The sequence below is a fragment of the Lytechinus pictus genome, chromosome 3 (assembly GCF_037042905.1).
Source record: "Lytechinus pictus isolate F3 Inbred chromosome 3, Lp3.0, whole genome shotgun sequence".
Taxonomy (NCBI): domain Eukaryota; kingdom Metazoa; phylum Echinodermata; class Echinoidea; order Temnopleuroida; family Toxopneustidae; genus Lytechinus; species Lytechinus pictus.
This window is the reverse complement of record NC_087247.1, coordinates 60,563,144-60,691,879: the sequence shown is the minus strand read 5'-3', so window position 1 is coordinate 60,691,879 and position 128,736 is coordinate 60,563,144. Positions and strand designations below refer to the sequence as shown.

General features: G+C 35.7%; 3 protein-coding genes across 6 annotated transcripts; all 3 read left to right on the top strand.

Annotated features, from left to right (window-relative positions):
- The first annotated feature begins 15,397 nt into the window (after positions 1 to 15,397).
- On the top strand, positions 15,398 to 36,548 carry LOC135153650 (uncharacterized). The gene is made up of 4 exons (XM_064097513.1): positions 15,398 to 16,437; positions 25,514 to 25,578; positions 28,027 to 28,170; positions 35,627 to 36,548. Exons 1-4 carry the CDS (start codon positions 16,209 to 16,211, stop codon positions 35,660 to 35,662), a joined length of 474 nt encoding a protein of 157 aa, XP_063953583.1. The 5' UTR covers positions 15,398 to 16,208; the 3' UTR covers positions 35,663 to 36,548.
- A 21,809-nt stretch (positions 36,549 to 58,357) lies between these two features.
- On the top strand, positions 58,358 to 112,821 carry LOC129256866 (LIM and SH3 domain protein 1-like). 4 transcript variants are annotated; one of them, XM_064097510.1, is made up of 8 exons: positions 58,358 to 58,603; positions 66,181 to 66,275; positions 66,716 to 66,800; positions 67,448 to 67,625; positions 72,584 to 72,718; positions 74,803 to 74,823; positions 109,089 to 109,144; positions 109,699 to 112,821. In XM_064097510.1, exons 1-8 carry the CDS (start codon positions 58,535 to 58,537, stop codon positions 109,912 to 109,914), a joined length of 855 nt encoding a protein of 284 aa, XP_063953580.1. In that variant the 5' UTR covers positions 58,358 to 58,534; the 3' UTR covers positions 109,915 to 112,821. The 4 variants fall into 4 exon arrangements, with proteins under 4 accessions (XP_063953580.1, XP_063953582.1, XP_063953579.1 ...); XM_064097509.1 differs by lacking the exon at positions 58,358 to 58,603 and adding an exon at positions 64,473 to 64,828; XM_064097512.1 differs by lacking the exon at positions 72,584 to 72,718 and having other exon boundaries at positions 58,400 to 58,603.
- Positions 112,822 to 114,268: 1,447 nt separating this feature from the next.
- Positions 114,269 to 127,531, top strand: LOC129256868 (LIM and SH3 domain protein 1-like). The gene is made up of 6 exons (XM_054895070.2): positions 114,269 to 114,384; positions 116,624 to 116,708; positions 117,680 to 117,764; positions 119,995 to 120,095; positions 120,481 to 120,648; positions 124,026 to 127,531. Exons 1-6 carry the CDS (start codon positions 114,341 to 114,343, stop codon positions 124,167 to 124,169), a joined length of 627 nt encoding a protein of 208 aa, XP_054751045.1. The 5' UTR covers positions 114,269 to 114,340; the 3' UTR covers positions 124,170 to 127,531.
- The last annotated feature ends 1,205 nt before the right edge of the window (positions 127,532 to 128,736 follow it).

The window sequence follows — 128,736 nt, the reverse complement described above, 5'->3', positions numbered from 1 at the left end:
CCATGTCATGAGTCATGAGTAATGAGTACCATATCTTTTGTAGAAAAGTACCATTAAGTACCATGGTATTGCCATAGTAACCATGGTATTACTATGGTATTCCTTGATCTGGACTTCACTCATGAATATTCATTACAACAATAAATGACCAATATTTTCAGGTAATGTAGCTATAACAATTAATGTGTTTATTTTTATGTTTATGCAATGATTCCACCACAAAAAGTTTCAGAAAAATGTATGGTTTATATATCATATTATTTATAATCATGACATTCAATTTTGGAAGAATGTTATAGGGTTAAATATGAAAAACTGTTAACCATGATTAGTCAAGTTTTTTTTTAACTCGCTCAATATACGGTATAGAAGTCTATGACAGGTGCCTATGGATATGATTAGGATTAAGGATTGCTTCAATGACCTTGACACTAATTATTATTTTTTAATGAACCCACATGTGGCCCATATGGGACCCACACGGAACCCAGATGTCATCAGAATCAATGAAAACTGGTTGATAAAAATACGTGGCATACAGATGGGGTACTTGGGTGCATGGCCCTCAGAAAGTTTAACAATCAGATTAAACAAAACGAGTTAAGAAAAGGACAGAAACATGTGTAAGATAATTACGTGAAAATCTCTCCGAATAAAGTTTCGATTTGAAATTTTTTTTTTTTTTGCAAGCTAGATAGCTTCGCTCACTGTTCGCTAGGGACTTAGAAATTTTTATCACACATGTGCCCCCTCAATTTTTTTGGGGTTCCTTATGCTACTAGAGAAAGAGAACAAAATATCCCAGACCCGACGTTTGAAATATTTTAGAATATCATGGAATATTGTGAATTATTTCTATTGCAATAAGCCCGGGGGGGCCACTTACATTGACGAGTGGATACCATGCGCGACCAAAAAAACACGTAAAAAGGATGTCTTTTTCAAGATAGGGCACGTTACGTACGTAACGTGATAAGGGTGTCAAAAACACAAAAATAATGGAAAAAAGGGCTATTTCGCTAGGAAAGCTACGTGTTTAGGGTCAAATTTGCGGGCATGATAAAAGGAAATTAAAATGTTTTATAATGGATGTCCTTTTTGCCCCAACATTACGTGTTTAGAGTCCGATTTGCGCGAGGTGTGGAAGGTGGGCCGTACAAAATGATGTGTAAAGGTAAAACCGACGGCCGATCGACGGACCCGTGCGTGACATTTAAGAATAAAATAAGGCTGTACTTGTTTAGGGGTTCATTTCAGGGAATATTTGCCAAGAGTATCATTTTGTTTCCAATACTTGTTAAGGGCAGGGTTTCACACGCCAATACTTGTTAAGGGGTGCATTTTCAGAATATGGAAAATACGTGTTTAGGGTGCTTTTCGAGACCGCATGGTCGCGCATGGTATCCACTCGTCAATGGAAGTGCCCCCCCCCCCGGGCAATAAGACATATTGGTGCTTCTAAAAAAAAAAAAAAATACAGGGACACTTTCTATGGCTACTGCAGGATTTGAACCTCTATAAAATTAGGATATTTACTCTTCGAATTGCTATATAATCTTGCATGTTCGATAACGTTCACTAAAAGTAATAAAAGTGAGTCTTTGGTACCGTAAAATAAGCTTTTTGAACTAGGCAACGGTTCAATTTACCATCGGTGTGTACCTATACCATGTAGACCGAGTTGTCTCAAGTTGTCGGATTCGGAGGGCTTGTATACATAAAGTACAAATGGCACAACACTTTGAAATAAACTTTGATATTTTCAGAAAATTTTAGGTCAGTTTGGATACAAAATGCCATTAATAATAATGTATTGCTTTTATATAGTGCTTAATGCATCGGAATGGCGCCACTGAGCGCTATACCATGTTTACAGATATAAAATATATTATCCCGGAAATCCAACTTTTTGTCTGTTCTCTCAACTCTTGCTTTCTTATATTTCTTTCTTTCAAGTTTCTTATATTCAAGTTTCTTATTTACATTTTCCCCCTACCTGATCACTTCATCCCCTTGATACATCAATCTTACACTTCAATCAAATCTTGCATAAAATCACCTATTAGCCTTGATCTTGTTAGAAATTAAAGCGGTGTGGATGCGGGCAGGTAATGATGTGGGTTTATATTCACCATTTGTTACATTGTCTATTTTGTTTTAATCTATTTTTTGTTATTAAGATTCCGCCAATGGGACTAAGAACAAATTAGAAATAAAATGTTGGCTATGAAATATTGGTGAAAGTCATGGTGGTGCTTGAAAAGGCTGACAAGTATTTTTGAAGAAAAAGATTATAACAATTCCCTGACAACAACCATCCCTCTTTCATTCAATGAGCGCTCTTTATACAAGGGAGTAAGAGAGAGAGAGAGAGAGAGAGAGAGAGAGAGAGAGAGAAAGAGAACAGAAGATGGGGGGAGTGAGAAGGTGAAATAAACATTTTTTAAGCCCCCCCCCCCCTTATACGAGTGTGTATTCTGACATAGTCATATGAAACAAGATTGTGACCATGTTGTGTTATAAGTGCAGGCATTTACCACTGTATATACAAATCGAGAAACGCTATACTTATTTGATTGTAATCTCTAAAGATTGTGACATTTCCTTCTCGACAGTTCCATAAACCATCTTTTTATTATACTTAGATCAGATTCAGATGCCTTATTACCTACTATTCTGCGGCGGTTAATCAAAGGAAATATTCAACATAATGATGATAACCTCTTGAAGCAGACTATAAGGAGTTTGACGTACTTGATCCCTCTTGATGAAGGGCACGCTTTCTCTTATCTGACTTGCGTGAAGAAATTAAGACATCATTTGAATTTGAAGAAGTGAAATAAAAAGGGTCGTGTTGCGTGGAAAAAAAGAAATGGTATAAAAATAGGGGTCGCATCCCTAGCGCGTTTCCATTCTTAATTTTACGAGAGGACTGTTTGCTTGGATGCTGAACAATATTTGAAGGCAGACAATATCTTCCGGTATGATTCCCGCTATTTCTATCCTAATACCAGGTTGACGATCTAGTGGCCGCCTTGTTCTCTCATGAAAGGTCGTGTACATATTTTGGTCACTAAGCAAGTGAGGGTATATGACAATTATTAGATTTTTCTTCAATTCTAGAAGCGTAAATTGTTTCCGCCGACGTCTATCAAGAATCATGAGAGTGCTTCCGACAATTATTGTGGTTGTAATTTTTACCAGTTGTCTGTGGCTAAGTACGACGTTAGCTTGCAAAATAAGAAGTAAGTATTTTTTATCACTTGTCTACTTATAATCATTGAAGTTTTATGATGAATTTCAATTGACTTGCTTTATCCCAAATGATCTTTCTTCTTGATATTACTCGGAATTCGCTATGGTTTCAATTTTAAATTTTAATTCTGATATTTAGTCTATTCTGAACATCATTGTTTGCTATTAATATTTATTTATTTAAATGCATATTGTAATTCATGCTTCATATACTATTTTCATGAAAGAATGTAGGTCTATTCTAGGTCAATCGATTGTTAAGATGCTAAGGGAAGCCCTTTAACTGCTCATAGTGTGTGTGATTGGATACAAGCTAATAAATTATCCCTAAATCTTAAAAAGACACATTATATGGTTTTTAGCAACTCATTACACACATTGGCCAGGTCTTGTTTATATGAATGGTAATGTTTTAGAACAAATTGAATCAACAACATTTCTTGGTATCTTTATTGATTGTAAATTATCATGGAAAGTTCACATTGATCACCTTTGTAAATTGCTCTCAAGAAATCTTGGAGTCATTAATAAACTTAAACCTCATTTTCCGCATCACATTTTGAAATTATTGTATTCTACTCTATTGTTACCATACCTGAATAATGGAATTTTAGCCTGGGGAAATGCCTCTAAGACAAAACTTGAATCCATACTTAAAATTAAAAAAAGAGCCGTGAGGATAATTTATTCTTCTGACTTTCTGGCTCGTACTAATCCGCTTTTTTATTCAAACAAGTTATTGAAAGTAACCGATTTATATTATTATATTTATGTATCAACTAAATAAGCAGGAATTATCGAGTGTATTTTCTGATTTGCTTGTTCAAAATCAAGAAATCAATTCCTACCCAACTCGACAAGTACACAAGTTCCCCAGTGCGCACTGTTCTTGCCCTTAAATCATTTACTTTTACAGGGCGTTCCTTTTAGAATAATTTAGACAACCATAATTCAGGCGCCCTCTTTATATTCTTTTAAATGTAGGCTGTAAATATTTCTTTTACAATCGTACGATAGTGGGTAAGCGCCTTGCTCGAGCGACTATATAATGTAGAACTCTTTATAATGTATGAATTATTTTTCCTCATTTAATTTATCTCGCTTCATTGTGTTATAGGAGTTTTTAATCATTGATTATTTTCTTCTGGGAACCTATATGTCTACAAGCTTTGCTTTTTAATAGATTCCTCATATTTCACAATTTTGTATTTCTTTGTAAAACACTACAATTATGTATTTTTTGTCATCATCTTCTCATAATTATGTTCAAGATGTATGTTTTTTTGGAATGTGAAACAATAAATCAAATCAAATCAAATACTGTTATTCTCATTAATAAGCTATTAATTGAAATGACCAAAATCAGTGATGTGCATAACAAATCATGAGAGTATGCATACTTCATGCTTAGGATTCTATTTATTTGCATAGTGGACAATAATTATTTGACATTATAAAACTATGTGTTATTTCAGCCTCATTACAAATACCTTAATTCAGATGTGTATCTAAAGGTATTATGACAAGAGGGACAAACAATGAATTTGCCCCCTAGCGAGGAAACGAATTGAAAAAGAAATAAAAAACATATCTTGCACTCGATATTCGACAAAAAAAGATGATAATTTCAGGTAAAGCCAAAGTCAAGTTACGTCAGCCGAGGAAAGATACGTATATGCATGATATGTGGACGCAGCAGGGGCACAGGCATAGGAGCCACCAACCATCCGTCCTGCTCACCCTGAAGTGTTCCTCACTATCTATTTGCAAAGGTTTAACTAAAGAATTCAAATTTTGTAGAGATATTCGCCAAATCAGTACACTGAAAGACAAACCTGAAAAGTTCTTAGGATCATACATTACCTTCTAGAGAAAAAAAATGCAGGATATGTTCGAGTTGATTGAGAAAAACATGGCTAAATAACCCGGTCACGGGGCAACGCCTTCCATATTGTACGCACCCAAAGGATTGAATATAACAATATCAGAGTTGTACTATCCTCAGTGTCATACTCTGTACTGAAAATATTGGTATAAGATTTGATTTGTATGCTTGACATCCCAGGGATGAGAATAAATGAGGGTACGATCCCTTCTAATATCAAAGTCACCGCAGAAAAACCAGAAATAACTCTATATTTCACAGAATATACCTCCAAAGATGAAGTCGGAAGTAGAGGGGTGATTACTAAATACAATAAAGACAATTCTTCACCATGTCGGTTCAAGGTAATACAAATATGTGATCTTAAATATGTATATATAAATATATATATATATATATATATATATAATATATATATATATATATATATTTGCAAAGGTATATATATAATATATAATTATATATATATATATATAAATCAAAGAGTAGAAATGTAGAAACAAAAGAAGGCTTAATATAGAAACGCCGTGAGGAGACATAATCTTCCAAATTTTCGGTCATAGACCTTCTTCAGGGATGATTTTATTAAATCCAAAACAGGTTGCATCATTTGGTGATGATACCAACGCGCAATAAATACAATGCGCAACAACATAACGTAACAACAACATAACATAACAACAACGCAACAATATAACAATAACATAACATAACAATAACATAACGCAATAACATAACATAACAACAACGCAACAACATATATATATATATATATATATATATTGTATATATATATATATGTATGTATATATATATATATATATATATAACACAATGAGTGAGCCACAATGGACTGACATGACACTTTTTCAGTAAACCCCATTTTGAATTTCCCGAATGTGATCTTAGGACTGATTTCTCTCCCCTTCTGCTTGTCCTTCATTCCTTTATCTCTCTCCTACCCTCCCCTCTCTCTCTCTCTATTCCTCTCCCTGTTACCTCTTTACTCTCATCTTTCTAATATATTTCATACTTTCTTTTCCATCAGTCATTGCTTCCTCCTCCCTATATAAACTACGGTGTCCCTCAAGGATCTATACTGGGTCCGCTTTTGTTCCTAATTTATATTGATGATATCGTAAAGCATATTAAAAATTGTTCTATTCACCTATATGCTGATGACACGGTAGTCTATTTCTCCCATAAAAATGTAACAACTATTGAAACCCAACTGAATTCTGAGCTGAAAAGAATAAACACCTGGTTGTGTGATTCCAAACTAAGTCTGAACTGTGATAAAACAGTATGTATGCTATTTGGCTCTGGAAAAATGATTGGTAAATGTAATAGGTTGAACTTGAATGTAAATGGAATACATATAAAACAAGATGAATCAACCAAATATCTTGGCATGTTGTTAGTTCCCAGTTTAAAGTGGAATTTGCATATCGAATATATATGTTTTAGAATAAGCAAACTCATACGTTTATTAGCCCGACTGTGTCACTATATTGATCAGAAAAATTTGAAAATTGTGTACAATGCCATTATCCTCCCTATTTTTGACTATGTTGATATATTATATGGTTCAGCATGTGCAAAATACATCGAGTCATTGCAGAAACTTCAAAACAGAGCATGCAGAAGTATATTAGGAATAAGTCCATACAGTCGCGTGTCTATACGTGAGTTACATGTTCTTTGGGTTGGAAAACCTTATCAACTAGACGTTGTTGTCATCTAAATACAATGGTCTTTAAGGCCTTAAATGAACTTGCTCCTCAATATTTAAAAGTATTTTTCCAACATACCAGTAGCCAGTATAATTATTCTCTCATGTCCCATGGAAATGTAATATTAGCAAAACCTAAAACAAATTATTGTAAACGTTCATTCTCGTACAGAGGTGCTTCTCAATTCAATAATCTCCCTGCAAATCTAAAGGTCCCTTGTAGTCTCAATGTCTTCTTACATAGGCTTAATGCCTTCCTCCCTGATCTATGAAGTATTTTGAATTTGATACTGGAACCCCCCCCCCCCCCCGCCCCCATGTCCCCTATTTCCCCCTTTTGTTCTAAGAGATTTTTGTAAGAATTTTCTTAATTACTTGTGTTTTAATCCTTGGACCCCGTGGAAGAACAGTACTGTCTATGGGCAGAGCTGAACTGGGTGTCCTTCCGATTTCTCTATTTCTCATGTCTATTTGATATTGTTGTTTCTTTGTATATATCTGTTCTAATTTGTAATTTCTTTTTTATATTTTGCTTTTATATGTTCATTTGTACACTTATGTTTTTATCGTGAATTTCGGGAAATAAATAGATAAATACAAATACAAATCTTGATTTCCCCTCGCAAGCTCCCATTTTCTCCACGCTCCTTGTTTTATATTGATTCTTAAAATAAATATGAATTATGCGAATATAACTATATGAAAATATAAACAGCAAATTGTCATAAGTAGATCATATTCATATTTTCTATAGAGGATGCAATAAAATAATGCAGAAAAATCCGCAATTGTTGGGAATTTAGAGTTATATTCCCTTTGATTTCATATTTCCTATAATAATAGGGACATATTTCAGAAATTGAGGCACAGGAAATGCTATTTCGTTGTATGATATACCGAGTGCGTAGCTTTCTTTAGGACCCTTTCAAGTGGTGGTCGGAAAACAAACCGAGATTTTCATATTAATGGGTTTTGTGATATTTTCTTCTTGGTTAATGATCTTTTGAACATTTGCCACATATTAGAGCAAGGCAATTTGTTCAAAACAATGTGTGTGTGTGTGTGTGTGAGTGTGTGTGTATTTTAGTTTTTGTCAGAAGTTTATCAATCAGATGTGATTATTTACGTCTGAGACCGACCTTTGACATCACCATCCGAAAGACGTGACTAGGGCACGAACCTCTTCATCAAATATTAAAATTTCCATAGTTTTTATCGTTTGTAAACAACGTGCGTAGCTTTAGGTCCCCCCCCCCCCCATCTTTTCTATCTAAAGCCCCTTTCACAATTGACGTACGACCATTTGCGACCTTTTGGTCGTGCGACAGGCTGCAACAGGCATCAATCGCCAGTCATCTCATAAGATCGCACAGAGGCTTTCACAGTTGCAACAGCTGTCGTACAACAAAAACAACCAGTAAAACCCGTTGCACGAGTAAGTCGCTTATGATCCTATTGTGCTCGTGCGATCACATGCGAGTGTTGCACGAGGGATTGCGAGGGGAACGGTCGCATACAACGGTAGTGCAATGTTGTGAGCCGTTGCGATCGGTCTTGCAACAGTCTTATGGCCCATCATATTATCGCACCCAGTCGCAAGACAGGTCTCTGTACATTTAGGTCGCGAGCACATGTGCAAGTGTTGTACGATCTCCAGTCGAGTAAATGCGACTACTTAGTTGTGCCACCTCTCGCACCAAGTCGTGCAACGTTGAACAACACTCGCACGATGATCGCCCGACCGATGGTACGACCCCGGATACGAGCTGATGCGAGTGAATCGATCGTATTTGATCGCGTTCGGATTTTGAACATGTTCAAAGTTCAGATGTGACCAGTCACGACCACCTCGAATTCGTGCGACCGTCTACAACGACTGCGAGTGCTCGCAAGTCACCAAGAGATCGATCGTGCAACAGCAGGAAAAAACTGTTGCAGGCGGTCGTAAACTGGTCGGATGTCAATTGTGAAAGGGGCTGTACGGTCGCATACATGCGAATGCAACGGTAGTGGAATGTTGTAAGCCGTAATTTCGATCGGTCTTGCAACAGTCTTATATTATCGCAACCAGTCGCAAGACTGGTCTCTGTAGGTCTCTAGCATATGTGCAAGTGTTGTACGACCTCCAGTCGACTAAATGCGACTATACGTAGTTGTGTTACCTCTCGCACCAAGTCGTACAACGTTGAACAACACTCACACGATGATCGCCCGACCGATGGTACGACCTGATGCGAGTAAATCAATCGTATTTGATCGCGTTTGGATTTTGAACATGTTCAAATTTTGATGCGACCAGTCACGACCACCTCCGACCACCTCAAATTCATGCGTTCGTCTACAACCACTGCGAGTGCTCGCAAGACACCAAGAGATCGATCGTGCAACAACAAGAAAAAACTGTTGCAGGCGGTCGTAAACAGGTCGTACGTCAATTGTGAAAGGGGCTTAAAGGCCACCGCACACCTTACGACCCGACTGGTCTGCGACTGGCTTGCGACTGAGTGGGGGAGATGTGACGTCACAGATCTTGTCAGCTTGATAGTTGCAGACCGGTCAGAGACAAGTCGCGAGGAAACTCGGATGGATTTGACATGTCGAATCCTTATGACTGGATCGCACGCGTATGCGCGTTGCCGCGCGATTTCTTACTAATAATTAACGACTCACTGTAACGATTCGTTGGAATGAAAAAGTACGAAGCCCCAAACCGGACATTTTTGACAACGAAAAAAAAAAAATTATTACGTACGTACGTGGTATTATTACGTACGTACGTAGTAATTATTACGTACGTACGTAGTAATTATTACGTACGTACGTAGTAATTATTACGTACGTACGTAGTAATTATTACGTACGTACGTAGTAATTATTACGTACGTACGTAGTATTTATTACGTACGTACGTAGTATTATTACGTACGTACGTAATATTAATAAGCACCTCGCCGAACCTGTCGGGGAACCTGTATATAGAGTTTGGATTAATATATGGATGCCAAATTTGTTCATTCATTTATTTCGATTTCCCCGCCTTTTGAGGGCTTTTGTGACTCCGGGGTGTGATTACATATTCACATTACAGCACATTGAATGATCGCTATGTGAGTTTGCTGGACGATATGGGGAGAGCGGGGGCGGGGCCGGGTCACCTCTCCCACGTGTGATCGAGCTTCGTAGTCAGTTTAATGGCGTGGCAAGAATCAAAATTAACAATATTGTACGGTCAAAGAAACATCGTCATAAAAATCCACTGGGGCCAGCATAGGCAGATCCAGGTGGTAAAGGGGCCGCCCCTCCCCCATTGGCGACGCGAAAAAAAGGGGGAAAGAAAAAAAAAAGGAAAGGAGGGAAGGGAAATTAGGAAAGGATTTTAAAAAGAGGCAAATAAGAATAGGGAGCTAGACGAGTGAATGAAAATAAGGTGAGGGGAAAACTTTGAAAATAAAAAAATCTTGATCATGCATCTACAGTATATAAAATGTTTACTCTTGCTCCTCGCTCTCGTTGCCTGTTATGAGATAGGCCTACATATATCTTGCTCAACAGGCTGAAATGGAGATAAACAAAACATATTCAGCTCGGACATCGAGCTTTTATTTATTTTGTGTAATTTACAAATTGATTTTTAAGTGCTCTGTATTTTTTTTAATGCATGGTCTGCATCTCAAAATATCTCAGCTCGAGCTTCGCCCTCGCGCATTATTCATGTGGGAAAATAACCATCCTTTTCATGAAAATATGACTAGAGTATATATAGGCCTATCCTATTTCGGGATTTAAATTTCAAACTTTGCGCTCGCATCAATCTGCCTATATCATGTTCATAATTATAAAAAAAGGTGCTTAGAATGTCCAGTTTTTAGGTCCGAATATCAATTTTTTGCATTTTTTTTCTCGGGCACTTTCTTTAAAAGGGCACCGACAAAAGTTTAAGATTTAGATAGCAGTATAACTAAACAATTTATTGATGCGAGCGGAAAAAGTTTGAGATCGAGATCTAAAAACTGAATATTGTATTTTTAATTATGAAAAGGATGGTTATCTTCCTTTATGAATAATGCGAGCGCGAAGGAATACAAATAATGCAACTAAACAATAATTGATGCGGCGAGCGCAAAGCACGAGCGGAAAAAGTGTGAGATTTAAGAAAACGGGATACTCTATTTTGTTACTATATATTTTTTTAACCTAGTTTTTAATTTAATGACAGGCCGAATGAGAACGCGAAATTTTGGAATTCATACAGAAGTATTCTCACTAACCAAAACACGAGCTCGCAGTGCTAGTTGATATTTTTTTACAATAAGACCTGAACAAAAGACCATCTTGAGAACTTTATGGAATACACGAAGAAGGACCTAGTTCACGTTTCAAATAATGCGAGTGCATATCAGACAAAATAATGAATGCTCTATGTCTGAAATGGAATATGTTTGTGTACTGACTTAAAATTGAATATTTTAAGCTCCATATCAACCTTTATAAATTGACATGAAAGATTACTTTTTCAAAGTCTTCGACCGCCCCCCTCATTTTATTCACTCGTGACCCGTCTTCATATTTTCTTTTTACCCTCTCCTTTCCTTTTTTTTCTTTTTGAGTCCCGAAGTTTTCTTATTGCGCCGCCAATAGGGAGAAGGGGGGGGGCGCTGTCCTTTTCTCTTGGATCCGCCTTTGCTGACCCCTGCACTTAAAAAAAAATCTTTTACGATGTTGGTGATAATATAGCAATGTTTCTATGAACGTACATTATGCTAATTTTTATGTTCTTGTTACTCCACAAACTGACTTAGCTCGATCACATGATGTATAAATATTATAATGCCAACACTATTATGGGAGGGTGACCCCCCTTAAGTGTCCAGCAGATCTATAGTCACAAAAGGTGTGGAAATCGAAAGATTGACATCCATCAAAAGTAGTCAAAATCTATAGTCCGACTGTCATTGATCTGTTAAGATTACAGGTTCGACGAGGTGCTTATTACGTACGTACGTAATAAATACTATGTACGTACGTAATAAATACTACGTACGTACGTAATAAATACTACGTACGTACGTAATAAATACTACGTACGTACGTAATAATTAAATACTAAATAAATCCCTTTTGTTCAGGTCTGATTGCAAAAATATATCAGCTAGCACTACGCGCTCGCATTTTGGTTGGTGAGAATACTGTTCTGTATGAATTCCAAAATTTCGCGTTCTCATTTGGCCTATTATTAAATGAAAAAAAAATCCTTTTTATGAATTCATAATCCTTATTGTCTCTTTTTTCAGATCGGAATATCAACAATATTTTCAGCTTGCCCTTAGGTAGAGGAACTAATAATATTTATCCTTTTCATATGATGACAAAATGTGCTTAGAATGTCCCGTTTCTAGGTTAAATAAATATAGTAACAAAATAGAGTATCCCGTTTTCTTAAATATCACACTTTTTCCGCTCGTGCTTTGCGCTCGCCGCATCAATTATTGTTTAGTTTCATATTTTGTATTCCTTCGCGCTCGCATTATTCATAAAGGAAGATAACTATCCTTTTCATAATTGAAAATATAATATTCAGTTTTTAGATCTCGATCTCAAACTTTTTCCGCTCGCATCAATAAATTGTTTAGTTATACTGCTATCTAAATCTTAAACTTTTGTCGGTGCTCTTTTAAAGATTAAAGTGCCCGAAAAAAAGCAAAAAATTGATATTCGGACATAAAAACTGGACATTCGATCTAAGCACTTTTTAAAAATAATTATGATCACGATATAGGCAGATTGATGCGTGCGCAAAGTTTGAAATTTAAATCCCAAAATAGGATAGGCCTATATTCTCTAGTCGTATTTTCATGAAAAGGATATATTTTCCCACATGAATAATGCGCGAGGGCGAAGCTCGAGCTGAGATATTTCGAGATGCAGACCATTAAACAAATACAGAGCACTTAAAAATGAATTTGTAAATTACACAAAATAAATAAATATCGATGTCTGAGCTGAATATGTTTTGTTTATCTCCATTTCAGCCTGTTGAGCAAGATATGTAGGCCTATCTCATAACAGGCAACGAGAGCGCGGAGCAAGAGCAAAAAAAATTATATACTATGTAGCTGCATGATCAAGATTTTTTTATTTTCAAAGTTTTCCCCTCACCTTATTTTCATTCACTCGTCTCCCTATTCTTATTTGCCTCTTTCCTTTCCCTTCCCTCTCCTTTTTTTTCTTTCTTTCCCCCTCTTTTCGCGTCGCCAATGGAGGAGGGGCTGCCCCTTTACCACGTAGTGGATCTGCCTATGCTGGCCCCTGGATTTTTATGACGATGTTTCTTTGACCGTACAATATAGTTAATTTTGATTCTTGCCACGCCACAAACTGACTACAAAGCTCGATCACACGTGGGAGAGGTGACCCCCGCTCCCCATATCGTCCAGCAAACTCACATAGCGATCATTCAATGTGCTGTAATGTGAATATGTAGTCACACCCAGGAGTCACAAAAGGCGGGGAAATCGAAATAAATGAATGAAAAAATTTGACATCCATATATTAATCCAAACTCTATATACAGGTTCCTCGACAGGTTCGGCGAGGTGCTTATTACGTACGTACGTAATAAATACTACGTACGTACGTAATAATACTACGTACGTACGTAATAAATACTACGTACGTACGTAATAATTACTACGTACGTACGTAATAATACCACGTACGTACGTACGTAATAATACCACGTACGTACGTAATAATTACTACGTACGTACGTAATAATAATACGTACGTACGTAATAATACCACGTACGTACGTAATAATTACTACGTACGTACGTAATAATACTACGTACGTACGTAATAATACCACGTACGTACGTAATAATTTTTTTTTTTCTTTGTCAAAAATGTCCGGTTTGGGGCTTCGTAAAAAAGTCTATCATGTGTATAAAACTCTAAACTGCGCTCTTATTTTGACCGATTGTAATCACGTCCATTTTTCAATACTTTAAAGCCTTCTCCTATTCAAAATCTCGGCATCCTCTCCAACCAAATTGTATATGGCATGCCAATTTAATCTAAATTATTTATATCACAAATTATTCCCTTCCGCGTTCTCGTTTACTATCTTTTCAGAAAATGTTGAACTTTCTGCAATTAATTATAATCATTACAAATATTTGAAATATTCTGCTGATAGTGTCGTTATTTTGCATTCATATTACTCCCAAAAGTACTTATTGATTTTTTTTATTTCTTCATGCTTTGTATATATCTGTATAATACTATTCCGATATTATTTCTCAAGCATTACCGTAGATATGTTTTATATTTATTTTTTTATGTAAAAGCTCTGTATAATATAGCTCATGCGGCGAACCGTCTAGAAATAAAAATACCTTTATTATTATATATTGAAGTTGGAGAGTAGCGATCCCGGGGTCATGTTTTTGGTAGCCTTTCTATATACATTTCGATGATCCCGTTCAGGAATTTAAAGATATCCCAGACTTACATTTAGTTGGAATTCATAATTAAGTGCTCTAATTGCTGTTTCCAAAAAAATTCTCCAATATCACATTCCCTCGTAACACTTTAAACGGGTTAAGGTTGGTACCATTGACACCCCATTCCATACCATACCTTACATTACTTTCATATGTCTCTAAAATACCGCTCTTAAAGGGGGGAATATTTATATTTTCACTTGACTCACCGTATAAAATCAAACGCCTTGAACGATTAATGCAAACCCCCGTTCAATCCCCCACCCCCTTTCGTAAAGTGAAATCACATACCCTCATCTACATGTGCATGAACATGTAGATGAAATGGTTATGAAAAACATTATCCAGTATTTGGAATTTTGATTATTTTTTTGCTCGGTCGCTACGCAACCTCGCTTAATATTAGAATAATTGTTGGTGCCAGGGGGAGGGTGATAAGCTGCTTAGTCAGATCAGTATATTCCTCCACGTACACATAATTTATACCGCACACGGTAGGTCAATTCCATTGTATGGGGGGGGGGGTGGTGCGTCACAAAATTCTCAGCCCCCAGAAGCCCCACCAAATTTTGGGTCTAGAACCGCTCCTGGCTGACATCATTTTTAAATAAATCAATTTCACGAGAAAACAACTATATATTATGGGGGACTTTAACATTGATCTATCATTTCATTACCACACTCGGTCAACATTTTATTAATTTGTTATCATCATATGGACTTCAACATCTCATAAATAAACCAACCAGAATTACAAACATATCAAATAGAATACTTGATATTATTTTTTTCGAATGCAGTTAATAAATACGGTAATGGATTAATATACTATGACATTTCACACCATCTGCCTGTTTTTGAAATGAAATGATAAACGCTTACACAGCTAGCGACAAAGAAAACAATGCGAATGTAAGGAACACAACCTAATATAATACCTGAAGATAGATTTGGCGAAAGAAGATTAGCATATTTACTTAGTACAACATGTCAATGGTTCTTATGGAAATTTATAAGGGCGCTGTCAAGCTGTGCCGATGGGGAAAAAGTGCTCCTGAAATTCTTCAATTTGAAGCGAGGTTTTCGAGTTTGAATGCTGTTTTTAACATTATCATTTTCATTATTGAACTCCTGATAATATATCGAAGTGACTTTTATATGCTGTAATGGAGTAGACTGTGAGTATTAAGATGAAATAGGTGCAAGTTTCCTGCCTTTACCTGTTTGTATTCGCCTATGCATTAGTACATACTGTGAACTGTGATACCGGTACGTGGTTTAATTCGTCATGCATGGATTCATCGCGAGCATGTCTAGACCGACCCGTTTCGATTCACCGGTATACAAGCGAGAAGCTCCGGGCATTACGTAATAATGTCAGTGAACCTCTCAGCAACGAAGTAAAAACTGTTATTAGTGATCTCGGTATATATATAACCAAGGAGGTTTAAATCTCCTTGATATAACAAGGCATCGAGGACGTCGTGGGGGTAGACATATTCGTCGTACTTTCAAAGTATCATCAAATCGTGACGAAACTAAATCAAAAAATGAACACTGTGCCAATGAAAAGAATTTGACTCATGTCATCTTCGAACGCAATTCTACTGAACTTGTACTACCAACTGGTTTTTTTTTTTGCAACTTACAGTCAATTAATAACAAATTAGATGAACTAGACATCATTCTAAATCAGCAAAGAATAGGTTTGTGTGTTGTTACAGAGACTTGGCTGACTGCCGACCAACCTGAGAGCTCTTTTTCTATTGACGGATACAAAGTATTTACCAAGACAGTCTAGAATTGAGCGAAAAGGGGGTGGGGTGGCCATTATATGGAACCCCAATTCAACCCTCAATACATCGATGGACTACCTGAACCTGGTTATCTGGAGGTCTCCTGGGTCAAGTTGAGACCTCGTCGCCTTCCCCGTTCAGTGATATGTGTCGCAGCGGTCTACTCTCCACCGAATGATGATCATGGTGAAGACCTCATTCAGTACCTTCTACGGTGTATGGACATACTGAGGACTAAATATCAGTCAGCAGGATTCATCATCCTAGGTGATTTCAACCGCCTGAATATTCAACAGCTAGTCTCTGGAAATGATATGAGGCAGATAGTCAATCTACCAACTCGAGGCGATTCTGTTCTGGACAAAGTTCTGACTAATTTTGCCAACTTGTATTCCAAGCCTCAAATCCTGTCACCTATATGCTCTTCGGATCACAACTGTGTAAGTCTGCGCGTGATAAGAGAAGTAACCGTTCGAGGACTAGAGCGAGTAATCCGGCCTATGAAAGCCTCTGACATACAGCGATTTGGGGACTGGATATCGCACCATGACTGGGCAGAAGTTCTTACCGATGACAACGTCCAATCTGCTTGTGACACCTTCTACAATCAACTTGACTCACATATGAATAAGTACTTTCCGATAAAGAAAGTTAAGATTCACCATCGTGATAAACCTTGGGTAACCCCGTACCTGAAATCCCTTATACGGAAAAGACAGGATGCGTTTATACAAGGTGACAAAGCCCGCTGGAAATTACTTCGCAATCAGGTCCAAAGAGAGATTCGGAACCTGAAGACTGAATTCTACATAGGTCGAGTGAAGCATCTGAAAGACGAGAATCCTGCCAGTTGGTACAAACACATTAAACTACTAACTGGTAACAGGAGTCCCCCATTGGAAGTGATTCATGATTCATGTGAGGCTAATTCTGAAGATTTGGACGCACATACAGCAGAGAAAATCAAATCCTTCTTCGCAGATGTAAACGCCGATATACCACCACCCGACAGAAATGCCTTGCCTGCATATCTCCCTTCAGCTCAACCAGCTAAGCAAGTTAACGTGTGGCAGGTATATAATGAGTTGAAGAGGATCAAACCTGGCAAATCCGGTGGTCCAGATGGGATACCAGGGAGACTTATCCGAGAATTCGCCATCTTTCTTGCCACCCCATTATGTCACATTCTTAACCTGTCGTACGCAACTTGCAGTGTCCCATCTTGTTTGAAGAAAGCTATTCTGGTACCTTTGCCCAAGGAATCTCCGCCAGTGACAATTGACAATTTACGCCCTTGACGGATCATTTCGCAAAAATCGCAGAACTATTCATCGCCAAGCAGGTCATCTATAATATTTCAGCGATTCTTGATCCCATGCAGTATGGATGCCGAACGGGGCTGTCAACTACTCACTACCTTGTCGATTTAATCAACTTCCTTGCGAAGAAAGCTGAAGTTCCAACCAACATTTCTACTGTTGTCTGCACTGACTTTAAAAAGGCATTCGACCGTGTAAGCCATACAGTTGTCATCACGAAGCTGATTGACCTAGGTGTACAGCCTGCCGTCATTTCCTGGATATGCGACTTCCTGACGGAGCGCGAGTACAGCGTCCGTTTCCACAACACTCGTTCATCATGGCAACGCGTTGATGCCGGAGTGCCACAGGGCACACGTCTGGGTTCACTAATTTTCCTCGTTTTGATCGATGACCTTATGCGGAATCTATCGGTAAACCATTGGAAATATGTTGATGACATGTCTATTGCCTGTTCATGCAAAGCTAGTGACCACCAGGACACATTGCTTAATGCTCTATCATATCTGGAAAATTGGTGTGAGGACAACTATGTTAAACTTAACGCCAAGAAGTGTGTCACATTCGAAGTATCATTCAGTAAAACCACCCGTTCACAACCTGACATTGAATTGTGCCAGGAAACGGTCCAGCGAGTGAATGACACCAAAATCCTTGGAATCACAATTCAGGATAATCTTAAATGGGATAAACATGTAGATGCTATTGTCTCTAGTGCAAATCGCCGTATGTTCATGTTGCGATCGTTGAAGCCATTTTCTTGCCCTGCTGAAGACATGATATTAGTATTCACCGGTTTCATCAGATCAGTTTTGGAATATGCATGTCAAGTTTGGCACAGTTCCCTCACCCAACAGCAGGCGAAGACCATCGAGGGCGTCCAGAAACGTGCTCTGCGAATCATCCTATCGAATCAGTACATATCATACCAAAATGCTCTTTCTGTGACAGATTTGCAGACGCTGTCCAAAAGAAGGGTTCAGTTGTGTCTTTCCTTTGCTCGCAGTGCTTTCAAGTTGAATGCAGTACATCATTGTACATGGATGGTTTGCACCTGCTGAACAACGTCGAGAGCTTAGGAAACAACGTGTCTGTGTTGAACCTAGAAGTAGAACTACTAGAATGAAAAACAGTCCTGTTCCTTTTTCCACACACTACTGAATGAATATGGACTGTAAATGAACAAGTGACACTTTTCTGATCGCATGACTTCGAGATATCATTTTTTTTTATTTGATTTACAATTTTTTGGCTTTTGACACTTTTTTATGAAAATTATGTCACCTCAGGGTTTCGTTTTACCCTGCACACCTACTGGTCTCAAATGTATTGGAATATCAACTCTGGTGTAACTAGTTAACGTTTACATTTACATTATTTGAAAAATTGCTAAACCACAATTTGCTTACATAAAGGTTACATACATACTTATTTACCATATAATCAATGAAATGAAAAGCGAAACTAGTGGGTTTATGGAATGTGAATTAAAACAATAAAAATACAAATTACCCTTTACAATGCATTTATAAATAAATATTGGTGTTAATTACTGTAATTTTATCTTATATAACTAACTTCTTCATTCTATCAGATGTTTAAAACGCTTGTTGACTTTATATACATGTACTATTTCTCTCTCTCTCTCTCTTCGTGCAATATCTCACATTGATAAGCCTACTCACTGGTTTTACGAATTTTATGTGCAATTAGGGTCCATATAATTTGATATTCTGTTTTATATAAATGCTACTTTTTCCTATTTTATTAATAGTAAAGTATTTTATTTATAGTAAAAGTAAAGTCCTAATGGTTCCCTGTGTGTACGATTTTGATAGTTTTCACTTTACTCATGAAATATGTATAAATCGTATGTAGTTTAATTTACAAGTAATAACTTAGTATTATTTTTTTCATGTTAAGTATTACAGGGTCATTTTCGTGGTGCACTTTGGATGATTGTATTCAAAGTTAATTTTCTACAGGTACCCCTTTTAGGGTGCCTGTATACATTACCTAGTTTTCTGTTTGTATTTCTCCTTACTGAAATTAAGTGCACTGCGAGAGTGACCCTTTAATTTAAATTTCTATGTTAATACTGTATATTGTTTATTGTATTGTAATTCTTTTTATCTGTAATTCATGTTCATTTCAGTTTTTACTGCGAGACATGATTTTTTTTAAATAAAATCCATTTATCTATTTATCTATCTTATAAATAAAATTCTCTATTATTTTGATAAAAAGGTGCCATTCTTAAGAGCTAAATCTATCAAAAAGAAGAACAAACAACTGCGGATTACACAACGTATAATTAAGTCCATAGTTACACGAAATATATTATATAAAATATCCATTAAATCGCCTACAATTCAAAATAAAAATATGAATACAAAAAACTGTAACAAATCAACACCAGTCATACTTGCCTGATATTCTGATAACATAAAATCTTTAAATGAAATATTAGGTAAGAAAAAAAGAAAACTTCAATAAAATTAGTTTGGTAGAAAATGGTCAACGCTTGCAAAACCAAATTTATGTTACTAACGCCTTCGATATTTTTTCAATAATACTGGACCAACCTAGCTTCAAAAATATTATCTGATAAAAATGACTTTTCTGAACGACTTTCCGGAACATTCTTTATTTCTTTCTCCAACGATACTTACGAGATATTAGAAATTGCTAGGTCTTTGAAACCGACTAAATCTTGTGGGCATGATGGAATACATTTATTAAAAAAATCATTTACTTTACAGCTTCACCGCTCTCACATATTTTTAATCTATTCCTTGGTATGGTCTTTTTCCCGATCTAAAGATCCTAAAAATAATTCCAAAATATAAAAAAGATGACCCATGTCTCCAATTACCGACCACTTTCTTCGTTACTGACTACTTCTAAAACACTAGAGAAAGTAGTTTATAAGCGATTATATTCGCTTTTGAACTATAATAATCTATTAATTACAGAGCAATATGTCAGAAAGAGTCATTCAACTGATAATGCATTTTCACAATTATGCGACAAAATTTCTGATTTTCTATCAAAAGGAACACACTGTTGTTTCTTTTTAATGGATTTATCGAAAGAATTCAATACAGTGGATCATCGCATTTTAAATCAAAGAGAAATGGCTAGCAACGATAACTCACGCAATCACATCACTTCGGTATCACGTTTTGCGTACATTCGTTAAAACATCCCCTAATCAACGAAGTGTTGGGTTACGCGTAGACCTATGACTGTTATTCCAAATGATTTGATTTTCATTTTTTTTTACTTTAAATAAACTCAGTGGTGCAACTACGGCTGACAAAAAAAAAAAACGTGGAAAAGGAGAAAAAGAGGGAGAGGAAGAGAAACGTAATGGGAAAGAATAAATTATTGTTCATTATGAAGTTATATTATATTACAATTATGTTATATTACATAAGAAACATTTTTTTCATAACATAATTTGATTAGGGCCTATGTCTTCATTGTTCCTAGTGCTCGCATTGTCTGTTAAACTTTAACGAGATATATAATCATGTTGTACTAAAACCTCCCGTTTTCAATATACTTCCTCGCACTTCGAGTTATTATTGTTTTATGTACAATAGTAAAATTATCTATGCTTCTTTTTCATGACTACTTAAAGTGATTGCCACATTTTAGGTCTTATTATAAAACATTTCTTGTCCGTGCTTATGTTCGCATTAGTGGATTGGTGATATGTCTGCTCTCCATGAGTTCCTAGAATCAGTCCTTAAAATGTCCCTTTTTCTGATCTCAATATAAAAAATTTTCAGCTCGCGCTTCGCGCTCGGTCTTAGTGAATTACTACAAACAAGCTTTAGAATGCCCCTTTTCAGGTCAGAATTTCCTAACTATTCAGCTCGCGCTTCGCGCTCGCAATATTTGATTATTGAGATGCGTATGTTAATAATCACGATTACAATGACTACAAGTGATTCATGTGTAATTCTAACAAAATCAGCAAGCGCTTAGCACTCGCATTAGATGATTGTGGTGAGACATGTAATGGATTCTTTAAATATAGTCCTTAAAATGTTTGGGGTCATATATACAAAAATTTCAGCTCGCGCTTCGCGCTCGCATTATTTAGCAAGACAGATACGTATCATGATTACAAAAACTTGACTATAATGTTCCTTTTTAGGTCGGTATATCAAAAATTTTAAGATCGCGCTTTGCGCTCGCATTATTTGATCAGGTAGATACATATCTGTATCTCTATATATGAAGGAATTTCACCAATCTTAGATAACAAATAATTAAAAAGAAATTTCCAACTATACGTTCGCTGTGTTCAAATAACTTGCTTATCCACGAAATCTTAAACGATTCAATTTTCGATTCCAAGTGGACCATACCAACACCACCTTTGTTTTATTTATACAAATATTTTTTAACCTTTTCTTTTGAAGAATTCCAAATAAAAATATATCCATTTTATTTAGAGATTTGATTATTTTCTGGGGAATTCTAATTAATATTGCAAGATACACAATTTGAGATACCAACAAATTTTTGATGATGATAATTTTTCTGAAAAATGTTAGATTTCTTAGTTTCCATACTCTAATAATATTTTGTATTTTATTTAGTTTATTTTGCCAATTATAATCTTCAACTTCTTTCTCATTTTCCCAAACAAATATATCTAAATATTTATTTATTTATTTGTCCGGGGTCAATATCAATATCAAGCTTCAGCAGCATGATGAGTATTGAAACCGAATTGAATTTGAATAAGATATCTTATCTTGTCTGTAAAAATAAAGTTCAGATCTACTTAAAACTTCTGTCTTTAGTTCGTTTTAGCGGCCGACGGTGAAAATGTAACTGACGATATTTTCCGGCTGGATCCAAAACACTAGAATTGTTATAATTCAGAACCTTCCATACAAAATGCAGGCCTGGATTCGGCATGGGGTGGGAAAAAATTGCACCATTGTCAACGTCTAAACCTCTTTGGAAAACAATGTAAGAAGTGTATGAGCGAAGCTAACCCCTTAGATACGTTTGCAGTATCTATACTGTATATACATTGATCGAGCTCAATCAGGATATATTCACGGATAATTTCGCGTGTACCGCAAAATAAAACGCGAAGCGCATGGCTCGGGGTAGCAGTTTGAAGAGATGAAAATTGTATTTTATATACATTACAACTCGAAACTTTTGAAAGTGATGTCTTTGACATGTTTGGCAGTGTTTATTTACAATACACATGTCAATATCCATTTCTTCAAGAGGGGGACAACTGGGGAGGGATATATACGAATCTATCTACCTTCACCCCCCCCTCCCCCTTGGTACCGCAACTTGTCGATCTATCTTGATCGAGGTATACAATTGTAATTGTCAACAGTCTGTCTTCTTGAATATTTCAGTCTTTGGACTGCTTGAAATTGTATTTATATATATATATTAAATCAAAGTAATAATAGTAAGAGTGATGTCGAACAAGGTAGAAAGACGCCGATCGTTGCATTGACCCATTAAATATATGGAAATTATATACTTGTACGTATTCTTGGAAACTTTGTGTGCACCTGTTTTTTTTTCTATCACCTTGCCGAATTACACAGACCTAGCAGAAAAATATTCTAGATCACGATAATCAGAATTATGTTAAGATTCACTTTACATATTGGTTTACCAGACTGGTCCAGATCAAGCATATTTTGTGTAAATGGTCGGTCTAACTCGGCAAGTTTTTCATGGAGCCAAACGACCTTTACCAGGGTCATCGATAATGATTGCAGTCTTGTTCCGTTATCGTGAAGTAAAATCACATACCCTGACGGATGTTATATTAATGTAGAGGAAATGTTTATGACAAACATTCTCAGGGGCAATTTGACTATGTGATTTTGGGGCTTGGTCACTACGCTCCCTCGCATAATTTAAAAAAATGGAACCCGGGCGGGGAATTAGCTGCTGGTCTTCCACGTACTATACACCTTGCTGCCCACGATGAGTCATTTTCATTGAATTGAACAAAAATCAACGTCGAAAATTTCTTAAGCCCCCAGTAGCCCCTTTAAAACTTTTAGTCTAGAACCTTGCCTGATATTGGACGTGACAAAAAGACAAATTATACTCATTTCTAGTTTTAAATGGAGATTTTAGAAATAAGATAGATTACTTGAGGAGATAATATAATCATAGTTTTATTTCAAAGATACTATACATTATTGTATCAGTGCTCATATCTAAGACATAAAGCAAATATGGACTGTCATAAAAAAAAAGTTGAACGCCCATAGGACCATGTGAGAATTATCAAATCACCCACTTCATAACAAACAATTAGTTTGGTTTAGTTAGATATTATCTTGCCTCTCTTTTATCATTCGCTTGAAAGGCATTGTTCTGATGATCTTTCCGATTATACTTAAACAAGACTAAAATGGAACAGTTATTAGCATTTTGATTGAACAAATAAAAATTGTCATATCAATACAGAATTAATTAACTCCAAAAATCCGTTTGATGCGTTTTGATCTCTTGCCCAATATGGTCTCGTAATATCAAATATAAATTATACAAATGTACCACCTGACAAAATTACTCATTTAAGTAGGAAGATTCAGACAATTTTGATTCCTAGTTAGCCATTATACTTTTTAATCTGACATTTTTGATAAATTTTGTAAGAAATTCGACGATTCTTTAACTTTCTCAGTAATATTTAGGGTAAGAATAAAGTTTAGTCCGCTCTTGATGGAGAATATTAGCCTATAATGGCATATCTTCTTTTTTCCTTACTGTCCTAGATGGAAAGAGAGTATAGACCAAGATCTCATCTGAAAATATAACGAAAAATCATGATTATCCCATTTTTTTATTTAGATTGTGAAACAATATTACTATTTAAGTGTATATTGCAAAAAAAAGCGAGTGAGGTGTATAGAAAGTCAACAAATTTGGGATTAGACCTCAGTTGGTTTGATCTTGTAATCAAATGTTGATAGTCCGATTATTTAAAACATTAATCTGCCTTTTTCCTGTTAATTTTAACAAAATATTGGGTTTGAGATTCCACATTCTCAGGCATCTCAGTAATGGCATATTGTTTTGGGATTCGGGAGAGACTAGACCTTATATTTGTTTACATACATCAGTGGCGCAATGAGCAATTGAAGGGGCTAGATATGGCGTATCGCGTAAAATTTATAAAAAATTGCGACCGAGCGAATTGAGCGAGCAAAATTTTCGACATTTTTGTTACAAAATCAAATTTTGTGACAGAATTTGTCATAATATTCTTAGTCGTGGAAAATTTGAAGGGGGAAGAGCCCGTCCCCTCATCTGTACGCCACTGACATAAACTGCAGTTTTTCATAATATTCATTGAATTTGCTTCCATAATGATTTGACATAGATTATATGCCACAACTATAACTGTTTTTTAAATTTGCACTTTGCTCACATTGCAGATTTTCAGAAATATTGCCTCGTATATCCACAGTCAGCCCTCTTAACATGATGATTGTTTTTCGTATTACACCGGTGATTACAAACGTTTCAGTATTATCCAGATAACAGGGGGATCTACCTTTTTTTTTCCAAGGCGGGGTTTTCACCGAAAAATTTGACAAGCAAAAAACAAAAGGCTTCCCTACAAAATGAAGGTCATGTTGGTACCCAGAAATTTGACAAGCCAAAAAAAAAAAGCTACCTAATGAAGGTCATTTTGGTACCGAGATTTGTTTACATTGTAAAATGAAGGTAATTTGGGGTTGGCTCCAAAATGTAGGCCATTACTTTTTTTTACTTGGCAGCCCACGGGGGGGGGGGAGGGTGAACCCCCTAACCCCCCCCCCCCCCCCGTAGATCCGTCACTTGATAGTAATCACAAAGGAAACATTCTGTGAATGTGCAAGTGTATTTTATACTCGTCTAACGCACCCGTAATAATCATGCATTCGTATCCCAATTTTGTTGTTGTTGTAACGCGCACCCTCACTCAAAACAATATTTGTATTATTCACGTTTTTTCCAAGGTTGCAGCGATTGCAGAAGATGTGGATCTACACAACCGGGGTGTCTATCGTGTTTACGCGGACTTGTAAGTAGGCTAGGTTATGAATTTATCTTGTATGATAACGGTGATGATGATGATGATGATGATGATGATGGTGGTGGTGGTGGTGGTAGTGGTGGTGGTGTCTGAATCGGTGTTGGTGATGGCATGGATGGCGCCAGGGAATGTGAATACTGTTCGTTAACAGGAAAACAGAAACTAATTTACAATTGGAACCTTACTTCATTTTCAGAGATCGAACTTCCGTAATGAATGTATATAACCGATGGTGATTGTGATGGTGATGATGATGATGATGATGATGATAATGATGACGAATGTTGTGGTGGTATATACATCAGCCATCTACATTCGGCATTAGTGTACGTTTAGGCAACACAGCTTCAATTTATTGAAATGTATAAACTTAATATGAAATGTATGGGAATTTATTGATGATGATGATGATAATAATGATGACGAATGTTGTGGTGGTATATACATCAGCCATCTACATTCGGCATTAGTGTACGTTTAGGCAACACAGCTTCAATTTATTGAAATGTATAAACTTAATATGAAATGTATGGGAATTTATTCACAACAATCTTACAAGAAAAGTTGCCAACGGATCGACGTCTCTGTATTCTTGCAGGGAGCTATTATGACATTACTATATTCCTGTATTGCAATTAATATCATCCCAAAGCAATAAATATTGCAATCAGAAATTCATGCATTACAATATAAATCCAGGGAGTGAAGCAAACTTTTAAAAGATAGTTTTCCACAACTCATTTGCAAAGCATTAAATGGATTATTTTACTGGTTGAGTATGAGAGATTTACGATGAAAAAATATTTTTGAGTTTGAATTTAAATCATCACTTGAAATTTGAAGTTATAACGCGAACATGAACGATAAAGTTCACAAAGCAAAAAATTTGTTACCGGGGATCTTTCGGTGGAATTGGTTTTTAAAATACACTCGTTATATTCAAAGAGGAAGTCGGTAAGAAAAATGCTAAGTGTAAACTGAGATATTTTTCATTATTGCCAAAAGATGTAATGATGTAATGTTTACATTCCAAATGATATTGTGTTAAAAAGTGATACGTATTCTATTCTTAGGTCATTCGTATTTGATCCACAAGGCGATCCTAAAGAGAATTATTATGACATGAGTAACGGAAAAAAATAATAATACCAATGCACAACACTGAAAGGTTCACTGAAATTTTATTATGAATAACGAAATTATGATATTTCTAACTTTTGCATTATTTAATCCAAATTATTTTTTGGATACTAACATGAATATGCAATGAGTGACCTGGTGATGTCATCAGTATGCTCTTTATTTGTATATATTACGAAACTACTTTCATGAGTAGCTTATCCTTTTTTAATTCAATTCAATTCAATCTTTATTTCGCAAATAGGATAACGAAATTATGATATTTCTAACTTTTGCATTATTTAATCCAAACTATTGTTTGGATGCTAACATGAATATGCAATGAGTGCCCTGATGATGTCATCAATATGCTCTTTATTTGTATTTGTTACGAAACTACTTTCAATAAAAAGGATTAACTCAATCTGTTAATGTACTGTACATGGTTTACCAATTATGTACCTCAATTTGTTGCAAGGGGGATATTTTATAAACATTAATAAAATAAAGTGAAACTTGATAACATTTAAAAAATGTTAATGATTACATGCATACAACTGTTCTAAATATATCATATAATTTTGATGAAATCCACATTTTTCGTTCGTTCAATTTGTATAACGTGTAAAAGTCAGGCAATAGAAACCCTTTAATATTCCACTGGTTGAAACCATATGCCACACTACGATGCTTGATGCAAATTTACAATTGACTGTTAATATAAAAAGAATATTAATACAGATATTTTATCATCTTTGTTGGGCATACTGATTTAATCGTATAAGTATAGAGTTGGAAACTATCAAAACATTTTATATAAATCAAAGTCAGAATTTTTGTAATACCTTAAATAAGTTTTATCAGATAATAAGAGTAACTGGGAATTGGGGAAATGTTCTATTTCCTCACTATAATTTATGTTAGATTATTCATTCTTGTACGAGATAATAAAGTGCACGACACCTGAGCTAATGCGTCTGAATAATAATCAATCACCCCAGAGGTGACAATTTGTTGTTGTGAGAATCGCAAATATTGTATTTACGACTACAAGTATAATTTCCCTTTTTATACCTGAAAAATTCTATCCATTCATTTATTACGATGATATGATTTATTATATGATTTATTTGTGATGAATATTACCGGTATTTACGAGTTTTCATGAAGAATCACTGTAGATGACTCGGTCGTGGATTAATACAGGCCTGATTTAACAAAAAAATTAATAAAAATAAAACACCAAAAACATATTCACCTCTATTGTGAACAGTAACGGCAAAATGAATGTTTTCCTTTGTCTTTCTTATATTTCAGGCCTCATCGGGTAAACGTTCATCACCTGAATTAATGTGGCCTTCTTATGGATTCCTCTCAAGTCCCCATCATCAAAAGGGTTTCTTCTCAAGATATGCAGATATGGAATATGGAAACTTTAAATCACAGAAAAAAGAATCACAGGTGAACACAATGAATGTCTTAATGAAATGTTACGACCTTAATAACTGCAATGTGAATAGTGGCGAACAAGATTGACCTTCATATTATATATATTTCTTGAACCCCGTTACACGTTAACGATACACTTCTTAGTAATATCTAGACGTGTCAAATATGGTTTGACCCGGAACAAATTGCAACGAAAGGTTTTTCAACTGTTTCTGGCAGTATTTGACCCCAGGATTAACATACTAAAATCTACCAACATCCGCATCCGGGAAAGAAGTTATTTTCAAGATGGCGTCCAAGATGGCCGCCATTCACTGAAAATAGATATAACTCACTCATTATCCACCCTAGATCCTATTTCGGTTCATATCCTATGGTCCAGTGGTAAAAAAATTGTTGCTACAAGTTAGAGTGAATATTAGCACTCCAGGGTATCAGACAAATCCAAGATGGCGCCAAAAATGGCTGCCATACCCTTACAGAAAATTTCCAATGGTATACCATTGAGCTACCATTGATGTTACCAATGGATTACCATTCAACCATCCCAAACCAAGACACCATTGAAGCACCAAAAAAACACCATTGAAATACCATTGAAACACCATTGGAACTAATTTAAATTTTTTAGACGCTCATTTGCATATCCAATGGTAGCCCAATGGTAGTCCAATGGTAGTCCAATGGTGGTCCAATGGTAGGGCACCATTGAGTAACCTAATTTGCATACCAGTGGTGGCTGAATGGTGTTTCATTGGTCTACCATACATCCACCATTGATCTACCATTCACTTTTCACCATTGACCTACCATAAATCCACCATTGACCTACCATTCACTATCCACCATTGACCTACCATACATCCACCACTGATCTACCATTCATTATCCACCATTGACCTACCATACATCCACCATTGACCTACCATTCACTATCCACCATTGACCTACCATACATCCACCATTGACATACCATTCACTATCCACCATTGACCTACCATACATCCACCAATGACCTACCATTCACTATACACTATTGACCTACCATACATCCACCACTGATCTACCATTCACTATACACTATTGACCTACCATACATCCACCACTGATCTACCATTCACTATACACTATTGACCTACCATACATCCACCATTGATCTACCATACATCCACCAATGGTGGATAGCGAATGGTAGATCAGTGGTGGATGTATGGTAGGTCAATGGTGGATAGTGAATGGTAGATCAATGGTGGATGTGTGGTAGGTCATTGGTGGATAGTGAATGGTAGGTCAATGGTGGACATACGGTAGGTCAATGGTGGATAATGAATGGTAGATCAGTGGTGGATGTGTGGTAGGTCATTGGTGGATAGCGAATGGTAGGTCAATGGTGGACATATGGTAGGTCAATGGTGAATAGTGAATGGTAGATCAATGGTGGATGTGTGGTAGGTCAATGGTGGATAGTGAATGGTAGGTCAATGGTGGATGTACGGTAGGTCAATGGTGGATAGTGAATGGTAGGTCAATGGTGGACGTACGGTAGGTCAATGGTGAATAATGAATGGTAGATCAATGGTGGATGTGTGGTAGGTCATTGGTGGATAGTGAATGGTAGGTCAATGGTGGACATACGGTAGGTCAATGGTGGATAATGAATGGTAGGTCAATGGTGGACGTACGGTAGGTCAATGGTGGATAATGAATGGTAGATCAGTGGTGGATGTACGGTAGGTCAATGGTGGATAGTGAATGGTAGGTCAATGGTGGACGTATGGTAGGTCAATGGTGAATAGTGAATGGTAGATCAATGGTGGATGTGTGGTAGGTCAATGGTGGATAGTAAATGATAGGCCGATTGTGGATGTATATGTGGACAATGGGGTATAATGGTAGGTCAATGGTGGATGTTTGGTGAGTCAATGATGGACAGTGATTGTTATGATATTGGATACAGTAAGCTGAAGACAGACACTAAAAGATAAGCCCATTGTAGATGCACGGCAGGATATGCAGGCATAATACAGTCTTGGTGGGAATCTAAAGTCGATGGTGGGTTGTGAGTCACGGTAGGACAATGGTGGAAATTCCTCTCCAATAGCCCTCAATTGGTTAAATACATTTACATGTACCATCGTTATTGCTCACAAAGTTAAGTGCTGCAAAAAAAGAAACAACATCATGTGCACACAAATGTGATGAGTAACACACACTTTAATAAGAAATAATTTGAATACATGCATCAAAACAATAAATATGTACCATAAAAGCAATGCTGTTCAGATGTCATTTGTAGTTTTCTACCAAACCAGAGTGTTGAGACAAAACTCAACAACTCTTTACAGAGGTCCTTTCACACTGAGTAAGGAACGTCCCTGTCTACCGTATGTAATGCGTTAATCTAAATTATCTATTATTAAGAAGTACATTCACTTAAAAAATTGAAATTGTTGAATAATTTTGTCTGAGAAAAACTTCAACAACTCTTCAAAATCTTTACTCATAATATGCACTAGAAACATCTCAAAATGGTGATTAAATAGATTTTGAATAAATGATTTGATGTGTCTTGCTTTCTTTTTTCTTTTTTTAAAGTTTTCCTAAGTGGAATTGTTAGGTGAACGTGAGTGTGTAGAGTTACTGAGAGCCGGAATGAAATGTTTTAAAGAGCTCATATTGGTGTGTAAGATTATGAACAATTGAACTGAAACTTTGATTATTTATTTGTGAAATGGTTGCTTTCATTTTCCTCTAATTAGTCCTTTAAAAAAAAAATTTTAGTAATGAGTAGACAAAATGATATCATACAAATGATGAAGCTTCGGAATTACGAATGTATGCGATAAAAAAATGATTGCTTTTTTTTCTGTTTCTGACTTTCTCAACAAAAAAAAAGTTGTGGCCATGGCATTGTTGAATCCATTTACTGAATGGTTATTCACCGTTGAAACCGATAACTTAAAAATCATTTCCATTTTGAACAAAAATAATCTTTTAAGGTCATTTTCGATGTTTCATGCATAATTAGAGCCTACAAATTTACTTGAGTAGTTATGGGTTAGACCTCATACCAACTTGACCTTTGACCCGGTCATGACCTTTGACCACATGACCTTTGACCCGGTCATGACCTTTGACCACATGACCTTTAACCCGGTCATGACCTTTGACCACATGACCTTTAGCCCGGTCAGCCGTGACCTTTAGCCGGTCAGCCTTTGACCTTTGGCCCAGTCAGCCATGACCTTTAGCCCGGTCAGCCACGACCTTTGACCACATGACCTTTAGCCTGATCACCCACACCCTATGACCACATGACCCGACGGCCATAACCCAGACTTCCGGTCAGCCATGAAATGGTGTTTTATCCACCGTGATGTCATCCCAGGGAATTATCCGTCGGTTATTGCACCATCGGTATTGCACCACCGTTGCGTCATCGCCATCACGTATTGATGACTTTCGGTCGACCTTATCACACGATGCAGCGACGTTGCACGGGTATTTTTAGCATATGATACGATGCACAAAAAGACATCTATACAGTTTCCTATTTAAAAAGTGAAAAGTTATCTTTCTCCGCCTACCGGCAGATATGTCAAGTGCCTCGCATGACATCACCATGAAATGGTGTTAGCGACGCAACAACCGTGATGTCATCCCCGGGAATTACCCTTATCGGACCATATCGGTATTGCACCACCGTTGCACTATCTTTCTCCGCCTACCAGCAGATATGACAAGTGCCTCGCGGTTCACGAATCGATTACCCCATGCACGGCCAACGCGCGTCATTGAACTTGGGATATCCTATTGGAAAAGTGAAAGCCGACTCTCTCTGCCTCTTATTACAACAATTATTGGTAATCCAACATGTTATTATAATCATGATAATAGTGACATCTCAAGCTCTACTCCTTCCAGACTTTTCCCCATCAAAACTGATGGAATGGCATGGAATTCCAGAAAGCCGTACAGAGAGTGTTTGCAAGGCATGGTTCACAATTCGATGGTTTATTCCGTATCAAGGTGACGATGACGATAATGATGATGGTGGAGAAGAAACGGAGGGTGAAGATGGAGTCTACAACTAAAGGCACAAACATCAGCTTGTCAAATAATAATAATCCAAGAAAACGCCGTCAACATAAATGACAGTTTGAACTTCATTGTGTTCATATTTTCTGAATGCCATCCATATACACATGTGTTACAATCCATTAAGTTAAGCGAAGAAATAGAAAAACGAGAACTTCACTTTAATATTAACAATGAACAGTTTACAATTATTTTGTTATTACAACATAATTTGAGAACATAACTTACATTATTTTACCTTTGTATCAAAATCTGCTGTTTATACAATATCTGAACCTATCTACATTGAAATGGAATAGCATAAATGATCAGAATAAAGAATCATCCTTGACTGTATAGTGTTTCATGTTATCACCATCTGTACTGCGGATGAATGAAGATGATTTAAAGGAGTCATCTACTGGTTTCAATATAGTATACTTTTTGCGAGTCAGAGAGCCGGGCATGCAGGTCATGTGAGTTAAAATGAAAAGTATGGACAAAACAGTGTGAAAAAGTCAGAGAGTTTTGATGGGGAAAAGTCTGGAAGGAGTAGAGCCTGAGATGTCACTATTATCATGATTATAATAACATGTTGGATTACCAATAATTGTTGTAATAAGAGGCAGAGAGAGTCGGCTTTCACCTTTCCAATAGGATATCCCAAGTTCAATGACGCGCGTTGGCCGTGCATGGGGTAATCGATTCGTGAACCGCGAGGCACTTGTCATATCTGCTGGTAGGCGGAGAAAGATAACTTTTTAAATAGGAAACTGTATAGAGATCATACGTCTGTTTTGTGCATCGTATCCTATACGTGGCGATGACGATTGCGCAACGGTGGTGCAATACCGATATGGTCCGATAAGGGTAATTCCCGGGGATGACATCACGGTTGTTGCGTCGCTAACACCATTTCATGGTGACGTCATGCAAGGCACTTGACATATCTGCCGGTAGGCGGAGAAAGATAACTTTTCACTTTTTAAATAGGAAACTGTATAGATGTCTTTCTGTGCATCGTATCATATGCTAAAAATACCCGTGCAACGTCGCTGCATCGTGTGATAAGGTCGACCGAAAGTCATCAATACGTGATGGCGATGACGCAACGGTGGTGCAATACCGATGGTGCAATAACCGACGGATAATTCCCTGGGATGACATCACGGTGGATAAAACACTATTTCATGGCTGACCGGAAGTCTGGGTTATGGCCGTCGGGTCATGTGGTCATAGGGTGTGGGTGATCAGGCTAAAGGTCATGTGGTCAAAGGTCGTGGCTGACCGGGCTAAAGGTCATGTGGTCAAAGGTCATGGCTGACCGGGCCAAAGGTCAACGGCTGACCGGCTAAAGGTCATGGCTGACCGGGCCAAAGGTCAAAGGCTGACCGGCTAAAGGTCACGGCTGACCGGGCCAAAGGTCAAAGGCTGACCGGCTAAAGGTCACGGCTGACCGGGCTAAAGGTCATGTGGTCAAAGGTCAAGACCGGGTAAAAGGTCATGTGGTCAAAGGTCATGACCGGGTTAAAGGTCATGTGGTCAAAGGTCATGACCGGGTCAAAGGTCAAGTTGGTATGAGGTCTAACCCATAACTACTCATACTAGACCACTGACTGTCATTTTTGATAAATTGTCGTAATATTTATTTGACCCTTGAGACCAGTTGGTTTAGACACCGAGATCATATTTCACAGGCGGATGTAAAATGAGCTATTCCACTTTTAAGCATCAGCAGCCATTTTAGACTCAATTTTTGGAAATCATGTTGGATTTTTGGTCATACCAGACCTCCTTAAAACTTGTCCTAATGTTACATTTGACCCTTGAATCCAGTGATTTAGACACCAAAATCACACCCCCGGGTCGATATGAAATAAGCTATGTCCGCTTTAAGTATCAGCAGCCATTTCAGAATCAATTTTTTGTATAGACACAAAAATCATATTTCTGGATATTGAGCAAACTATGTCGTTTTTTTGTTTTGTAAAAGTAGCAACAGCAATTTTAGACTCCATTTTTGGAAGCAAACTTGGATTTTTGGGGATATACTGGACCACTGGCTGTCCTTGTAACTTGTCCCAATGTATTTTTACCATTGAAAACATGGTCTAGACACGAAAATCATATGTCCCAGGCGGATATGAAAATGCTCTGTCCATTCTAATTATCAACAGCCATTTTAAACTCCAGTTTTGGAAGCCACCATGGATTTTTTGACACACCAGACCACTGGCTGACCTTGTAATTTGTTCCAATGTACTACTTCAACCTTAAAACCACTGAATAGAAACCAAATTAAAGCCACTTAAGTAAGTGATAGATGAATTGTGGATTTGTAGCCTACGGCAGCCATTTTGGGCGCCATCTTGGATTTGCCAGTTACACTGGAGTGCTTACATTCACTCTAGCCTGTATCAACATTTTTTACCCCCTAAACCATGGAATATGAACCAAAATAGGATTCTAAGGTGGATAATGAGTGAGTTGTATCCATTTTCAGTGAATGGCGGCAATCTTGGACGCCATCTTTAAAAAATCACCACTTTCCCGGATGCGGATTTTGGTAGACTCTTAGTTTGTCATTCCTGAGGTTCAAATAGTACCAAAAACGTTGAAAATCATTAGTTGCAATTTGTTCCGGGTAAGGGTATTTGTGGTCGTATATTGACCTGTCTAATCCTAATTTTCATTAATGTATATTTCACACCAGATTCTAATTAAAAGGCCTAATTGTGTGAGTGTACGGTTATTCTCTTATCTTTAAAATTAGGAGCAAAGACGGACCCTGGGCATTCTGTGCGGGCTGATTACCATGGTCATGCTATATTTTTAAAGGACATGTCCATCCTAACAAAAAGTTTATTTTGATAAAAATAGAAAAAATCTAACAAGCATAACACTGAAAATTTCTTAAAAATTGGATGTAAAATAAGAAATTTATGCCATTTCAAAGTTTGACTTAATTTAAACAAAAGAGTGATATGCACATCCTAATCGGTATGCAAACGAGGAGACTGATGACATCATCCACTCACTATATCTTTTGTATTTTATAATATGTAATATTCTAATTTTCTTTTAAATTGTCTAGTGAAACGAAGATTAATTCCTCCCTGAACATGTGGAATTAGCATTGTTTGATAATGATAATAATAATCATAATAAATTGTATTATTTAGCGCTTAATACATGGTGTTTCTAAGCGCTTGAAATATTATGGTTCAGTCAAGTTGGTCCTTATTGTCGAATCTGATATATGTGCATCGATAAAAAAATAAATGCGGGATTTTTTTAAATTCATATAGCTTTCATTGGTCAAGAGAAAACACACTTTCGAATTTGGTGTCTGCATACCTAATCTATTTTTTTTTCTCTCACTACATTTCAGTTGACCGGTTTGCGATTAAGGGAAAGTCCAAAGTGAAAACATCATGGAAGCAGTAACCAGACGTGGATGGGATTTAAAATTCTGAATATGAATGCAATTGGACTCATTGAGACTCATGTGACTTAGTTCATCCTCACCCTCCCCCCATCGCATTAGCCTCCTTCACCAATGTTTCATGCAAATTCTTGATGAAAATTGTCATCGAATAGGATTCGATTCTTATTACAATGCAAATGACTTTTGTAAGGTGAGACCTAAGGACAATAAGAGGTATTTCCAATTGATGTATACTAAGGAAGTGTAGGGCATGCAATGCATACTTGACCGTTTTACTTAATATAACAAGAGCTTGATGATTGGTTAAAATGCCTGCACCCACTAAGGTGTAAGGCGACAACAATGTCGTCATTTATTGTCAACGAAAACCATCCTCATCCCACCCGAAAATGTTTAAGAAAGTTGAACACTTTTTAGAGGACCTTTATGGGCCCCTCATTTATGAAATCTTTGTTCCACCACATATACACATACACATATGCGAATATGAAGGGGGAAAGCCCTTTTCAAAATATCGTTTTTATTTTTTCACACATTCTTATCTTATCAAATTTGGATTGATTGGCAATTCTTTGAGTAAAAATGACAAGATTCTTGTCATTTGAAGTAGAATCATGTCAAATGTTTAATAAATTAATGTAGCCTATTTGCCTATACAGCATTTTTTTATATTACCTGCATGCACGGGTGCGATGCAAGGACATTTTGATTGAGGCATACTTATTTTGCCGACAAACAAGAAATGCAAGAAATTAAGTTCCAAACAATATTTAATTAGACCGGTATTACTTTTAACAAATTACATTGCTATCATGATCAGATATTTATGTTCGCGAGCGAAGCACGTGATCAAAGAACACCCACATTTTTCGGCTTATTATAATCACTCGGGTCGCGTTCGCGTTCGAAATCACTCGGGTCGCGTTCGTAATCACTCGGATTTTGGATTTTTGGCGATTTTTTTTATTTCGATGCGATTTGATGTCTTCAATGGGACAAACACGCTGGGAAAATGAAATGAAATTGAAATTCTAGTTTCGTGTTAAGCCGGCAAGTGCCTTAAATAAAATGCACTCGCCTACTGCTTAACATAACAAACAAGCAAATCAGCCATGTGGCTCAACTATCCTAGAATACATCCAGACTTCTACTGTTTTTATACGAGGACTCCGAGTCGGAACTTGCCATATCTGCCACATCGATATTACATCGTCATTCCCATGTGCGGACATGCATGCCTGCATGCAATGGCCCCAAGGCGGGACCCGGCCACGGTCGGACACGGCGTGCATCGGTAGCATGGAGCAAGGTAACGTGATCTACGCCGATATTTTATATCCGATTTTCCCTTCAAGGGGCATGATCGAAGATTGGCAGGTGATCGCCGATTGTGGTAAAATCGGGAGCCGATTTTAAAATCGGTTAATTAGAACAGGTACAATTACGATTTTAAAATTAATTTAAAATCGATTTCCAAAATCAATTTTAAGATCGATCTAAGATCAATTTTAGATCAGTTTTAGTATTAGTTTTTAAAAGCCCATTCACATTTTTACTGATGCTGACGAAAAGTTAGTTTGGTTGTCAGAGCATTATTTGTCATGCGTCTAAATAACTATGTCCGATCGAGGGACCCTTTTAATTTCGGAAAGGTAGGAGAGAAAGACTGATCCCCGTTCAGCTCAACGTATACGTTTGGCACGCGAGCACAAAGAAGATCAATTAAGCACATCACCTAATGCAATGTTTCGAGAATTTAGGTAGGGAAATTTTTAAGTCTCCAGTTACTTAAAACAAGATATGGCCATTTTATCTATAAAATAAGACAAATTTTATGAGAAATGGACAGTAATTAAGAGCAGAATTTTAAAACGCCTATCGGAAAGATCGTCCTCAAAGCTCATTACGTATTAGACAGCTGGCAGCCGTCTGTTTCGAGTTTTTTAACATTTTTATTTCTCCTCGTACACAGACGGCTCGCTATGGTGCAACCATCATTACGGGGTTAACAATGCAAAATCCCCCAGACGGCGCTCATCGATTTTTGTCTTTATTTCATAAAAATATATGAAAAGAACTGTATCAAATAAAGATTATTATTCCGTTTTGTCCTAAAATGCACCAAAAAAAGGGAAAATAAACTTAAAAGGGGAAACAACAGTAACTAATTGCTTCGGCTGTCGCGCAACTTCACTTCCCCGTTTTATTGGAACTTAATGCATAAACATATGGCCATTGAGTCCCTGTACAGATCGAGCTAGAACTTCCGTCTCTGTATTGGTGAGTGGACTAACGGAGTTCAGCGGAACAACGAACATTGCAGAGACCGAAGCTCTTGGTCTAATTACGTATATATGCATTAAACCACGGATGGCTGGCTATGCATACCGCTGAATTAAATACTTTTGGACGAGCTGCGGACTGACTGGCACTGTAACGTGGGATCTAACTCGGCTCGACTCACGTTACCTTGCTCCATGCTACCGATGCACGCCGTGTCCAACCGTGGCCGGGTTCCGCCTTGGGGCCATTGCATGCAGGCATGCATGTCCGCACATGGGAATGACGATGCAGGGGCCGCGGAAGCGGGGGGGGGGGGCAGAGGGGGCTTCAGCCCCCCACTTTTTTCCAAAACCGTGTACAAAAACGTAAAAATTACCATATGATTGTGATTTTTTGCATGGTCAGCCCCCCCCCCACTTTTTGCTCAGCCCCCCCTATTTGAAAACCGTTCCGCGGCCCCTGCGATGTCATATCGATGTGGCAGATATGGCAAGTTCCGACTCGGAGTCCTCGTATAAAAATAGTAGAAGTCTGGATGTATTCTAGGATAGTTGAGCCACATGGCTGATTTGCTTGTTTGTTATGTTAAGCAGTAGGCGGGTGCATTTTATTTGAGGCACTTGTCAGCTTAACACGAAACTAGAATTTCAATTTCATTTCATTTTCCCAGCGTGTTTGTCCCATTGAAGACATCAAATCGCATCGAAATAAAAAAAATCGCCAAAAATCCAAAACCCGAGTGATTACGAACGCGACCCGAGTGATTTCGAACGCGAACGCGACCCGAGTGATTATAATAAGCCCATTTTTCTGTGGTACAAAATATTTTTTTGAAGAGTACGCTTTCTTAACATATAAACATAGCAGCAGATCATTATTTTTTGTCAGGTATGTTCATGTGACTATACGTCAGTGATTGTGTCCGGGTCTACTCTGTCTTTTTTACGATCGAGGGATATGAGAAAGGAAACTATTGCCAATGACATACATGACATAGGACTTTGTTACATACATCATAGAGCTATTAAGATATTGTAGGCCTATCATTATGTACATTCTTTCACCTCGCTCACCTAATTTTTCAACCTTCCAAAACCATATAGGTCAAATTTGATTTCACTATATGATTCCCGTATCCGTTTGCTAGTAGGATTGAACACTATGATGAACAAGAATAAATAATCACTTTCTGTAGTGATAGACTATACTTTGTTGGTCTAAGAAAATAATGTCTGACTGTCGATATTGTCAACTGACTTGCAATACCTGTATATTTCCTCACATATATGTATATAGGAACATTGAATACGATAATATGGTAAGGTCGACCATCAAAAGGGAGGCAATGAATTCTACATTGCTTCTGATGAGGTCTTATGGATCATTATGTTCTTATATTTTAGTATAAAGATTCGTATCGCCTTTACAACTCATTCACTGCGTGGACAAGCATTATTGTCTTTATTATCATGTCCCCATCTTACAAGACAAGAGTGTGGTGAAATTATTATTCACATTCTAATCGAACAAAGAAGAAAATATATACCTAAGGTATTAAGTCAAGATATCCAATTGATTCCTTTCAATCTCTGAACCGATGTATATCATTTTATAGTAATTTCATAATCTAAATTTATACTGTATCCACCAAATGATCTATTTGCTTATAGGAATAAAAAAAAGATTCGTAGAGAGCCATCCTACGTTTTCCATTTATGAAAAATTAAAATAGATATTTGATGATTATTTTAGTTTCTTTACTTCCCAGGTCAGATTTATGGGTTCAGTCAGTTTGAAGAGATCGTACATTTTAAAAGTTGATTCATGTGCAAAAAATTGACCTTTTCATTACAAATTTAATATTTTTTTATATGGAAGAGCATTGCATCGAAACAGTAGCGTACGCAGGATTTTTTTTAAAGGGGGTTCAAGCTGAATGAAATGTTTACATAAAAAAAAAGGTCTTCACCACCAACTTTAGGTCGTTTCCTACTACCAAAAAAAATTGACAAGCAAAAAAAAAAAGAAGAAGAAGTTTAGTATTGCTGCAAAGCCCGCAATAATGTAAAACTGATCGATTTCTTTGAGGGAAACAATTCTTTGGTATTGCATATCATTTTCGACTAGGCTGTGTAGCACCGTGACTGATTCACATTCCGTTTTGGTTTTCAGTTTGATATTTTCAATTATATATAAAAATTGAATACGTATTGATGAATTCGGTTCAAATCGAAACCAGCATATTTTTGCCACGAAGCGTCGACTTGCCCCACCCCCCCCCCAAGAAAAGTGATCATATTAACTTGTTTGGGAATGAATGTTTTTCCATAACGATATAAAATCAATATAGTTAATGGATTTGTATCGATTTAAAGGTACAAACTACAAATTGACCATCAAGAGTGTAAAAAATCACGGTTACCCACTAAGATAACGTAAAAAAGAATAATGAAATCTTACTTGAAAAGTGTGAAAAAAGAAAGATCAGCGAATGTCTAGGCTTACGTTACATTTTATGAATTATATGAATTTGTAAGTCGATAATGAACGTAATCTTTACCCATGTATCCGTTACATAATTATCATCTTACTTTTGTTTCGTGAATACAAACGAAACATTATCGAAATAAATTGGTTTCGTCTGCGTTCTGCATATAGATTAAACCAAAAGCAAAACTGAGTGGAGGAAGTCATTTGTATTTATACGATTGATGAAATCACATTTATTGTATATTTGGGCATAATATCTCCCAATGTGTGGTGATAAAAAGTAAATTATTTCACTTTTCTTGTTCTTGTGTTAAAAGTAAGTGATTTTGCTTGATGAATATGATTCATTGACATTAATTACATTATGTAATTACATTAAATGTATATATAAAATACGATATGAGATTGTGGAGTTCATGTCATGTTTTCATCTCGTTTCTATCTCGGCGGATCTACGGAGCACAGCCCAGGGGAGGTATGTGTCCCTTTTTACCCAAATTTGTACACTGTGACTGCCCTGAACTGAAGAGTGACCTTTTGTGTACCCCTCGTTTAGCTGTGAGAATTGTAGATGGATGCTAGTGATGTATGAATGGAATAAGGTCTTTATCTTTCCTTTTATCCGGGTTTTTTTTCATCAGATTGTTTAAACTGGAAATTATGAAGTTTTCAGTTAAATTGTTTTGTTTGATTTAGTGAAAACAATATCGTAATTTTTGACGATTATAATCATCTAGCAAGAAATCAAATAAAGATTTTGCAACGGCCTGTTCAGCAGTTCAGGGGTTTTGAATATGCTAAGTTTCAATTGAATATGTGTCTAATACTATAGTCATAGTATACAGACCACCACCATCTACTCAAAGTGGTCTAACAAGACAAATGTTTCTTCCTGAGTTCATGCCTATTCTTGACGAGCTATCAATAATGAATGAAGACTTCGTCCTCATTGGCGATTTTAACATTCATAGTAATGCTTTAGATAATCAAGAGACAGATGTAGTCTCACCAACTTAAAAATGTCTCAACATCCTCCAAGAAAGACGGCAAATCAATCGATCGAAGTTTCCTATATACGTGTTGCTTTGGCTTGTTGAGATTACAGACAAAGTGAACAGCAGGATGGCTGAAAAGACGCTGGAAGAAGTCTCGACAAGTAACCGATCGGCAAAGTTTCACCAATGAGCGTAATCTCCTCAGAAAAATAATGTCTTGTGCCAAGAAAGATTACATCAAGCAGAAGGTTTTCGATTGCAATGGTGATCAGAGGCAACTTTTTCGACTTGTAGATGATCTTCTTGGCAGATCAAAATCCATTGCATTACCCTCGGATGTAACAGATATCGAAAGGCGTTTCAGTGCCTTTTTTCAAAGAAAAAGTTCACAAAATAAGAGAATCAATGTTTGGACTTGCTTCCTCTACCAGGATATATGAAACACCTCCTGAGCATCAATGAACAGAATTTCAGCTAACTTCAAGTGCCGAAATAGTAAAGATCATCAAATCATCACAAAGCATATCTTGTGCTCTCGATCCAGTACCTACGTGGATGGTAAAGAAAGTGCCAAATACATTTGCAGAGATGATATTGACGTTAATCAATTCTTCCTTGTCATCTGCTACAGTACCAGAGAGCTTCAAGTCTGCTATTGTTTCCCCCAATTCTGAAGAAGAGCACCCTTGATCCTGACTGTCTAATCAACTATAGACCCATCTCTCAGCTATCATTTGTCTCAAAGGTGCTAGAGAAAGTCGTAGCTCACCGCCTATGTACCTACTTGAAAGACAATAGCCTAGATCTGAAGACCTGCAGTCGGCCTACAAGCCTGGTCACAGTTTTGAAACTGCCTTAATTAAAGTGACAAATATATTTTAACAGCTGTAGACAAAAAGCATATGGTACTTCTTGTCTTGCTTGATCTCAGCAGCGTTTGACACTGTCTTCTGAGAATGATGTCTGACCGTTTTATGATATCTGGTGATGTTATTACAATAATGGTTTCAGTCATATCTGCAAGCGAGATCACAGCAGGTTGCAGTTGGGGATACCACATTTAAGAAAAACATCATAAATTGTGGTGTGCCGCAGGGATCTGTGCTGGGACCAGTGGTGTATACTATAATTATGTACACAGCCTCTCTTGGAGACGGCATGATGTACCATCTCTACGCAGATGACTCTCAACTTTATGTGGCTTTCAAGCAATTAGGCCTTGACCATAATGATGCATACCTTCGTATTCAGAACTGTATAAAAGATATGGAGACATGGATGGAGAAAATTTTCCTAAAACTGAATAATGAGAAACAAATCTCCTCATTGGTTCACGTCACTATATAGCACTCCACTTACATACATACATACATACATAACAGGTACTTATATAGCGCTTTACCAAAAATATGATCAAAGCGCTTTACAATTAATGAATAACTAATAATACAAATAATGGAAATTACATCAAAAAGCACTTAAAAATATCTATCTACGGGGACTGATGCCTGATCTTTATGCCCTGTTCACCCGCAGTTTAAGGAACTTGCCCAGAAGGCAACCCGGCATGTTCATAACTCACAAGGGCTCTAAAAACACCAGGCCTAAGCTAAACCCTAACAAAAACTAACTTACGAGAGAACTAAACATAAATCTTTAAACCAATAGTTACACCAAAAAGATCATATAAGGAGAAACAAAATCAATGACCTTCTAGATCTTGACCTTCTAGATCTTACAATAAAACGGAGATGTTCTGCCTGTTTCTGACGCTGTTCAAGATTTGGGTGTAATTCTTGACAAGTCTTTGAACATAAATACACATATTTCGTCTACCTGCAAAAGTGTCTTCTATCACCAGCAAAACATAGCGAAGATTCGCAGATTCCTCTCTGAATCAGATGCTGCAAAAGTCATCCAACATGCCCTTGTCACGTCGCGAGTAGACTGGCTATAATGCCATGCTTGCTGGTCTACCATATTCTTTGGCCTCAAGACTTCAAAGAATACTCAACAACGCTGCCCGAGTTCTTAAAGGTGTGGGGAAATAGGAACATATTACTCCAACCCTAAATGAACTCCACTGGCTTCCTGTGTCGAGAAGAATTGAATACATATAGCATGTATAGTGTTCAAAGCTCCCGTCAAAGCTCTACATGACGCAGCACCGACTTACATAAGGATCTTCTTGTCGTGAAGCAGGGCCACTTTTCTTTACGATCTTCCACATCTACCACCCTATATTGATTCAGCGTAGCCGGACCAAACATTATTGAGATCGGGCTTTTTGTAGCCCCAGTTATGTGGAATAGAAGCCCAAGCACTTTCAAGAATTTGAACAATCCAATCAAGTGTCAAACATAACCTATTTACACAAGCATATTATAGTACTTATTTTTTCCTATATATATACATATATATTACAAATACTTTTTGCTTGCCCCCCCCCCCCAAAAAAAAAAGAATCAATTATTATTCTGCGCCCATGTTAATATCTATAAACACATTTATCAGCAAACTTATTTTTTTTTCAATATATATTTTCACTGCTTGATTAATTGAATCTATATGACATGGTGAATGAATTGGCAAAGTCAAATTTCAAATTGAAATTCAAATTAGAATTTGAATCCAATTGACAATGTGTATAATTAACCAATTCTTAGTTAATGATATGAAGATATCAATTAAAATATGTGAAGTTATGAATGAAACTGCGATTAGAGTCATGGTTGTGTGTTTCTTATTCTCGACCTTTTATTTCAGATTATCTTTGGCATGTTTCGGCAGTAGCGTATCTAGGACAAACAGCGCCTCGGGCTTAATAAAGCATAATATTATTAATGCCAGTGAGAATAATTTCGTTAGGACGGAATATTTATTTTTTTGTAATTATAAACATGATATTTCGTACCTAAATATACAATGAATGTGAGCGCGAAGTGCGTGCTATAAATCATTGATATTAAAACTTAAGAAAGGGAACATTCAAAAGACTATTTTTAGGAGGCATCTCATTAAATTTATCGACCTAATACGAGGGCGAAGCGCGAGCCTATTTTTTTTTCAATACTAAGATCTTTAGACTGAATATTCTAAACAATTTTTGTAATCATTAACATTATATCTAAACAATTAATGCAAGCGCAAAGCGCAAGCTGATTTTACATATATATATATACATTTAAATGATTTTTTTGTTGTAAAAATCAATGAAGAGGATTTGTATATCTTATCAGCGCGTGATGAAAAGCTTTGACAAAAAAGCCATAAAAAATATGTAGTTTAGAACTGTTTGTAAGACTTATTGAAGAGTGACGTATACATGCAATTAATGTCAAATGGTCAATTGAAAAGGGGGCTTATGTTTATGTTACAATTAAAGCTACAAATCCGAGCTCTAACCCGGCCGATGGCATCTCATTGGAAATAACGTAATAACTTTGGCTAATGTGGAGTTGGTTTCGCCCTGTTTAGTCAGGGGCCTTAGCAAAATTTTGGGGACAGAATTTACAAAAGCGCCATTTTTTGCATGTGGGTTCCTGGTATCAAAAGCATCAATTCTAGATAGGGTGCCTCGAAATCGGTGAAGGGCACCCTATTTTAAAATGCTAATTTATGCAAATTTTATGCAAAAAACTCATAATTCACCATATCTCACTAAAAATAAATTTCAAATGCCCAATTTTTGTGTATTTGGGTCTCCTTTTGCTAAAGATTCAACTGCAGGTCGATTTTTATAGAATTGGTGAGTATGAATCAATTCTTAAGGTTAATTTATGCAAATTGTATGCAAATTATATGTAAAAACACATATTTTATCATATCTCGACATATAGAATTGTCAAAATCACAATTATTTTTCCACATGTGTCACTGGTACCAAAAGCATTAATTCTTGATAGGATACCTCGATATCAATGACTGGAATCCAATTTCGTAGTGCTAATTTATGCAAAATTATGCAAAATCACACTATTCACCGTAAATTACTGTATATGTATAGTACAGACCTAAACTTTTCTAGAAGCCTTTTTTATGGGGGGGAGGGGATGGGATTTGGGATTTATTTTGATGGGGCATAAAATCTAGTTTGATACAGTTCCAGAATAAGAATAAATTTTCAATGTTAATTAATGCAAATTTATGCAAAATTTATGCACATATGTGTAAAACACATTAACTATCATATTTCGAGGTTTTAAACCGAGGGACGAGCGCAACACTATGCATATGAGACACTGTTACACAATTCATTCATTATGGTGACTTTCCATGCGACCAGAGGAGGGTATCATGTTTAAAATTCAAATTTATGCAAATTATAAATCCTGTTCATATCCCTTTCACAATAAAAAAAAAACCCACATCATATGGAAAAGATAAACCAGTATTTTATCATATTTTTTCAAAGCAATCAAAAAGGTCAGATTTCTTTCCCAAGTAGAGTTTTCCCCTGTCAGAAAGAGGAGGGTATATGGATGGTTCTCATGTCAGTAAAAGCTGTCCATGTCTGCCCCTCTGGCAACTATGTACATTTTTAGAACAAGGACAGATCAGATTTGAGCAAAGAGACCTGATCATTCTTCTTTTTCTGTCGTCCCTTTGTTGACGGTGACCTGAATAATTTCAGTGATTTTTCTTTATTGGCTTATGAATTGATCTCTAGATATCACTAAAACTAGGGTAACACCAAAACCAAATTCTCCCAATCAATTTCAGACCGAATCAGAGTCGAATCGGTCTGGAATAGGTCCCGAATCAGAGCACTATTGACTTCCCAAAATAATTGTCCAAAATGCCTCCCCAAACTCAACCGAATTCCATCCGAATACATCCAGAATGTGGCTCGAAAAAAATTTGTCGTGGCTACATTTGGGAGTATTTTGGAGGATATTCGGCTGGTTTTAAACATTTCAAGACAAGCAGATTCCCTCCACGAATGTTCCCGAATGTTTTCGTATATGGGGAGGGAGAACAGAATAGTCCCGGATCCTTCCGAATTGATTCCGGGAGCTCCCCAAATCGGAGATGAATAAGTACCGAATCCAGGCCATTTTGGGCAGAATTGGTCCGATTTTTATCAGCTGCGAATCCATCCATATACGTATTCGGGTGGTTTCAGGAATATTCTGTTTTGCCTTCGTAAATGCGAGAAAATTCGGGAACATTCGCTGAGGAATTCAGCTCATTTTGAAATGTTCAAAACCAGCCGAATACCCCCCAGAATACTCCCGAATAAGACCACAACAAATTTCATTCGGGCCACATTCGGGATCTATTCGGGTGACATTCGGTTGGATTAGGGGAGGCATTTGGAGTTTTCTGGGCAGATTCGGACCTATTTGTATCATTCTGGGCATAACTGTCCCGAACATTCAGGCCATCTTTCGGCTGTAATCAGAGATATCAGGTCACATTCGGCTGGATTCTGGACATGCTTGGGTCGATTCTTGCCACTAGTCGTGTTGGCATTCTGCTTTTTGGGGATGGCCAAAATTGATTTGGTCAGTTTTTGGCGATTCTGCGCTGAATCGGGACATATTCCGGACCCATTCTTCTCTATTTGGGGGAACTCCCCTAATCCATCTGAATCAGGCCATAATCGGGCAGAATCAGTCCGAATTTATTCGGGAGAATTTGGTTTTGGTGTAATCCTAGCTTAAACCAGGACTCACGTGATGTATTCTTGCGACTGTACTTTGGTTATCCTCCGAATGTTTTGCAGAGTGTTTACCTTAAGCCCCTTTCACAATTGACGTACGACCATTTGCGACCTTTTGGTCGTGCGACAGGCTGCAACAGGCATCAATCGCTAGTCATCTCATAAGATCGCACAGAGGCTTTCACAGTTGCAACAGCTGTCGTACAACAAAAACAACCAGTAAACCCGTTGCACGAGTAAGTCGCATATGCTCTTATTGTGCTCGTGCGATCACATGCGAGTGTTGCACGAGGGATTGCGAGTGGAACGGTCGCCAACATGCGAATGAAACGGTAGTGCAATGTTGTAAGCCGTTGCGATCGGTCTTGCAACAGTCTTATGGCCCATATTATTATCGCAACCAGTCGCAAGACAGGTCTCTGTACATGTAGGTCGCTTGCACATGTGCAAGTGTTGCACGACCTCCAGGCAAGTAAATGCGACTACTTAGTTGTGCCACCTCTCGCACCAAGTCGTACAACGTTGAACAACACTCGCACGATGATCGCCCGACCGATGGTACGACCCCGGATACGAGCTGATGCGAGTGAATCGGTCGTATTTGATCGCGTTCGGATTTTGAACATGTTCAAAGTTCAGATGTGACCAGTCACGACCACCTTGAGTTCGTGCGACCGTCTACAACGACTGCGAGTGCTCGCAAGTCACAAAGAGATCGATCGTGCAACAGCAGGAAAAAACTGTTGCAGGCGGTCGTAAACTGGTCGGACGTCATTTGTGAAAGGGGCTGTACGGTCGCATACATGCGAATGCAACGGTATTGGAATGTTGTAAGCCGTAATTTCGATCGGTCTTGCAACAGTCTTATATTATCGCAACCAGTCGCAAGACTGGTCTCTGTAGGTCTCCAGCACATGTGCAAGTGTTGTACGACCTCCAGTCGACTAAATGCGACTATACTTAGTTGTGCCACCTCTCGCACCAAGTCGTACAACGTTGAACAACACTCACACGATGATCGCCCGACCGATGGTACGACCTGTTGCGAGTGAATCAATCGTATTTGATCGCGTTTGGATTTTGAACATGTTCAAAGTTCAGATGCGACCAGTCACGATCACCTCCGACCACCTCGAGTTTGTGCGATCGTTTACAACGACTGCGAGTGCTCGCAAGACACCAAGGGATCGATCGTGCAACAACAAGAAAAAACTGTTGCAGGCGGTCGTAAACAGGTCGTACGTCAATTGTGAAAGGGGCTTGCACGACTTGGTGCGACAGGTGGCACAACTAAGTAGTCGCATTTACTCGACTGGAGGTCGTACAACACTTGCACATGTGCTAGCGACCTACATGTACAGAGACCTGTCTTGCGACTGGGTGCGATACTATGATGGGCCATAAGACTGTTGCAAGACCGATCGCAACGGCTTACAACATTGCACATTGTGTGCGACCGTTCCCCTCGCAATCCCTCGTGCAACACTCGCATGTGATCGCACGAGCACAATAGGATCATAAGCGACTTACTCGTGCAACGGGTTTTACTGGTTGTTTTTGTTGTACGACAGCTGTTGCAACTGTGAAAGCCTCTGTGCGATATTATGAAATGACTGGCGATTGATGCCTGTTGCAGCCTGTCGCACGACCAAAAGGTCGCAAGTGGTCGTACGTCAATTGTGAAAGGGGCTTTAGTTGCATCCTATTCTGGTTTGTCGTCTAGGAACGGATTGCCTACTTAAAATCAGCTGCAAATACACATAAGGATGAATTCTGGAGCACTCTGTTCTCCCCTCCCGAATGCAGGAATATTCAAGAGGAATTAGGGAACATTCCTGGAGGAATTCGGCTCGTTTTGAAAATGTTCAAAACCAGCCGAATACCTCCAAAATACTCCCGAATGTGGCTATGACAAATTTCATTCGGGATGTATTCCGATGGAATTCGGTTGGATTTTGGGAGGCATTTTGGGTATTCTGGGAAGATTAAGACGTATTCGTATCAGTCGTAGAGTAAAGGTCCGACTCTTGCCTCCCCATATCGTACGAATCATTACTCGAATACAGAGAAGAATGTAGACGAGTGAGACGAATTGGCCAGAAAATAGAAAAATGGCATCCGAATAGCTGCCGAATCGGTCAATTATAGCCCATTTCAAAAGAATCTGGGGTATTTTCGGGAAATTCGGTGGCATACTTGGCGAATTCGGGCATAATTGTTCCGATTCGGGTCGTTATTCAGGTCGTCATTTGGCAATAATCGGAGGATTCGGGCTAAATTCGGCTTGATTCTGGCCACCTTTGGCTCGATTGTTGCCACTGTTCGCGTTGGCATACGGCCTTATGCGGGACAGTCAATATTGATTCGGGAAAATTCTTTGGGATTCTACTCTGATACGGGACGTATTCCAGACCTCATCGTCTCTAATTCAGTGAGCACCCCGAATCAGGGACGAATAGGTTGCGCATCCACCGAATTCATCCGAATCAGGCCATATTAGGGAAGAATCAGTCCAACTTTATGAGGGAGAATTCGGTTCTCGTGTAACCCTGGTTGAAGTATAGTCTCGATCGGACGCGTTGCTTGCTGCTTGAATTATATCTTGGTCTACAATCCCTCCTCACGGTGAAGCTGCAGATTTTGATATTTACTGAAAATCATTACTTCACATCCAAACAAATTAATTACAATATAGGATAGGTCTCTAACCGAAAGGAGATAGTAATAATGTACAGATTTATAGAATATGCCTATGTATACATTGCCCATGATGTGATTATTGCACAACTTGAAAGAGATTTTTGGACACCATTTTGTTTCCCAAAGACTGAAAATTTGCTTAACTGTGATCCATATATACTTTATAGCTATTGGGAAAATCAGACTTTAACTGATAGTACATGGCTATATGTCTCCGTATACATAGCCTTTGGTGTGGGGTGTCTCCAAAGTTTTGAATTTTCCTGTCAATATATTGCTGGTAAAATTGAAGCTTTTGAGCTGATAGAGGTACTTCAAAAGTTTGGCCCCTTTTTCACTGTTAGTATCCATTGGAATGGGACTAATTTATACATATGAAATAATTGCTAATTTACATAAATTAGCACATAAATTAGCATATTTTGCATGAAGACGGGATTTTCAATAGCACGTTTGATAGGGAAAATTAAAGCTATCGATCTGATAGAGATTTTCTTTAAGTTTGGTTTCTTTTTATTCCATTTTACTAATTTTTACTATTCATGCATAAATTAACTGCTAATTCACATAAATTAACATTATTTTGCATGAAGACACAATTTTCAATATCATGTTTGATAAGGAAATTTAAAGCTATTGACCTGAAAGAGACTTTCCTAAAGTTTGGTATCTCTTTTAGTCTTTATTTACTTTTATTAATTAATTCCTATTGGCATATGGCTTCATGCATAAATTACTGCTAATTTATATAAATTAGCATATTTTTTTATGAAGATGCAATTTTCAACACCATGTTCTGTGGGAAAAATTAAAGCTATTGACCTGATAGAGGCTTTCCTAAAGTTTGGTATCTTTTTTATTAACTTTTATTAATTAATTCCTATTGGCATGTGGCTTCATGCATAAATCACTGCTAATTAACATAAATTAGCATATTTTTGCATGAAGATGCAATTTTCAACACCATGTTCTGTGGGAAAAAATGAAGCTATTGACCTAATAGTGACATAGGGAAAGTTTGGTGCTTTTGTAAACTCTGTCCCCAAAACTTCAAATTATGGGCCTAAGGCCCCTGACTAGTTGACCTTGGAATGAGAGATGACAATTGGGACCTTTCGCAAACCTCACGGACGCTAATATTAGGGTCCTCTAACACACAAGTTGACGCTTAATCATACACTTGATTTTTAAGATTGATTGTACATTATAGTCAATAGAATCAAACGTAGAAAACTGCTCTACAATCAATGCTAAGCTTTGTGTTACAGGCCCTACAGACCTGCTTTTCGTGTGCAAAATTCTTTCCCGCGACACCCGCACCATACATGCATGTATACATTACGACTGATAGTCATCATCGTATTGATTATGACATATGGATAAGAAAGTGGTTTTTCAAACAAATCGAGTACATATTGAGTGAGGAAAAAGTTTCCGAATTAAGGCTTAGATATAGATCATTACAGTCCATCGAATCGATATTGCATTTAATGTGGATTATTGGTGGATCACTGGCAATTGATTCCATGGGTCAGATCACCTCTCCAGCCGAAACCGTTTCGCACGCGTTGGTATGTACACAGCATGCAGTATAGGCCAAATTCGTCTGAACTTCAGTCGATTTTGCGGGTTTTTTCCTTTTTTTACTCCTTCTACACAAACAATATAGTCCAGGATAGAAGAGGCATAGCCTTGTTTTTTCATATATACAATATTTTTTGATGGTTTCTTGTCAATTCGAGGGTGCTGATTACGAACCTAAATGATGCCACTCGTGTAACCTTGATCATTTTCCGCAAATTGGCAAAATCCAATATGGCCGCCAAAATATGCAAATTACCCATAAAAATCATAAAATTGCCAGCAAATTTGCTATAAATGTATGTAATTGTGTTGCAGGAGTGAAATACTCTCTGAAAAAACAATTTTTTGACAAAATATTTATATCTTGATATTTAAAATGGCCGCCACAGACCTCTGTATACCCTATTATGTACAATATGAATAGGGAAAATTAATTTTTCACAAAAATGATCACTAAGCTGCAAGTAATTGTGATCTATGGACGAAGTAATAAATGAAAATCATCAATGCTAACATGATATATCATTTATTATGTCATGTATGGGAAAATTGTTGTATTTAATATTCAAAATAGCTGCCACTGGCCCAAATAGTATTCTATGGCAAAGGGGCCAACAAAAATCGTAAAATTGAGCACTAAAATGCATATTATTAAGAGAAACGAGTGGAATACTGACTAAAAACACAATGGCTAACGAAATATATTATTTAATATGACTTGTATGTGATAAAAGCTGTATTTTGATATTCAAAATGGCCGCAAAAGGCCCTAAGAGTAATATGTACAATGAGAAAGAGGACCAAAGAAATCACAAGAGTGAGCACTGAAATGCATTTATTTGTGATGAATAAATGAGATACTGTCTAATAAACATATTTTTTAACGAAATATATCATTCAGCTTTAAAGTTTGTGTTTAATACTGTATTTTGACTTTCAAAATGGCCGCCATAGACATTGACTGTATTATGTACGAACTAGGAAATAAATTTTCACACGAGTGAGCACCATAAATGCACTTAATATTGTGATCTATGAGTAAAAATATTGTCTGAAAGCATAATTTCTAACAAGATATATCAGTTCTTCTGCCAGGTAGGTGATAAAATACTGTATTTTGAAAGTCAAAATCGCCGCTACAGGCCCCAACAGTATTATGTACAATGTGAATGGGGACAAATTATTTTAACAGATTTTTGGCTTTGCTTGACTAAATGGTGTTGTATGAGTGATATATTGTCTGAAAACATGATTACTAACGAAATATATCATCTAAAATTTAGGTGATAAAGGTTATATTTCAAAATTAAAAATGGCCGCCATATGCACTTTTGTGAAAATTATCTGTCCTCATTCAAATTGTACATAATACAATATAAGGGCCCATGGCGGCCATTTCCCATTTCAGAATGCAGCATTTATCACCTTAAATGCACCAGATATGATATACCTCGTTAGGAACCATGGTTTTAGGCAATATTTCACTCTTACATCACAATTATATGCAATACTTATAGTCAAGCAAAGCCAAATTCTGTCAAAATTATATGTCCCAAATTACAATGTACATAATACTTTTATGACCTATGGCAGCCATTTTGAATGTCAAAGTACAGCATTTATTACCTCCATGACCAATATGTGATTTATTTATTTAGAAATCATGTTTAAGACAATATTTTTACTCATACATTACAGTTACATGCATTTTATGATTCTCACTCTTGTAAAAAGAAGATTCCCTATACGCATGTAACATAATTTAGTTAGGGCTTGTATAAGCTATTTTGAATGTTAAATACAGTATTTATCACTTGCATGGCAGAAGAAATGCTATGTTTCATAAAAAAAAATCATGTTTTAAAATTGTTTTATCATACAACAGGATTTTATGGATTTCATAGTCAAGTAAATCTCAATTCTTACAAAATGACATGTCCCCATTTACATTGTAGATAATACTGCTAGGGCCTATAGGGGCCATTTTGAATTTCAAAATACGGCATTTATCTCATGCCTGACAAAAGAAATGACATGTTTCGCTAGAAAACATGTTTTCAGACCTTATTGCACTCGGTGATCACAATTACATGCATTTTATAGTTCTTACTCTTGTGAAAATCAATTTCTCCAATCGCATTGTACATAATGTATAATGTATAAATACAGCATTTATCAAATAAATTGCATTTATATTTCGTTAAAAATTATGTTTTTAGCCAGAATTCCAGTCGCTTATCTTAACACTAGTAATATGCATTTTAGTACTCATTCTTGTGATTTTCTTTTGTCCCCATTAACATTGTACATAATACTGTCAGGGCATTTGGTGGCTTTTTGAATATTAAAATGCTTAATTTTTTACATACATGACATAACAAATGATACATTTCGTTAGCAATCATGTTTTCATCCATTATTTCACTAAAATCACAGCAATTACTTGCATTAAGTGCTCACTTTTGTGAAATTTAGTTGTCCCCATTCATATTGTACATAATATAGAATACAGGGGTCTATGGCGGCCATTTTGAATATCTAGAAAATATTTTTTTGTCAAAAATCGTTTTTTTCAGTGAGTATTTCACTCCTGCAACACAAATACATACATAATGTGCGGGCAATTATATGATTTTCATGAGTAATTCGCATATTTTGGCGGCCATATTGGATTTTGCCAATTTGTGGAAAATGTTTAAGGTACACAAGTGGCATCATTCAGATTCGTAATCAGGACCCTCGAATTGACAATAAACCATAACAAAAATTGTATATATGAAAAAACAAGGTTTGGTCAATTTTCTATGGGGCCTATCCTGGACTAATATGCCTCTAGCACACAATGTAATGGGCATTACGTTTTACTTTCCCCAGAAATGGGGGATTAGATTCAAATTTCCAGGGGGACCACTTCCATTGATAAGTGGATACCAGGCGCGACCATGGGGTTTCGAAAATCACCCTAAACAAGGGAAGCAAGTCTTTTCCAGATAATGAAAATGCATCTCTTAATAAGTATTTAGCTTGTAAAACCCTAAAAGTATTGGAAATATATCCCCCTTTTCAGTATTTTTAACATCGTTTTTGACACCCTTATAACGTTACATAGGCCTATACGTAACGTACTAGCCCACTCTTTCCCTTTTTACGCGTGGTCGCGCCTGGTATCCACTCTTCAATGGAAGTGGGCCCCCCGGGCGGTCTCTCGAGCTCTGGGCGGAATCAAATGTGGCTCTCACTGGAAAGTCGTCCTAAATCGGATATATCGCTGTTACCATAGTAGCAACCAGAGTTTTGCACACGGAACGCAGATTGAATGTTTCCGTTCCAGATGCGGAACGAAAAAAAATCTCATGTCACACAATTTGCATTGCAGGACAGAGTTTTACGACCATGACGACGGGCCCAAAAGTCTCTTCCAGAATCAACTACCGTTGTAAATAAGCGTTCGCGTTCTCGAACGAAAGGTCGGGAATATGAAAATACGACACTATCTTTGTAGATATGGCATATCATAGACCTACAACCTGGATGTTCCATTTTAAGGTGGGAGGAAATTAATTTCCTCTCCCATCTAAAATTAAAACATTGTGACTAAATATTGTCAGTGACTGGGAATCACCACAATCACAGTAGTAAGCAAGCGTCTTTGCACCATTCATTTACTCTGATAAATCTTTCTTTATCGTTTTAAAGCATGTTTTGCTCGTGGAATTTGCATTTCAAAACTAATAAAATATTCAGTATCGTTGCATGACATACAAAATAGGAATATACGCATATAAGATGTATAATGAGATGCATAAATAGAAAATAAACGTCAAGACGACAAAAGTAAAAAAAATTATTACATTGCTCTGCATGGAGCACTGGTGGAAACAACAGAAAACATAATTTACAGGGGCGTTGATCCATGTTCCGGATGGGGGATCGGGAGGAAAAAGCAAAAAAATGCATGCTTATTAGAATATTATGCCAAGTTTAATGGTGCTTTCCAATGCTCTTTACGATGTATATTTGCGTTACATATATTAGTAGACTTTTCAAGTTGTCAACATTATCGGGAAGCAAATCGATATGTTTGCCGCATTGGGGGCGATCTCCCTTGCCCCCAAGGATCGACGCCTCTGGAATAATTCAATTCAATTCATTTATTGGGAATAAGGGAATATGCGGAGATAACGAGGAAATAGAAAGAGAGAAGAGAGAGAGAGAGGGGGGGGGGAGAAAAAAGTCGTATTGCTCAATCATATCATACAACAAATCTACAACATTGCCCTCTTCGTCTGACTTTTGCTCAGCTTCGTATCTCAATGTGTTCCAAAGAGGTCGATACTCTATGTGTTCTGACATTATACCTCTTGGTCTAATACAACTTTAATTGATCTAATCTTCAGATGGACTAGCAACATTGAGGCCAAACCCACTTAGTCCATTTCTCATCTGGTCTACATTACTTAGTCTAATGACCACTTGGGATAATCGTCACTTCGTCTAAATTTCATTGCACCTAATTGCGATTTTGTTTGTTGCATAGTTTATTGCCACCATGGTTTAATTGCATTTGGTCTATAACCCCAGTTCGTCTGGTTGTCGGTTAGTCTAACACTAGTTGGTCCAATCCCATTTCATCTAATCCTCACTTGGATTATTATTAATTTGGTCTCTATTCTATATGGTCTAATTTCCACTTCGCCTATATACTTTCTATATAGTCTATTAGTAAAAGCCAGTTAGTCTAATTGCCACGTTGTCTGATTCTAATTTCCACTTGGGCTTGTGGCTTGTTGGACTAATACTACTATTAGACCTTCATACCCAAAGTTTATTTCAATTTCTTTTTTTTTCTTCATTTTTTACCCTTACCACTGTAAAAACAAATTATTTTGCATTGCAAGTTGTCTTTTCTAATGTTAGGCTTTATATTTATCAATTTTCTTAAAAGTAAATGAGTGATAAGAGTGGATGGGGAAGGAATGGATGCCTACTCTAATCAAAAGAGGAATTAATGCTATTATAAGCCATTAAAATAAAACTTTCGGATGAAGAACAAGCGGGAAAAGACATTAATAATCATAAGATTTGTATAGCACACTTTCCATCTTGATTAGATGCTCAAGGCGAATAGAAAAATGAGAATTGTTTGTTTGTTTGTATTTATTTCCATATAAAAATAAAATATATACATGCTCAATTTAACATAACGTACAGATCATAATTGGCCCATTTCAGCGGTATTTATAAAATACCATTGTTCTTCCATGGGGTCCTTTAAAACATAAATACATGCATATAAAACAAATCTACAAAAATATACACATAAAGATTTATAAAGATAAAGATTGTTAAAAGGCAGGCCCTTTATGATAAGACAAGGTTGAAGAAGAATACGACAAAACCATTAGTCAATAAAGAATGACTGTATTCAAGATTACACAACTAACGGCTTTAATTAACATTCTTGTAAACCCCCAAACTACACGGCTATAAAAGGCCCTTCTTCAACTTTAAGTATCGTCCATATAAATGCGTGATGTCTCCTCGGTGACAAAAACCCCCTTTACGTTACCATCACATAATCCATTAACATGCAGGGGCGGCGAAGCAAAGTTTTGCCAGGGTGCACAGGGGCATGATTTATTCAATTATCCATGACCATAGCATAATTCTTAATTTTATATAAAATAAATCACAATTAATGCTTTAGACTAGATTAAATGGATATTAGACCAAGTGTGAATTAGACTAACCGGTCGTACCATATGACAATTAGATATAGCCTAAGTTGTTATTAGACGAAATGACAATAAAACTATATATAGACCAAACTGACACAGACCAAGAGGCATGTAGACGAAGTGAACATTATACTATCTGGAAATTACACGAAGTGGAAATTAGACCAAGTGGTGTTAGACCAACTGGGAATTAGACTAAATGGTTTTAGCCCAATCGGTCATTAGACGAATTGGTTATTAGACCAAGTGGGAATTAGACAAAGTGGATTATAGACGAACTGGTTGTTGGCGAGATGGGTTTAGAAGTGTGAAGTTGGACGAACTGAGAATTGAACCATGTAGTAATAGACCAACTGATAATTCAACGATGGAAATACTATTCATCTTAATTGTATTGTCAACATAGATATCTTAAAGGAAAAGTATAGAAACATACAAACATGTACCCTTGAAATAATGTGATGTCGTAAAAAAGATGATGATGATGGTGATGATAGGGCCTAATAATATTAATGATAATAGTAATAATGATAATGATCATAGTGATAATAACAACAACAGTAATAATGATAATAATAATAACAATAATAATAATAATAACAATATACAAGTATGATAATAACGATACTACATGTACTACTAATAATACTTCTGCTACTCCCTATAATAATGATGATATATTCATGGAACGCATAAAGTTGATGTCTGAGCCTACAGGGCCGATGCAATACCTGGGCAGTAATTTTCCGCCAACATGACAAATTGGGTCCCGGATTGGGATGCTTGTTACACACCCCAACTGACCATTCCGGGGCTCATGGTCCTGGGTCCTACCCGGAGGCAGTCCACCGTGCATCACCAACACCAAACCAACACCAATAACATTCAGCTCTACTCCTAGCTTCATGAACGATATTTACACAGAATTGTTCTCAAAAAGACAAGTGACACCGGACTGAATCTTGAATACCTTGGTTGGTTAATAAAAAATTATTAAATTATTGCTTCCTCTCCTCTATATAGTCCCGGCTCTATAGTCTATGAGTAAATACCCTATTTCTCTCCTGTTATAAAGTCACTAAAATGCTGTATTTGTATATGCTGGGTAAGACTCGCCAAGATTGCTGAGTTGAGTGCTGTTATTTATTTCGGATGCTATTGTTATCTACAAACCGTAAAAAGTAATCTTTGTTAAAAAGAAAGAGCTGAGCGAACGCACACTCAGGATATTTCGTACATGTAAACGCGGTCCAAATGCGGAACTGTCTGCTTTTTCTAAGGAAGTAAAACCGACTACTAATTACTACAGTTCTAGAGAAATTATATCTGGCCGTGTATCAGTGCTGTTCTTTTGCAGGAATAATATCAGTGGGGATCTAAGGATTTTATATTCACTATGAACCCTCCTTGTGCTAAATGTAAGAAAACAGTTTATCCAACAGAAAAGCTGCATTGCTTGGATAAGGTAAGTGGTTTTATCTACCCAGCAGGTCAGCGGCAGCTTCGCACGTAAAATTAATGTGCTTTCCAGTAGCACACTACGCGCAAGTCATCGTCGTGAATGGGTGTGTTCCATCCGAGTCGTCATGGAATACGGAAAAGATTTTTTACGCTAAAACAAATCAGCGAATTGTATATAACTAGGTTATACTACACTTTGGGTGCATGCTTACTTGGTACCTAACATACCCCGTGAGATTACCCCTAACAATTTAAAGAAGAAAATAAATTAAGTAATCGTACCAACTGCGGGTACCACCTGTTGCGCACGGTTTCTCCCTATGCTATACTGGTGTTGCTGTGCAGTACGTTTGTACATGGGCAGTATGACTATAGTTGGATCATTATTTACCCTGTCATATTTTGCCTAATTTCTTTATACCTGTGCTATGCCACGAGAATAAAGTATGTGTGCTTGTTATACACAGGGTTATACATATTTGGGGGAAAGTCGTTCAAAAATTCAAGAGGGGAAGGGGGGTGATGAAGCACCCATAAGATTTTTTTTTTTTTTTTTTTGGGGGGGGTTCTTCCATTGGAATCAGGATGGTATGCGAATATGTTTGAATTTGAAAAATCACCTCCATTTTTGAACAATTTTTGTGTGTGTCAATTTTTTATTAAAAAAACACAATTCAAACATTGTTTCCAGGGCCCATAGGGTATGTAACAAAGTCATTTTGTGTCAATAATTGCAGCTACGAATACAATATAAGGTTTAATTCTTACAAATTATGAGTGTATGTTAAAGGTGTGGATGGATCTTGGAGCGTGTAAACAGTGCAGACAGTGTGCTTGTATTGTGATTTTGTGTGAAGAATTTACTGAGTTTGCACGAGATCCTTGGCCTTAATGGAGACAGACGATATATTTAAGTCACATTGTAGTAGAGTGACTCCATCAGTAACTGTTGACCCTATATTGTTACCCTGGAGGCCCTACATACAACACAAGTAAAAATATTAAAACATAATGAAAAATAAACAATGTGAATTATAAGACAAATAATTTTGAACAGATAACAAGAAAACCTAAACCATTACAAAAGGCAAGCTCATTGATTAAGGTCATTACACCGAAATAGATTACTAAATGATATAGCTGACTGGGAATTTCTATTAAAAAAAAATAAGGTAAAGTATTCCAAATTGATGCGCCAGTATAAAGGAAAACTTTGTTAACCCTTTTCTGTACTGACTCTAGTTGAAATCAACCATGTGCTTTGTTGATTCCGGGTTCGTTCATGTACATGTACGTTATAAACGAAAATGTTTACCAATTAAATTAGGATGGAGTTTGTTTAAAAGTGAAATCCAACCTTTGTCCTAAAATGTTGTGTGAGAGAGGAGAAGGAAAAAAAATTGGAAAAAGATTGAATGAAATCGGACAAGCAATAAGAAAGTTATGACTGTTTTAAAATTGAAATCCATAATTTCAATTTGGCATCTGGATTATTCATCAGGGATTTGTGGTATTTTCCTCAGTTCCACTGGCGGCTCCAGGATTTTTTAAACTAGGGGGACAAGTGGGAGGCAAAAGAACATTCGGGGGGGGGGGGCACAGGCGGGCACAATTTTTTATGCCTGTTTCACGAAATCGAGCGCGGAGCACAAGCTAAAAATTTCTATATAGACCCCACTGACTTGAAAACGGACCTGTTCAGGACTGTTTGCAGTGACTCGTGAAGATGATTTTTCACCAAATTGATAACGCTAGCGCGAAGCGCGAGCTGAAATTGTGTTATATTCATCACTATTTTGCAATTATGAACATGCAGGATGCGTATCTTGCTAAAAACAAATAATGAAAAATCGAATAATGAGAAAAACAATTTGTGCATATTGAATTGAAACCCCATGCATTCAGATTTTAACAGCCACTGCGAACGCGTATAAAGGTCTTTAAAAAATGACATTTATGCCATTTTTTATTTTAGGTATTGGAGTCGATGCCTTACATCACTATGACATCACCATTTGCCACGCCTTCTGCTCTCTGGGAATTCTCATTGACTTCAGTTTTGTTTGAAGGAGGAAAAAAAAGAGAAACATATCGGCGAAGGTTAGGCGAAAATCCATCAAGAATTGTAGACTGTTTTTAAGCTTTTAATTTGTGATGTCACATAGTAGCTCCCCATTATAGATCCACAGTTTTATATAGGATATTGTAAATCATTTTCGTGTGCTGCCTGTGCATTCAATGTACTATCAGAATCATATTACACCCTTCCAAAAAAAGGAAAACGACAGTCGGCTCAAAACCATTAAAATGTTCATTTATGAAATTCAAATTATGGGGGCGGGAAGGGACTTCTTAGATGCGACGTCCCAAAATGAAAATGTTTAAATTCACAATTCATATATTGCTATAGGTTACGCCTAACTTTCATAGACATACTTTTCTATGCTTTTAACGGCTGATTTACCCCTTCATTTTTTAGAGTGAACATCATGAAAACCAACTTGATGTTAATTTTAGGATAGATTCTCCCTTTAATACCAATCGAAGTCAGTACTCGCTAGTCACCTTAAGACATTGAAAAATTATAGATATTTGAGATCATTAGCATGATTAGAGTTTCAGTTGTGTTTTAGTTCATATGCTTTCACGTACACGTTTATTTAGCAACATCTTGATCGAGTATCATTGAACTTTGGACTCGTACCAATGCCAAAGAAAACCAACGTAACACTCAGAATCTTTTATTCAGTCTTAATATTAGCTACATGGTTGTCCTTAGGCAAATAAACATTTCTGTTATCTTTTTACGTGTATTATAATTATACACTGTTAAAAAAAATGCGCATTGTTGTGTTTAAACTTTTTGTAATTGTAAAAAGTTTAAACAATAGTTGTTTGAGTGACGGGCTTAAACAACGTGCTTAAAATTTTAAATAGCGTTTTTACAGTGTACAAAAAGTTGGGGAATGGCCCAAATGGTAACCAATATTTTTTCTGAGAGTAAAACGCAAAAGATTTTTGTTCATGCCTTTCCAAAGTTCGCAGACAAAACAAACATCAAGACGGATACCAACATAAAGGGTGCACCGATAATGTCAAATGTCAGGTATTTGTATCTGTTACAGTTGTTCTCAATTTCATAGACAAAATGTATACGATTGGGAGATGTAATGTTCTATAGTATAGGACATGAATATGATTATGAGAGGAATTTTTAACTTCGCGCGCAATAAGTGAGGAACGCAAATTGTTCTTTATTATAACACGTATTTAAAAAGTTCGTTTTAGGAATATAAAAAATGAAATATGTATCCTCATGGGTGCCTGCAAACAGTCCTGAAATTACCCTTTCCAAGTCAGTAGGCCCCTATATAAAAATGTTAACTCACACACTCGCGCTCTCACCTCCATGCATGCGCATCTTATTCATGATTGCAAAAAGTGTTCACGATGTTTGTTAAGGTCTCAATAATATGAAAAATCTGAATGTTTCAGCTCGCCATTCTTACTCGTATTACTTATTTAGACCTTATGTGATTCGTTATCTATATAGCTAAAATGAACTCAAACTTAAGTCGTTATGTGACTACCCTCGAACCGGGTTTAGCTCTTCGCGCTGCCGATCCGTTAAAAATGTTGATGAAATACTCCGGCCCCTTATGGCAAAGCAATAAATCCGCCCCTGCATGATATTACGTGGTATACTCAACATTAATACGCATTGCGCGTGTGGAATACCCCCCCCCCCCCCTTCCCCGATTATCCGATTGCCCATTGCTTCCATTGAGTCCACAAAATGATAAGAATGTCATGCACTGACCACAGTACTGGTAAAAATGGATGATTAAAAGATCTCTTAGATTAATCAATCAATTTTAAAAAAATGTAGCTAATGTTGCTGTATGTTGATAACTGGCTTCTACCTTGTAAAGTACCGAGAATTTTTTTAAAAAACAATGATTGCTCTATAGGTGTTATTCATACTGTTAAAATTTTCAAACAAGGGAAAACTTGTGAAGCGGTGTATAAATATTTTTTTATCGTTTCGCATATCAGAACCTGGCTTCCAAATAGTTGCAAAGAGAGATAGAGGTAGAACAAATCAGCAATATCTTATAAAAAACAATTTCTTGCAGAGGAAGTATAGAATTTTTTTATTTATTTGCTGATTCATCCTCAGACTGGACATTTCAAGCCAAGCCTTGATCGGTGAAAGTTTTGTCTTACTGCATGGAGACATTAGACGCAATCATGACGCGTGGTGGCGCCTTGTTCATATCACGGATCGTTGATCTGATATTTCCCGTACAGAATGACGACTGATTGATTAATTCAAAAGTAAAACAGAATTATTTTTAAGAGACATAGTAACAACAATAAAAATCTACTTTTATGAATTATATTTATATACGTTAACAATGATGATGTGGCGGAGTTGGTATATAGGGGCCTACATGATAGGTTAACAAAAATGATGATGATAATGCCAATGCTGGTGCTAGATTTGACGATCGCCTTGAGGAATGATGACGTTATAGAATATTAATGATGATGACGTTTCAGTTTTCGTGCTTTTTGTCACTGGTAATTAACATGAATTTGGCCCGTGAGATCGGCCCGTTTTTAAAGGGGGTTTGTTTCTTTTTTCTTTGCTCCACCCTTTCCTCTTTGAAAACCATGAAATTGACACCCGGGATACGCGCCCTTTCCCCCTCAGATAGAATCTGCCCTGAATATTCACACTGTTTGTATTATTCTGCTCACATTTTTCACCAAGAGCATTCTGATCTGATTTTACCTGAGGCCATAGATGCATGAATGGGACAAAAATATACATCTGTGCTATTTGCGAAGGAGGAATTACCAAATTATGGGATTTTTTTTCCCCAGAAATACTTCCATTCAAATTTGCCCAAATTTTGCCCTAAAATTTCAAACGAATGAAATAAATTAACTGCCGCCTGATATTTAAGTTTGTTCAGTGATTAGGAGAACCCTGGGGGATTTATAGCCTGGATGCATGGTATCCAGCATCAGGATAAGCTCTTTCGTGTCGTACTCATATGGCCCTGGGAATCGAAGCGGGGTGCTTGGGGCGCTGAAAACCTACATTTTGTATAGACTGGCCTTTTTTTTTCTTGATTACTCGGGACCAAAATGATCGAGCTTCATTTTTTTTTGTAATGAAACCTTTTGTCTTTTTTCATTTCTTATCAAATTTCTCGGAACCAAAATGACATTCATTTTTTTTTTGCTTGTCAAATTTACATCAGCACCCCTTAAAAAATTGTTCTCATAATTTTCTAATTTCTCACGCGGTGTAGGCCCAGGCATACACGTTTTACCCGTTTGCCCTCAACTGTGTCTGAGGGTATAGCAGTTTCCCGGGTGTTTATGGCTTAAGAGTTATGTCTGCTCCCGGGTCTCCTCAAATTTGCCGAAATTTGCACCCCTAAATGGCATAATTTCCCGCATAATTTTCATAACCAAATTAGCAACCCTAAACGGCGTGAAGAGAGAAAGAAAATGCTACCTTTATCGGCGATTTACGAGCGAATGGTGCTGAAATGCAACCCTTTTTGCCAAAGACGTCGACGCCGCCCGAGTGCCTGAAACGGGACCCTTTTCGACGCATTTTCTGGACGCAGGTGCGTAGCAGGCCATGTGGAGAGTTCGTTGAGGTATAGGCCGTATAAAATCATTTTAATTTTAAAATAATGAATATAAACACAGAAAAAACACGAGGGAACCGGTCGGGACGGTGAACACTTTCATTCACTCGTTCTGTCACCTGCTATTTATGTTTTATAGGTGGTGTACCCCCGGCACATAAGCAGGGGGTTTTGCCCGCTGACTCGACTTCCGTTTTTGGTGAGCCTTTTTGATATCGAGGACTAGGATGGGGCCGCCATCGTTCGCGCTGGAATCGATTTCCCTAATGCAGCGCAGCTCATCTGCTCCGGCTAGCTAGGCTAGCTGTCGCTAGTGTTGCTCCGTCGTTTCGTTTTGTCGCAGCACAGCTAGCGCGAGAGCTGAGTTTCGTCAGGTATTTCCATTTAGCTGTGTATGTTATCGCCAACTTACAAAAAACGGTGGATGCCTGTTTATTCTGATCATTGTTTTCCGTTTAAGTTAACGATATTTATGTTAGACTGTCAAAATGAACAAGTCATGTGCAAGATGTGAAAGGACTGTTTATCCAGTGGAAATGCTGAAATGTTTGGATAAGGTAAGGATAAAATATTCTTATTTAAGCTCAAATCACTGAAGGGAGAACGGAGTGGAAAGTACCGGTACCGGTTTCGTACGTGTCTGTATAGTTGCATCTGTTGATGATGAACGTGGACGTTGGACGAGGCCTGGGAGATCTAACGTTGCCTTTGTGTTTTTGTGTACCAGTGCAGTCCGGAGTAAACAAGTTAACATGTGAACTGCGCTTAGCTTAGCCTGACCATGCTGACTGTTTTTTATTGTGAAAGAACTTGAACTAAAGAATGAATAAAGTCAAGATAACTGCATGTTCTTGATGAATGACCTGGAAAAAGTGGAAAGGGTGAAAACCCTCCAGTCATTCATCAGTTTTCATATTTTGAATCCTTTAAATGATAAGATTTAACATTATCTAGATAGATTTAAGTTAGGTGGCCACATTTTAAGTTCTAAGTGATTGAAGTTCATGTGAAACTTTTCTTTAAGTTATAGTTTAGACAAGATTTAGATATTTCAAGTGTGCACAGTGCTGGCTTTGCGGTGCCTCTTCTGTGCAGATGCCTTTTTAAACAATTCTCACAAAACTTCATAAGACATGAAAGAAGACGAGAAATACCACTTCTTTATAATCTAGATCTAGAACTATGACGATTTTTCATATGCTTTTTTAATAGACCAGAGGGCGGTTTCATAAAGCTGTTCGTAAGTTAAGAGCGACTTTAAGAACAACTGGTGAGCCTTTCTTACGCGCTTAACCATCGCCAATGAATATACCATTTACCACAAGAAAGGATCACCAGTCGTTCTTAAAGTCGCTCTTAACTTACGAACAGCTTTATGAAACACCCACCAGAAGTCAAGATTTTTGTTTTGATGCAAACTTAGTTTAGATCTAGGTAACACATATATGGGTATGTACTGGTATGTTCAAAACCTTATAAAAATATTGATTTTTGTGTTAGCAAACATTGGCCCCATTCATACTTAGACATTCCCCACAAAGGGGGGAGGGGTCATATTACCATTGTCCGGATTGTATTTAATATTTATGTCACCATTGTTATTTTCTTGGAATATGGGCCAAATTATGGTTTTGGGTATTGATTTTTTGGTACCTACTTAGTACTTACTGAATGGAGACATGGAAATACATGTAGGGAACCAATAAAGTGTGACTGAATAAAGCACAAGTGCAAAGCCGAAGTGAATAATGGTTTCCAAATTCATGATAGGGATTCTAATGATTCAAGTTGGGCCTAAATATCTGGCACCGCATGTTTTGAGGGACTTCATAATAATGCTCAATGAAATATTTGTTTGTTTTTTGCTTTCTTTTCACCTCTTATCCAATTAATTGTACTTAAAATGCAGAGTTGGCACAAGGGCTGTTTTACCTGTGAAGCATGTGGAATGACCCTGAACATGAAGAACTACAAAGGTTACAACAAGCTTCCATATTGCCATGCGTGAGTAAAGAATTTAAGTATTCCAAGGGTGTGTTTAGAGCCACTTTTTTACCACAGAATTATGATCAAAACATGTTCAGAAAGATGCTTCTGTCGAATCACAGCTGCATTTAGTCAAAAGTTAAATATTCCTGTTTCAAATCACACGCATGAATTGTAGAAAAGGGGCATTTGGAAAGACGTTTCTTCAGAAACACATTAAAAAAAGATTGAATAAACATACAAAATTCATTTCTTTAAAAAAAAATTGACCGAGCGACCCTGTTTTAAATAAAAAGTGCCCACTGGAGGACAGCCAAACATTTGGGGGGGGGGGGGCCTTTATGAGGTTGCATAAATTCAGCCTCACTGTGCTAATGCCTTTTTAAAACCAAAGATTAAAAATATTGGATAAATTTGGTTTGCATGCATTGATTGTGCTTTGCTTGTTTCTTTGACAGTCACTATCCAACAACAAAGTTTACCGCTGTTGCAGATACCCCTGAAAACAGAAGACTTGCAAAGAATACAAAAGCTCAGAGTCAGGTACAGTACACTGAAGGATTAAATTTAAAGTGCTCTAATTTCCATACATACATTGTATTGATCTTACTGTTATTCATTGTTTTAAATGTTGCCCACTAATATCCATTAGCTGAATGTAAAACCTCTCTGCATCTCAACAACTCACATTTTCCATATTGCTCAAATTTACAAAGGTGGTTCAAAGTTCAAACCCATTTCTTGCCTACACCTGCTCCTAGGTTGTTCAATTGAATTTGGGCCTTACAATGTGTATGTGTCTTGATTTTTTTTCTTCATAACATTGACCCATAACATACATTATCTTAATTTTGTTGTGGTTCTGTTGTTCACTTAGAAAATCTTTTTGAAAATCTTTTTTTTTTACAAGCAATAGAAACATTTAAATGCAGTAGATCAAGTTCAAAATAAGTTCAGAAAATAGTATGAAATAATATGTGAAGTATTAAATTATTCTTCAACATTAGCATGGACTGCTTAAATACTTGTGTCATACATGATGGGGGGGGGGTAACATTTAGCAACAACACATTGATCCTAGTTCATTGAGGGGCACACATTTGACTTATGGCTCTAACCTCTTCAGTTATAGGAAAATATTACTTTGATTTAATGGTTTCTCACAAAATCTAACGTTTCTATTCTTGCAGGTTGAGTATCAGAAACAGTTTGTTCAAGAAAAGGGCATGAAGATATCAGTGGCTGATGATCCTGAGACAATGAGAGCCAAACAGAATACCCAGAATCAGAGTTCAGTTCTCTACACAGGACAGCTTCAGCAGAGAGAACAGAGTGAACTACATCGTCCACCTCCAGAAACTGGCACAGGTAAGCATTTACCTTACATGTAGATTGGGAACCTTGTAAATTATGACTCTTGCATTGATTTTTAGTTTTATTTACATGTACATATTTTGTACAACTAGTCATTTTAGAATATGCATGCTCTGTCATCCAAGCTTTCCTCTGGAGAGAAGAATATTAGGTCTTCGAGTTTCTTCATTTTATTTCTCGAAAAGTACTACGCAAACAGGAAAAGCAGGAGATGGATGAAAAAAATTTACTCAGTCAAGCTTATTATGCTCCAAAATTAGTTTTGACTGTCATATAATAATTTTAGAAATCAAACGGTCAGTAAAAGCTGTGGAATAATTATAATTAATATGGACCATTTATATAGCGCAGCTACTATATTAATATACTTTACTGTGCTTAACATTTGGTAATGTAATTATTATTACCCCAGCTGTAGCCGAGCTGCCATACAGGCGCTCGAGCATTGAAGGATTTTCTTTCTACCTGGTACACATTTACCTCACCTGGGTTGAGTGCAGCACAATGTGGGTAAATTTCTTGCTGAAGGAAAACACGCAATGGTTGGGAATCAAACCCACGTCTTTCAGATTGATAGACAAGAATCATAACCACTAGACCATGACGTCCCCACAAAAGAAATCACAGGCAGCCCGGGTGGGATTCGAACCCATGACCTATGGATTAATAGACCAGTGTCATAACCACTAGATGGTGTACAGGTATTTAAAAGCGGTTTCAAAGCAAGATGTACTCACATTTTAAACATGACACTAAAAAAAATTTGACTTCTGGTGAAGTACAAATCATATCACTGATGGGCATCTGTTGAATATTGCAAGTCATGAAATAAATATGTCTAAGTGTCACCCTTGGTTGAAGATGCAGTGCCTGTTTTCACTGAGAATGTACATTTAGTATCAGTATCAAGTAGTGAAAATTTTGTGGTTAAAGGGGTATAGTAGTGGTGATGACAAATCAATCCTGCAGAAAGTAGTATCTCTGCATGCATAAAAAATATGAAAAAAAAATATTTAAAATATGCCAAATCCGCAAATGTAATGTTTTTGTCTGAGAGGAATGCAATATATATATATTTAACGCCTTAACGGTCAAATTTAGTGATAGACTCAGATGTGTCCACGGCACCTCGCCTACAAGCTTGGCATTAGTCACAGTACTTCTTTTGTTTATGAAGGCAAATAAAATCTGCAATTGTGTTTTGCAAGTGTACTGCTACTTGAATTTATACGTGGACATTCATATCTGGATCAAATTTGCTCAAATAAATGGTGAATGTACCGGTATTCCAATTTAAGAATAAACTACAGTACAAGATCATAATTATTAAATTCAATTTCATTCCAGCTGATAGTACTTCAATAATCAAATTGCCATTTCTCCCAGTACTTCATGTAGCCTTCAACTTAATGTTGCAAAATAGTACAAAAAAAGCTAACACAAAAACTGTGAACCTGTTTTAGTTGTTATGGAGAAAAAAAGAAAGTTTCCAAGTTCTTGACAGCCTGTCCTATTTCTCACTTTCCCCATGGTTAAATTGTTACTGGCCTATTGATTTTCTCTTGATAGTTTGAAGTTTTTAATGAGTGATTCATTGTTTTAGACTCAGTGGCTTTGTTCGCCAGGAAATAGTCAAAATGATCGATCAGAATCTAGGTCTTCAGTAGAGTCCAGTAGTCAGATGAATAGAAGAGATAAGACTCCTTCACTGGCGCGATTTGCATGCTGTCGCCAAGTGAAAGACAATGAAATCAAGATGGCGATGTAAACACGGCCGTAAGCTCTTCCTGTCTTTTCATAACATTTTTCTCGTTTTTTTAATGAATTCTTGTTTAAAAATGAAATCAATATCGTAGAAATGTCGGAAATTTATTAATTAAAGTAAATTGGATGACTGGCAGGAGCCTTCTGCCTTGTGGTTATGATGGTTTGAGTGAATGTAATTTGATATTGGTCAGATTTACTGATTTTTTTGGTGATTTTCTTAATTTGTTGATTCTTTATGCAATGTGCACAAGTTTGCCTTTACCACTTGAAGCAGCATATAATGCAAGTGCCAATATCAGAAGTAAATATTTAACATTGTTATTGCCTACCACAACTCCTCATCCTTGGTATGTTGCCCTACATGGCTTGTACTGGTAGGAAGTGGTAATTTTCATAAATGTGTCAAAAAGTGAACCTGTGAAAAGAATGAGATTTTTGCTGTATTCAGCTGGTGAGGTGCCACTTTTTTGTTGGGGGGAGGGGTTGCATGTATGTAGTTCAGTATTTTAGACAAGTTTCTTTTCCCATTTTTAATTTACTTTTTATTGTCAGTGTTATAATTCCTATAGTCAATTCAATAGTTTTAGTGACTAGACAAATTTAAATCTACTAAAAAGTCAGAGTAGTGGGGAGATGTTGAATTGTGGATTGTAAGTTCGCTTTGCATATATTTCCTGCTATTACATTTACTTGTATGTGTAAAGAATCTAAAGATACATGTATGCTATATGCCTACGGTGTATGGTTTACCAGTGTTTTCCAAGATGCACATATGTCAAGTTGTCTCTTATTTTCTCTCTCCCATATTTATCCTATTTCTTTAAATATATGAAACGTACATGTACCTGTGCATACATGTATTCTTTATGCAGCTGTTTGTCTTTAGCAGTGTTCATGTGTAGATTAAATGTCATCTGTGGGTACATTTTTATTAGTTTCCTTGTCCACTGCATGTGCATGTACATGTAGGCCTACTTGTGTGTCTTTTGTCTCATCTTTAATAAATTTTGTCCATATTCCCTTTTAATTCTGCATCATTACTAACACATTTTCACTGTTCTTTATCATACCATCACCACTGCTATTTCTAATACATGGATACTTTGTTCATGGGTAAGTGAAATATTTCATCAGCAAAGATGGCAAATTAGAAATTGTTTGAAAAATTATATCAATAATCAACTGAAAATTCTTTGGTATAGATATTCTTCGAGTTTCAACATGTTTACGTAAAAGTAGTCTATACAAAAACTGTACATGTCTAGTGTATGAAAAACGAATCTTCCAGATCATTTTTGTCTTGCTTTTCTGACGGTGACGGCAGCGGCGTCGTCAGCATTGAAATCTTAACGGCAATTCCATAAAATATTCAAACATTTTGTACTTCAGACCCCCATTTTTATCAATTCTTACTTCACTTAATAAACTGACCAAGTCATGGTCCTTTGAGAGCATTACAGACTGTCATAAGAACCAGAAATCAGAGACAGAAATTTCACAAAGGTCTCACATACATGGGGTTGGACATACATTTATAGAATTTGCCCTTAACCAAGGTTAAGTTTTTGAAATGTCATCATAACTTAGGAAGCAAATGGACCTAGTTCATGAAACTTAGGCATGAAGGTAATCAAGTATTACTGAACATCCTGCCTGAGTTTCAGGTGACATGACCAAGGTCAAAGGTCATTTAGGGTCAATGAACTTAGACCATGTTGGGGGGAATCAATATCAAAATCTTAACCAATGTTAAGTTTTTGATATGTAATCATGATTTAGAAAGTATATGAACCTAATTCATGAAACTTGACATAAGGGTAACTGAGGATCCTACCTGAGTTTCAGGTCACATGACCAAGGTCAAAGGTCTTAGGGTCAACAAACTTTGGCCATGTTGGGGGTATTTGTGGAATCTTCTTCATAACTTACAAATATTATGGATTTAGTTCATGAAACTTGGACATAAGAGCAGAATTTTGGACATATATGTAAGAGCAATCAAGTATCCTTGAACATCCTGTGCGAGATTCATGTCACATGACCAGTGTCAAAGGTCATTTAGGGTCAACAAACTTTGGTTTACGAATCACGTAATGCAGGCGAGACTGCCAGATGCATTCCACTTGTTTAAATTTGAAATTTGTTTCATTGGACATATATGTTCTGAAATTCAGAAGATAGTTTATATATCAGGCTATCTGCTGTCTGGTAAAAGTGTCAGTACAAAACACATTCAAGATCACACTGGGTTTAAACCAAAGATGTCATTAATTCTTCATTGGCACAACTTTAAGGCTGGGTATAGCGATCTGGATAAAAAGGTCAGCTCTAATATGGACATTGACAATGTGGCAAATTCATCACCAATTCTTAATCAGCACTTGTATGTTATGACCACCTGTTTCAATCAATTATAGCAGGTCAAAGTCTTGTTAATATGACAGCCCAAAGGAGTAACATGTATATCAGGCTTACATTACCTCTGATACCTGAGCTGAATGTGCTCACTGCAGGTACAAGAATATATTTGATGGCTGTTCTAAATTTTAGACAAAAAACATGATCCAGAAATACATGCTGAATGTTGAGGATGAATAATAAATGAATAAAAGAAAAGATCATTCAAGAATTTCTTCGACACTATTTTTGTTTTCTCCATATTTTATGAAGCTCTCACTAAATTCCTCTGCAATAGATCAAGGAATTGTGAGGGTTATTGTTGATCAATTTTGAGAAATTATATATCATTTAAAATCTTCAAAAGTGATTTTTCAAGCTCAATGAAAATCTCAATATTGTCATGGGCGACTTATTGTTGGTGTTAGTGTGGTCGAAGCGATGATGTACATGTAAAAAGTTTTATAGAAGGCATAAGTTATTCTTAACATTGAAGAAAAAAAAGACAGAGTGCATCTTACATGTAGGACCTATGCCTTTTGTACATTCATACATTTCTTCCAGAAAATATATGAACTAAAACTTAAATCCTATTGATTTGCATGCTTGCATGAGGACAGCTCATCTTCTTTCATCATGCTGCCCATCTCATGTGCTCACTACATCTGTGTTCTAACATCTCATCATGGGCATGGAACCCTAAACCATATCAACCCTTGTTTGAGATCTCCTCACCTTTCATCCCTTGGCTCTAATGTGACCTATGATGGGTGTGGCAATGGAAATAGTTCGCAAAGGGAACATTCATGTGAGGCAAAATAACATTCAAAGTGTGCCTGATCCCTCCCAGTTGCCTGTCACCCATCATTATCAACCACCAACTTCGCCTGATGATTACGATCCTGTTCATCAATTTGAATCAGGTATTACAGACTCAGAATCATTTAATTGTACTATCTTATTAAAGATGCAATATTTTTTTGATGTATGGTTATGATCCAGAATTACCAAAAGCTTTTATGATCTTTACGGTGATCAGTGCATTCAGTTTGAGAGGCATCTTATAGACCAATTAAGGAACAAATTCAGACCTACATGTATGTATAGATAGAAAAATGAAAGAAATGGAAATTACAAATTGAGATTGGGATTCCATTTTAATAAGTAAAGAGTTCTTGTAAATTGGTATTTTTTTCAGTATGTTTAGATGTGAGGAAGAAGACATGGACTCAATATCCGCCTACTTGTAGGGTTGCCTGTGTATGTAAACAGAGTCCTTTCTCCTCTTGTACACAAAATTGAATTTTGAACAGTGATGTTGAGTACAATTATGTGAAACATGCATGCAGGACAAATGTTTAGCATGTGAAATAGTTGATTGAATGCTGCCTGGTTATTTGTTAATCCATTTAGGGCCATTATAACGAGTTAATGAATGAGTTTCCCTTTTTCACAACACCTGTTTACAATGTATGACTCACTCAGGAGTACCATTAGACAAGGTCAAAGTTTCCCTTGCTTGGGCATTTGTCTTGTACCATGAGATTTGGTCTACAATTCTTCTCAAATTATTTAAGATTTTCCATTTTTGTATATACCTGTATATCTAGCTTGAAGGAGGAGAAATGAAAATCGATTTTGGAAATTTCACTGTAAAAAAAATTCTATAGATGTGATGTCTAATTATTTCACCCCTAATAAAGTCTATTCAGCGGTATTGAAAAGGCCATGTTAATGGTTTTTAGTCATCCCTCCATCTCACCCCTGATTTCTGTTACTACGACGAACCTTTGAATAGACTAAAATATCTGGAATTTATTAAGAAATGAGTTTGCATAGATGAATTAATTTTGATCAGCTTCAAAGTGAAAGAGGTCACACACTGGGGCCATTCAAGGGTAAATCCTCTACAATAAAAAAAATAATTTGAAGATACACTGCACTAAGAAAAATCAAATAAGCATAATGCCAAAAATTTCATCAAAATTGGATGTGAAAGTTATGATGTTATAAAATTCTGCCTTTTTCTAAGGGGTACTCTCCAGGCTGAAATATGATTTGAAGAGATTTAAAAAAAATCAGACAAACAAAGCACAAAGCAAAATTTAATCGAAATCAGACAAGGAATATTAAAAACAAAGTTATGACATTTTAAAGATTTGCATTATTTTGGTGAAACAGTTCTATGCATTCATGACTAGTCAAAGAGCAAATTGATGGTGTCATATCCCCACTTGTTATTTTGTATTTCATTATATGAAATTATGTTTATTCAAATTTTGTCCTAGAATTATTTAAAATGGATTGACAACTTATTGAATGCTTGCCTTTGTATATTCGTTGCTGCAATTTTATCATAACTTAAAAGGAGACATACATGCACATATAAAATATGAAATAAATATGGTTTCATGTAATAACATCAGAAGAGGGAAAGTGTGGACATGACATCATCAGTTCATGAATATTCATGATTACATTCATAACTTTTTCACAAAATATTGCCAAACTTTAGAATTTGATAACTTCATTATTTGTCATCAAATTTGATGAAATTTTCAACATTTTGCTTTTTAAAATGTTGCTCTTTCAATTTTCAGCATGGAGTACCCCTTCAATTTCAAAAACAGTATGTGTACATCCCGGTCGGTATACAAATGAGGGAAAAGATGGAATCTCCCTCCCATTAATTCTTATGAGAAATATAGAATATTTTAATTTTTTACGGTATAATTTGAAGAAAAAAAAATTGAATACTCTCTGAACATATGGACAATCTATTGATGTAATTTATTGTGATGAGATGAAAAGTACCCTTTTGTCAAATCTGTGGAAAATAAGTCAAATTTTAAAATGTAGCTACTGAAATTGAATCTATACATTTTTTGAGTTGTCCATTAATATTTTATTTCATTACTCACTGCCTTTTTTAACTTTATGTTATTTCAGTCTAATATGTTTTTATTTTATTTTTGTGTTTTAATGCATCAATTGTTTGATAACACAGTAACAGGATTTAGCTTCACACGTAAGTTTGGAATGAAAAAAAAGTTTTAAACTAATCCCCATTCTCCTAATTACCCATTCTTATTCTACATTACATGTATTTTATTTAGTTGTAGTAGTAGAATGCTATGATATTTATCATTGTTTCAAACTCAATTTTTATTATTTTTCTCCCGCAGTTACCTCATTGTATCCTATTTTCATGTACATGTACTTGTGATATTGTAATTTCTATAAGTTGTATTGTACTGAAATTTTATATGTAATTTTTTTGATTATTTATCTTTTTTTGTGCCTCTTTTCATTATTAAGTTTGAAATGCTATCATGACCAATATTGGACTATACTCATACGCTTGCCATTTATATCATCATTAAATACATGCACATTGAACATGTATGGATTCTTTTCTTTCTTTTTTAATATTGAATTGGATATAAAATGTAATAATTCTTTTATTAAAACATATATTTGGCATTAAAGGTGTACATTATGCATTGATGTATACTTGTATGTCCTGACTCATAATATCCACTTTTCATTTATCATAACTTTCCCTTTCCTTTATAAAAAATCTCTTCTCTACCACAGAGCTTGATCAATTTATCAAAAGAAAAAAGGCATTGGAATTTTGCACCTGAAAGGTTGCGAAGAATAAAATACAGTTTAGGCCTAAGCCTAATGCATTCAAGTATATCGATGTCCTTTTGTCTAGAAATGTCAGTATATACAAGTAATTACAAAAGTGATATTAAGAAAAAATATTATTTGTTCTAGAAAATTATGTTCAACTTAAGTGTTAGGTATTATTTATTTTTTACCATATCACTGTTCATTATCTTTTGTATTTTCCTTCAGATTTATGCTCAGAATTTTTTTTGTACATGTAACTGTTCATTGCAATGATTGCTTGTTTGCCAATACAGTGACAAAAGTGCACTAAAGCATTTCATATCTACCTGGATGGGGTTTAGGCAGGTTAAAGAGATAAGTCAGGGAAACTTTATATTTACTTTTCACATTGCAAAGAGGTTGTACGTACAAGCATGGAGCTATACAGTGCGTCTCAAAAAGAACTATACACTTTTGAAAGGGCTACCAAACAAAAAAATATGTCACTTTGGGGGGAAATATCTATATATATGGAAAGCCAATAAAGTCAATTTTCAGATGACACCAAAAAGTTGGAAAACTATTCCTTCTTGAGTGAGCACTACCCACTTAAACAAAGGGTATGAAAATTAGGGTGGGCAGGAATTAGCCTTCCGATTTCTTTCAGTTTTGAGAGTCGAGTCCCTTGGAACTTGCAAACTCGAGGGTGTGGTGATAAATTAATGGTCATTCATTATCAATTTAAATTGTAAGAGCAAATTTCATGAATTATCCAATTGAAATTTCATGCGTGAGTAAGCATGGATTGCAATCTTTAGTATAGCATTTTAACTTTACAACGTGGATCTCAGCAGTGTGTTCATTGGAGTCAGGAGAATAGGGGTAAGATAGGACTTCAGTGGGTGAAATAAGCTGATGTGAAAAGGGTCAACAGCACGTTTAGCCTCCCTCCTTCAGGTCCGTCCCCCTTCCTGTTTAGATCGAGATTGATTGCTATTACATGTACGCATTAAGTCTTAGCGGACTGTCAATTTGATAATAAATTCTGAATATTAGGTCATCGACTTTTACCTATCAATCATTCAATCAGCAATTTGTTAGTAAATCAACTCAATCAATGTGATCAATCAAACATTCATCTTTTTCAATAAAATATTAATCAAACATTCAGCTTTCTCAATAAATTATTTCATAAATCACCATAATTAGTCAAGTTTTTAATAATCATTCAACGAGAAGAAAGACGCATCAACCATCAGCCACTTGGCATTTAAGTTTTTAATACCATTCAGGAAAAAGAAAGGGGTGGAGGGCAGGGGTGAGGACATAATTTGTAATTTGTAAGAGAACACAAAGAAGAATGCCCCTTTAACCCAGTCTTACCCTATCTCACCCCCTTGCATGTAACAGGTACATGTACTATCACATTTCTCTGACTCTTACAAGCACAGTTGCCAAAATTCCGCATAATAAACTAAAAATGCAACACCAGAATTACAATTCTTGTTTACTCATACATTACATTTCAATTTAGTAACTAAAATTTGCATAAGAAACCAAAACTGATTCATCAGTAATTTAGCATCCTTAACCTTGCAAGTTCCAAAGGACTCACCTCTAAAAAAAACTGGAAGGCTAATTCCTGCTCACCCTAGCAAAGGATAGTCTATCGGGAGGGGAGAAAGGGGTAGAAAGAGAGAGGGGGGTGTTAAGTGTTCTGTTGACCCTTTTCCCATCAACCTACTTCCCCCACCTAAGTCCTATCTCATCTCTGTTCTGACTTCCATGAACACATTGCTGAGATCCACTTGAAAAAGTAAAAAATTGTATTTCATGTTCACTCATGCATTAAATTTCAATTTAATAATTCTTGAAATTTGCTCTAAAAACCTTAATTGATAATGCTTGATCATTGATTTATCAGAACACCATCAAGTTTGCAAGTTCCAAGGGACTCGCATCTCAAAAACTGAAAGAAATTAGAAGGTTAATTCCTGCCCAGCCTTATTTTCATACCCTTTGTTTAAGTGGGTAGTGCTCACTCAAGCATGAATAATTTCCCAACTTTTTGGTGTCATCTGAAAATTGACTTTATTGGCTTTCCATATATATAGGTATATTTCCCCAAAGTGACATATTTTTTGTTTGGTAGCCATTTCAAACGTGTAAAGTTTTTTTTGAGATGCACTGTAGTAGCTCCATGCATGAAGTTACTCTTCAGCTATTCAGAACCATGATAACAGTGAGATACAGAATGCATGCAAAGACCATTGTGGTATTTAATTTTAAAGGACAAGTCCACCTCAGAAAAATGTTCATTTCAATCAATAGAGAAAAATCAGGCAACCATTATGCTGAAAATTTCATCAAAATCGGATGTAAAATAAAAAAAGTTATGACATTGTAAAGTTTCGCTTATTTTTCACAAAATAGTTGTATGCACAATTTAGTCACATGCAAATGAGAGAATCGATGATATCCCTCACTCACTATTTCTTTTGTTTTTTATTGTTTGAGATTTGAATTACATGTATACATTATTTCAATTTTACAGATTTGACAATAAGAACAAACTCGACTGACCCATAAAATGTTTAACAATGGTAATTCCACATGTTCAGGGAGAAATAAAACTTTGTTTCACAAGACAATGGGGAGAAAATTAGAATATTTCATATTTTGTATAAAAATTAAAATACAAAAGAAATAGTGAGTGAGTGATGTCATCAGTTCCTTCTTTTGCATACTGACCGGGATGTACATAGAACCATGGACCTATTACAAATGGACATTCAACGAATCTCCTTTCGGCCGAAGACCGTCACCGCTAATCCTTTTATAAACAGAGCGCTGGCAGCTGACGCCCATCAAGCCAGTCGTAAAACACGCTGTCACTGATAGACAGCCAAAATCAATCGTACGCTGCTCCTACCCATTGCGATGTTGTTCGTTCACTTTATCAAAAGCAACACACAGCAGCGAACATTAGCGCTATGAAAATGATTGCAGAAACAAGAAAACAGGCGTGCATAAACATATTTTTTACGTACATCGCAAACAACCGCACACAAAATGCATTGACATCACCGTGCAGATCAGTATATCTACAGCAAAAAAGCAGTTAAAATTTGATGGAGAAATGTGCGGAAAAACGTTAAAAATGCATCTTTTTCGGACAGTATTGATGTCGATAGTAACGCTTACCTTCGGTCAGAAGTTGATTTTCATTTGGGCGTAAAATTCCAGAGGATTGGCGAAATTTAATAGGATTTTTTTCTAATGATCAGACGACAATTGCACAGTATTGACAGCGTGAAATAATGTATTGAAAACCGGAAATAAATTGCACATTGCATTATAGGTAATGCAGGGACTTTCCCTGATCACAGCAATCGAGCTAACATGACCGCATCTGGTCGAAAGAGGGCCAGAGATCGGGCGGTGACTGTCCATGTCCGAGAAGGGATTGAGTAAACAACCGCCCCGGGCGCTCGTCGTAAAAAAAGCGCAAAGAGAAAGTTAACTGTGTGACAGCAATTTTGACAGCTGGAAACAGGTGGTGGCCATAAAATGCTCTCGTTGAATGTCCATTTGTAATAATGTAGGTCCATGATAGAACTGTTTTTGTGAAATTAAGCGAAATTTTAAAAGTCATAACATTTTTATTTTACATCCAATTTTTATGAAATTTTCAGCATTATGCTTGTTGGATATTTCTCTTTTTATTCAAATCAATTTTTTGTTGGGGGTGGACTTGTCCTTTAAAATACAATGTTGGCAAAATTTATAGAGGCACATAGAAATTTGTCTTTTTTTTTAAAGCATACACACCCATTGATTGGAAAAAACAATATCTGAAAATATTTAAGAACAATATCAATTGTAGGGCCTTGCTGAGGCTCCAAAAATAGGCTGATATTTTCCCGTTTCAATTTTGGTAATTACTGGGCCAATTACAACCTTGTGCATGTGCTATTTTTCAAACTTAAGGCCTGTGCTTTCTACTCATGAAATATCTGCGCTACAGTGCATATATAAAAAAGTGTACCCTTTAAAATGATATAGTGTATTTATGATATTCTGCAGGTTTTTTCCACATTTATACATTGTTATGGCCTCTTTAAGCAAATGACGATATGACTGTCAACAAACATTTCTACTTGAGTGAGCACCACTTTTAAAAAGTTTGTCAAAAATGATTTGCATAAAACTTGGAAATAGTGGATAAAAGTAGATGTTACTGGTAATCATGAAGAGCACATGGACTTTAGCAAACAAGATTAACTTGACTATATCTGTTACCATTTTTAACTTGTTACTTTGCCCAAAAGAAACATTCCGTCAAGCGCCAATATGCCCCCCTCCTCCCCCTCTCCACACACCTAGATCATCGTGATATCTGCTTTACATGGAGCAGTGATTCACATGAAAAGTCTTAGGCTTGATTTTCCTTCTGCTATTCATTGTTATGCTTGGGAAAAGTGTGGAGACACAAGTATTAATGAATTATGAAATCCCCTTTAAATGACAAAAATGAATAAAAATAATGTCTGAGTTTTCTGAAATAAACGTATTGATTTGTTTCATTTTATGTCGTCAGATACAGCTGGCACAAAAAAGCTAAAATTTGTGCTTACCTTGGGCCCAATTTGAAATGTTTATTTTGGTAGCAAAGGTGTTTAGAATGTAATGTATCTGTTTGATTTTTATTAGCAAAAAGTGAAAATGAAAAATAAGAGAAATATTCCCCATTCCCCATCCCTTCATAAACCAGTAAATTAGTCATTATAATATGTAATTGTACTAATCAATTTATAGAAGTATTTTCAGGCCTACTTTATAAGTAGTCTAAAAACTAAATCTGTCATCACTTCCCACTGATACTGTATCCAAGACATGTTTGAACTTCCTTGTGTTGTTTTTGTCATGGAGCCTGTCTGTGTCATGGCCTTACATGTATTCAAGTGGTTATCATCAACCCACAGAAATCCTACTCCTATTTTTCAGCCATATTTACGATTGGGTGTGTACCTCTGACAATTCGTCCTGTCACTGCTAAATGAAGCTGTCTACAAATGTACTTTTCAGCTACATACACGTATGCAATATGTATTGATGATGCCTCATTTTTTCTATAATTTTCAAATAGCATTTCTGCTGCATGCTTAAAGGTCAAGTCCACCCCAGAAAAATGTTCATTTGAATCAAGAGAGAAAAATCAAACAAGTATAATGCTGGAAATTTTATCAAAATCTGATGTAAAATAAAGTTATAGCATTTTAAATTTTTGCTTATTTTTCACAAAATAGTTATATGCACAACTCATTGATATGAAAATGAGAGTCAATGGTGTCCCTCACTCATTATTTCCTTTGTTTTTATTGTTTCAATTATACAATATTTCAATTTTTACAGATTTGACCATAAGAACCAACTTGACTGAACCATAAATGATAAAACAATGGTATTTCAACATGTTCAGGGAGAGAGAAAACTTTGTTCACAGGAGAATGAGAAAACATTGGAATATTTCATATGTCATGTAATAAAATACAAAAGTGAGTGACGTCATTACTCCCCTCATTTGCATACCTACATGTACCAAGATGTGCATATAACTGTTTGTGAAATTTAGCAAAACTTTAAGTGTCATAACTTTTTTTTATTTTAAATCAAATTTTGATCAAATATTCAGTGTTATGCTTGTTGGATTTTTCTCTTTTCATTCAATCAACTTTTTGTTGTGGTGGACTTGTCCTTTAAGGATGATCCTTTGATTTGTCAAGGGATAACATTCTCTTTAAGACATTTTACTGTATACAGTGAAAAAATTACAGCTTACAGTACATTTTAATTTACATGTACTTCTTCAAAAAGCATAGTACCATAGATACAAATCTGTAATTGTAAGAAGTGTGATCCCTTATTAACAGATCTATTTTTTTGCGAAATTATATTCTTCTTCGTAGATGTATCAACATCCAATCAGGTAAAATAAAGTAGCCATACTTGAATTTTTCAAATGTATTTTATTATTACTTTTTTCATCTTGCATTAAATGGATTTATAAAGAAAACAATTTTTTTGTCACATCTAACTGCTATCTTTAACCTTAATAATATGACACATTCTTGAGTGATGAAAAAGTAACATTCAAGACAAGTTACGTTTGTTCTCTTCAAAATTAGACTATTAGACAATTATATACAAAATGTAACCCAAAATTTGTTTGATGATTTAATATACTGTTTACATTTCATGTTTTAAATATGTATTAGAAATACCATTTTCATGAATTCGTAGAAAGGCTATATTTAGAATATTCATAAATGAACTTTGGAATCATCTCTTTGATAGGACTGTTTACACTGTGGCATGCACACCCAGTTTTGCCAATAATGCTAATTACAGTCTCTGTTCAATGTTTTCTAATAATTTACCCAGGGCATGATTTTTTTTCTTTTTAAAAGCATTTTCAGTTTGAACATTTTCAATATTTATAGAAGGAATACACTTGGCAATCACATATGACAATCTAGTATGACTCATTCGATGATACTAGGTGATGGATTGGGTGGAAAATGCTTATATATCACTATGCTCTTTACAATAAACTATGATTGATTGGAATGGAGCGAAGGAGATAGGCTCATTTATTCTAGTTAGCTTGTCTTCCCTGAACGAAAATAAGCTCCACCCAGGATTTATATAAGAAAAAAAAATGAATTTAGGGTATGTAGTATGCACACAGTTACTATGTACATGTATATTGTTGTATCATATTATTGCATACATCAGTGCAACATAATTCTTTTTAATTTTAATGATTGTTTATCCAACAATGTTGTTCTCATAAAGAGAAAAGCGATCTTATCGATTGCTATTTTACATGCATGAAGTATATACATGTAGGCTTAAGAGCTTTGAGTCAAACTTTGTTAAAAACTTCAAATTGGAAAAAGATTTTTAATCTGATTATTCATGACTCCTTGCAACATTACATTGTGCATAATTTTATAATTCCATTTACTGCACATTATTTTTTACCCCTTCCTGACGTTCCTGCTTTCATAAGGCTGCTTGTCTTTTTGACAAATTTCTTTCAGAATGGCTTGCCCAAAATATATCTTGCTATATTTCCAAGTATGACAGCTCGTTTCAATTTATATTAAATTTGGCAAAGTTGCAAGCAATATTGCTGAAGATGTACATTCACTTGTAACACTGACTTTTCTTTTTCACACATGTAAATTCTCATTGTTAAAGTTTAAACAGCAATTGTTTAAATATTTCAACCCTTATTAAACGGGGGGGGGGTCAATTTGACCCCCCCCCCTCGACAAATTTAATACTCTACGCTGTAGCACTAAATTTTTTTACTGCGCTGCTCACTGTTTTTTTCCCCAAGACTTGCGCATCTTTTGAGACCAAATTTGCGAAGCCCGGGTACGCGGTTCTGAAATTATGCAATATTTTGTAAGCGCCTGTCAGTCCCAAACTTGCTCAAAAACGTGATTATCATTTCAAGCAGCCTTTTCACAATTTTCACTTTCATGCATGGAGTAGCAGGCAGATGAGCTTGTAGAGTCCTATAGGGAGATGTGAAAAAAGAAATCTGTCACCATTAATATGAAAATGCCAGTTGTACAAGAAAGAGGAACTTATTCATATAAATTGGCTATATGGGCATTGGAACTTCCCTTAATGTGCTATTTATATCTTGTATCTAGTACTATACATATGCAGCAGTAGTAGTGCTTTATTTCATCAATGCAAATATATACTTTCAGTTGTTCTATTAGATTACCCATTAGCATGTTTGATCGAATTCCACAATCATGAAAAATTTTCATATTTTGTAATTTACTTTATTGCCTGTACATAAACCAGTGATCTTTATGTCTAGCCTATGGAATTGAAATCATTCAGGTGACAACAAATTGTGAAAATATATATAGAGAGAGATAATGATCAGACAAAAAATGCTTGAAAAAATAAATAAAAAGACTCTCCCTTTTATAATTAAAGATGATCCTTTGTTTACTTCTTATTTCCTAATTTGTGTGTTTTTAATTATTATTTCTTGTTTGGAGGAGGAACTGTATAAATTCACAAGATTAACACAAATCTAATGTCAAATGTCATTGTCAGGATGTACATGTTTGCAACAGCTAATTAGAAAAGAGCTTGCAACAGTGTTGCTCATATGATTTTTTTTTTCCGATCTTCACATCAACGTTTGTGACTGCAAAATGTATTAACTTGTCAGTTTTGACTTATGACACAGCACAAGTAGTTTAATTAAACTGGGCTGGAAGAACAACAAACATACCTGTAGTCTTTCTTAGTAAAGTAAATATTTATTGCCGAACGAGAAACCATTCCATATTAATAACCTCAAGTTTTACAACTACTTTATCTTCAAGTTGAATGGATCTACATGTACATGTAGTTCAAGAAACATAGACATGAGGGTAATCTAGTATGAATGATTTTTTTTTCACATGTCTTAGGTCACATGATCATGGTCAAAGATCTTTTTGGGTCAATGGACATAGTGTTTTCTTTTGTGAATAATTATTCAATAGCTAATTTTGAAGTCAGCACTGCTGCTATAATTGGATCACGTAATGCAGGCGAGGCTGCCAGAGGCGTTCCATTTGTTTGATGAGGGTATTTATAAAATATAAAATCTTGTGACACAGAGTGTCTTGAAAAAAAAAACAGCAGCCTGCTATTCATTTGCAATATCCTTCCCTGCTGATGTAATTTCATCAGGTTTTATAGGAAGAAAAAAAAACATTAAAAAAAAAAATTTATTGGCAAATTAAAACCAGTCATAACAGAATTGATGATTATTCCCTGAGGAAGTATGTATTGTATGAAAGCTCTTATTCTTCATATTTTTAAAATGTTTTTAACTTTCATTTTTGACTGAATGAATATGGTACCTCGGTTGGTACTAAAATTTCACACAAAACATTATTGCTACTTGAGCTATGTAGTTAACTTCATCTATTTTGATATAGTTTCCTCTTTTGTTTACATTAAATAAAATGGTAAAGTTGAAGATATCAGACGAAATCCACTCTTAAGTATCAAGAAATATACATATTAATGACTTTAATAATGGACTATCCATTCATTTGGGATCAATCATCTTTTCATGTTACTTGAGCTCTAGCAAACTTACTTATTTATATGAAATATTATATCAAATTTGTAAAAAGGTATAAACTCATATATGATGTTTATAGTAAGGAAAGGGGATCTTTTTTTAAAACCACTATAAATGAAATGTGCCATTTGGACTTGTTTTAATGCGAGTTAAAAGTGAATAATGAGTTAACATCAGTTATCAAGAAAAAGAAAGAAAAACAATTCTTCAAAAAATTACTAAGGAAGTAGTCATCACATTGTTTTGTGTATTTTCTAGAGCCCCCTGTCTTTATGACCCAGAGCTCAATACCCTCATGCCTAATAATGCTATGTACAGAAATAGCTTGGAGGTTTGCTTCATGAACAACGATGATGTACCTTAAACAATTCGTCCATTACATGTAGGGGAGATCGGGGTTAGTTGGAACATTTTCGACAAAAATGGCTGTAAAATCCAAAGAGATTTTATTCGAGAAACAATCAATATTTCAGCTTGAAGCATATATCTAAGGGCTTCAAATGTACCCCATAAATTTTTTAACTCTATTATGGTTACTGAAAAAATCCACCTTGAACAAGACCATCACAAACGTTCCAACTTACCCCAATACAGGGTAAGTTGGAACACTGCATGGTAAATTAGGAATTATACTAAAACTACTTAAAACTGCAATATTACATGGTTTTAGCCTATTTGCTTTATTTTTTTCAAATTCAAAATATAAGTGTGGATTTGTTGAACTTTGTTTTCTATTATACAGCCACTCACACAAGCAGACTGTAGAAGAATTCCGCATATTTGGGTGTGTTTGATTTTACGTGCAATTAAGTGTATTATCAGCAATTTCATGTACTTCTACATCAAATTTACAAGACAAAACTTAATTAAAACTGCGCAAGACTTGAAAGTAAAAAGTCAGCGAGCAGTGTAGTAAAAAAAAATTCGCACGACGGCTAAGTGACAAAATTTCTCAAGGGGGGGACTCAAATTGACCCCCTGCCCAGTTTGATAAGGGTTAATATTGCATTAGGGGCCTACAATAGGCCTTAAATGCACACTCAGACCTAACTGATAAACAAAACAAGCATGGTATACATGTTCAGAAGAGTGTGAAATACTTTATTTATTTCTCATATCTAATGTTTTTATTCATAATTATGTTTGGGGTAAGTTGGAACCTGTTCCAACTAGCCCCTTCAATTTTGTTCCAACTAACCCAGGAGGCTCATTTGACGTTTATAAGCTTACATCACAAAAAAGGGACTTCACCTCATTTTATAGCTATGTACAAGTGTCTATTATACCACCAAACTGGCCAACTTGATCTATAAACTTCTCTGAGATAATAAAACATTTCTGAAAGAGAAAAAAATTACTCAGAAAGTCAACAACAAAAAATTCTTTCTAACTTCACCAGGCTTGTTGCACATGTGTTGTCTGTAATATGGTGGATGGCTTTTGATAATGACAATAAATTGAGGGCAGTATTGCAGAAATTTATTTAAAGACGTTAAAGAAAATGACAATGTTTCAACTTACCCCGCGTTCCAACTAACCCCTGTCTTCCCTACCCATTATTACTTCACCCTCAGTAGGAATCATGTTTCGATACATATTTTGATTTTGATAACCCCTCTGACACAATTATCCAGCCTTCATGCAATCGTGTGAGAGAGTGTTTAGGGAGTAGGGAATCTAGATGGACTGTGCCCTATAAAAATAGAAAAAATGATTGACATTTTAAAGGACAAGTCCACCCCAACAAACAATTGATTTGAATAAAAAGATAAAAATTCAACAAGCATAACACTGAAAATTTCATCAAAATCGGATGTAAAATAAGAAAGTCATGACATTTTAAATTTTCGCTTCATTTCACAAAACAGTTATATGCACATCTCGGTCGGTATGCAAATGAGGGAGCTGATGACATCACTCACTCACTATTTCTTTTGTATTCTATTATATGAAATATGAAATATTTTGATTTTCTCGTCATTGTCATGTGAAATGAAGTTTCATTCCTCACTGAACACGTGGAATTCCATTATTTTAACATTTTGTGCTTCAGGCAAGGAGGTCCTAATCGTCAAATTCGTAAAAATTGAAATATTGTATCATTCAAACAATAAAAAACAAAAGAAATAGTGAGTGAGTGACATCATCGACTCTCTCATTTAGATGTAACTGGCTCGTTCATATAACTATTTTGTTAAAAATAAGTGAAACTTTGAAATGTCATAACTTTCTTATTTTACATCCGATTTTGATGAAATTTTTAGCATTGTGCTTGTCTGATTTTTCTCTATTGATTCAAATCAACATTTTTCTGAGGTGGACTTGACCTTTAAGAATTCCATTTACCGGTAAGATAAAATTAGCAAATAACCAAACCACCATTTGTGGATACATGACGATGATGGCTGTTATTGTTTGCACAAATACGTATCAGTACAATTACCTTCAGATTCCTGTACATGTATGTTCAGGAAAGAGGCTAATATGACTTAAAAAAGAGCAACGTATTTTGGGGCTGATTTTTTTTTGGGGGGGGAGGGAGAGGGGGGTCTTTGTGATACCTTTCAATACATGTACTTTTAGATTTATGTACAGTGTATGTACATGTATGTAGGATGTATGGCAAGGCTTCACATTAACTTTTTTTGATGGTGGCCCATTCTGGCCACCAAAACCTTCATGTAATATTTTTGGTGGCCTGATTTCAAAGTTTGGTGGCCTGAAAATATAAAGAAAAATATTGAAAATGAATATAAAACAAACTTCTTAAATATCAATTATGCAGCCATGACCACAAGTTACCTTCACTTCAAATGTACATCTTGTATGTAAACCTTGTTTGCTGAATTATATTTTGCAAATTGATTTGTGGTAAAATATAAATTGTTATATCATTGTAAATATGAAACAATTGACAGAGAATGAATGAATTGTATTGTATTGTTCCAAGGTTATGTGGACTTTTTTCTTTGATCTACATATAGACACACACTCATAATGGTATTAAAAGTAAATAAATTATGCATAAAAAACTCGCCATACCAAACGATAATTTTTCCTTTCTTCCTCTTTGAATCCCAAAACCTAGAATATGTGCAGACCCCAAATCCAGTTTATTTTTGTTTTCTCTGTTGCAGCATGTTATTGGAGAAGAAATCACAGAAAAATATGCTGCCAAATTAGAACTATGCATAAAAGGGGGAAACAAACAAAAATAATTTTCAAAAAATATAATACTAAAAGAAAACAAATAATTAAAGAAGTGAAATAAAACAAAAAGGAAAAAAAACAGAAAAAAGACAAAAAGGAAAAAATAGAGAAAAGAAAAGAAACTAAATAACATTAAAGAAAAATGAATAAAACAAAATGAAAATAAAAATTGGGAAAAGGGGGAAAAAAATTAAGAAGCCATTGAAAATATTTTTGTAAAGTCAAAAAGGGGCCTAAGCTTTCGATCCTAGCAGAATCTTCGTCGGAGGCAAAATGACAAACATATAAAGTGGAACCACCATAATATAGACCACAAACAAGCTACAGCAACACTAGAAACAAGGAGACAAAAGGGGCATTAGTGAGTAGAGAAGACCAATCAGGTTAGTGAAGGGGATGAAAGAAAAGGAGTAGGCAGACACAAAGGGAAGTTAGTGTAAGTAAGGCCAAGAGGGATTAAGATAATGAGGCAGGCAACATCAAAATATTTTTGTAACAGCTGTGGCAAAAGTCTATTCTGACTGGAATATGATTAAAAGCCAAGCAAATAATTTTCACTTGCCTTTTGGCCTGGGAATGGGGCATTCCTATGTTTATATCCTTAAAGAGAAATTCCAGTAGTTGCAGTAAACACTGATTTCGTGAGAAAGTCTGTAAAACCAAGGTAAAGTATTGATATATCATCGTGGATCTAGACCTGGTACAGTTACATAAACTGAACTTTGTGAAATCATAATATCTAGCTAAAAAACGATCACACTGTAGATCGCCAACACAGATGGGCACACGTGGGACAGTGTATTATTATTGCTGGAATAAAGACCCGACGGAAGTGACCGAATCCGCGCTTATTTTGCTTATTTCTCAGCAATTACACAATTTCTTCCAGAATCCTTTGGCACATGTTTTTTATTCATACAAACAGACACTTTGGTGATCATTATATTAAATTCTGTAAAAAGTCATGTTGAGATCGTTCCCAAAAATGGAATTTATCTTTAAGTTTGTATTATTAATTATTGTTTTGTTCATTTTTTTTTAATTAGGTAAAGTCAATTGGAAGGGGTATAAATAGTTAACCACTCTCAAAGAAATGAAAGGAAAAAAATAACAATAAGGAAACAGGGCAAAAGTTTTATCTGGAAAAAAAATGTGAGAAAAGTCCTTCCCTATACAGTGCGTCCCACAAAAAACGAAACCGAGATTTATCGATGATTTATCATAACTTAATCACAAACACAATAGACAAATGACCTACCATTGTAAAGCTTAGAATCTCCTCTTTCATCTGAAATTACTTAGATTATTTCTCATTTACGCATGAGTGAGCAAAAACAATTTGAAGAGGGGATACCAAAAAGTCATTTGGCAGGCTGTATCTGAGTTTCAAAAAGAAAACTACATTTTTAGAAAGTTCAATATCTGCTCTTTAATTTGATACCTCAATTACAGAAAATGGTCAAGAAATAACAAAGTTCTGGTTATTTAAAATAAGGCTTAATTTTCAATAATTTCATAAAATGAAGAGGTTTTACAGGATAGCGTTCAAACTCACTCGACACTCCGTTTTGTTGACGATCAGCCATGCATTAAGTCTTTTGTTAACCATGCATAGCTTCTTTGGGAAACCGATGAAAACACGTTTATTTCATGAAATTATGGAAATACAAGCATTGTTTCGAGGGAACATAACTTTTTTAATTCTTGACCATTTTTGTCTCGCCTGCATAGCAGAGCGAGACTATAGGCGCCGCTTTTCCGAAGGCGGCGGCGGCGTCAACATCAAATCTTAACCTAAGGTTAAGTTTTTGAAATGACATCATAACTTAGAAAGTATATGGATCTAGTTCATGAAACTTGGACATAAGGTTAATCAAGTATTAGTGAACATCCTTCCTGAGTTTCAGGTCACATGACCAAGGTCAAAGGTCATTTAGGGTCAATGAACTTTGGCCAAGTTGGGGGTATTTGTTGAATTACCTTCATAACTTTGAATATTTATGGATCTAGTTCATGAAACTTGGACATTAGGTTAATCAAGTACCACTGAATATCCTGTGCAAGTTTCAGGTCACATGACCATGGTCAATGGTCATTTAAGGTCAATGAACTTTTGCCGTGTTGGGGGTCTTTGTTAAATTACCATTCTAACTCTGAAGGTTTATGGATCTAGTTCATAAAACTTGGACATAAGAGTAATCGAGTATCACTGAACATCCTGTACGAGTTTCAGGTCACATGACCATGGTCAAAGGTCATTTAAGGTCAATGAACTTTGGCCGTGTTGGGGGTATTTGTTGAATTACCATCCTAACTCTGAAGTTTATGGATCTATTTCATAAAACTTGGGATACAAGAGTAATCAAGTATCACTGAACATCCCCTGTGAGTTTCAAAACCAAGGTCAAAGGTCAGCTAAGGTCAATAAATTTAGGCCATGTTGGGGTAATTGTTGAATTGCCATCATAACTTTGAAAGTTTATGGATAGAGTGAATGAAATGTGGACATGGGTGTAGTTCTGTTGACAAGTCTTAAGTCACCGTTCAAAATGTCATCTATGGTCAATGAACGTGGTATTATGTCATTATATGAATGGTGTTTTTGTGAATGATTATCTTATAGTAGTTTTCAAAGTTAGCACTGCTGCTATATAAATAGCGTAATGCAGGCGAGACTGCCAGAGGCGTTCCACTTGTTTGTGATTAAGGTGTCAAATGAAAGAGCAGATATTGAACTTTATGGCATGTGATTTTCTTTTTGAAATTCAGATACCCCCCCGCCAAATGAGTTTTTGGTATCCTTTCCTCAAATTGTTTTTGCTCACTCATGCGTGAATGAGGAACAATCTAAGTTATATCAAATGCAAGAGGAGATTCTAAGCTTTACATTGGTAGGTCATTTGTCTATTGTATTTGTGATTAAGTTATGATAAATTGTCGCATAATCTCGGTTTCGTTTTTCCTGGGACGCACTGTATATGCCACAATGTTGGAAAAAAATCCACATTTCATATCAATGAAATGCCTTCCCAAAGCATTTCCTTTCTCAAGACTGGTTTATGAAGTCATTGATAAACTATGAAGAAAGAAATTATCTGTTTATTTTGGGCTAGAAAAGACAGAACTTAAAGGTCAAGTCCACCTCAGAAAAATGTTGATTTGAATCAATAGAGAAAAATCAGACGAGCACAATGCTGAAAATTTCATCAAAATCGGATGTAAAATAAGAAAGTTATGACATTTCAAAGTTTCGCTTATTTTTAACAAAATAGTTATATGAACGAGCCAGTTACATCCAAATGAGAGAGTCGATGACATCACTCACTCACTATTTCTTTTGTTTTTTATTGTTTGAATTATACAATATTTCAATTTTTACGGATTTGACGATTAGGACCTCCTTGCCTGAAGCACAAAATGTTAAAATAATGGAATTCCACGTGTTCAGGGAGGAATGAAACTTCATTTCACATGACAATGACGAGAAAATCAAAATATTTCATATTTCATATAATAAAAAACAAAAGAAATAGTGAGTGAGTGACATCATCGACTCTCTCATTTGGATGTAACTGGCTCGTTCACATAACTATTTTGTTAGAAATAAGCTAAACTTTAAAATGTCATAACTTTCTTATTTTACATCCGATTTTGATGAAATTTTCAGTGTTATGCTGGTTGAATTTTTCTCTTTTTATTCAAATCACGTTTTTGTTGGGGTGGACTTGTCCTTTAAAAAGTAACCATGTATCAACACACATACAAATGCACACGGGGGACTGTAATGTACTCACCTATGTATTTTTATGTGTATTAATTCAGTTTGAACTCTTTTTTTTTTAGTTAAAAGAGAGGATAATTCCTCTTTTTAATGCTTGCAAATCATCAGGGTACACCAGATTTTAGCAATTATGGACTGTAGAAGGGTATTTTATTGGTGTTAATGTGATTTTGACTTAGATTTTTAAAGTTCTATGGAAGATTTCTTTGCAACATTTCGTATTGTATCTCGTATCGCAGCTCCCTGAGTCTGTAGGCTGCATGTGTTAGCTGAATGGCTACTGTAGCGGTACATACTGTTGTGACTATGCAAACTCTGTGTGTAGATTAAAGAAAAAGACGCATGGCGAACTGGCTTGCAATTTGAATTGTAGAAAGTTGATAAAAGCGTGCACAATCAGGAGAAAATTGCATTACTTTAAAAATTATTGATTGCCTGATTCAGGCCACCAAAACTTTCTGGTGGCCCCGGGCCACCGCTAATGTCTGGCCTTGTGTTTGGTGAGATTGATTTAATAGCTAGAACAGACATTTTGTCTTCATTATTACTCATTAAAGAAAAAGATATAAATCTTTTAAAACGAGAAAATATCTTACATGTAAAATAAGTCTGATCCATTTCTCCGTATTGAACTTAATTAATAATTCATTTTCATTTCCTACAGAATTGAACTAAAGCTAAGCATAAGACTCAAAATGGAATCATTTTCTGATTAAGTTTAGAGGTATAACTTGATTCACTGGTCAATCACTCTTTTGCGATATCTCTTTAATCACCTTGCAATAAAAGGGCATAGATCTGTTGGCAATGCAGTGCACATGTATCATCAGTGAAATTGTAGATTAAATGGCACTGTATCTGTATGGTTGTATTTTATAGTGTGTAAACCAATGCCCTGCACAACACCTGATCATTTTAATTTGGTCTTCCTGAGCTTTTTCACTTAATGAATGCTGGTAGGATTTTCTTTCCTAATATCACTTTACCCAGGCATGTTATTAAATTTTGATATGAGCATTATTAGGATGAGGTCATCAATTATTGATGTTAGTAAAACCCCCGTCACACTAGAGGCGGAATGAGCCGGAATGCCGTCGGAATGAAAATTCTTTGTACATTCCTGGATATTCGAAGCGCATTCTAAAAATTCTGACTGCATTCTGAGTGCATTCCAGACATTCGGGTCCATTCTTGTGACCGGCCCGAATGTTTTGCTCATGTTCAAAACTTTCGAAGTGCATTCGAAGTGGAGAAATATCGAACGACATTTGAAGTGCATTCTGACTGCTCTCTGACTGCATTCTACATATTCTTAAGACATTCTAACAGCATTCTTAATATTCTTCCTGTGTTCCGACTGTATTCGAGCTGCATTCGACAGTCAATACACCCGGAATGTGCAAGAATCATTCAAGGCGGGATCGAAGGACGTTCTAAGTATTTGATCGACATTTTTGCAAAAGTAGTGAAAATTTCAAATTCCCTCCCGAATGTGGCACGAATTTTGAAAGTTCTTCATTCCGGCTGGTTCTGCTCGATTCCTGCTGATTCCGAATAAGTGTGACGGGGGTGTAACAGACTGGTGACACGACAATTGCTCCTGCGACGTTTGCTCCGGTCTTAAAATATCAGTGGGAATAGGGTTAGAGTTAGGATTGCAATAGAGTTTTTGGTTCAGAATAATGCAAAGATAAGGATTATGGTTTATTTAGTTTTGGAGGTTAGGTTTCGCGTTTGGCTTAACTGCGGTTTTTCCGTCGGAGCAATTGTCGCCGGAGCAAATGTCATGGAACCAACAGACCATCAGATAGTCAGCACACTATGTACTGTACATGCATGTACATACAGGTGCATCATGCTTTATTATACTATGTTTTATTATACAAACCATTGAGGAAACATGTATGGTGGTAACTGAATTATACTGTCAACAATTTCTCAACCACAGTTGAGTTGTATGTCCATGTAGGGCCAATTGTTATTCACATCTATTTACTTTTTTTGAATATTTATATTCATGTAATTTCCATATTAAAAACAAGGTCTGTACATTTATGTCTACTCAGTTTTTGTTGAGTTTTCTTCTAAATGTTTGTTTTTTCAATTCCTAACATGTTTCCTACCTCAATGTGATGTTTGACACAGTGTTCTACCATGATTCTACACATACATGTACATGTACTTCTATTTCAAAAAAAAAGAAGAAGAAAATCCCAGCTTATAATGTTACAGAATCTTGTAATTTGATGTTAGATCTTGGCAAACCAGGGTAGCATTACATAGTTCTGTCTACATACCCTAGATCTTTGTAATAAATCGATAACTTTTCGCTTGTTATTTCAACCTTTTGCAATATTTACTCACTGTCAACCTCGATTGGTGTGGTAGCCATGTGCTTTGAACTAGAAATGATACAATCTAGAATACACGTCTATAGGCCTAAAGTACAGCACATCTTGTACATATGTATTAATTCTTATCAATAGCAATTTACTTCTGGTTTCAGTTATAAAGTATGTACACACCTCAGACCTATTTTTGTGGCTTGCAGAATTGACACTTGTTAGGAAATCTTTTTGATTGAATCTTGTGTATTTTGTAATTTTTATCAGAACAATACCAGTTCATCTTTTTGTATGAATTTCCCCAATTTCTGTCATTTTGATGACAGAAATGGTTATATAGATTTCTGGGTTTTTTTTTATCTCTTCCTGTGTTATTTACATGTATTTCCTATTTACCTGTGACATTTAATAGCTAAAATTATACCACCATTAACATTTCAGCTCATACAGATTTTTCGTTGGTTACCATGATTATCATTATGTGATGTGTTATTTGTGGTATAAGATAAAGCTGAATCCACGTATATGTTATTCCAGTTCCATATTGTTTTTAGTGTTGATATTTACTGACTAACACTGGAATTGTCCTTCTGTAATCAAAAGACTTCACAATTATTGCTGGTAACTATTGATATGATTGCCAAATTGCAGCTGGCATACCTATTGATAATTATTTATTGCATTAAAGCAAATAAAGGTGTGATTGATTTATTTACAGACCCTTAAAACATTGTAAATGTGCATACATGTAAATACCATGTGGGAAAGGAGCTTGTATGACAGACCATAATTTCACTGTTTTTCTAAGTGCTTTTCTTAAAATCAGAAAAAATATATCTTTCATTAGTGCCCCTATATTCATTTTGTTCAAAATAACACAGTTCTATCCTTATTATACACTAGGGGAGCGTTTCATCAATATTTTCGTCCGACAAGTTGTCAAGTCTGACAACTTTCCTTGACAAGGATTAGCTGAGAGGCACTGTTAAAATAGTAATGTTGGATAAAACATCTGATAAGTCAAGGAACTCACTATTTAGCTCAACTGCTTGTATCATTGGGATACTTATCTTTTTTCTTGATTCCTACATACACTTTCATGTGGATGCATGCAATTGTATGCCATAGTACATGTATATTCTGCAAGAATGCTGAGATGCATTGAGAAATGGCATGTAACAGCATGCCTCATTAGGTAAACAAATCCAGATATTTGACTTTGACATTAAAAACTTTTGCCTGCTCTGACTTTTCTCTTTTCCCCCAAGGATTAACGCAGAGGTCATATCAGACCAGATTGGAATGGAGTAAGATGATGATGAAATATATAGCATAGAAATGTAGTAGCCTATTAATTAGAATGACCCTGTCCTTGTTGCTTGCAGGTCTTTTACCATCACCCAGCAGCCCTCTTAAATATGTGGAATTGTTTGCATTTGATCTCCCCTATGCTGTATCCACTAATATTTGTGTAGATTGATAAGCATTTGGCAAGTACATACATTGTTCATGTAGGCCCTACATACATGATTATATCTAGAGTTTTCGATATGTGAAAAATAAAAAGTTTATACTACTTTGAATTAATGGTACTGTTAGTGATACGTTGGTTTTTTTTAATTGCATCATAATCATATTTTAGATGAAGTTTGCATAGTTACTTTGATATCTCCCCGTAATTACGAGTGCAAGCATGGAGTGATACTATTAAAGTGATTGCTGTGTCTGTCTCATTAAATGCAGGAAAATCAATATATAGAGTTTGTGTAGGCATGCTACATGGTGATATTGTTTTTAAGTTACATGTAAAGATAGAACAAACACTATATTAAAAAGCCTACATGGTATTCTGTACGATCATAAGTACATTTTAATTATGCTGATTGATGTTTTAGTGTTGATTGTGATTTTTAATTTCTTAGAAAATAAGGTTTAAGCTACTGTATTTCAATTTTTTATGGAACAGGAAGACTAGTATAGAGAAGGGTATACATTTTATACCCTTATCATAAAATCATTAATTTGTGGATGTGGACTGTTCTATTCATTGAATGTTGAGGACCAGGATAGTCGGGGGGGGGGGGGGTTCAAATTATATTTTGATGGGGCTGTGCCTCATGAAACCCTGAAATTGGGGTCTAAGGAACTGAACACAAGTGTACGGGGTCTTTGGAACTAAATATATACCGGGCTGTGTGAAAAACAGGGTCTAGGGAACGGGACCGTGGCACTATAGGTACGGTGAACGCTAGCGCTGTATGTGCATGCACTTGCCATGCATGGAGCAGCTACTAGTTATGTGGAGGGCGTTGCGAAGCTATACTTGCATCTCTCGCATGCGGTGGTCACACTTAACAATTTTTGGCAGGGCTGGGGAACTGAGATGTCTCAGAACGGGGGTCTTGCGAGCGGGGCTGGGCGGCTTCTGAATTGAACTTTTGTCATTCAGAGTATCTAGAGAACTGAAATTAGGTCTGAAAAAGGGGGTTATCAAAGCGGCACATCCCCGTACCACCAGTATATGTAAGTCCCCCCCCCCCCCCACGGGGATAGTCTAAACAAGTGCTGCTATTGCATATAAAAGGATTGTTACATGTGTGCTTTATCATTTTGAAAGTAATGAACAGAATTGTCAAGTAGTTCAGACTCTGCTGCCAATATCAAATGTGCAGTGACACTGCACTTTGTACAAACAAGTTGTTTGAACAGCAGATTTTTTTGCACTTTAATTAAATCAGACTCTACTATCATAATTATAATTCAAACTAATGCCTCACTGCATTCATGGAAAAATAAAGTGGACCATTTCTGTCTCACCTGCATAGCAGAGTGAGACTATAGGCGCCGCTTTTCCGACGGTGACGGCGGCGGCGTCAACACCAAATCTTAACCGAAGGTTAAGTTTTTGAAATGACAGCATAACTTAGAAAGGATATGGACCTAGTTCGTTAAACTTGGCCATGAGGATAATCAAGTATTACTGAACTTCCTGCCCGAGTTTCATGTCACATGACCAAGGTCAAAGGTCATTTGGGGTCAATGAACTTAGACCATGTTGGGGGAATCAACATCTGTTGAATTCCCATCATAACTTTAAAAGTTTATGGATCTGATTCATGAAACTTGGACATAATAGTAATCAAGTATCACTGAACATCCTGCATGAGTTTCAGGTCACATGACCAAGGTCAAAGGTCATTTAGGGTCAATGAACTTTTGCCAAATTGGGGGAATCAACATCTGTTGAATTCCCATCATAACTTTAAAAGTTTATGGATCTGATTCATGAAACTTGGACATGATAGTAATCAAGTATCACTGAACAGCCTGTGCGCATTTCAGGTCACATGACCGAGGTCAAAGGTCAATGAACTTTTGCCATAATGGGGGTATCTGTTGAATTACCATCATAACTTTGAAAGTTTATGGATCTGACTCATGAAACTTGGACATAAGAGTAATCAAGTATCACTAAACATCCTGTGTGAGTTTCAGGTCACATGATCAAGGTCAAAGGTCATGTAAGGTCAATGAACTTTGACCATGTTGGGGGTATTTGTTGAATTATCATCATATCTCTGTAAGTGTATTGGTCTAGTTCATAAAACGTGGACATAAGAGTAACCAAGTATCACTGAACATCTTGTGCGAGTTTCAGGTAACATGACCAAGGTCAAAGGTCAATGGACATTGGCCATGTTGGGGGTATTTGTTGAATTACCATCATAACTCTGTAAGTATATTGGTCCAGTTCATAAAACTTGGACATAAGAGTCGTCAAGTATCACTGAACACCTCATGTGAGTTTCAGGTCACATGACCAAAGTCAAAGGTCATTTAAGGTCATTGAACTTTGGCCTTTTTAGAGGTAATTATTAGATTGCTGTCATAACTTTCAAAGTTTATAGATATAGTGTATAAAATGTGGATATAGGGGTAATCAAGTATCACTGACAAGTTTTAGGTCACATGATCAAGGTCAAATATCAATGAACGTAGTATTCTATCATTATATGAATGGTGTTTTTTGTGAATAATTTATAGTAGTTTTCAAAGTCAGCACTGCTGCTATATTGAATAGCGTGATGCAGGTGAGACCGCCAGAGGCATTCCACTTGTTTAATCAATGAGCTCAAGTTCCATTGCCCGGTCTGCGCTATTCTTATCTGGACATTTTAAGTAGTATGAGTGGCAAATCTACATGTATATGATCAAGATGACTAACAAAATATCAGTGGGCCCATGATACATATTTTTAGCCTGTCAAATCATATTGAAGGAATTTCCAGCTAACTTTTTTTAGTTTGATCAAGATTTTAATAACTTTGATCGGAATCAATCTCATCAATAAGCATCACATGTCTGGTAATGCTCTGAATTCCCACCTTTTGTCTCATACTTTCCATGTTCCAATATGACTATGCTATATGGGATGTTTGTTGTGCATAAGAAGCATTGACAATCAAGGTACTAATGGATAATTCGTTTTTCCGTTCCGATCATGAAGAGGCGAAAACGGAAAACAGCCTTGTGGTTTGGTTCTTGAAAACACACAAACGAAATCACGAGAAAAACGTGAACACGTTGTGATTTCGTTTTTGTAGGTCAAAAACAGAAAATTGAAATCAGAAATACTTTGGGGCTTTTTCTGATTTCTCATTCTAGATTTGTGTTTTATATATCAAAAACAAAATCAGAACACACTTTCCGCTCCATGATTCTGTTTCCAGACAATCGCACAGCAAACATCAAAATTGCCGTCGGCTCTCTGATTTCTGATTTGCTTTTTGTTCATCAATATTAAAGAGCGTCATCTATGTCAACAAAATGTTTAAAGCGCCATATTTCATAAATCATAATTATCTTGATAGAATTCAAAGTAAACCACCGTTCTAGCATATATACTGGCAAGCTATGGGTGTCGATCTGTTCATGGTTGGGGGCTGTTTTGTTCTCTTGTGAGGGATCTTTTTTTATTTAAAAAAAAATTGATAGCTTTTATTTTATTATTTTTTTGGTTTGGGCGGAGGTCAGTGGCGTAATGAGACTATAAAGTTTTCGGGGCAAGACATGACATAAAGGCAAAATAAATTTTAAATTAAGCCAAAAATATATTTTTAATATATAAATCAATTTGTTATGACGGATCTTGTCATGATGTTTAAAACATATATCATATCAAAGTCAGTTGCAAAAATTTGATTTATCTATTTAAAAGGCTATTTTTGGCACGGTCGCTTCCCTCGCTCACAGCATTTCGCTTCTTCATGATCGGAATGGAAGAACGAAATATCCATTAGTACCTTGATTCATTGACCTATCTGTAATGGCACAGTATAGACTTTGGTAGTTACACCTGTCAAGAATATCAATGTTCTTCTCTTACTGCCAGTCTGCATGTCTGCAGATTCAAGATGCCAACCAGGTACAGCACATTAAATGAATAGGCTACATGTATGTGATCTATCATCACAGGCAATCTGCTTACTGCTGAGAACGTCAGTAACTCACTCCAGATATAGTCAGAGGGGGAGTCTCTCCTGAGTACATCTCTTTCATGACCGACCATTCACACTGTCTCATATGCACAGAATCTCATAGCGAAATATGTGTGAATGGAGTGCTAATTTCTATGCTGCCATGCTTTTGTCACATTTTTTGCGCTTACACATTCAATAAAAACAGCTGTGCCAGGTTTTCACTGTTACATGGTTGCAGCAATGGGATCAGCCAACATAATGCAAGTTTGGTAATAGTGTGAACGGAGAGTCAGAAAGGGGAGCATTAACTTCATCCAACTTGCCACTAATAATGAAGATGAATTGAAAGATCAGTGTCTATTCTCTTTTCTACTTTTATGTACCATACTTACAGGTAATAGATGAGAAAATTTTATACGGTAGCTTTTAAAAGCAAATTGGAATTCACAAAAGAGGGACTGAGAAGTGGGCAAATAACTTTTGATAAAAAGCGGACATGGAAGAAAGGAGGAAAAATCTGTACCTATAGTGTACATATATTTTGTCCCTTTTTATTATTATTATTATCCATTCATCAATATATCTGTAAAAAGGACTTGGTCACTTGAATTCTTAATTTGCAATGCAATGGAAAGTTTAAAGGACAATTACACCAGAGAAAAATGTTGATTTCAATAAATAGAGAAAAATAAAACTAGCAAAACACTGAAAATTTAATCAAAATCGGATGTAAAATAAGTAAGTTATGACACTTTAAAATTTTGCTTATATTTCACAAAACAGTGATATGCACAACTCAAATGAGACAGTCGATGCTGTCCCTCACTCACTATTTCTTTTGTGTTTTATTGTTTGAATTATACAATATTTCATTTTTTTTTTTTTTTGACAATAAGGACCAACTTGACTGAATCATATAGTATGCAATGCTCATTCCACATGTTCAGGGAGGAATTAATTGTTGTTTCACTTGACAATGAGGAGAAAAATAAATTCCCCATTTCATATAATAAAATGCAAAAGAAATAGTAAGTGGATGACGTCATCAGTCTCCTCATTTGCATACTCACCAGGATGTGCATATAACTGTTTTGTGAAATTAAGCAAAATTTTAAAATGTCATAACTTTCTTATTTTACATCCGATTTTGATGAAATTTTCAGTGTCATGCTTGTTGGATTTTTCTCTTTTTATTCAAATCAACTTTTTGTTAGGGTGGACTTGTCCTTTAAGTATCAAAACAATAATATCATGCAAACTTACACTTTTACAGCTACAGACTAGTACAAAACATACATTTATTTGATTCAGGTATAATTTTTTTTTTAATACAGCAACAAAGGAAAAAATTCAAAGCTTATCAAATAAAGGCTTCAAATACAACATGTTCTTTATGAATTTGTATAATTTGAGTGATTCCCATTGTAGTTACATTTTTAACTATCATTTCAAGAAATAAATAGCTCAAGGATGTTTTAACAAATAGGCCTACATGATACATCTACATGTATTAGCAAGCAACAAGGAAAGAAGTAGGCCCAACTGGAAGGAAAATATAAATTTACTTGAGAGATTGTGAAAATGTATTTGTTCTGCTTGTATCCTGTCTTTCATGCTCAATAATGTCCATACAAATTGTACATCTTGAAATTCAGGAGGCAGGAGTGGCTCATTAGCTTAAGTTGGCCTTTGTTCCAAAAATTTAAAATTTTCAAAAAATACATATAGAAAATCACTCATCCATCACTGATGGGAGGTATTATTTTAGTGGTATGGATTGAATGCTGCATCCACCCACAAAGTGGCTACATTGTGCTCCTAAATGCTCTCATCCCTCTGCCTGGCAATGTCGGGAATTTATGGAATGAAACTTGGAGAGACCGTCTTGATTACAAGGGATAGCCCTATCCTAGACCTCGTTCTCACTAGGGCCGTCTGCACCAGACTGAGCTTTCAAATTAGCTGATGCGGCAAATTATCCCAATCTGAACAATCTCAAGATTATTTGTAATGGAGATGCAATTATCGCGCTGGTTCGCTGGATTAATCTCGAGATTGCAATCCCAAGTCAACTTGGGATTATTTGCAAAATAGCGCAGTTGCAGACGCACTAGGGATTATTTATTCACGGCGTCACACCATAATGCATCGATGCTTCGCTCGAGCACGAATCGTTCTTCTTGAGATGGTGGAGACGAGGTTTCTTGAATTTCGAGATTAATTGCGAAGAGGGCTGATCGATCTAAAATCTTGAGATTGAGCAAACAACTATACTTTCTAAAACTAGTTTACTTTAAACCGGTTCTGGAAGCAGTTTGGAAGATCGCTTTGCTAGCGTTCCCACCTGATCACCGGCAAGTGGTTTTCTAAAGCACGTCACGTAAATTCTACAAACTGTGTGGAGTAGCATGCTCAAAATGTGCGAAGATCACTTCCTGAAGAACGGTTGTGTCGTGTTTTAACGAGGCAATGTGATCTTATAAACTACATCGCGAGGTGGTTTTCCGAACCGGTTCGGAAGACAGCTTCCAAGACCGCTTCGACCATTCTCATTACACGTTAAACTGGTTTCCACTATAAAACTAGTTTTTGTTTCCACGAAACTAAGTTTCCACTATTTTTAGTAAAGTAATGAGAACAGGGTCCAATACCTCCCTGTCCATGCATCATCTCCCTTATACCATGGATCCACAGTGAAGGCTATGGCTGTTTGATGTACAACTACATGTAAAGTTACTCAGTTTATGTAGAAGATTAAATTCAATATCATAGCAGAAGTTTTGGTGTAAGTAGGTTAAATAGAGTTATTGGCTTTAATTCTTCAATTTTTAATTTCACCATCATTATCTTAATGAAAAATTAAGGATGAAATCGAAATGTTATAATCTAAGATATTAGCTGCTGATTTTTAATGCTGAACATTTTTCCCCTCATTATGATGTAAACAATGCTTGATTCCTTGTTGAATGAGTATCACATCCATTATTGAAACCTATTATGATACACAGGAGATGTTTATTGTCAAATCTGCAAATATTGAATATTATATTTCATGTTTTTATTATGATGAAATTAGCATACCCCATTGTTGTGCATATACATGTAATTTTTGTGAAGGTAAGCAAAACTTTGTCACAACTACTTAGTTAAGATCTGATTTTATGATATTTTCAACATTATGCTGGTTTGGTATTTCTCTATCATTAAAATCCCCTTTTTTGGGGATGGACTTACCCTTTAACTGTAATAAAATCAGAATTCATTTTTTTTTAATCACCAATTATTTTTCAGGCATCAAGCAGCACATATTCATACATGTGTCAGTAGTAGGTGGGGTTATATACTGATGACAAATCTACCTGTGATGATATTATCATGATCATAGTGGATGTCTTGGTTTCCATAGCAGTTGATATAATCTTCCAGGCAAGTGAGAGAATAAGACCCCTGTTACATCTGAAACTTTCCTACCCGAGACCCGACCGAGTCCACTTGCAACCTTGACTGGATTATTGGTGGATTAGCTTCGCGAACGGACCGAGTCCGAAATGTGGTCTGTTTACATCACAGCGTTCATTCCCTCCCCTATCGGTACGGTTTCGAGCGGTATCCGATTGCTGACACCAAAGGGCGCTCTCGATCTAGGCTCTGAATAATTTGCGCGCGCTAATTGAAGTTGTTTACATTTCGTTACACTCGTCCGCTGCTACACAGAAATGACAGGGTGTGACATGTGCCGATCATTTCCAGAGAGAGTCGAAACGACCCTTTACCTTTACCCGAGATTCTGGAAGAATGCTAATGATCCCAGCAGTCGTTGAAGATATTATGATCGACTTGAAAAGGATACGTTTAAAATGCTTCCTTCTTTCCACTCAAATTAAAGAATTTATCAATCACAATTCACATATGTCGCAAAACATTCGAAGAACGACGGGGCTGGGGAGGGGATAGCGCGCGCTATGACGTAATTTGACAGCTGGCGAACGGACCGAGATAGGTTTGAAAGCTTGTGTGCGTTTACATCTACGAATCGGTGGACCGGGGCCGGCCCGATACCTACCCGAGACTACCTCTGGATGTGGTCTCAGGTAGGTTTACTAAAAGGTGGCCCGAGGTAGGTTTGGGATGTTTACATCTGATTTCTTTCCGACCCGAGGTAGGCCCCGGGCCGGCCCGAGGTAGGGAATCTCTCAGATGTAACAGGGGTCCAAGAGAGCTGATGCTGAAAGCCCAGGCCAACACAGTGTGTTCATACATACAGTGTATGCACAGTCTTGCATAGTTTACATACATCCTCATACCAGGGGAGTTCTTCATGTAGCTCATCCCTGATAAAATACTGCATTGCTGTATAGATTCCTGACATATCATGAATTAAATCATTGGGATGTCACTATCATGTCAACTGAATCCCTCTGATTCTGGCAAAACACACACAAAATATTTGTGCCAAGAGGCATCTATCATAAATTTGTAATCAAGATAGAATTTAATTTTCTACTATAACTAAAAGTTAAAGTGTAATATTTTGCAAACTAGTAATTTTCATGTTTTTAGCACAGGATAATTGCATGAAAATTGCATAAAGTTATGTTATGCATGTATTAACTAAACACAAAAATACAACATGCCATAACAAGCCTATTGGTGTAATCTTGGATGGGAGGAAACTTTTTTTTTAATCTTATGAAATGTTCACTCTTCTGTTATACTTATTTTAGGAATCCAGTAATTGATTTATATCTTTCCTTAGATATTGAGACAATTGAATATAACTATTAAAATCTTAAGGCAATTCATATAAATCTTAACTCTCTTTTTAAAATTATTTTTACATATTTTTTTACAAGAAAAAAAAAATAGGCTGACATGACATGTTTAGATGATGGTGTGTAATCATTCTTTTCCAGATAATGACATTGGCTTGATTCAATATGGTACAGTCTGATGGTAAATATTTCATCCTATATGTATCTCAAATGATGATACATAAGCAGAAAAATAGAAACTGCCACACTTTTTTAATGCCTACTTGTATGATGAACTGCAATGCATTTTAGTGTGACATTTGTTATGATTAATTATCCTTTTAGTTTCGGTGGGTCTTGAATTCATAAAGAATTAATTACATTTCATGTCCAGCATGTATGATTGACGCTTCATTTAGTTTCAGTTTTTTATCCAAGATTTGAAATATATATCAAACTGCAAAGAAAATTATTTGAATTATGATAGATGTATGCATGCAAGTAAATTTCACTAATAAGTTTTATAAAGGGAAGGGACCTTCAGGTTTGGATAGTCATGGGGTTGTTTTGTTTAACCCCCCCCCCCCCCCTCAACAAATCATTATAATTATTATTACCTATACGAAGTGTTTCTCTGTGGCAATCATTATCCATATTTTGCTTTCTCTCTTCCGGGTTTTCCCATTGACTTTGTGTGTAAATTTAACACCGGGCAATATTCGCGAAATCCGGTTGGAACCAGTTTGTGAAGAGACCGCAGTTGTAGCGCAGCGCGGCTCTATATACAGCGCAGCGCATAGTGCGATGCATGCCATGCACATAGACCAATAACTATGTGTATGCGCAGTGTGTACTGGTATGTGACGTGAGAAAATGGCTACTTCTAAGAGATTCGCTTGTTATGGTGCTGACGATTTTGAAAATATAGTGACAAACAAAGATGCTGAAAATACCAAAAAGTCTACGAAACAGGTCGTTACTGTAATCCATGAATATCTGCTTGAAAAATCTCTTCTGGGCGATTTCGAGACACTGGATAAAGAGACCCTTGGAAAGATTTTGGGGAAATTTTATGTGTCAGATTTTGGGGAAATTTATCAACACAGATTTTGGGGAAATCTTTTTAATCAATTTACTATATAGGTAATAATAATAATATTAACTGGCATAGAATGAGACACAAACCTATATTTCCCTCTCTGAATCCAATATTGCCCGCGCCTTCAGCTTGGGCAATATTGGACTCACATCGGGCAATATAGGTTTGTATCTCATTCTATGCCAGTCAATATTATGTAATTATTAAAAAAAATGAAAATTAGATAGACAAATAACTTAAATAAAATGAAATGCTGATTTATTGATAGCAAATTTTGCCATGCCTAATTTAGAAGCTGCAATCATATAGTGAAACATTAGTGTAGAACAATGCTCCCCTTCATCTCCAGTGAAACATTCATGACAAAATATTGTTTAGTATTGGAAGAGATGGTATTTTGTCTATTAGCTACTTTGTAAACTAGAATGAAAATGAATACATAGGCTGATGTTAGATTCATTTGTTTGTTTTTTTAGCAAAATTGTTTCATATTGAGTACAAATATAGAATCTTGTGAGTTGGTGTCTTTGCCTTTTTGGGGGCAGGGGTTGGGGCCTAGGATATATTTAGTTCTTGTGAGCATGTTCCTTAATGGAAAAAAGGGCAATTTATTCATACCCACCCATATGAAACTTATCAGTGAATTGTAGTATTCTTTGGGCATATTATCAGTATTTTATAATGGGAAGGAAATGCAGAAAAGCTGTTAAATCACTAGGTTAACACTGAGGATCAGTAAATGATCTTGGGATATCCTGGCTTAGCATTTCCTTCTATTTATTGTATTGGTTTAATGGGAAGGGGTGCATGTATAGCATGAATGATGAAATTGATGAGGATCTATCCATATTTGTGTATGTAGTATATCCAATTACTGTTCTGATGTTTTTGTACACTCCCTCCCTATATGTATTACAATAAATGATAACAAATCAGTAGGTATACATGTTGATTTCTCTGTAAACAGTATTGATTTTATTGATTCCAGGGAGGCTTGCATAAATTTATTGAATTATGTTACATGTATATGTATGTGGTCATAATTTGTTTTTCCATGTACATGAGTGGAGTATGGTTATATGTACAAATACATGTAGCTTGGGGTAGGCTGAAATCAAGAGGAGATTTTGTAAGCATGTGAGGGGAATGAAAGTGCATCAATGAGAGTTAGAGCTTCACAGAGAATCCATCTGTTTCAGTTTGTCTGGTGTTAAAGGAGAATGAAACCCTTGAAACCAGCTGAATCCATATAAAAGAGAAAAATCAAAGAAACATATTGTTGAAAGTTTGAGGAAGATTGAATGAATAATAAGAAAGTTATGAGCATTTGAATATTGAGATCACTAATGCCATGTAGATCCTCCCATTGGCAATGCAACCAAGATCTGTGATGTCACACACGTACAACTCCCTCATTACTTTAGTACTTATTTCACTTATATTCTCACTTTTATAGAGTCTATCACAAGGTGAGGTGTTCTCTTTATGAGAGGACAAGTACAGAGGTTTCACAACATTATATCATTGATGAATCGTTTGTCATATGATTAGAATGAGCAAAAAGAGATGTTTTGGGGTATATTTTCAGTGTCCAAAACTGGACAACTCTCCCCTTTTGGACACTGAAAATGTACCCCAAAACATCTCTTTTTGCTCATTCTAATCATATGACAAACGATTCATCATTGATATAATGTTGTGAAACCTCTGTACTTGTCCTCTCATAAAGAGAACACCTCACCTTGTGATAGACTCTATAAAAGTGAGAATATAAGTGAAATAAGTACTAAAGTAATGAGGGAGTTGTACGTGTGTGACATCACAGATCTTGGTTGCATTGCCAATGGGAGGATCTACATGGCATTAGTGATCTCAATATTCAAATGCTCATAACTTTCTTATTATTCATTCAATCTTCCTCAAACTTTCAACAATATGTTTCTTTGATTTTTCTCTTTGATATGGATTCAGCTGGTTTCAAGGGTTTCATTCTCCTTTAAAGACAGTTTTCAATGTGACCAGGTGTTTGTTTACAGGTGACATACTTGACCATGATTGAGTAGTCACTCTTTGAGCTCTCACAGTATGCGCTTCAATCCATGCAGTGTAGACTGGCTATGAATATTTATGAGGGGATGCACTCCTAGGGTTCCAGCAGGTGACACTGCACAAATGTTCAGTTGATGCCTGCTATAGGTACATGTTGAGGTACCAGATATTGTCTGTATACCTAATTATTTCATTGCATGTTTTTATGTCTTTCCTTCTGATTGTTACGAGCACTCTGAATAGTATCCGTTTTACCCTTTCCTTTTTTACATTGACGTAACTACATGGAGGCCCCTACAGATAGATGAATATGTACATTACATGAATGTATATATAGGTTGTGTCAAGAACTACTGGTACATGGAGATGTCAAGTCAAGCTCATTGCCAGCATGTCACTTTGTACGGGGTTTAACCATGGAATCTTACTATGTACTGAATACTTATATGTTAAAACAAAGAACTTCCTTTTCTGTCTGGCTACTGAGTTAGTCATCAGTGTCTTCATGTACAGTATTCAAGTTCCTGATTTCATGTAGTGGCTTGGATGAACATCGGATTCTTGTTAATCGAGTGATGATATAGATTGTAAGAGTTACAGAGGTGTGAAATTTCCTGAGCAGATTCCTGTTTTCTTCATATAGTTTGTATTTTGAAGAGAAAAGAGAAACAAGGAAGATATAAACCACGTACTAAATGTGTTTATTTCCCCCTTCCCCCTTCTTTGTCTTGTGAACTGAATAAAAAGAAAATAACCCCCCCCCCCAAAAAAAAAAAAAGGAAATAAGAATAAAAATAAAACATGAAATAATAAGATAATAATCACTGCCACTGAAAAGAGGTGTTTTGTAGAAACTGGGATAAAAAGAAAATGGGTTCAGATATGTTTACAATTGGTTAATATATATATATATGTACCTTAATGACTACAAACAGTTTCCCCTGTGCATATCAATTTAGCATATTTTTTATAGGGGAGAGAGTTCTTGGTGTACTGTACGTGTAGGTATTCAACAGAGTGTTATGAGTGATGTTATGACAAATTCATGTCTGTGGGGTGTGTTAATTGTAGCCCTAGCCGGTACTCCTGCACAATAATTTCCAGCCCGGAAGGATACATACTTTGAGTCAATAGGATGAAGGATATGATGAGCTCTAGATCTATACATCCCAACAAAAGAGGGCACTGTTCTATTTTCTGGTCATAAGATAAAGAGCTGTGCTTATGTTTTTCTGTTTTGGGCTCAGTGCTCTTGTACTTATCATTGTTTGATTTTGCTCTACATGTGACAAATTAAAATGTCCGTAGTGTGTGTGTTTAATTATTTAATTGATCAATGTGATACTATTCTTCATATTTATAATTTTCAAGTTTGATATCTTTGTTATTACAGTTCCCTTTGGATATTACCGGTACCCTGAAATGTCTTAATGCATGAAGTTTTGTATTTTATTTATATACCAAGATTTATATAATCGTTTTGTTGAAAAGTCCTCATATTTCAAATAAGGGGAAATAAATTATTTGTTTTAATGATGTGATAATATATTGATATGTCCTGTCAAAATACCAGTCTTTTACGTGTTCTAATCTCTGGAAAATAAATTTAGAAACTATGCCAGTACTATCCCATTTGATTCATTGTTATGTCAGCCATTGATTTTTCTCTAATGAATTTCAAACATTTTTATGATATAGTATTTGTACCCCTATCTGCATTACATTTTAGATTTTTTTTTAATAGAAATTGTGATTTATTACTATTTTTTCCCTATGATTCAGCATATTCTGGACCACCAGGCAAGCAGCAGGCAGTTGGATCATTGTTTGATAGTAAAGTTAGTACACTTCATTTACAATATATATGAATGTGCCTGTCTAATACTTTATAGCTTAGTACACATGAATGAAGAGAAAAAACAACGCTTAAAGGGTATCTTTTTCTATTTGAGGGTAGGTGTCATACATGCCAAAGTGAGAAAAAACATGTTTTTTGGGGAAAGGGGTATAATTCTTGAGTATATTATATACTCATGGTAGATAATTTTGTTCTTGTCCATAGTAGTTGGGCATGTAATTTTATACTTGTTTGGGAGGTATTATACAGGAGGGCATGTAGAAATACATTTACCGGTAAGTGAATGAGGTATTATTTGATAGATAAAAAATATATGTATCAGGGTGTTTTAAAAAACGCATGATTGTATGGATGTGTTCATTGATATATGTAGTTGTTTCTCCCCCCCCCCCCCTCCTTAATACAAGATGAGGCAAACTTGTGACAAACTAGATTTGATGCGGACATCTGTGAATATCTGTAAAATAGAATTAACTCAAGTTTGAATCAAGAAAAGATTACCGGTATATATATTCTTGTTCTTTGATATAATAGCCACAGACGGTCCAATCACCACCACCGGCTGGTCAGATGAGCAAAAAATACTGTGCTATCTATGACTACACGGCTGCAGATCAAGATGAGGTGTCGTTTAGAGAAGGTGACCTGGTCATCAATTGGCGACATATTGATGAGGGTTGGATGACAGGAACAATTGAAAGGACTGGCCAGACAGGAATGCTCCCATCTAACTATGTACAGCTTGTATAGTCTTATTGTGTCCTCATCTCTATCTTCACAATGCAAATTTATCAAAGTCATTGTTAATGTAGTTTTCATATTTGATAAAATAAAGCCAACCAGACATGAATGAGAAGAGGTGTTAACTAGCAACCAAAATAGAATATTCAGTAAATATTAGGGCCTACAGTACAACTCAATTCATGGTATGTGCCATTTATTATTTGCAACTCATTATCGGTATGACTTGATATTAAAGAAAATAAAAGCCATTTGCAAATAATTGGAAAGCCCCTTTAGGCTAACAGTAATCCAATAGTAGATATACTGACCATGTCTTTATAACATTTTCCTGCCCTGATTTCTTGTGAAACACAAGATTATTGCCTGCATGATAATGTGTGTCGAAACCAGGGTACGTGTGTGTATTGTAGATGCACAAAGCACTACTTTGCCAACGGGCCCACCACATTAAAATGAAATTAACATGTTTTCACATGACTTTCAAGCTGTTTAAGAGGTTATTTCTAAAAACAATCAATATGATAATGTAAAAACAAAGAACCACTCTCATTTTCTAGCTAAATACTCAATGGAAGTTATTATCAGTGAAACCCTTCAATAGTCTTATAATGGAAAAAAGAGTTTCGGTTTGTGCTGTGGGATAAAGTAGAAAGTATTTATAAAGTGAAAGTAATGCTCTTTCATTGAAAATCATATCTATTTCGAGAACAGTAACAGCTTATTCAGACATGGCATAGTAGAGTCTAGTATAAACAAAGCTACGCAATATTTTCTGACACAAAGTCAATGAGATTTGAAGCAATGATATTGCATAGCAATTACAGACCTCCCAACTGTCCTGCTTTTGGGGTTACCTTCCCGCCATTATGATTAATTAATTATCCTTCTAAATTGACATTTCCAATACTGTGCGTGTATTGTGCATGCCTGTCAACTTTTCTGTTTTAATATACAATATTTGTGAACCAATCGGCGCACCATAGCATGAGATTGCTTCAATACAGCTCTGCAGCGTATGTAGTGGGAGCAGCGCTTTCCCGCATACACGTGCATTTATTGTCCTGCCATGGTGCTTACTATACATTACCTGCATGTATATGCACGGTGTATAGCTCCGCTTACCACATGGCGCGCCATACGAGAAAAGATTTTTACAGCGTGCGCAATGCTTTAATTTGGTGTAGACTGTGTATGGGGTTGCAATCTCTACACAGTATCAGACAGAGTAAGGTTTTGCCGGCACTAGACCCCTGGGATCTCATTGTTTGTGCATACTGTGGTCAATACAACACCTACCAGGTTATCTTTTTTATTTACTGTGCCAAATCTTTGGAACAGCATTATTCACAGAATATATTAAAGCTTGTTTGTGGATAATCAAAGGAAAAGTAAATTTCTTGCCATTGCATTTGCATTGAATATTTGCAGCCATTGTATTCTGACTTATTTTTGTACATATATAATATAGAGTTAGATACATATTCTTATAGTATTCAATATTAATACAATTTGTTTATAGAATAAACTTCAAAGAACAAATTAAGTCATTATCAACAACAGGGTGCTTGCTATCTCGATATAATTTCCTTCCTTGCAAAATGAAAAGGGATACATTTGCTTTATGAAAGGCAGGAAATAAACAAAAATTATTGTGACTCATCCCTCATAAATTGACATGTCTAATACATTTGTGAGCTCTTTAGTAAGTAAGGAATTTGTCCATTCTACTTCATATCAATATTGTTAATTTCATACTAAATAGAATATATCTCTATTTTGTTTGAACCATCCGCCAGTATTGCAATAAAAATAAATAAAAATAAAGTCACATTCTGGATGGACATTGTCTTGTCGTAAAAGCTATTAAAATCATTTTCAATTCTTTTGTGGATGTCTATTCTCGATATCTTCCTCATATAAGTACTACCATACTTTTTAATCTGGCATGGATTACTTTCATCAGTCATTTGTTATTATGCATGTATATCAGGATTTGTTTCTCTTCTTTATGTATAGATTTTGTTGTCTCTTCTACTACCGTATGTAAATAGATGTTTAGATTAGATATGGTTATAAGTATTCAAAGACAACTCTCTGATTTCAAAATGAAATCATGTATTTAACATGCTTTCTTTTGGTTAATGTGATTTACATGTCCTTTGTAAATATGGGTTAAAAGAACACAGTTTAGATTACTTCCCAGTTTTGAAGTGCAACATGGATTTGGAAGATGATGTAGAAAAGATTCCCCATCCCATCTTTACTCCTCTTGAGTCTTGATTTTTCAAGTTTGCGAGACTCTTTTATGTACTCATATAAATTATTGTGAGTCATGACAGATAGGAAATTGATTTTTAAAGAGACTTATCTTTTAAGTAAAAAAAGGGAGATATATCATCTACATGTTTATGTACACATATGTAATTTGCTCTTGATGTACAGTAATGTATGGCATGTGAGTCTGAGAATAAAATGATTACTGATATATCAGTATTGAATCCCCCCCCCCTCTACAAAAAACCTACAAAAACTCTTGAAAATGTTTGAAAGCAAATTTTACTTGAAATCAATCCAGATATAATATAAGTGATTAATTTTATTATCATTTTATAATCATATTAATTTCATAATCTTTAAAACCAACACTCAAGCTTATTCAACAATTGAGAGAGAAGAAATGCAGCTAGGTGTTGATAATATATTTGTATATAGCTGGACTTCCTTTTTTTTCATTATCACAATGAAATTATAGTATATACCTGTGTGTTACTGCTTTTTGTATCCCATTATGTAATTTCTCGATGAAATGATGGCAAACATACACATTTTAGGAAACTGCATTGCAACTATTTTTGAATCATGATTTTTTTTTTGAAACAGTATACATTAAAATACATTTTTATCCAACTGGAATTTATTTGCAGTATTATTTGCTTCATGTTTTATGTACTGTGACACAATATTGTGAGATTTTAATTGTGATGAGTAGATATGAATGATTGAATGGAAGGATGATTGAATGGAATGATTGAATGGAAGGATGATTGAATGGAAGGATGATTGAATGAAAGGATGATTGAATGGAAGGATGATTGAATGGAAGGATGATTGAATGGAATGATTGAATGAAAGGATGATTGAATGGATGGATGATTGAATGGAAAGATGATTGAATGGAAGGATGATTGAATGGATGGATGATTGAATGGATGGATGATTGAATGGAAGGATGATTGAATGGAATGATTGAATGGATGGATGATTGAATGAAAGGATGATTGAATGAAAGGATGATTGAATGGAAGGATGATTGAATGGAAGGATGATTGAATGGAAGGATGATTGAATGGAAGGATGATTGAATGGAAGGATGATTGAATGGAAGGATGATTGAATGGAATGATGATTGAATGGGAGGATGATTGAATGGAAGGATGATTGAATGAAAGGATGATTGAATGGAATGGTTGAATGGAATGATTGAATAAGAGGATGATTGAATGAAAGGATGATTGAATGGAAGGATGATTGAATGGAATGATTGAATGGAATGATGATTGAATGGAAGGATGATTGAATGAGAGGATGATTGAATGGAAGGATGATTGAATGGAATGATTGAATGGAAGGATGATTGAATGATAGGATGATTGAATGGAAGGATGATTGAATGGAAGGATGATCGAATATTTTAATTTGTTATTAAAGCCGTAAAGGAAATCCAGTTTGACTGGAAGGATGTTTATAACCAGGAAGGAAGATGAAAATATGCATTTGAGATAAATGGTGCAGATAGATGTTATAAGTTCTCTTATAAGATCAGAATTACTATACCCCTGAAAAATATCCTTATATGCCTGAAAATGACTCATTCTGAGAACAATCTGAAAGCTTATATTTCAACTTTGTTCATGTATAATTATAATTTTAATTTGATTAAAATGTTTGGTGATGAGGTCAAGGGTCATTGGTCTAGAAAGTCTGTAAGATGTAAAAAGTTTGAAGAAACAACTCCAAAATTGAGATTTTATTTTATCATCACTGAAAAGTGAAAAATAGGTTTGATTCCTCTTTGTGAAATTGCCATCATTGTAACTTCACTTCCCTGATTAAATGAAAAAAAAATAATGAAGATTTTATCATTTACAGAATGAAATACTTGTGTATAGATAATGGATGCAATATCATTAATTCTAAACTTGAAAGTAAGTGTAAAATAACCTTTTTAATTTTGATGACTTTTTCTCTGTTTATGGAAATCAGCTTTTGTCGGGGTGGACTTAACCATTGTGGAATGATTCCACAGTACACTTATTTAGAAATATATGCCCTTCTATTTTTCATGTGTTATGCTGTTATCTTTTTTCACTTGTTTTTACAGTATTGGCACAAGCTGTGCTTCAAGTGCGAGTCATGTGGTTTGTCACTGACTATGAAGAATTACAAGGGGTACAACAAGACTCCCTACTGCAATGCGTGAGTATTATGTATTACACACCTTTATTCTGAAAGAAGCTTGTGAACTCCATGTTATATTACAGTTGAAGTTTAATTGAATGTTCTTTTACATGTTTAAACACATCTAGACATTTACAGATGGCACTAGTATAGTGTTTTAAACTTAAAGGGGTACTCTGGGCTGAAAACAAGTATATCTAAATAAATAGAGTAAAATTCGCAGAGCAAAATGCTGAAAATTGCAACAAAATCTGATAACAAATAACAAAGTTTATTGAATTTTAATGATAAACATTATTTTGTGAAAAAAAACAGTTATATGCACATCATCGTGAATATTCATTAGGTGGATAACAGCCTTTAACCCTAAAATGGCTGGGGGGGTTGAATCAACCCCCCCTCAACATTTTCTGCGATCATTCCGCCGCGCGAAATTTTTTGACAGTGCCACTCGCAGAGTGTATACTTTTAAGTCTCGCGCATCTTTCGAGACCAAATTTACGACGCCTGGGTACGCAGTTCTGAAATTACGCAACATTTTGTAAGTGCATGTCAGACCAAAAATTGTTCCAAAACATGATTTTGTGTACAAAGTCAATTAAAGCAAATTGAGTTTTCTCATCTTATTCATAAAGATATGATTATTTTTACTTTAAACAGCTGAAATCAATTGATTTTAGCATAATTATGCTTCAAAAAGTTTGTGCAATAAATCTGGTGCAAAAAACAAAGAAAAACAAAAGGTTGAAAAACAAAGAAATACATAAGAAATTTATAAAACAATAAAATACATAAGAATTGATTTCCAAACCGAAGTTTTTTTCAACTGCGATCGTTAAGAATGCTACAAAGAATATTTTTACCAAAAATTAGCATTCTAGGAGCTTTATTTAGTGAATTAGAGCAAAAAGTATGATTTATGCATAAATTAGCATAATTAATTCATATAAAATAAAATCTCATTATTTTGGAAAATGTTACCATACAGCCTTGTAGATTACATCGTACACTACCAGCATGCAAATTTTGCGCGTGATCGGCGGCCGAGATCTCAGGGGGGGTTGAATCAACCCCCCTGGCCACAGAACAGCCAAAAAAGCCCGGCCTAGTTAGGGTTAAAGTGATGCTCCAGGCTAAAAATAGTATGATTTAAAGAGAGAAAAAATATCATGCAAACATAACACTGAAAATTTGATCAAAATCGGACAAGGAATAACAAAGTTTGGTATTTTAAAGATTTGCATTATTCCAGTGAAACAGTTATAGTCATGTATTCATGAATATTCAATGAGCAAACTGATAATGTCATATCCCACTTGTTCTTTTGTATTTTATTATATGAAATAAGGTTTATTCATTTTTTTTCCTCCAAGAATTAAAAATATTGGATTGAAAACTGATTCAGTGCATTAGATATTTAATGCTTCAACTTAATTCATAAGGGAGGCATATCATTTATGCATGTATGAAAAAATCAAACAATTATGATTTCATGTAATACTGTAACATAAGAAAAAGGAAAGTGGGGATATGACATCATCATCCCACCTAATAAATATTTATAATGACGTGCATGTAACAGTTCTCACAAGATATTGCTAAACTCTAAAATTCAATAGCTTCGCTATTTGTTATCAGATTTTGATGGAATTTCCTTTGCTCTATTTCACATATAAATATTTTCATATTTAAAGCAGTAACGAACCAGCAGCCTTGATAGTGCCACCTCAACTTCTTACATCTGGCCAGCATAATGCAACATTCTGAACTGTGTAGTTTTGTAACATAGGCCCTCTTGAATGATAACACACTAATCATGTTTCTATACATTCATACCACATTAATTATGGTACCAAGTAGCAAAATAAGTACTTTCGCCTCTTAAACATTTAAGTTTCTCTGTAGGCTGATTCACTCTCTGTATATTGATGACTATTGCTAAATGTATATTTTATAGACTCGTTTATAACACAGTAATTTACTACCATTCATCTTATTCATTCACCATAACAACCGATGAGAAAACATACATAGTGTTGGTCAATTTGCTCCCCCTTTAAAAAGGTATGAAAAGGGAATAGAATAATTTTTTGTTTAAAAAGACTTTATTACATTTCATTTCTCGTAACATTGCCATTTATGAATATTTTATTGAAATGATAAGATTCGCAGTTGGTAGTTATCATTTATTTATTAATGGTATACATTTGCATCAGGCACTGAAATATCATAATTTTACTTTTTTTTCCTAATTTAGCCACTATCCAACTACAAAATTTACTGCTGTCGCCGACACACCAGAGAATCGTCGCCTTCAGCAGCAAACTAAGAACCAAAGTAATGTAAGTACTTGTAGGATATTGTCTACAATATTAGCCTTTTTTGTAGAAACCAAAGATGCTTCATTTGTGAGTGATGAGCATTTTTTTTTTGCTTGTCACATATTTGGGACAAAGTGTAGCCCCTTTAGAGAAATCCTGATTTTCTGCCTGTAATTATTCTCAATCGTAATCAGAATGTCCCAATTTAAGGAAAATATAGAAAGCTTCTGCATCATTTGTGCAACCTATTTGGCAGACCTTTTTGGTTTAGCTTTCATGCAATATCTTTTTCATACTGAACTGCTAATACAAAAAAAATGAATTAATAACTATCACCTTCGTGAATAGGTTTTTGTGGTGTGTATATCACCTTGTTGGCACAAGAAAACCAAAATGCAGCATTAAAAGATAGCCCCATTTCATCTTTTGTAAAATTGCATGCAGGGAAGATGACAGGCACCAGCTACATGTAGATGAATCCAGGATCACACAGCCAATGCGGACTATGGCGCGCGTACATACTACCTGCGCACAGGAAATGATGCTGCCAAGGTTCTCACAATGACATGTAAAATTTGGCAATAATATTGGTGGTATTGATTATTTTTATACACTGAAGCTAATCGCCCAAATTACGTAATTAGTATAAAGCATGTGTGTCACTCATATGTGGTCAAATACTGCATATAAAATGTTTGTTGTTGCTTTACTTTCCAATCAGTAGAGGATGGTCAACACAAAGGGAAGGGTGTGGTAACAATATGTTAAGTTGGATCTACGTATCAAAGCCTTAAGTGCAAAATCTGATTGGTGGCTACCCAGTAGCATGTGACCAAACGTCTACTGATTTGGTGATAACCAGGAATTTTAATGTGTTTATACTGAACTCCAGCTTAGCTTTTGGATAAAAACACAAGAAAATAAGTCAGTAATGATTAACATAATGAAATAAACCAAACATATATTTATTTGTAATCTTTACTTTATTACAGCTGCAATACCATGCAGAGCATAAAAAGAATCTGGAGAAGTTCACTGCTGTATCAGATGATCCAGAAAGTAGACGACTAGCAAAAAGTAAGTGCAGCCAATGTAAACACAACATCAAAATTAAGTTCAATCCAGTTCTAAAATGCCCCATTTTATCTTCCAGTATAACAAATTATTCAAGTTAAGCCAAGCTGGGATATATAGTAGCAAGGGTTGTTGAGATGCGACATCTGTGACTTAACGTCTGAGTGGGCACAATATGAACAAAAACAACAAATGTGTTGTAATGACTTGTTTTGTGAAAATTACAGAAATTCTATCCTAAATGGGTTAAGAAGCAGAAATCAAACACAATATTGGTTGTAAATGCCTACATTTCAGTGTTGTTACCATAAACTTGTAATAAATGTGTCTAAGGATGCCTCCTAACAAATGGAATCCTGACAAAGCAATAAACTTTGAAAGAAAAGGGATGTGACAACATGGCATATGGTGCAACTTTTGGCAATGATTTTCAACTGCCATTTTAAACCGTTTTATCATATTGAAACTGGACATGAAATCACTCTTGAAAATTTAGAAATTACTTATATTGTATTTAGATCGTCAACAGTTTTGCTGTTTTTGAAAAAAACATTATTTTTTGTTCATGTTGTGCTCATTCAGCTGTCACTAAATTTCAACAATCTGCATCTTAACAACCTTAGCTACGTTTATCCTATGCTTGTTTTAAACTTGATTAATTTGTTATATTGGAAGATATGATGGGGTTCTTCAGGGGAAACTCACTTTAGTGTTGTTGATATATATAACAAAACAATGCTGATGATAATGCTTTGATTGCCAATGAAGTTTTTATCATTCACTCGAATTTTCGACAGTCCTACGTCTTCTTCAGGAGTTTGCATTGTAAACTCCTGAAGAAGATGGAGGACCGTCAAAATTTTGTGGACAACTCCATTTGTTTTGTACAAAATTTTCAGATTTTCCCCATTATCTTTCAAATTGCATATTGCCTAATTCTGAGTCTAACACATGTATGTCGTGGGAAAATATAATTCAAACCAAATATGTCAAGGTCAGGAGGAAATGTTTGCCAATTTGAGGATACCCATAGAGAGTACAACAAGACTTTTTAAATGTCCGTAACTTGCCTATTTCATAACAGATTTTGATGAAAGTTGTTTTAAATTGTCCCTCTTGTTGTACTCTTTCCAATAAGATCGCTTCTCTTCTTGGGTTTTGGTTTCATTTAAGGTCAATGAACTTTGGCCGTATTAGGGGTATTTGTTGAATTGTCATCATGTTTATGGATCTAGTTCATGAAATATAGACTTAAGGGTAATCAAGTATGAATGATTGTTTTGAACACGTCTTAGATCACATGATCATGGTCAAAGGCCAGTTTGAGTGACGGGACGAAGTATTCTATTATCTTTTCTTTTGTGAATAATTATTCAATAGCTGTTTTAAAAGTCTGCACTGCTGCTATATCAAATCGCGTAATGCAGGCGAGACTGCCAGAGGCGTTCCACTTGTTATATCAAAGTTTCTCATGTAGAAATGTATGAATATCTGTTTCTTCATTATAGAGGTTCCTGTGTGGAATATAAAGCATATAATCACCTCTTGATTTCAGGTGATGAGGCAAACTATCACTTTCTTACTCGCTATCTACATGCAGCTTGCCTCGAAACTAATAGTTTGCCCATCACCTTCATCAACGGTGATTATTTGGTTACTACACAGTGTACCTGTCTGGTCTGCTATTAAAGTAGCTTGTTCTCACAGGAGTCTAGTATGAAGAGCTTCTTGATGAAACTAGCTGGAAATGGATTGGTAGTTAAAAAGACAGTGTTGAAGGCACAGAGAAGCATGAAATATCAATGAAAATACCGGAAAATCTTTGTTTTCAGTCTGCACAGGTTATGTTGATGTTGTGCGACTGATACACATTCCCAATATTGGCGAGTGGAGAATTGGTGATGTCATCTACACTCTTGCTGATGTGGTTCTCCCATATTGGTAGAATATCTGATTCCAGGCTATTAACCTTTATGGCTGACTTCTCTTGTTCTCTCATTTACCCAGGTTTCGCAATTGATCTCTATTTTTACTTTTTTAGCGTTTGATATACACATATCAGACACAGCATCTTCTACAGCTTGACAGGAATTAATTTTGATGGGAATGACTAAGAATGAAACACTGAATATTAAATTTCAATATTTGTATTTAGCAAAAAAAATATTGAAAGATCTACAGAAATACTGATTGTTTTTTTCTTCTCCATGTACTATGATAATTTCATATACAGATACTCAGCAGTCTTCTAATGTGGCATACAAAGCAGCTGCCCCACCCCCATCAGCAGCCAGTGCCCCTCCCCCAAGTATGGGATATGCTCCATCTCAGCAGGTAATGTATCAGCTATAGGCCTTCTGTTCTCTCTTGAGGATTTTGTAAATGATGTTTGTCTTCATGAATGAAAAAATATTTGCTTTAAATTTTATTTGTCCATTTATCTATGTATTCATCTATCTTTCTATCTATCTATCTATCTACCAAATGTACGCACCTTTTAAGCTCTATCTCTCAGAGTCTCCTTTTCTCTGCTCTTTGTACTGTGTCCCTTCCAGCCTAATAGAATACAGTGTGAATCATTGACCTTTTCCTTAATCCAAGTTTCATTAATCCACAAGGCCAATGCTACCAAAGCATTCATTAAGTGCCGAGTTCATCTACAAATCCAGTCATAATTGCAAGTGAAAACTAGATTATTTCTCTTTTTTTTCACCTGTAGTATCAGCCACCAAGAAATGAGACATCTTACCAACCACCAAGAAATGAGCCGTCATCATACCAGCCACCACCCCCTCAGCAAGTCCAGCCTCCTCCCCAGCAGGAGCCTACTCCTCCTCCTGCTCCTGTTTCCTCATCACCTGCATATGTAGCACTCTATGACTATACTGTAAGTTTTCCTTTGCATCTCATCTTTCCCCCATTCAAAGGTTTGATGATTACATCTGTAATCCTCATATACAAGTCAAATGTATTTCTCCTTGGCAGCATTTTACAAAGGGATGTTTCACCAGAGTTAATTTATATTAAAAGTCTTCCCTATGACAAATGTGTCAATACACACACACATTTAATGCTCAATCTCAATGAATGACAAGCAGTAGATTGTGTCTTAATAGAATAATCTGACCAATGGAGTGACATGCTATTTATCAGATGTAACTGGGCATTTGTGTCACTATTCAGTCACAATTTAATCTTTGTGGAACACACTTTGGAGCTCAGGCATGGGATCCTGACACATTCTATACGTAGTCCCTTGATAGAGAGCAATTATATGTCAAATGCCTCTTCTGTGGGTATCATGTTGTCAATTCATTGTCTTGAACACTCTTTAAAGGCTCCTTGATTTTTGTATGGTGCTTTTCATTATGTGTACAGACTGTATTACCACATTAGCTAGTTGTGAGTGTGGCAACTTCTTCAAAACTTTGTAAAACATCTTTGATTGTTATTTTTTAACAATTTGATTCTGCATTTTTGGATCTAAAAATGGTGCTGCATAAAGACATTCTAATTTTAGACTATAGGCGCCACTTTTCTGATGGCGGCGGCGTTGTCAAATCTTAACCAAGGTTAAGTTTTTGGAATGTCATCATAACGTAGAAAGTATATGAACAAAGTTCATGAAACTTGGACATAAGGGTAATCAAGTATTACCAAGCGTCTTGCTTGAGTTTCAGGTCACATGACCAAGGTCACAGGTCATTTAGGGTCACTGTACTTTGACCATGTTGGGGGAATCAATATCGAAATATTAACCAAGGTTAAGTTTTTGAAATGTCATCATAACTTATAGAAAGTATATGGACCTAGTTAATGAAACTTGGACACAAGGGTAATCAAGTATTACTGAACATCCTACCTGAGTTTCAGGCCACAAGGTCTGAGGTCACTTAGGGTCTGTCAGGATCAAACCTTGGTTTTTGCTTACCTAAAGATTTGGTCACCATTCACCCAAATCACATAAACAACTTCACATACCCCAAGCATCCTTTTTTAAAGTGAAGAGAGCTATGATGTAGTCAAAGTACACATAAGTAATTGCACTGCACAATAATCATTCCAGTTTAAAGTTGTTTATTACAACTATATCATTTCACTCCAAATGTGATTCATTTCCATGGAAATTTCAACAATGAATGTAACACGAGTTCACATACAAATGATATTGACTTTCAAAAGATTTTTTTTTAAATTAAGTTTGATTTTATCAATTTAGAATTAGTTTGGGAATTAAGAAAATATCGGTAATGGATGGGAGAAATAATAATTTGTCCAGACAATATTAAGGGTTTATTAAATTAAAGGACTTCCCTGATTAATCATGGATGCAGTCCATAAGATGTCGATGAAAAAAATGGTGACAAGTTGACTGAAGTAGCGGTTATCCGATGACATAGAATGACGTGTGTCGAGGGTTATCGGAGATCCACAAAGTCTGTTGAAGAATGGCGTCACCGAAGTCTAGGCGCTTTCGACCTGTCGCATGACGTCGAGAAGAACTTAACTGAACTCAGGGTTGAATACTCGGGATATGTCATCTTGGTTCAGGGCTGACAAAAACTGAAGGCTTCTATGGATGTAGCCCCAGAATAAAATGGCTGTCCATGGGTAACAGCTCCCTGACCAAAGGACCCTTGAAAATTGAATAAATTTCCATTATCTAAAATGGCAAATCCTAAATTTTAACATTTCAATGATTACTTTTATAAATCATTTGATCAATACATGTCTTTCTTATAATTTAATAAGCATCAACAGGATATCTAGATAGTATTAATTAATCAGCATAAATGTATCAATCCTAGAAAAATTGACATAAATCCACTCCTGAAAATTACTGAAATACAAACATTCCATCACTACAATATATTTGTGATAATTATTTAAAGCCGGAAATTGTTAAAAACTTACAACGTTAAATTATGCCTATTATAAAGTTACAGAAAACAAGCTTCTGATTGATAGAATTATTTCAACAAAATCTGGATCAAAATTTCAGACCAAAATTATTTTTGGATTGAAGAATCTAATATTTCTCTATTTTAAGCTGAAATATACTGATAAAATACAAAATAGACTCACCACCATTGTGGGTAGGAAAAACTCCAAAATTGATTTAAAACTGAGGGTCATTTCTTCCTTGCTCCTCGGAACAACCTCTCTCAAAGAGTAACAAAATGAAAGTGATCCTACTCTCTGTGCACAGCAATTAGGTGCAATGGACCTCGGGCGGGTTTGGAATGCTAAGTGTTTATTCCACCTGTTACTAGAACCTGGAACCTACAACAAAAGAACCTGCAAGAGCTGAATACATTATAGTCCCTTCTTATTTCAAGTAATTAAATACATAGGTTTTTTTATTATACAACTCAATCAGTAATACATGTACTGCCATCACAAGGCCAAAATGAGTAATTTATCAATACCTTTTAAATTTATATTATTTTCTTTATTTAAACACAACTTTCAGAATTATAACATTAATCAATTTTTCCTGTTAACATTTTCTATGTTAAATAACAAAATTTTAGAATTTGGCTTTAGTGCAAAAATAAAAAAGAATTGCTTGTGACAGGGCCAATGAACTTTGGCCATGTTGGGTTTTTTCTGGAATTATCATCATTACTTTGAAATTTATGGATCTAGTTCATGAAACTTGAACATAAAAAGCAATCAAGTAGCCTTGAAAATCCTGTGCAAGTTTCAGGTCGCATGACCAAGGTCAAAGGTCATTTAAGGTCAATGCAGGCGAGAATGCCAGAGGTGTTCCACTTGTTTTAATCTGCACCTACTTGTATCAATGCAAGAATGATCTAAGACAAAATCACACAAAGTAAAATCAAACAAATAGTGCAAAAAAAGTTGAGCTCTGATCAGCTGCCAATGATTAATTTAATAGTACCATTAATAGTGTCATTTATATTTGAAAAATCATTGAAATAATATGTGTGTGCACAAGCTCAATCCATCTGCATAGAATGAGATTTGTTATGTGCCTTCAAAGCATGCAAATATAAGTCATTTTCTTGCACAGCTGACAACTTGAAACTAAGATGAACAGTATATTTTCATATGGCTGTGGTATTACATATGTTGGGCAAAGTGTAAACTGTTTCCTTATTTTTGTTTGTAAGATAATCTTTTGATTTGGCTGAAGGCTCTAGGCTAAAATCATATTAAATCAACATGAATGGACATGCATTGTTAATCCTAGAAAAAAGTTTTTTATCATTATTATAATGTTCTCTTCTTATGTTACAGGCAGCAGATGATGATGAGGTGGACTTTAAGGAAGGGGATATTATCATCAATGCTGATATCATTGATCAAGGTTGGATGACAGGCACTGTACAACGTACCGGTCAAAGTGGCATGCTTCCATCAAACTATGTTGACCCAAACTAGAATTATTTTTTTTTCGCAAACTATAGGTTGGAGACATTGTACATGCATAAAAACATATGTCAAATTATCAATCTTTTCAACTGGTGCAGCAATTGGGTTTTGGGTATTGTTATCATTGTGCACTATAGCCTATCAATTAGACAGAATTCTGTTATATTAGTTATGAAATATTGTCACAGACACTTTGCATAACACACAAGGTTATTTTATAAATAAAATCAATCAAAGTGAGTATTTCCTTTTGTGACCAATTGCACCAAAAATATTAGTGTCATCGCTAGAAATTGTGCAAACAGAATCACAGTAAAGTCACCAATTAAGTGCCTTGCAAAGAATTGATTGTATTAGGGATAAACACTGAGCTATACTAACACAAAGATTTTTCTTGTTGTAAGTTTGTAAGATATGGAAGTAAATAGTGTGGGTATATGGTAGGTTGGACAGATTGACTGCAAGAATGAGCCTTTTCAAGGAAAAACAATAGAAATTAATCACACAAATGAAGAGAAATAAAAATGAAGCTATATATGAATGCTTTGATAAGTGTATATGTATTGAGATAGAAATCAATGACAGTGAGTAAACTAGAATATAGAATTCATAGTCATGGCAAAAAGAAATGCCATCGAACACATGGATTAGATAGATTAACCAAAATATGACTGAAATAGCACACAATCTTATATTATCACTGTCATTTTATTTTAAAAAATATTATTTTACACCATACAAAGCAATGAAAATTTGTCAAAACCTGTGTACCATTAAAATCTATAGATATTTTATAATCACCGTTTTCATCATCTATAAGTATACTGGACTTGTATAAGTCAGTAAAGAATTTAATGGGTGTATATACTTAATCATTTTACAATAGAATTGAATAGGGAAAGATGGATGCATTTATGTTGTACCTTGGAGGAAGGTTGAGGTATTTAACTGCTTATATTGCTGTACACACACATACAAATACAATTCAGCTTGTTTCAAGTTTTGTTTTGTTCCAAACAATCTTCTCAAGAAGTGTCATTGAGCTCATTTCTGGTCATTTCAACATATTTCCATGTATAAAACAATAAAAATAACAGTGCTTGTATAGCGTATATGACATTATGTCTCTATGCGCTTCCAAAGGACTTGGATATTATTACTCCGGCTTCAGTTTGAGCTAAACATGCCTTTTACAAGCTTGAAATTTTTCTTGCAAGAAAGTGATAGGTTTACCACATAACCTTCATGTAATTTCATGATAGGTTATTCTATCCTCCTATACATTCCTTGATTTTTTTTTCAATTAAAGGGGAATCCAGCCGTGGTCATAAAATGTTGTATCAGAAAAGAGAAATAAAAAAAAAAAAAATCAGAATAGCGAAAGTTTGAAAGAAATTGGAGAAGCAATAAGAAAGTTATGGCTACTATACAATTGAGATCACTAACTCTATGTAGATTTCAAATTGGCAACTGGATAAGTAAATTATGACAAGGGGCAAGGACAACTTTCCCATAGGCCATGTACTTAATTATCAGGGATTTATGATTTTCTCTTAAAAAGTACACATTCCCCTGGGGCAGTAAGCTAAATATAATCCAGGTAGTGTAGTTTTATGTCCTCATGAAATAAAAATGTAATTTGAAGTAAAACTTTTGAAAAAAATACATTTTAGCCATTTTATGTTTTGGAGTAGTCCTTGCCTTACATCACATATGCAGTTTGAGGTCTCCATGGGTATAGTGAATACCAATATTTACGACATTAAAAAATTCATAACTTTCTTATTGTTTGTCCGATATTGTTTCAAACTTTCACCTATCAACTTGTCTGTATTTTCTTGTTCCTCTTACGTTTGGGTTGGATTCCCCTTTAAACCTGGAATTGCCATGTTAGGGTTTTATTTGGGATTTGTATGTTTATTGAGGGAGAAAAATGACCCTGGGTCATTAAGAGACAAACTTCTGGTCATGCATTATGTGTCATCCTACTGCAGGAAAAAAATATGGATCCATATTATACTCTTGATATTAAAAGCACATACACTTCAGGGAAAGAGACGGAAAATTATTGCATGAATAGCATCACATATATTGTGTTTTTTTAAATATGAGTATAATTTGTTTTATGTATGAGTAGGGGTTCACTCGAGTACACAAGTTTGTCATGTTCACTGATATTGATGAACACAGATGTTTATATCATGTTATAATTTGCATACAACTTCAGCTTTACATTGCTGTTTGGAATGTTTTTAAAAGTATGGTGTACATCATATCAAATATTTCATCTATTGATGTGATATTACATATAGATATTACCCGTTTGTACTTAAGATTCATGAAGTTACTTTTCAAAAGCATTGTTTTTGTACATATATTTGAGCATGTATACAATACAATTATATAAAATGGCAGATGTTTATGTTTTTATTATTTCTTAAAAATTGCATTCAGGAAATGAGATTGACAAGCATGATATGCAAAGCTAATCACTTCTAAAGGAAAATAATCAATATTGATAGCATTGCAACATTAGATAATTTAGAAATGATTGTCCACATGTATATTATCAGGACCTTAGTGTTAAAATTGTATGCAACAAAGTATGAATTAGATAGAGATAAATTACACACTTTTGAATTAAGAAATATGCCTCATCTGTAAAGTAGTCAAAATATATTTCACTGATATTGAATAACTTGGTACATAGACAAGACGAGAGTTTGTCTTTGGATAATCACTCAAGTCAATGACAACCCATAGTCTAATCTTAATAATCATTTTCATACACTGCGGAAGTGCCTATGTCACTATAGACTAGCTTTTGACATTTCATCATTTATGTATGATGGTGTATCCAGCTTATGCTTTGAAGGCAGTGCAAGTCATATTACATGCCCACAAAGTCAGTGGTCTTCTAAATCCTGTTTTTGTTACAAGAGAAATCATCTACTTCAATTTTACTTTCTTTTGGTCTTGGCAATGCATACAGATGAGATGTGATAGAAGACTTACCAAGGGTATTGTTTTACATGAATGATGTATTTTACCAACTCAAAGCTTTTTTTTTTTTTGTAGTCCTAATTATTAAATTTTGACTGGAAGTATCTATGAATTCACAGAAAACCAATTGGTACTTGCCTGGTCTTAGGAAAGAACTATATAGTTGTGGAAAGCCATGGAACTTGGTTCTAAAATATCTGTAACAACCCTGAAAAACCAAGCTTACGGTAGTTATTTAATAGGCATGTATTAAGAACACTAGACCATACAAGGCATATCAAGAGATGCCATAATATAGACACTTAACATGAAATAGTCCATTACCTGACCATATAATAATAACCACTCAATAAATGATATTGTACTAATGTCAATTGTGTATTTGTGAATGTGTAAAAATAGTCTTGTTAGAAGGAAGTGAAGGAACGCTTACTGAAAATTACACTTCAGGATGTGCAGTACCTCAGTAAAAAAAATATGATGGGAAATACTTACTACTTACTTAGAATTCAAGTTTCATTTTAATGTTTCATTTTGCGCTACTGTGAGATTTTGAATACTTTCAAGTTCAAATTTTTACATTATTGATTCTCACATTCTGCCTATTCAAGACCATCAAATATTTAATGTTTTGCATTGTGTAAAAAGTGCAAAATATTTCACACAAAAATATTCCAGTTCTAAAGTAAATTCTTTATATAAAGACAACAACGGAGAGCTGTGAAGTGGGCATTTATTGAGACAGATACAATTAACAACAAAATTTTGGCAAAATTTGCTTCCTCTTTTTCACACATACAGGTTTTTTCATAGTCTTGTTTTTTTCCCGTCACACCTAGCGGATTACAATATCAGTTACACCATATGTGTATTTATATTTTTTCATATACATTTCTTTTTTGGATATATTAATATACATATCACTTATAGATACATATTTACACTTACCTTCTTCTATTAGTTTGTTTAATGCTTTATGTCTTTTGCACATTATCAGTTGTTCCCCATTCTTTTCCTTTTTCCCCCCCACTTTTATGCACCAGTTTATTATGCGTTTCTTTGTAACCTGTTTGACCCACCTCTCACTAATTCTCTTGTTATTCATCTCTTCCTCATACCCTCTATCACTGTTTTGTTCCCGATCCTGTTTGATGTTGCCTGCCTTATTATCTTAATCCCTCTTGGATTGAGGCCTTTTACTGGCCTTACACTAACTTCCCTTTGTGTCTACCTACTCCTTTTCTTTCATCCCCTTCACTACCCTGATTGGTCTTCTCTACTCACTAATGCCCCTTTTGTCTCCTTGTTTCTAGTGTTGCTGCAGCTTGTCTGTGGTCTATATCAGTAGCGTACCGTGAACCGCAGGAGACAAAGCATTGGGGGGGCAGTGCATTGTCTGTGAACAATGCTTTGCCCCCCCCAATGCTTTGTCTCCTCCGAGTCACGGTACGCTACTGGTCTATATTATGGTTGTTCCACTTTATATATTTGTCATTTTGCCTCCGACGAAGATTCTGCTAGGATCGAAAGCTTATAGGCCCCTTTTGACTCTCTAAAAAAAATACAAATAAAG

Excerpts from the sequence above, each read along its gene's own strand:
- LOC135153650 (XM_064097513.1), top strand. The coding sequence starts at position 16,209 with ATGGAACCCCAATTCAACCCTCAATACATCGATGGACTACCTGAACCT. Across the intron at positions 16,438-25,513 it reads AGCAGGATTCATCATCCTAG|GTTGCAGCGATTGCAGAAGA; the intron begins GTGATTTCAACC and ends GTTTTTTCCAAG. Across the intron at positions 28,171-35,626 it reads CACAGAAAAAAGAATCACAG|TTGACCGGTTTGCGATTAAG; the intron begins GTGAACACAATG and ends ACTACATTTCAG.
- LOC129256866 (XM_064097510.1), top strand. The coding sequence starts at position 58,535 with ATGAACCCTCCTTGTGCTAAATGTAAGAAAACAGTTTATCCAACAGAA. Across the intron at positions 67,626-72,583 it reads ACCTCCAGAAACTGGCACAG|TTCGCAAAGGGAACATTCAT; the intron begins GTAAGCATTTAC and ends CAATGGAAATAG. Across the intron at positions 72,719-74,802 it reads TGTTCATCAATTTGAATCAG|TAACAGGATTTAGCTTCACA; the intron begins GTATTACAGACT and ends TTGATAACACAG.
- LOC129256868 (XM_054895070.2), top strand. The coding sequence starts at position 114,341 with ATGAAGAATTACAAGGGGTACAACAAGACTCCCTACTGCAATGC. Across the intron at positions 114,385-116,623 it reads AAGACTCCCTACTGCAATGC|CCACTATCCAACTACAAAAT; the intron begins GTGAGTATTATG and ends TTCCTAATTTAG. Across the intron at positions 120,649-124,025 it reads TAGCACTCTATGACTATACT|GCAGCAGATGATGATGAGGT; the intron begins GTAAGTTTTCCT and ends CTTATGTTACAG.